The sequence below is a fragment of the Petaurus breviceps genome, unplaced genomic scaffold, assembly GCF_028583685.1.
Source record: "Petaurus breviceps papuanus isolate PSGF00001 unplaced genomic scaffold, PetGlider_PUasm1.0 90386, whole genome shotgun sequence".
In the NCBI taxonomy this organism is placed as follows: Eukaryota; Metazoa; Chordata; class Mammalia; order Diprotodontia; family Petauridae; genus Petaurus; species Petaurus breviceps.
Window position 1 is genome coordinate 1 of NW_027187236.1, and position 104,603 is coordinate 104,603.

The following is a 104,603-nucleotide window of genomic DNA, read 5'->3' on the forward strand; positions in this document are numbered from 1 at the left end:
TTAGCCTAGGGGCAGGGAAGATCTTTAAAATTTACATTTCCATTACAATCACCTACCCAGCAAAACTGAGTATCATGTTTCAGGAGAAAATATGGTCATTCAATGAAATAGGGAACTTTCAAGCACTCTTGATGAAAAAGCCAGAGTTGAATAGAAAATTTGACATTCAGATACAAGAAGCAAGAGAAGCATGAGAAAGTAAACAGGGAAAAGAAATAATAAGGAACTTATCAAAGTCAAACTATTTTACATTCCTACATGGAAAAATGATAATTGTAACTTATTAAACTTTTCTCAGTATAACAATAGTTGAAGGGAATATAAATGTGTGTGTATATACATATGTCTATATAGGAGGGTATATGGGCATGTGAGTGTGTGTATATATGTGTACAGGTATACATAAACAGTGAGCACAGGACCAATTGAATAGGAAGGGATGATACTTAAAAGGTGAAATTGAGAGAGGTGAGAGAGGAATATAATGAGAGGAGATGGGGAGAGACAGAATGGGGTAAATTATCTCATATAGAAGAGGCAAGGCAGGTAGTACAGCGAGTAATATCACTGGCTCCAATGTCAGGATGACCTGGGGATCGAATCCTGGGCTCAGACACTTAGCATCCACCCAGAAATCATCTGGCCATGTAACCTTGAGCAAGTTACTTAACCCCAATTGTTTAGGGGCGGCCAGGTGGCTCAGCGAGTAAGAGCACCAGCTCCAATGTCGGGATGCCCTGGGGATCAAATCTGGGCTCAGATACTTAGCACCACACCCAGAAATAACTGGCTGTGTAACCTTGAGCAAGTTACTTAACCCCGATTGTTTAAAAAAAAAGAAGAAGAAGAGGCAAGGGAAAACTGTTACAATGGAGGGGAAGAACAGGAAGGCAAAAGGGAATGGGTCAACCTTACTCTCATTGAATTTGGCTTAGGGAAGGAATGATATACACAATAAATAGGGTATCTTGCCCTATAGGAGAGTAAGGGGGAAGGGGATGAGAGGGGGGATGATGGAAGGGAGGGAAGGTTGGTGGGGAAGGAAGTTGGAAGCACACACTTTATAAAAGGGACAGGGTCAAAGTAGAGAATAGAACAAGTGGGGGATGGGATAGGATGGAGTTAAATATTGTCAGTCTTTCACAATATATCCACTATGGAAATGTTTTGCATAGCTACACATGTACAACCTATATTGAATTGCTTATCTTCCTAGTAAGGGTGGGTGATGAGGGAGGAAGGGAAAGAATCTGGAATTCAAAGTTTTAAAATCAAATGTTTAAAAAAATATTTTTTTTACATGCAACTGGGAAATAAGATATACAGGCACTGGGGTATAGAGATCCATCTTGCCCTACTGGAAAGTCGGAGGGGGAATGGGGGAGGATATAGGAGAAAGCAGACTGGGGGAGGGAATATTCAGTGGGATTGCTGTTTTGGGGTGGTGGATAGGGGAAAGAGAAGGAGAAAATTTGTAACTCAAAATCTTGTGGAAATGAATGATGTAAACTAAAAATAAACATAAAATTTAATTAAAAAAGAAACTGAAAGAATCCACTGATTACTTCCTCAAAGAGATCTCAAAATGAAAACTCTCTGGAATATTGTACTCCAGTTCTAGAGCCCCCAGGTCAAGGAAAGAATACTACAAACAGCCGGAAAGAAATAATTCAAATATCATGGAGTCACATACAGTATCATACAAGATTTAGTAGCTTCCACATTAAAGGAGCAGAGGGTTTGGAATATTATATTCCAGAGGGCAAAGGAGGTAGGATTACAACCAAGTATAGCTTATCCATCAAGACTGAGTATAACCCTTCAGGGGAAAAGTACAAATTTAATGAAATAGAAGATTTCCAGGCATTCCTTATGAAAAGACCAGAAATTAAGAGAAAATCTGACATTCAAACAAAAGACTCAAGAGAAGCATAAAAAAGAGTTTGAAAAGGTAAACAGGAAAGAAGAATCATATGGGATTCAATAAGGTTAACCTGTTTACATTCCTATATGGGAAGATGATTATTGTAATTCTTAAGAACTTTCTCATTATTAGGGCAGTTAGAGTCTACATAGACAAAGGGTATGGGTGTTGAGTTGACTATGATGAGATGAATTCAAAATATTAAAATTAAGGAGTAAGAAAGAGGGATGCCCAGGGAGGAGGAGGAAGGAAAAGGAAGAATGGGGAAAATTATCTCACATAAAAGCGATGTGCAAAGAAAAGCTTTTATAGTGCAAAGGAAGATGGAGGGGAGGGCAACACCTGACCCTTACTCTCATTGGAATTGCCTCAAAGAGGGAATAACGTACACACTCATTTGGGTAAAGAAATCTATCTTACCCTATAGGGAAGTAGGAGGGAAAGAAAAGAGGAAAAAGATTGTGGGGGGGGAGGGAGAAAGAAGGGAGGACAGATCAAGGGATGCAGTAAGTCAGAACAAAAACAAACTTTTGAGGAGGCACAGAGTAAAAGGAGAGGGAGCAGGATAGATAGAGGAAAATAGGATGTAGGGAAATACACAGTAATCATAACTGTGAATATGAATGGCACCTATAAAATGGAAGTGAATTGCAGAATGGGTTAAAAACTAGAATCCAACAATATGTTGTTTACAAGGAACACACTTGAAAGAGAGACACACACACAGAGTAAAAATAAGGGGCTGGAGCAGAATCAAATATGCTCCTTTTTTTTCAGTTGCACATAGCACCTTCACAAAAACTGACCATGTATTAAGCATAAAAATCTCACATACAAATGAAGAAAAGCAGAAATATCAAATATATGCTTTTCAGACCATAACGCAATAAAATTGTTTTCAATAAAGGGTCATGTAAACATAGATTAAAAATAATGGGAAATTAAATAATGTAATCCTGAAGAAGAGTAGGTCACTGATCATTCCATCAGTTATAATCCTTCTGTGCAACCTGACTAATGATTAATGTGAAGATCTTTGTAGATCCTACATTGGAGTGCACGCCGCCATGAAAGGGGGGGGGGGGAGAGGAGGGAGAGGGGGAGAAAACTTGAAACTCAAGGGACTGTGGAACTGAATGTTGTAAACTAAAAATAACTAAACAAATTAACTTTTAAAAAAGAATGAGTGGATCAAAGAACAAATCATGGGGGGAAATCAATAATTTCATGAAAGAGAATGACAACAATGAGAGAACATGTCAAAATGTATGTGATATTGTCAAAGCAGAATTCAGTGGTAAATTAGTATATCTAAATGCTTACATTAATAAAAAAGAGAAAGAGAAGATCAATGAATTGGGCATGCAACTAAAAAAAACAACAAATTAGGAGCAGCTAGGTGGTGAAGTGAATAGAGTACCAGCCCTGGCGTCAGGAGGACCTGAGTTCAAATTCGACCTCAGACACTTAACATTTACTAGCTGTGTGACCTTTGAGCAAGTCACTTAACCCCAACTGCCCTTCCAAAAAGCAAAAAAAAAAAAAAAACAAAAAACCACAAATTGAAAATCCCCTATTAAACACCAAATTGGATATATTGGAAATAAAAGGGGAGATCAATAAAATTGAAAGTAAGAAAACCATTGAACTAATAAATAAAACTAGGAGCTGGTTTTATGGGGAGGAAATAAACTAGATAAACCTTGGTTAATTCGATTTTAAAAAAAGAAAGAAGAAAACCAAATTACTAGTATGAAAATGAAAAGGGTGAATTTGCCACCAAATGAAGATGAAATTAAAGCAATTTTAGGAGCTATTTTGTCCAATTATATGCCCATAAAACAAACAATTTAAGTAAACTGGATGAACATTTACAAAATATGAACTGCCCAAATAAACAAAAGAGGAACTAGAATACTTAATCCCATTTAAAAAAAGAGATTTAATAGACCATAAATGAGCTGCCTTGGGGGAAAAAAAAGAAACCCAGGACCAGATGAATTCCCAAGTGAATTCTACCAAACATTTCAAGAACAATTAATTCCAACACAATATAAACTATTTTGAAAAATTGGCAAAGAATAATTTGGCAAAAAATAATAATCCTATTAAATCCCTTTTATGACACAAATATAGTGCTGATACCTAAGCCAGGGAGAACAAAAACAGAGAAAAAAAAACTATAGACCAATTTCCCTAATGAATACAGATGCAAAAATTTTAAACAAAATACTTGCAAGGAAAGTACAGAAAGATACCACAAAGATCAGGCAGGATTTATACCAGCAATGTGGGGCTGGTTCAATAGTTTTCCTATCAGCATAACTGACTATGTCAATAGCAAAAAAGCCCAACAAAAATCATATGATTATCTCAATAGATGTAGAAAAAGCTTTTGAGGCGTATAATAAACAGGACCTCCCCATGGCTCCAGCTTCCACCTTCGCCAATTCATGTAAAAGGGGACTCTGAACAAACTTTGGAGCTACAGAACCCACAAAATGACATAAAAGCTAACCTCCCACTGAGGACAGCCCAGCAGGCTGGCAGGAATCAGCCAACACAGGGCTCTGGGAGCCGAGCCCAGGCCTGCATTAGCCGGAGGCTTTAGCCCCAGGGCGGGCCTGACCAGTCGCCAGCCAGAGGGACTCTAGATCACTAGCAGCTGTGGCGGTCCAGAATTATCAACACACAGATGCTAAGGACAAAGTGAGAGGTAAGTGAAGTATGGACTTTGGGACCCAGTAGTTGAGAGTGTGTCAGCTTTTGCCCCCAGGGCGAGAAGCCACTAAGGAGCCACAGCCATGCAGCCGCCCCCATGTGGAAGCTTCAGTTCCTGGCCTGCAGAGTGTAGGGGGACCAAGCGATCCATCTGAGGGGTAATCACTCTTGTTTTAACCTGCTTGGATCTAGATTGTGGTCTAGGGTGGAGGTCCTGGGGTGTGTGTCCAGCTTGCCAGAGTGTGTGGAGGTTTCAGAGAGGGCACCCAACTAATACCTCCAGCAGCTGAGAAAACCCCAGTGTTTGGTATGAAACTGTCTGGTGGCAGAGTCCTACTGTGGCAAAAAGCCCAAAAGTCAAGTAATTGAGTGACAACATGACCAGGCAAAGGAAACAAAGCAAACAGAAGAATCCAACATTAGACTCCTATTTGGGGGAGAAAAAGGATCAAAGCATGGAACAGGAAGAAGACAGTGAAGTCAGAATTCCTGCACCAAAAGCTTCAAAGGAAAATACGAGCTGGTTACAGACCATAGAGGACCTTAAGAAGCAGATAAGCGAAGTGGAAGAAAAATTGGGAAGAGAAATGAGAACAATGCAAGAAAATTATGAAACGAGAGTCAACAGCCTGACTGAGGAAAATAACACCTTAAAAAACAGACTAACTCAAATGGCAAAAGAGGCTCAAAAAGGCAATGAGGAGAAGAATGCCCTAAAAAGCCGAATCTCAAAAGCTTAATGAGGAGAATCATTGCTTCAGAATTAGATTGGAGCAAATGGAAGCTAATGACTTTATGAGAAATCAAGATGCTGTTAAACAGACCCAAACAAATGAAAGAATAGAAGGCAATGTGAAATATCTCATGGGAAAAACCACTGACCTGGAAAATAGATCCAGGAGAGATAATTTAAGAATTATTGGACTACCTGAAAGCCATGATCAAAGAAAGAACCTAGAAATAATCCTCCAAGAAATCCTGAAGGAAAACTGCCCTGATGTTTTAGAACCAGAGGGCGAAATAGGGATTGAAAGAATCCACTGATCACCTCTTGAAAAATTTCCCAAAAAGAAAACTCCTACTCCTAGGAATATTATAGTCAGGTTCCAAAATTCCCAGATCAAGGAGAGAATATTACAAGCAAACAGGAAGAAACAATTTTAATATTGTGGAAACACAATCAGGATAACTCAGGATCTGGCAGCTTCTACACTGAGGGATTGAAGGGCTTGGAATGTGATATTCCTGAGGTCAAAGGAGCTGGGATTAAAACCAAGAATCACCTACCCAGCAAAACTGAGTACCATGTTTAAGGGGAAAATATGGTCATTCAGTGGAATAGAGGACTTTCAAGCATTCTTGATGAAAAAAACAGAGTTGAATAGAAAATTCGACATTCAGATACAAGAAGCAAGAGAAGCATGAGAAGGTAAACAGGGAAAAGAAATCATAAGGAACTTATCAAAGTTGAACTATGAACATTCCTACATGGAAAAACAATAATTGTAACTGATGAAACTTTTCTCAGTATGAAAATAGTTGAAGGGAATAGAAATATATATGTGTGTGTGTGTGTGTGTGTATGTCTATATATGAGGGTATATGGGCATATGAATACATATGGGAATGTGTGTATATGTTTACAGGTATACATAGATAGAGGGCACAGGACCAATTTAATAGGAAGGGATGATACTTAAAAGGTGAAATTAAGAGGTGAGAGAGGAATATAATGAGAGGAGATGGGGAGAGACAGAATGGGGTAAACTATCTCATATAGAAGAGGCAAGGGAAAACTGTTACAATGGAGGGGAAAAATAGGAAGGCAAATGGGAATGGGTCAACTTTATTCTCATTGAAGTTGGCTTGGGGAGGGAATGAAATACACACTAAATAGGGTATCTCACCCTACAGGAGAGTAGGGGGGAAGGGGATGAGGGGGGGATGATGGAAGGGAGGGCAGGCTGGGGGGGAGGGAAGTTGGAAGCACACACTTTTGAAAAGGGAGGGGATCAAAGTATAGAATAGAACAAGTGGGAGGTGGGATAGGAGGGAGGGAAATATAGTCAGTCTTTTACAATATATCTACTATGGTAATGTTTTGCATTAGCTACACATGTACAACCTATACTGAACTGCTTATCTTCCCAGGAGGTGGGTGACAAGGGAGGAAGGGAATGAATCTGGAATTTAAAGTTTTAAAATCAAATGTTATATATATATATATATATATATATATATATATATATATACTATTATTAATACTATTTTACATGTTATTGGGAAATAAGACGTACAGGCACTGGGGCTGAGATCCACCATGCCCTACTGGAAAAGTCGAAAGGGGTATGGGAGAAAATATGGGAGACAGCAGATTGGAGGAGGGGATATCCTGTGGGACTGCTATTTTGGGGCAGTGGGTAGGGGAAAAATGGGGAGAAAATTTGTAACTCAAAATCTGGTGGAAATGAATGATGTAAATCAGAAGTTAATAAAGTATTTGAAAAAGAAAAAAGAAAAAGCTTTTGACAAAGTACAACACTCATTCCTATTAAAAAATCTAGATGATGTACTTGGAAAAAGCTAGTTGAAACAATTAATGATTTTAGCAAAGTAGCAGAGTATAAAATAAATCCATATAAATCATTAACATTTCTTTATATCACCAACCTGCAAGAAGAGATAGTAAGAACCCGGGAACTTGTATGAACCTAATTATAAAATACTTTCTATAAAAATGAAGTCAGTTTCAAGTAATTGGAGAAATACTAATTGTTCATGGGTGGTCAAAGCCAATATTATAAAAATTATAATTCTATCTAAACTAATCTACATCTTCAATGCAATTTCAATTAAATTACCAAAAAAAATTATTGAACTAGAAAAAAATAATAAAATTCATTTGGAAAAACAAAAGATCAAGAATATAAAATAATTTAATGAAAAAATATAAATGAAAGGGGGTTAGCAGTGCTAGATTTTAAACTACATTATAAGGCAATAAATATCAAAACTAGCTACAAAATAAAAGATGGATCAATGGAACAGACTAGACATACAAAACACAGCAGTAAATGATAACCTTGAATAACTTTGTGTTTGATAAGTGTAAAGATTTAAGCTTGTGGGATAAGAATACACTGTTTGGTAAAAATTGTTGGGAAAGGGGCGGCTAGGTGATGCAGTGAATAGAGCACCAGCCCTGGAGTCAGGAGGACCTGAGTTCAAATCTGGCCTCAGACTCTTAACACTTACTAGCTGTGTGACCTTGGGCAAGTCACTTAACCCCAATTGCCCTACCCTCCCCCCTCCAAAAAGTTAAAAAAATGTTGGGAAAACTAGAAAACAGTCTGGGAAAATTGGGTATAGAACAATATCTTACACCATTTACCAATCAAAAATGGTCAAAATGGAGACATGACCTGGATATAAAGAAAGATATTATAAATAAAATTAGAAGAACATGGAACATATTGCCTATCAGACTTATGGATTGGAGAAGAATGTATGAATAAACAAGAGACAGAAAGAGTGATGAGATGTAAAATGGATAATTTTGATTACATTAAATTTAAAAGGTTTTATACAAATAAAACCAATGTAGCTAAGATGAGAAGGAAAGCAGAAAATGGGGGGTGGGGGGAATTATACGGTTTCTCAGATGAAAGTCTCATATCTCAAATATACAGAGAATTTTGTCAAATTTATAAGTATGAGTCATTCTCCAACTGTTAAATGGTCAAAGGCAGGGGTGGGGAACCTGCAACTTCAAGTCCACATGTGGCCCTCTTGGTCTTCAAGTGCAGCCCTTTGACTGAATCTGAACTTCACAGAACAAATCCCCTTAATAAAAGGATTTGTTCTATAAAACTTGGATTCAGCCAAAAGGCCGCACTCAAGGACCTAGAAGATCACTTGTGACCTCAAGGCCACAGGTTCCCCACCCTGGTCAAAGGATATGAACAGGCAGTTTTTGGTTAAAGAAATCAAAGAGAGTAATATAAAAAAATGCTCTAAATCATTATTGATTAGAGAAATGCAAGTTAAAATAACATAGAGATATGGGGAAAATGAAAAATGTTAGAGGGGATGTGGAAAAACTGGGACTCTAATACACTGTTGGTGGAATTGTGAATTGATCCAAGCATTTTGGGGAACAATCTCAAATTATGCCCAGAGTTTATAAAACTGTGTATACTGTTTGACCCAACAATATCACTATTAGATCTGTTTCCCAAGGTGATCAGGAAAAAAGGAAAAGAACCTGTATGTTCTAAAATATTTATAGCAACTCTCTTTGTGTCGGTAAAGAACTGGAAAATGAGGGTATGTCCATCAATTGGCAAATAGCTAAACAAGTTATGGTATATGATTGTGATGGAATCCTACTATGCTATCAGAAACTATGAGGGGATAGTTTCAGAAAAACATGGAAAGACTTACATGAAATACTGAAGAGTGAAATGGGCAGAACCAAGAGAATGTTAATATACAGTAACAGCAATATTGTTCAAAGAATAACCATGAACGACTAAGTTATTCTGAGTATTATAAATACTCAAATCAACTACAAAGGACCTATGAAGAAAGATGCTATCCACCTCCAAAGAAAGAACTGATAAATAGAAGTAATCATAATATGGTTTTAGTGTGTGTTTGTACACACACATACACACACAAACAAAAATATACACACATATGTTCGCTGCTGTGAACACATCCAACCATTCTGGAGAGCAATCTGAAACTATGCCCAAATGGCTATAAAACTGTGTAGACCCTTAGACTTGGCAATATCAATTGACAATTCTAGATCTGTATCCCAAAGACATCAAAGAAAAAAGGAAAAGGATTTCTATGTACAGAAGTATTTATAGCAGATCTTTTTGTAGTGGCAAAGAATTGGAAATTGAGGGAATTTCCTCATCAGTTGGGGAATGCTAAATAAATTGTGGTATATGATTGTGATGAAATACTAATATACTATAAGAAATTATTAGCAGGTGGATTTCAGAAAAACCTGGAATGACCTAAATGAACTGACGCTAAGTGAAGGTAAGCAGAACCAGGAGAACAATGTACACAGTAACAGCAATACTATGTGATAATCAGCTATGATAGACTTAGCTCTTCTGAGCAATACAATGATCCAAGACAATTTCAAAAGACTCATGATGAAAAATTCTATCCACATCCAGAGAAGGAACTATGGAGTCTGAATGCAGATCAAAGCAGACTATTTATACTTTTTTATGACTTTTCCCTTTTGTTCTGTTTCTTTTTTTACAAAATGACAAATGTGGAAATATGTTTAACATGATTGCACATGTATAACCCATATCAGATTGCTTGTCTGGGGAGGGGGCATGGTAGGGAGGAAGAAAAATTCAGAATTCAAAATCTTATAAAAGTGAATGTTGAAAACTTTTTATATGTAATTGGAAAAAATAAAATAATATTTATGAAAAAAAATTTTAAAGAAATAATGAGCAGGTTGATTTTAGAAAACATGGAAAGATGCATGAAATAAGAGCAGAACCAACAGCAACATTATTTGAAGAACAACTATGAAGTACTAAGTTATTCTGAGTATTATAAATACTCAAACAAACTCTAAATGGCCTATGAAGGGAAATGCTGTCTATCTCCAGAGAAAGAACTGATAAATAGACTATGCATGGTATGGTTTTACATATAAAATGTGTTAAATGGTGCAGGGTGGGAAGGGAAAGAGACAATTCAGAACTTAAAATGTAACAAAAAATTCAATTAAAAACAACAAATAAGATAATGTAACATCTAAAAAAGAAATAAGTGCAAAGATTGTATGAGTTCAATGAGTCACTTCCATAGGTCTGACACCAAATCTCTCTTTCTCCCCCTCCTCTCTGTTTCTGTCTCTCTGTCTCTCCTCCCCTTCCTCTCTGTCTGTTTCTCTCTCTGTCTCTCCTCCCCCTCCTCTCTCTGTCTGTTTCTCTCTCTCTCTCTCCCTCTCTCCCTCCAATGTGTTGCCAAAGCGCACTGGTTTTCCCTCCCTAACATCCCCCCCTTTTCTTCTCTGCCACTTCTCCCACCCTGGTGCAGACCCTCATCACTTCACACCTGGGCAACTGCAATTGCCAGCTGGTAGGTCTGCCTACCTAAAGTGCAGATCTGACCGTGTCACCCCCTAACAAAGTCCTCCAGTGTCTCCCTAGCATCCCCTGGCTCCAATAGAGATTTCTTCTAAGCTGTCCTCCCTCCCTTTCCAGTCTGCTTTTACCTTTGTCCCCACGTGAACCCAGATCCAGTGACACAAGCAGACTTTCTCCATCCCCTTTCATTCTTTTGATTATTTTTTTTATCCTCCCTATGGCTTCTTTGTACCTGCTTATTTGCTTGTCTCCCCCATTCGATTTTTAGCTCCTTGAGGGGAGGACATCTTTTGCCTTAGTCAGTCATCTGGAGAGTCAATGCCCACTATGTGCCAGGCCCAGTGAAATTCCAAGGGAAAAGACAGCCCCCCCAGGAGCCTCCAAATAGAGATATATTCACAGAAAGAAGGGGCTATGTTGGTGATTTCATTGGCATATGGCACTTGTGTTGTCCAGGGACCTTTTCAGGGGGTCGGCAAGGTCAAAACTCTTTTCACAATAATACTAAGGTATTTTAATTTCTAACATGATAAATAACAATAGAAATAACCCACATAAACAAAATCTTTTGGGGAGCATCTTCAATAATTTTTAAGAGTGTAAAGAGGGCCTGGGACAAAAATGTTTGAGAATCACCCAGAGAGGTACCTCCAGGGTGAGGAAAATCCTTCTACCAATGCAGGTTGGCATTTTCTTTGCAAATAAATCACAGGGCGTTTCCCAGAAGACTAAGAGGCCACATCACACACACACAGGACACACAACACAATGCACCACACACACACACACGCACACACACACTCCCCAGTCACACAGCCATCATGTATCAGAGCAGGGGCTTGAAGCCAGGTATCTCTGGCTCTGAGGCTCACTCTCTATCCTTTACACCATGGTGGCTTTTGTATATTCAAAATATACTTTTTAAAAATTACCAAGCACTTATTTTCTCTCCTACCCCCACCTCACTCCACATTGAAAGAAAACAAAAAGAACAAGCAAACTGTTGGAATAAATTATAGGGTATCCCCAAAGTCTTGGTGCAGTATTAACAGCTTAAAATTTTACTAAGACTTTAGAAGACACTATATATGCATAGACAAGGCAAACAAATTCTTACCCTGGTGACAGGAACAAATATCTCTCTCTTTTTTTCTAATAGAAGATGCAGTCTGTGGTCAGCTCAGCTTGTCCCAGGGCAAAAGGCACCCACAACATGGCTGGGTCCATAGTCAAAGCTTTTCTGATGTGGAATACGAAAATGGTATTGTTAATATTTCTACTTTTGTTGTTGTTCTGTGGTTTCCAACTCTCTGTGAGTCCATTTGGAGTTTTCTTGGCAGAGACACTGGAGTGATTTGCCATTTCTTTCTCCAGCTCATTTTACAGAGGAGGAAACTGAGGCAAACAGGGTGAAATGACTTGCCCAGTATCACACAGCTAGTAAGTGTCTGAGGTTGGATTTGAACTCAGATGTTCCTGAGTCCACTGTGCCATCTAGCTGCCCTGTAACATTCCCACTAGTATCTTTAACTTGGGGAGAAAGCCCAAGGATGGCCTATTTTCTATGGATGTTATCAAAGCCTTTCTCAGCTTGTTTCCCTAGTTGAGATAATATTAACTCCCAGTTCTGTGAGAATCAAATAAGAAAAAAAATATGTGTTGTTTTGCAAACCTTAAAGCTCTATAGAAATCTAAGCTATTGTTGTTAGGAAATTTAACTTGAGCTGAGCTTTGAAAGTAGCCAGGAGTTCTAAGATGGGAAGGTGTGGGAAAGAGTTCATGGTTCGAGAAACAGAACGTCAAGACAAGTAATGTCATTGGCAAGCAAGTGTAAAAAAACTCATCCTAGAGCAACATGTTGTATGATCCACTGTGTAAGGCTGTCCTATCAGCTCACATTTATATAGCACTTACTATGTATGGACCAGGCACTGTGCCAGGGGCTTTCCAATTATCTCATAACAATCTTGGGAGATCGGTGCTATTGTTATCTTTCCAATTCTACAGATGAGGAAAATGAGACAAAGGACTTACCCAAGGTCACACAGCTAAAAAGTATCTGACTCCAGATCGGTGCTCTATCCAACTAGTTGCCCCATTAACATCAGGGTGGAAAAGAAGAGCCTTTGTACATGCTATCCTGGTCCTGTGACCAAAGCCCACCTTCTGCATAAACGCAGTTGATGTGGCCTGATTCTTATGGCCACGTTTATATGGACCTACAGTGGTGCGAAGGGGGGCGGGGGAAGGGGAGGGTATCCTGAAGCCATATCCTTGCTCCATGGTTGCCTTCACTAAAGGTACGGATACACATAAATGAATGGGTTCAAAGTGCGTGTTAGACAGGTATACGTGCAAGTATGTGTGTATGTGGCCGGTGGACATTAGCCAGTTTAGAAAAGGGACAAATGAATGATGCTTCGAAGCTTCAGTAGAGAAAACAGCAGAGAAGACTGTTAAAAGCGTTAATATTCAAATCTCAACCGCTAGACCACCCCAAATGTCCTGCCACGCCCACTTTCCTGAACCGACAGCTAAGAACGCCCAATTGGCGCAGTCTCATTAAATTACCATCATCCAATCAACAGTCAGGAAGGGCTTCCTCTCTCCTCCACCTGGCGGTAATTGATAGAAACTTCCGCCAATTCATGGAGCTGCTACCAGGACTCCAGCCCCCTTCGCTTACTCCGTAGCCAATCACGCACGAGTTGTAGGAATGACGTCTCCACCGTCCAATAAGAAAGGAGTATGGGTGGAGCCGCCCAGCCCCGGAGAGAAGGGACAGGATAGTGATGGGTAAGGGAACTGAGGAAAGCTAGAGGGATGGAGAGGGCGTGGCGTGGCTGAGACGTGGGGTGGCGCGCGCGCTCCCAGGCTGTCGGCGGCGCGCGCGCACCCTCCTCATCTAGAGTCCTGTGGTAAAAGCCGTTCGGAAAATGGCCGCCGCCGCCGCGCTGAGCGGAGGAGGAGGAGGCGAGGAGGACAGACTGTGAGTGGCGCCGCTGTGGCCGCGGGCGGGGGCCCCTCCGCGGAGAGGAGGCAGCGCGGGCGGGGGCCGCGGGGTCGGGCAGGCGAGCCGGGCCGGGCTGGTGGATGGCGTCCCTCCTTCCCTCCCCCCTCCCTCGCTCTTGCTCCCCCCTCCTTGGAGCCCGGGGCCCTCCGTCGGTACCACCCCGCCTCTCGCGGCGGCCGGCCTCCCGGCGCGCGTCCCAGCGCGCGCGCGCCCTCCCACCCGCTTGCTTGGCTCCGGCCCGCTGCTGGTGGGCCTCGAGCGCCGTGCCGCGCCGCGCAGTCCTCTGCTCTCGCGCTGTGGCCGTGCGCTCTTGCCTAGCCTGTCTGCCCGCCCCCTCCCTGCCCTGCTTGGACTCGTGCACGCCCGCTGTCGCGCGCTCGCTCCTCCATCCATCCTCCCCTTACCCCCCCCCCCCCCCCATCCCCCCCCCCCTTCCCCTCCTCTTGCCTCTTCTGCTGCCCTGTTAACTCCCGTTTTTTTATTTCGTCCCCCACATCTTTGCCAGTCCCCACAGGGCTGTCAGTTCTCCTCCTCCTCCCCTCCCCCGTGGCAGGAAGAGGGAGATGGGAATTACTGCCCACCCCATAAGGAGGAGTGTACATTGTGTCCCCTCTGTCCCACACAACCTTTTCTAATAGAAGCAGTACGGGAAGTGTCACCAATTCTGAGACTTGCAGCCAAAGGGGCTCTTTGGTGAAGAGCCTCACATTGTGCCTCTCATCATCATCTTGGGGGATGTCTGAATTTGTAGCGGTTGGAGTATGGTATGCACACCTCACATCCCTCCCCCACCACCCAAAACCTTTCAGTTACATAAAAGTGATGGGCCATGCTCCGAAGCCCTGAGTTCGGATTGTTCATTTGGAGCAAAGTCACAGGCAGGACAATGGGTGTCTGGTTTAGTGGTTTCTTGAGTCTGATGCACATTGTCTACCTTCAGTTGCTTCAGCTTTATTTTATTCCTAGTTTAGTTTTCATGGCTCCCAAAACTGAACCTCATTTCAAATTTCCAAAGTGTAAGTAACAATCAGGATCTTCATATGTGACACTTGGCCCAACTGACTATAAACTTTCAAGTTCTTAGCAAAACCAGGTGACTTTGGCCTGGTTTTAGGTTTCAGTACAAAGTGTACAGCTTTTTAAGGAGAGTAGGAAGAATCTGAAAAGATTTATCTCATCCCAGAGACCATTTATGAAATTAATATATACAGATAATGTAGGAAAAATAATTGCTCTAAAACGCAAATAAAACCCAAACCAATTTTTTTCTTTCACCTAATATGTCAACTGTTTTTAGTCTTAGGTATGTAGGAGTGTAGATTGTTCACAACAAGTGTACATCATTACAAAAGAGACATCATTGCCTTTTTTCCATAAGACATGTGCAGGCATTTTTGTTTGTTTGTTTTTATTTTTTTGCTGGTGAGAATTGATTGTACTGAGCCATGCACACCCCTTGTGACTAGTAGCATGCATGGGTGAGACAACCGGGTTCTGTGGGAACTGGGGACTATGACTTTGGAACTAAACTTGCTCTGTCTTAAGGTTGCTGACCTAGACTTTCTAACAGAGGAACTTTATAAAATTTGTGGATTTAGTTAAGCTATGAAAATGAAACATAACCTTGCCCCCATGGCTAATTAAACTGAACTTTTATAAGGCAACTAATACCCTCAGTGGGAAATATAGGGTTGGCAAAATGTGAAGCTTTCATCTGGATCCCTACATTTTGGTAAATTCAGCAAATCAAATTCCTAGTCTTTCAAAATATGCTGGGACCCAGTAAAAAGACAAGATGGTTTTTTGTTTGTTTGTTTTCCCCTGATCGTAATTCCTAGTCAGGCAAACCTAATTAATTCATACTGTAATGTTTCCATCAGGAACCTTAAAAACCAAAAAAACAAGCTAGAAGTAAAAGTGTCACTCTTCTTGTACTCTCGGTGTTTTGTTTTTTATCAAGCCTGTCGGTTTAAAAGCTGGAAGAAGAGGCCTTAGAGATCAGCTAATGTTATGGATGAGGATACTGAAAAGGTCAGACACAAAAGGAGTAGAGAGGAGATTTGAATTCGATTTCTGACTCCAAACTCAGTGTTCTTTCTACAATACTAAACCAGCAAGTAGCCTAACCACTGTTTCATTGCTTTTTTGTTGGAATCTGTGATTTCATTCCCATGGAAAACGCCTGGTGTTGGAAACATGGTCTGTAATTTCTAGTCTTAGAGTTGCCTGGGCCACTGAGAGGGTAAGTGACTTGCCCAGGGTTACACAGCCTATATGTGTCAGGGGCAGGACTTGAACCCAGGGCTTCCCAATTGTAGGGCTTGCCTTTTGTCCACTAGACCATGCTGCTTAGAAGTCACTGTTATAAATAAACATGTACAAATATATTTAAGTGGGCTTTGTTGTACAAGGCCCACCTAGATAAATTAGAGGTATCTCTAACTTACAAAATGGAGAGAGTAGGTCCATGAGCAGAAACCTCCTTGACAGTCATCTGTTCTTCACGCCCCTGGTCCTTTAAATAGAATAAATATAAACCTCATCCAGAGAGGAGTTTCTTTGAAAAGTACATTTAACTGAATAAGTGGTGTAAATTAGGCATCAGAGTTCTAACTATCCTGATAGCTCATAGAAATGCCACTTCCTGATTTCTTTGCTGGTGTCAGCTTGTCACATCTCTGAGATTATAATATGTCAGTGGAAAAATACAATTTCTTTTTTCACAGATTTCCTTTGCCCAAACCCTAAAGTGAAGTACACCTTTATTCTCTTGTTTAGGGTTAGTGGGCTTTCAGTGGAAAGAAACCTCTACTCTCACCTGCACATAGCTGGTTGGTTGTAAGGCATGTACATTTTTCTTAAAGTTTTAATACTATGGTAGGGCTCACATTATACAGCACCATAAAAGAGAAACATGATTTTGAGAGTAATTCTATCACATGAAAAGAAAAACTGCAGGTGGCAAAATAATTTTGTAGCACACCACTGTTATCTGTGTTTTGTTAAAGTTTTGTGTACTGTTTCTAATTGGAATGTTTTTCTTGCTAACTTAGCATAAAGTACTATTAGTTACTCAGGTAGAATTACTGATTCTTGACTTTTCAGCTTTGGCATACCTTCTTGCTACTATTTTGGTAGTAAACAATGTGTCGTAGAATCTGTAACCTTTCGTGAATATGAGCGTTGGGGAAAACCTAGTAACAGACTTAAAGCATCTCGTCACACTTTGTGATCAGCCATCATGGTCAGCCTTGAAGAAAAGGGCATGAAATCTTTCAAGCTGTCATTAATTAATATCTGTTGTGTGCGTACTAGGTTCATAACATCATGCTGTGTCCACTGTTGAATTTTTAGAAAATGTTAAGGGGACCCTCCTCTAGACTGATAAAAGCAGTAACACAATCCTTCACAAAAGGTCATTTCCTATGAATCTGAATGTGTCCAAATATACTCTTTTAAAATTAGCTCTCTTGGCCATGTTTAATCTATATACAGGCCAGCCTTAATGTAAGGATTCCACTGTCACTTCAATTCAGCAACCATTCAACTAAGCACCTATGTGCAAGCTACTCTGCTGCTGTATTCTGTAGGTCCAATGACAGTATGTATGGAGGGAACTGATGTACCGTGTGTGTGTGTGTGTGTGTGTGTGTGTGTATGTGTGTGTGTGTAAACCCTTATGGTTTCATCAATATTACATTCTCATCCTGTGTTATGCCTCTGGACTTTGGATAGCAGTTGGATGTCTAGCTGGCTATCCATTATCCCTGATTTGGCCCACCAGCTTTCTGATGGCATGGATAAAAATAATTAATACAAGGTAAGATATGATAGAGCAAAGGAGAGACCTAAAATTTTCAAATGGAAATATGAGAGAGGAGAGAACTTTTATATCTTATTCCATGCAAACTCGGGATGGACATGGCGTCCTAGAATGAGTGGCATCTGGGCCAACCTTTGAAGGAACAAAAGGATTTTAACTGGTAAAAATGAGAAAGGAATGTTTTCTAGGCACAAGGGGCTGCCCTTCAGAAACGACAAGAGGCAGGAACAGCAGCTCAAGGTTAGGGAGCAGCTAGCAGTCCACTTTGGCTTACAGGATGCCATCTTCTTGCTTTGGAGATAGAGCAGCTGTGACTGAAACTGAAGAATCATCGCCTTCATTTTAGTAGCACATTAGAGCTTTCTGGCAGCCTTGCTGGTTACCAGCTCCCTATTGTGACATTTTTTAGGGTATCAGTGTATCTCTGAAACTCGAACCTCTCTGTCCTCCTTCAGCTCATTGTACAGAATTTGTTGCAATATTTTGTTTTGCTCCTTCTCTTTTGCATCTCTGTGGAGCAATTTTTTTCAAAATGCAAACTTTATTTCTATGAAATTCAGTCAAATCAACAAGTATTTAATAAATCCCTACTGTGTGCCAGAAACTGTTCAGTTCTAGGGATAAAAATACAAAGAATGAAACAATCCCTACTCTCACAAGGAGCTTACTTTCTAATGGGGAGACAAGAACACATACCCATATGTGCACACAGCCCAAATATAGTAAATAAATGGGAATACATACATATATGTATGTTAAATACAAGATATCAGATGAAAGACACTAGCAATTGAAAAGTTCTTTATGCAGAAGATAGTGCCTGGGCTGCCTCTGAGAGGAAAAGGAGGCCTGGGGGGGCTCTGTTAGGCAAAGGTAAGGTGGGAGTGCATTTCAGGGATGCTGGATGGCCTTGGCAAAGGCAAAGATGGGAGCTGTGTGTGAAGCACAAAGGCTGGATCACAAAGTTCTGGAGGAGGGGGAGGAATATCCAGTGAAGCTGGAAGGATAGGTAGGCCTGCTCTTTGCAAGTTTGTCACATTCTTGAATGGTACTGTGGTGTGGGGTTGCCAGGGACAGCCCCCTTCCGTGATGACGTTGGGGCAGCTGCACCTTTTGGTAATAAGATATTTCTTGAAGGATAGCCATGTGACTTAAATTGCTCACACAATGCATGTAACTTGGACATAATCACATACTTTATCCTTGTAGTTGTTTGCCGTTAAAGTATATGTTTATTTGTATGTATATCTACCACTACCTCTGAAACTGTCGAGTGCCTAGGATAATTCAGGGTTCAGTTTTGTTTGCTTTGAAAGCTTCTTCTGGTAGGTCTGCCTGCAAATCACATTTTTGCCAAGTTCTTATTTTTTATTGGTTCATTTTTATTGTTGTTTGTTTTGTTTTGTTTTTTAAATTTAAATCTAGATTAGATTGAAGCCTTTTGGAGCTGAAAAGTACCTTCCATAGAGATCATCTAGTCTGACCACAGCTTTACATGTGAAGAAAAACTCAGAGAATTTAACTAATTTGCCAGGGACCGTCTAATTAATTTTTGCTTCTCCCCCAGTTTCATTTTTATTTATCTAATTAACTTTACTGCCTAGATCTCAAAGCACTCTTCAGTCTTGAATGTGAGAGACAGATGTATTCTTTTCTTCCCCACTATTCTGGGGAAGTGATGGCTTAGATGACGTACCCTTTGGTGGGGCTAGTATACATGTAATTGTTCCCATGAACAGTTTCCAAAGCACATTCTGGTCCTCTTTCGTGTAAAGATAAAGGTGTAGCACTTCAGTAATTCAGTGGCCCAAGAGATTAGCTATTTTCTTGGCAGTTTGGGTCATAATAAGGAAATGAGGACGGATATCTTAGTAATATCTAAAAATACAGTTATCCAAGCAGCCCTAGACCTCTCTTTTAGTAGCTGAGCACTTTATTCAAAAGCAAAAGGGAGAGGTAATAATGAACTTGTAGTCTTTTGGTTATTGCAATATAATAGTTTTTAAAGAGGTTTCAGAGTTGTCCCTGGTAGTAGAAGATTAAAATATTTTCGATGATGGTTCTTGATTGCCTAGGTCACTATATTTTCACTGTTGCTGGCAGTTATTTCAAGTTCATTCTCTCTTAGAATGTAAAGCCTTTTCCCTTCAAATGATTCTATAGTAGTTGCTTATATAAATGCATTGCATCGTGCAGTCTTCTACTGTTTGGAAAACAGGGCCTGCTTTGTTTCTGGATTTAAAGGGATCCTTGTGGAATGATACCTTGACATAGCACGTTGTCTTAAAATATATATTCACTCCCAGAATGTCTGTGTGGTTTGTGCCTAGAGGCAGAGGAACATGCCAAAGATTGCAGCTAATGCCCTGTTTTGTAGTGTCAGGGCTTTGCCACAGGTAATAAAATGTCTAATAGTGTCTTTTTTTTTCTTTTTCAACAAGAATGGTCATTCTTTTCATTGTAGCAATTACATGTACTCGATGTTCCAAAGACTTGTGGTTTGTATTTAGCTTCCAGTTAAGAAGTCACTTTTCCTGGTATACATAGGATTTTTCTACATTTTTATCTTCAGAATACTCCAAGTAGCCCTGGGGAAGAAGGTCTTGAAGCACATGGGGGCTTTCAACTTACCATTTTCTTTGTTTTAGGCTCCATAAAAACACAGAATCACCAGTTCCTGCTTTGATGTGACATGTGACTCCCCAGAACACATCTTGCTTCTGTAGACCAGCTCCAGCAGGATTCCATGGTAGCTGGGATGTTAGGGCTCAGGTAAGTAACCTTCTTTTTTTTTTTTTTAGTATATGTCATGGTTTGGCCAACTGTTTCAAAAAAAAATGTTGTGCTACACTTGGACAGTATAAAAATACCCCAAAGACTAAAGATATAATAACTGTGCCAAACTGCGCCATATAATAAAAAAAATTTACTTCCCTGAGCCCTGAAAGGTCAGTTTTTGTGTGGTTACTGCCTCATGGTATGTGTTAAGGAGTAAGATTAGAGCAAAAACTGGTGATCTGTAACTTGAGTTCACCTTTCAGCAGGTCAGCTAAGCTTAAAATCACTTAGTGCTATGACCACCTGTTATAGTAGTTTAACATGTGTAATAATTTTTCTAAAAGGCCTTCCGTGATTTATAGTTCAGAATTGTGTAGTGTGTTTTTGGGGACAGTAACTCTCATTAGTATAGCTTTGTGAATGTTACTTTCTCTAGGTTCTCACCAAGCAGCAAAGGACCTAGCTATGGGGGAATGTTCACCACATGACTGCTTAGGTGAGAAGCACACACACAGATGGGCATGTTGAGTGGAGTCAGGGAAATAACAGAGAATAATACCTTTTGAAAAGTTTTATGTGGCAAATAAGCTGGAAGTTAATGCCTTTGGCATCTTTATAAGGATTATGTTTTGGGGGGGTAAATGGTTTCTTAATAATCTCTCCATTGTGTTATTATGCACAGCATCTTCGTTTAAAAAAACCATTTAGCAATCATGCCACTTTTCATAATTTAACAAAACATATAGCGATTGCCCTAAGTTTCTTGGGAATTTGTACACTTGGAGTTCACACACCAGTATGTTGAGGCACAGAGGATTTGACAGCTTCTTTTCCTCTCTTCCTGGTAAGTTTCCCCTGCTGTTGCCAGTTCATTGAAGAGATCTTAACACAGACTTGAGACCAAGCAGCACTTTAAGCCCTTTGTTCAATCTCAAAGGGGGTGTTGTTAGGATAAAATGAAATAATCATCCTAAAGCGATTAGCACCATGCCTGGCATATAGTGCTATAGAAATGTTAACTATTATGTATTGTTTCATCTTCTCCCAACACCCCACTATACAAGTGTTGTGTTAGAGGACAAAATTTGTACAAAGGAAAATAGAATATGTGGAAGAAAATGGGTAGTATTTCGCACCTTTCAAGGCCCAGATTTGGCCTTGCTTATGAATCTTATGATTGATACAGCAATTCACACCATCCATTGCCATGGAATGTGATCCGAACTTTGTTCAGGGGAACTTTCTCTGTGATTCTCTTTCCTATTAGGGGTAATTGTTTGGCTTATGCTGTTTTGTCTCATAGACTGGGTTGATCAACTATAAAAGATGGAACCAACCAATTTCCTAGATAGGTTTTAGGATTTTCTTTGTTTCATGGGTTTTTTAAAAATTATTTTAAAACAATAGGTGTAATGCTGGTATTTTCAGGGTTTGCCCCAAAGATTTTAGGAAACAGTAGAAAAGTTCCCTAAATCTATATTGTGAATGGGAACACTTATAAGCCCCAGCTTCAAAGAATTTATATTTTTTAAATGTTACTATTGCTGATGAGAAAATATTCCAACAGTAGAAAATGATTATCTACATCTAGTAAATAAATACATTACTTTTAAAAAATTGTAAACTGCTTTTAGAAATAATTTTGGGGGGGATGGCTAGGTGACGCAGTAAATAGAGCACCAGCCCTGGAATCTGGAGGACCTGAGTTCAAATGTGGCCTCAGACACTTAACACTTACTAGCCGTGTGACCTTGGGCAAGTCTCTTAACCCCAATTGCCTTGCCTTCTCTCCAAAAAAAAAAAAAAAAAGCCTAAATAAATAAATAATTTAGGGAAATCAGAAATAATTTTGAAAAACCTAAATTATTTTACCCTTACTCCAGTAATAACTAAAATGGCATTTTCAAATCCTACCTGGAAAGGGTAAAAGTAGTTTCTATTTAACCACTTGTAAACTTAAAAAACAAAGGAAAAGGGAACATGTTACATGTATACATTTTTTTTAGATCTCCAAACCCTTTAAAATATGATTGTTTATTTTGTTTCTGTAGCTCACTGCAGCTAGAAAGTGGGTTGAGTTTATTATACTATTAATTTTTATAATGTGGCCCTAGAAACCATTAGCAAGTTTGAAAACTGTAATTTAGATAGACAAGTTAAGACTTTCTTTAGTTTCACTGATTCTCAACAAATTTTTTTTTTTTGGGAGGGCAGTTAGGGTTAAGTGACTTGCCCAAAGTCAGATGGCTAGCAAGTGTGTCGAGTGTCTAAGGCCGGACCCAAACTCAGGTCCTCCTGACTCCAGGGCTGGTCCTCCATTGACTGCGCTACCTAGCTGCCCTGGTTCTCAACAGACTCTAAGCTGAGAGTATGATGATGGTTCCATATGATTTTTATAGTTAAGACTCCTGTCTGTTAGTCTTCTGATACCATTGTCAATTGACAAAACTTTCTGAATGCTTACCCCATGTGCCCAAAGTGTTAGTGATTTTGAAACTGTTCCCTTAAAGTGTTTTTATTCAGATTTACTTTAAACTTTAAAAAAAAATTATCATTTTATGATTTTTTTTAATTTTTATAATCTTTAAGAGATTTTTTTTTCCAATCTTGACAGCAGTAAGGGTGACAGTGCTGCAGTGATAATTCTACTGACTGCAGTGTATGTTTTGAGTGGCCCAATAAAATATTGGTGATATTGCATGAAGGCCATATTAATTTTGTGTCAGCTCTGTAAAGATTAGAATTTTTCTGTTTGATACAACTTGGATCTTTTAAAATGAGGTTAACACAAGTTGATGAGCAATCTTTTAGTTCTTTGCTAGTGTTCTTTTCTCCATAAATTTTGCAAGTATAAACTGGTTCTTGTCTCAAACCCAAATAGAAACTTTGTTGTTGTTGAGGCATGGTTTTATGTTCAACATTCCTTTTATTGTTACAGAAGCACAGTTTTGTACTGATAGTTGGAGGGATTTCCTTTTACACTGTTTTTGAGGGTTCTCTTAAACGTGGTATGGGAACTCTCTTTTGAGTTTCATTTCAAATAAAGAGCTACACTGACCTTTTTTTAAAATGAAGACAGTTCTTTGGCGAAGAAAACTTAGGGAATCGAACCAAATTCATGTATCAGCATCGCAAAATTACCTAATGAAAACCCATCCTGCTGTATCACTCTGATTCTGATTTAACAAGAAAAAGATCTTCCTCTGAGGCAGAAGGAAAGTGAATTCTCCTCTCTTCTTCCCTTCCTCACACATCCCCAGGCTTTTTAATTGCAGAAAATCCTTCAGTATAGGATAATGCCATGGATTTATGACTGCAATAGCCTTCACCTGATGTGCAGAGCTACTGCTATTTATCCAGCATAACCAACCTTTTTTTACACACTGGAAAAACCCTCTTGCCATCCAAAGTGCTCTAAGCATTGTTTTTTCTCATGTTCCAAACCTCTTCCACCCTATTTCCTAGTAGAAAATTTTTTGGTTGATATTGATACCACGGTAATACTCACCATCTTCACTTTCAGAGTACTCTATTAACACTAGTTTATGTACAATAATGCTGAATTTTTTTTTACCTGCAAGGTAAATTTAACACATAGCCATTTAATACAAGATTTTAATTACAGAAACAAAGACATAAAAATTTAAAGATATTTTATTGAATTTATACACATTGGTCCTATTTAGAAGAGAATAATTAGATCTTTGTGTTCACAAAAAATTATTTTTTAATAATAAGTAATTACTGTTGTAGACATATAGATAGTGTAACCAAATAATTATCCTTGGATTTGCAAGTGAGCCTCCGAAGGGTAGATGTTCCTTTCTAGGCTTCGGCCCTAGCCATCTGATTATGCCACTTGGGAGAGCTTATTTCCTTCGCTCTGCTTGGTATTACCGCTGAAAGAACAGTTAGAACATTTTGGTTTAGGGGAACTGTACTTTTGGTATCTAAGTGAAATTTAATTTTTGATGATTTTAAAACATCAATTACAGTTGGAGCTTCTTGTGGTGCCTAAGCCTTGACAGTTGCATTGGTGAATTGTTTTTAAATAATTATTTCACATATTTACTTTCTAATTTCCAATTTTAGATCTCCGTGCTTGTTTTTAATATGTGTTTTCTAAATGGTAGAAGGAATTGGTCCACATTAAAGCCTGACATCTATAGTATTTTCACTGTTTGGGGTTATAAAACTTGGCTAAAAGTATAAATATTTGTGAGTGTGACAGTTTGCCTTTGACTCTCAGTAACTGTGGAATAACAACAAACAGAAAAGATTGTACTAAGCCTGTGATAACAGCTCTTGTAGCTCAATGTCATTCTGAGGTAGTCACCATAACAATTCCTCAGCAGTCTGGAAAGGTTGGGAGGCCTTTTCAAGTGGTCTCTGTGACCCTATAAGGGAATAGCTGTCTAAACTAAAGCATAGTGTTAAATCTCAGTCACCTGGACGAGTTCTCGTCTCTTTCCACCAAAAGTGTGGTAAAGACTTGTTTACAAGCTTATGCCATTGTTCGGTATTTCAGTTTCTACAGCTTGCCTCTCAGCCCATTTTAAGATGTATGCAATCCAGATCCAATTTTGCCATTCTTAATACTAGCTTTATGCTTCATTTCTTATGAAAATTATATTATTTTAGGATCTGTTATACATACACAAAAAAATAAACCATTTCAAATTAGGTTATATTCTGAAAAGCAACTTTGTGAGAATCCATTTTTTTTTTTTTGCGTGGCATCCAAATCCTAATGCTTTGTCTTAAGTCAAAGGATGCTTTTTTATAATGGCTGGCGCCACCAACTCCATCCAGAACCCGAAAATGCCACTCTAATCCTTTTGTCTCTTTCATTATCTCCAAAAGTAAAGGTTCTGCACGGAGAACTTGGCTTATGATGCTGTTTATGATGCTCAGAGTAGGATGTAGTGCCTTGTGCTGTAGTTGTAGCAGTTCTTTCCTGGCTTGCAGAGACCAGTGAAGTGCAGTGTGACGCAGAAGAAAGTGCAGGGAGTGCAGGTCTGGGCCGCCTCCATTGGAGCTGGTTACTTTGGGGGACACTCAGAGTTGCAGTCAGAAAGCAGGAGAACACATCTCTGTGAAAGTAGTCTGAATAGCAGGCCCATAATTCAGCGCCTTTCCGAGTGTCTGGTCCTAGATTCCAACCTCCTCCTCTGGCATTTACCAAATCTACAACTAGGGGCGAGCTGCTTAATATCTGAGCTTTAGGCAGCTTTTCCTCCACGCTGCATGGTTACTGATCCTTGACCTCTCCCTCCTCATTAGCCAGTCTGGCCATGTTATTGCAGAGCACCTCACTGTAAAAATTGTTGGAATAAAAAGTGTCAAGTAACATTGCATGGTAGCACTTGAGGTGTGATCTGTTGTGTGTTTGCATAAAAATACATATTCTGCCGACAGGTGCTCAAAAGAGAATCTCTTTCTTTGGCTTTTGTGGTTTCTCAGCCATCTCTAAGGCTTGGGGCAGAAACCGCAGGACTTGAGTACTTAGAAGTAATCCAAATGGTGCAACAGGGAGCATGCTAGAGGTTGAGTTAAGGGGGCCAAGCTTCTCTAGGTCTGCTTTGATCTCTTTCTCACACACACATTCTTTTTTTTTTTTTTGGTCTTTGTGTCCTCAGGACACAGCATGGTGTTTGGCCATACTAGGGGCTTAATAAATACCAGTTGAATTGATGTTTATATCCTGACTGTCTCTTAGAGCTTTTTGTGAGTGTGGCTGCATCAGGTTTTAGACACTTGAATCATTTCTCATGTCATACCTTGCCTACTATCTAGGACATTATTTTCCTTTCTCTGGCTGATTAATTTATACAAGTTTCAACAATTTGAACCAAATTGTGTTTTCTTTTTGGGATCTGCCTTGAGAGGAGGAGTGCTATGTAATATCTCTGTGTGTTTGCAAAAGTTACATTGTTGATAAATTTATTTGGAACTTAAAACTGTGTGAAATGTGGGGGAGGGAGTAGAATTTTACTATGTTTTTATTTTTCAGCAACTCAGATTATAGTGGTCACAGTAACTTAATAATGAAGTAGTGAGCTCCACTGGACCAGAATATGAAGTTATAGCCTAAGAAAGTATTACTTTATTTGAACTTCTCCCCTGCTCAAGACAGCCATTTAACAAATGGAATAAAGCAAAATGCTAAATGAATTTTTATAGTTGATATGTTTAATATTGTAGACACCATTATAACATGATTCAGAATTAAAATATCTGATTTCTGTCTTCTCTACAACTTGATATTAATTGAGAAGAGCTGATTTCTCATTCAGAAAGATCTTAAGACAGGGTGTGACAAATTTCCTTCGAACCTGGGATCTGAACTCCAAATATTGGAGCCAGATGCATTTTTGCACCTTTTAGGTAAAAAAAGAACAAAAGGAGGGGGAGAGGAGAGAAGGAAGCATGTTACCACAGGATGTTTATTTCCAGTTTCAGATAGAATCACAAATTAGCACCACCCAGGGCTACAGAAGCCAAAGGATTACATTTCCACAGTTAGTTATTGACTGCCTATTATGTGCAGGGAAGAACAAAGATGAAAAACAACATAGCCCTCCCCTGAAGGAGCTTGTACACAGCAGATACACAAATGGTTTACAAAGTAAGGGGCAGAGGAAGGAGCTCAACAAAGTCTCTTAGAAAAGTTTGAGAAAGAAAGAACCCATTCAGCTAGGAGATATCAGGGAAGGCTCCCTTGAGGAGGTGGCCACTGAGCTGAGCCCTGAATGAAGAGGTTTGCAACAGATGAGGGGAGCGCATCCCAGGCTTATGGCAATGCATGCAGTTGGAAGTGTGGAAACAGATAAGTTGTCCACTTTGTCTAGAACATAATAAACAGATAGGAGAATGATGTGAAATGATACAGGAAAGACACAGAAAGGATGGAAAGAAAGTGTGGTATAGTAGAAAGAACAAGAGACTTGAGTTCAAAAGAACTTTGGTCTAGGCCTAGGCTAGTCATTTCCCTTCTGTAGGCTTCATTTGGCTCACTTGTTGAAGGCAGGAGTCAGACTTGATAATAACTTGAGGCCCATCCAGCTCTGACATTGAGGATCAGAGAGGAGGCAGAGAGGAGCTGTAGCTATATGCTGACCAGCCCATTCTGCCCCCAAATCAGTTCCTTTTCCCTACCCTTCTCTCATGTGTGGGTAGGGAGCTGAACCTGAGTTGGAACAGCTATGGCGGTAACTTAAAAGCCCAGAGCTCTCTTGGGACGGCTAGGTGGCACAGTGGATAGAGCACCGGCCCTGGAATCAGGAGGACCTGAGTTCAAATCCGGCCTCAGACACTTGACACTTACTAGCCGTGTGACCTTGGGTAAGTCACTTAACCCCAATTGCCCTGCCTTCCCCCTCCAAAAAGCAAAAAAAAAAAAAAAAACCAGAGCTCTCTTGAGTCCCAAGTGCCACCAACACTGAATGGTATTTGTTGTTAGTTCTCACTGTGGTAGTAAATTACACTCAGGTAGTTTCAAGCAAGATTGCACTGAAAACCAGGTGCCATGATGAAACTGTTAAGGGACATGGAGGCCCTCAGCTGGCCCCTCCTTGCTACTAGACAAGCTTTCTGCTCCTTCCTGATCAGCTCAGTCTCCTACTCTCCACAATAGCTCCTCCAAACCTTTTCATACCTCCCCAAGTGTCCCATGGCTCCCCCTCCCCCCACCCTTTCAGTTGAGAACATTTTCTCATATTTTACAGAAAAAAATTGAGGCCATTCACTTTGTCTCCCTCCTCATGCTTCTTAACTTTCTGCAGCCTTTGACACTGTTGATCGCCCTCTCCTCCTTGATACTGTCTTCTCTCTAGGTTTTCAGGTCACCACTCTCTCCTGATTTTCCTCCTACCTAACTGACCACTATTTCTCTGTCCCCCTTACTGGATCCTCTTCCAGACCACTCCCTCTAATATAGATGTCCCTCAGGATTCTGAACTGGACCCTCTTCATTTCATCTTTCACCTGTCACACTTCTCTTTCAATACTTGGTGATCTCATCAGCTCCCATGGATTTAATCATCATCTCTGCTGCTGATGCTCAAATCTACCTTCCCTGACCTAACCTCTCCGCTGACCTCCAATCTTGTATCTCTAACTGGATGTCTAGTTAAACTCAGCGTATCCAATACAGAACTTACTGTCATTTCTCCTAAACCCTTCCCCCCCACCCCCCACCTTCTCTGTTACTGTGTGGACATGTATTCACTCTTCAGTTCAGCAATACTGGCCTCCTTGCTGTTCCATGAACAAGACTCCATCTCTCGTCCGTGGACATTTTTTGGCTATTCCCCATACCTGGAATGCTCTCCCTCATCTCTGCCTCCTGGCTTCCCTGGCTTCCTTTAAGTGCTAGTTAAAATCCCATCCCTTCCTTTCTTCTAGTGCCTTTTTCTCTCTTAATTATTTCCTAGTTGTCCTATTTATAGCTTGTTTGTACACACTGGTTTGCTTGTTGTTAGATTGGGTTAGATTGTGAATTCCTTGAAGTCAGGGACTGTCTTTTCCTTTTTGTATCCCCAGAGCTTAGTACAGTGCTTGACTCATATTTGACAATAAATGCATATTGATTGACTGCCTGACTTGCTGAGTCCTTATCTTGAGACTTACTATTTTTAAAAGTTCTGGTTAGCCTGTTAGACTTGAAGACTTAAAACGCCATCTGCCATAGCTAGACCTTCACCTGACACGTTAGTTTCAGGATTAGTCTTTGTGCCACAGGAAAATAAAATGCCTGTAGTCTGTGGAGATAGAATTGTCTTGTACTTGTTAGTACCAGTGTTCACATTTGTCTGGTGCTGGAAGGTTTACAGCAAGCTTTCTTCCCACCCCCCCTTTGTGAGGTAGGTATTGCAAGTAGTAGTATCACCATGTTCCAGATGTATTGTTAGTTATTTCTGCCTATGGCAAGCAGAGTAAGTCAAACAAACCTGATTTTGTAAGTTTCTTACAAATTGAGCCACAATTTTTTTTCTTATTATTGCAGACTTTTCATGATTAATTACTAAAGTCAATGAAACTGTCTTTCTAAGGTTGAGGAATAATTGCTCCTTGTTCTCTATCTCTATCCATAGTAAAGGATTTAAAGTAAGGAAATGAGGGGCGGCCAGGTGGCTCAGCAAGTAAAAGCACCGGCTCCAGTGTTGGGATGACCTGGATCAAATCCGGCCTCAGATACTCAGCACCACACCCAGAAATAACTGGCCATGTAACCTTGAGCAAGTTACTTAACCCCGATTGCTTGAAAAAATAAAGTAAGGAAACGAATACTCGAGGTATCAGAGGTCATCCACATAGGATTTAGTTATGTCTCTGAGAATGTAAAAGAGTAAATGTTCATCTGTGTCATTGACCTCAAAGTTGTCATTCTCTACGAAGCTTCAACAGAAAAAGCCACTCAGAGAAGTGAAGGATATTTGATGGGAGACTTTTAACCTTGCTTTTCCCTGAATTATATATGTTCTGTAACTAAAGAGAGTTTTACTTCCTGAAAGTGTCAACAGGAACCTTTCATCACTTTTAAACTTCTTTAATTCCTTTACGCATTAAGTATCCAAGAAGTAGAGAAAAATAGCACATGAATCTTGGGAGGAAAAACCAACTAAATTTAGGCAGAATCCTGTAGCCAGTGAGGTCTTGTCAAAATTTTTCCAATTGCTTTATTGCATATTTAGGAGCTGGGTTAAGGTTAATCATAAGCTGAGAGAAATCAAAGCTTATTTCCAGCTGTTGTCGAGTAGTTAATTTAAGGTAGACTTTGTTTCATGAGAAGCCATAACAGATAGGGGGTTATTATCAAGGCAGGAAGGCCTGCCTGGGACACATACCTAGGTAGGTGAACATGGACAGAACACTTAACCTCCAGGTGCCCCTGGAACTCTGGAAAACTCTGAAGTTACAGACAAAATACCATCCATCACACAAGGCTTTTGTGAAGATCAGATGGGATAGTATATGTAAAGCCCTCTGTAAACCATAAAGTTCTGTTTAAATGTTAGTGATCCCTAGTGTTCATGTCTGTATCAGTGAAGGGAGTTTTCTGCATCAGCAGTTCTCTATGCCCCCATTAAGGCTGCACTCCCCTCTTTCCCTGCCAGTGTGTTTTAGACTGCATGTCCCCAAAATACCCTTGGCCTCCGCTTTTACATAGCCAAGTTTAAGGAAGACTGCAGTACTAAAGACAAAGTCACAGTCTCCAGGCTCTGCCATGAGAGGACCAAGGCACCTGACCTTTATGTGACAGAGGCTTAGAGGTTCAAAGGGGCTTAGTGGCTTTATTCTTATCATGATTTGTTTCCAGTGCGTGTTCCAGAAGCTCATTATTGAGTTGTGGAATTACTGTCTAAAGCGGCCTTTCAGCTTTGCTTGTTGAACCTTTTTCAGGGAGATTGGATGGGGATGACTGGCTTCAGTGGCCAGGACTTTAAGACTCTCAGGCTGATAACTAACATGCTTCTGAATTCCTTGGATGTAGGATTCTTTTAGGAGAGAGCACCCAGATTTGGGGGAAAATGTACAGTATTTCTTCTTCCTTCTGTACTGTTATCTCTTATTTAAACTGTAGGGCATAGTAATTCTCAGGCCAAGATAATTGTGATTATTGCTTAACATGATTTTCTCTTCACTTAATATTTAACAAGAAAATTGAAATTTGAAAATTGTAGATGATAGTGGAACTAGACCAAGTAAATGTTGAGTGGCAGTATCTTCCTTCTGTATTTATGATAATGTAAATTCTTTAATACCCCTGGCATCATAGAGAGAAAGTCCTACAACTTTTGGTGTGTTCCTTCTGTTTTCTCCTAGCTGTAATTCCATCCTATGTTGGCCTTCATTTTGCCATAGGGGGTTTATAAAACTACTCTCCCTAGAAGTTATTTTACTAACATTTCTCTTTCTAGAAGTTGATTTGTTTCTGACTGACCATAAACTTTGTTACCGAGGGGAAAAATTGATCTTAGTTAGGAACTTAACTTTTTGAGAAAATAGTGTATTAAAGGAAAACTTTCAAAATGAGATCATTTGTCCTTAAGCTTATAAGGTAAGTAAGTTTTACCAAGTGGGATCCTTTTGAAGATGAAATCTGGAATGTGATAGGCCTTGCAACACAGTTTCTTAATTTTTATTTCCTCTCTGAGTGGTTTTTTTTTTTTTTTTGGTGTGTGTGTATATACTGTGTTTTGCTAGGTCTTGGCGCATTTTTGTTTGGGGTTCTCTTCATGGTGTTTAAGTATTGTATTTAGTTGCTTTTGCAAGCTTTCTAAGCAACTAGAGTTGGAAGGACAAATTTCTTGGTAGAATCCCATAGAAACCTGAATAGTCCGTTATTAATTAAATAAGAAGATATTAAGAGAGGAGTTTTCAGAAATCCCCAACGTTGTTTTTTCCAGCCAGTGAATGAGGCTCCTTCAATAAGGCTGTTATAATGAGTGCTTGCAGCAGGGGCCCTAGCTTTTGATTCACACTGAGCCTGAAAGGATCAACTTTCTCATTAGAAAACTCTAGAGATGAAGGAGTGCCAAAGTTAGTCTAAAGTTGGTTTTATGTTTTGGGGGTGAGGTAGAGTGGAGGTAGGCAAAGAGAAAGGGGTTAATTAAGAAGGGCAAAGCATAAAAAGTGAAAGCTGGCCAGCTCAACAGGCCCCATTGGGGGCTAAATCAAATGTTCTGTTCATTAAAGTGAAAACATTATTAACCGAAATGAGCTACGAAACGTGAGGATTTCCATTAGAGATTGTGAGGTACTGAGTCCTCTCTGGCTTCTCACCTGCTGGCTTATGCTGTGGATTTTTTTTTTTTTTAATTTAAGACCCTAAACAAATGCTTCTTAGTCACTTTCAGAAGCTTGATATGGTTGGTAGAACTGACTTTCTATTTCAGAGATAACCTTTGAATTTGCAGATACTTGTCTGTCTTCCCCTAACCATCAAGCTTCTATTTAGCCTCTGATTCTGTTCCAGGCACTGCTTGATAATAATGGGGCAGAAATTTTCCATGTTTGATGCCAGGTATCCCCAATTTTGTATAGTTTCTTCTCCAACCCCTTAGCTTTTTGGTGTCAGTGAATGAAAACGCATTTATTGAGTGCTTACTGTGTGTAGAGACCTGGGGATTCAGTAGAAAAGTAAGGCAGACTCTGCTCTCAAGGAGTTCACATTCTAATGAGCTAAATAATTGACCAGAGGTATCAAACTGAATGCTGTGTGCTGAACAGATTAAAATGTAGTTGGGAAACTAACCGAAGAAATAATAAAGCAATCGATAATGATGATTTATGGTTTTCTAAGTCAAGATGAGGCCCACAGGGATTCTCTTTGTGTTTGAATTTGATACCACTGGGGTAGCCAACACATGTAAGAGGCTTCAGCTGCAAGTCAGAGGGAATGTGTAATAGTCCTTTGAGCACAGTGGCAAAGTAGATGGGAATGTATGCTTTTTAATGTTATTTCTACTGATAAAATCAGATCTATTTCTCATGTTGAACCATTTGGCTTGAGTGGTGAAAACTTTCTTTTCCTGATCTTCAGTAGCAGTGGCTGCTCGGGATTCAGAACTACAGCCCCTGGAGAAGAGTGACCAGGTGGTGTCTCCATTGGAGTGGTCCAAAGAACTTGTTCATATTAGCGTTCTCGACTTCACATGGCTTATTAGGGCCTTGGACTAGGTCTGAAATGGCTTGAAGGGTAGCCTGGGTGCAACTTTTGAAATAGGTGAATGGCCCTGGATCACGATTTTAAGATCTCTGCCCAGATGGATTTCTTTCAGATGAATTACTAAAATGATTACTTTAAGATGAATTGCTGAGACCATCCGTACGCATAAGTAAAAGGCCACAGTGAGAACCTGTCCAATTCATTCTCCATCCTTTATATTATGGCATGCAGATCAGTAAAGTCTTTAGGGTTTTAGTGTAGCCATTTTCTTAAGGACCTTTTCATTTGTTGACCCAAAATTATATAACATTTACTTTGGTATTATAAAGGTTGCTATGTTTAATTATTCACCAGTATCAATTCTAATGAATTTCAAAAATCTCATCAGCAAATAGAAAAAAGTCTGAGTAACTTATTTCTGCTTTAGTATCCTTTAAAAAAGGAATATATTATTAGAATTCCATAGACCTGAATGCTTTTTAACCCTTAAAAGTCATGCTTAATTTTTTTTTTTTGCCGTTGCCAGAGTGTGAAATATTTTCACATCCGTGAATTTTCCACATAACTTTGAGTCTACCCATTTAGTACATTGGCTTTAGTTATCTAGAAGTTATTGTGAATTAGTGTGGTGCAGTGGAGAGAACACTGGATTTGGAATCAAAGGACCTGAGTTCAAATTCTGACCATTTTGCCTCTGGTCCTCAGTTTTTCCCTCTTTAAAATGAAGAGACTTGGACTTAATGATCTCTAAGGTCCCCAGACTACTGAACTTTATGAGTTCTTGTATATGCTTTTTATAGTTTTTTTTCTGGATCCTCCCTTAGTATTAGCTGTCATTTCTTGCTGCTGTTCATATGCCTGTCTGCCTGTCTCCAGTTGCACCCTCCTGGGGTGGGGGTGGGTGTGGGGGTGCAATAGATAGGGCACTGGACCTGGAATCAGGAAGTTCAAATCCAGCTTCAGACACTCAGCAGCTGTGTTACCCCAGGCAAGTCACTTAAACTGTTAGGTTTCTTCCCCATTTGAAAAATGAGGATCATAATAGCAGCTCCCTCCAAGGGTTGTTATAAGGATTAAATGAAATCATATTTGTAAAGCACTCAGCATAGTGCCTGGCATTTCAGTCGTGTCCAACTCTTCATGGCCCCATTTGGGGTTTTCTTGGAAGAGCTACTGGAATGAAGTGCCATTTCCTTCTCTAGCTCATTTTACAGATGAGGAACTGAGGCAGACAGGCTTATGTGACTTGTCCAGGGTCACACAGCTAGGAAGTGTCTGAATCTGGGATTAGAACTCAGGGAGAGGAATCTTCTGGACCCCACCTAACTGCCCCTCCTGGCACATTAGTAGGTGCTTAATAAATGCTGGTTCCCTGGCTGTGTAACCTTGAGCAAGTTACTTAACCCCAGTTGTTTAGGGGCAGCCAGATGGCTCAGTGAGTAAGAGCACCAGCCCCAGAGTCGGGATGACCTGGGATCGAATCCGGGCTCTGATACTTAGCACCACACCCAGAAATAACTGGCCGAGTAACCTTGAGCAAGTTACTTAACCCCAATTGCTTTATAAATAAATAAATAAATGCTGGCTCCCTTGCTTCTAGATTTTCTTTCTAATCTGTGGGATGGGACACCAGATAATAAAAGTTTATTTGAATTGTGTCAGAACCCACACATACTCAGAAGGGCTGTCCTATGAGTCAAGTTTACTGTAAAGCTTATTGCATGGTCCTTGTGGCATTGATTGTGGTTGCTCAATGGCCTTTTTTGCTTCCTTTCGAGTTTTTTAATGGGTCCCAAGGAGGTTAATTTGTCTAGTGAGTATTAGGGTTTAGAGTTAGTTTTTTTTTTTTTTTACTCAGGTGCTGAAATATAGACCTACTATAGCTCTTGCTATGTATTTTAAAAGAAATCCCATCTTGTTTGTGCCTAGATTATATTTCCACGTAATTAACCACATAGATTGTCTAAGCACCACTCTTATCATTTTGGTAGTTGAGCATAGTCCAACAGTTGGTGTTAGAATTAACAGAGGAGATCTGTTTCTACATTCCTGTCTATGTTAAGTAGGATACATGTCATACTAACTTAAATAAATATTTTATCCTGTATTGTAAACATATGGAGCAGGTAAGGATTTTGTCAAGTTGTTGCTGAAGTCATATGTTCCTTGCCAACAGCAAGCCTTTCTAATCTACTTTTGGATAATGGACACAACAGTCTTTTGGTGCCCATAAATTAAAAACCTGGAATCTTATTTCAGCCTCTGCTTGCTAGGATGTGGAATAAAATGATCTGTGCTCTTAGATCTGCTGGCAGTTTGTGAACAAGGTGTTTTCTGTATAGTAGAGGAGACAGAGAATTGTTCCTATTTTAAAATCACATTTTTAGTAACCTAAAACAGAAACACAGAATTTCTTATTCAGAGGCTTGTATTTGAAATCCACATTTAGAATAGTTTGGGCATTTTCTAAACTAATCATTTCTAACTTTTATGTATCATTGCCTTCCACTTTTCATAAGACAATCTATATAAATAATTTTAGATTCTGTTCAAGTAAAATTCAGTATTTATTACAGTTATTATAACTGAAATCTTGAACATATGTACTTTTGTTAATAATGTGTAGTCATTTGATAGTCCTTTATAATTTTCATATTTGTAAATTATAAAAATAATATTTTTCTAATAGTTGAACTTTATTAGGGCAAAATTTCTTTAAACTTGGTGTCATTTTTGGTATTGCTACTTGTAAGTCTTTTTCAACCACTGATCTAGATGATATTTTGTCTTTAAAACATCTACAGCAGAAAACCTTGTTTGACACCAAAAAAAAAAAATTACTAAGATTTTCACAGTCAAATGCTTATTTCAGTGTCACAGGGTGAGTCTTTTCAGTGTTCTTGCTCAGCTGGAGTAAGACCAAGTAAAATGCATTGTATCTGTCTCTGGCAAATGAATGGGCTCTTAGTTCATCTTTTAAAATATCTAAGTCTTTAAAATAAAATTAGAGTTGCTCCTGTAGACTGCTGGTCAGTTGATTAAACAGGGCTGGCTTCACTCGGCTTTCATTTGCAGTCAGTATTTTTAAAATTGGAAAATGTCAAAAACACTTTGAAAATGTATCCTTGATAGTTGGGACTTGTTCATGAATGTGGTCACTTTGTCTTTCTGGATGAGAGTTTTCAGAACTTGCAGTGCTTTATTTAGTAAATTTAGTTTTTCAAAAATATCCACCATATTTTCGAGTCTCAAGAAGAAATTTTCATTACATAATGAACTTGCCTCCTCTTTATTACCACTGAGTAAAATGGCACACACACCCACAACAAGAAAGCCAAGCCAGCCGTATTTCTCAATGATAGAAATGTCCTGTGCTCTGCCCCATCTCATCATACAACTTTGCAAAGAAGTTCCTTTTAATAGACTGTTTTTCATAGAGTTGTTTCCTTTTGTAACAACTTGAAAGCTACCTAGCTTCTCACTGCAGTATTTCAGAAGTGATTATCTGTGAAGCCTGCAATGCATAAACATTGCATGAAGGGCCAGCCACATTCTTAACCAGTGCTTGGAGATCCACAGTCCTAGCATTGGTTGAGCACTATCACTGAAGACTCCAATAGAATTCTTCGACATTATATCATTTTCATGAAAAGTCATCAATTATATTGAAATTTTCTCTTAATATGGTACTTCCATTCATGGATTTGCTCAGTAACAAATTCCCCAACATCAGTTTCAACAACCTATCATACATATGTAATCAAACAAGCATCTTAAACTCCATCTGTTATTTCATCTGATTGCAGTATAAGATAGGAGGATTTTTGTTTCTCATTTAATTGATTGCAGAAGTCCTAAAGTGTATAGGTGCTTCCCTTTATTATGCTCCATTATATTACCTATAAATGAAACCATGCTTTGCACAGAATCTGCCAGGCACTATCGACCATGTCCAGAGCACCAACATTTCTCTTACGGAATGAGTCTTTTTACACTGAGAAATTCTGTAAGCAACTTTTTATGATGGGAACAGTCCTTTATAGATCAGAGCCATGATTTTTTTTTTTTTATGCAATCGGGGTTAAGTAACTTGCTCAAGGTTACACGGCCAGTTATTTCTGGGTGTGTTGCTAAGTATCTGAGCCCAGATTCGATCCCAGGTCATCCCAACACTGGGGCCAGTGCTCTTACTTGCTGAGCCACCTGGCCACCCCTCAGAGCCATGATTTTTAAAAAAGTTTGTTTTGACTTATCAAGAGGATCATCATCATAATGATAGATAATATTAATATAGTGCTTTAAGGTTTGCAAAGTACTTTAAAAATTATCTCATTTGATCCTCACAAGCACCCCGGGAGGTAGATACTGTTATTATATTACCCTCATTTTACAGATGAGGAAAACAGGTTAAGTGACTTGCCCAGGGTCACCCAGCTAGTAAGTGTCTGAGGCTGGATTTGAACTCTAGTCTTTATGACTCCAGGCCTGGCACTCTTATCTACTGGGCCAGATAGCTACCTCTAAAAGCATCTAATTTTCCCTGGAAAAATCATCTTGCCAACCCATTCAGTACTTAGACTTCATGCCAGTCACAATTAAAAGCAATCAATTAAAAGAAATATGGTCCTCTTTGAAGCCTCTTCATCATTAATAGTACTTGTGAACCTCAGTGATATAGTAAATTGCATTTTCTGAATTGGGGCTTTTATTTCATTTTTATGTACTTCTACTACTTTAACTCTAATCTTTGCTTGTACTAGTTTTACCTACATCAATGAATCTTCTCTTTAAGCTTGTTAAGCATTTATCATGGAAGAATATTACTTTTTGATAAATTAGAGGCAAAATTTAGACATTTAAATTTAACAATGAAAATTCTAAACTATTTCCTATAACTCAAGTTATTTCAGTTTTTTAAAAGTTGCAGGGATGGGGAAAACTAAATTATTGTGTTGTAATTTACCATAATGAATTATGTTGAGAAATGTAACGTATTATGGTACTTTTGACTTCCATATAAAGATTTTAAGATTTTTAATTTAAATCCTTCATGTTCAAATAGAGCAGGCAATATGCTAACCCAACTTATTTGGGTCATGGCCTACTCAGATTCACTGTGATGATGATAATTGATGGAGGTTTGACATACACCAATTCAAACCATTTTAGGTAGTTGTCACACACAGTCCAAGAAAATTGTCTATTAATCTCATTTTTGTTGGCCTTGATTTGAACTTTGTTTTAGGTAGGAAAAAATAAATAAATTTATATATGAATTTTACACAAAAATGTCCATTGATTTTAGCCTGTACTTTGTGCTGGGGCATCTCAAATGGGGAGTTGCCTTAGGAAAACTTGACCTCGTTGATTAACAGGCATATAGAATTGGAGTCCAGTGTTACTGAGTCAATTTTCAGGTACTTCACCCTTACCCACTAGCAGCCAGCAGTGAAGACAATCAGGTAGAATGAAACTAGTTTGGCTAATGGTTTTTGCCTTATGTAATTTCTGCTTTTTCTCTCCTGGTGCAGTTATTCATGATTCTTTGACATATGCTTCCATGATAATCCTCTTGGTTTATTTTGATATAATATGAACATCTGTCTTTATGCAAATTAAGTTGCATTTGTTTTTTTCAGGCATCTTTGAGTCAGACTTTTAATAATGTAAGTTCAGATGGTATTAAAAATTGGCAGACATGAAGAGATTTGTATCAGACATAGTACGATGTAGAGGTTTTATTATTATGAAAATAGATTACCTTAGTCATATGCTACATTAAGTCCTTTAAAAACAGAATCTGAGGAGCAGGTAAGTACTATCAGCAGATGATCATTTGGATTCCTTTAGTGAAGATGGAATGAATAAATTCTGCACATTCTCAAACGCTGAAAAGATAGGAAATGGCAAGTGCTTCCCAAGAGAGAATTCATAAAGGAATCCCCAAGTTTACAGAGCTCATTTCAAAACAACAACAAACCCACACTAACTACAGCGCAATTTCCAAAGAATTTTAAGAAATGGAGAAAATAGCAGTAAATGGAGCTAGCTAACTGCAATCTTAGAAATTGGAGGATGGAGAGGTTCACAAAATGCCATGTAATATTCTGTTTGCAAGAAGCTTTAAAAGTCAGCTGGGGGGGCAACTAGGTGACACAGTAAATAGAACACTGGCCCTGGAGTCAGGAGCTGAGTTCAAATGTAGCCTCAGACACTTGACACTTATTAGCTGTGTGACCTTGGGCAAGTCACTTAACCCCAATTGCCTTGCCTTCCCCCCTCCAAAAAAAAAAGTCAGCTGGTTCCTCTTCTGCCTGAAGAAGAAGCCACTTGTGCAGAACACCCAACAAAGTGGTGGTCCACTTGAATACCTCCAGTGAAAACTGGCAGTTCCTTACTCAGTAGATAATATCAGATTTCTCTTCGTTTGGACTATGATTTCTAAACACAAATGTGGAAGAATTAATCAGGAAATGAATAACTTATTTCTATGGTTCTCTGAGGTTTAAGAGGCATTTTTCTTAGAACAACCCTAAGGGATTGATATATACCCCATTTATAGATGAGAAAACTGTGACTGATCAGCAGACCATTAGGAATTTGAGCCCAGAGCAAGGGACTCTTGGTCTAACTTTCTTTCTCCTTTACTATGCACACGCATTACATTGAAATGGACTTGTAATCAGGAGTCTTGGGTTCCAGGCCCAGCTCAGCTGCTATAGTCTATGACCTCAGTCAAGTCAGTTCCTCCACCTGGGTCTTAATTTCCCAAATTGAAAAAGTGAGAAGCTTGGTCTAGATAATCTTTAAGGTCTTGCTCCAACTCCAACATTCTATGATGGTTTTATGCTTCTGATGAAATAACTGGTCATGACAGAACAGGGCAAAGACAGAAAAAAGCAGCAGAGGGAGAAGAACCAAAATTCTAGTTGGTTCTGGACACCAAAATCAGAGAAGACCAACAAGTAAATAGTACCATTAGTAAGAATTACTATGAGGAGCCTATGGAATTCACCCACTAAGTGAACTATTCCAAAGGCCACAAGTGACCACCAAGCATGATGATTTTCCAGAGGTACATGGAGATTATGCCATTAAGAAGGAAAGCAAATGAAGATGTGTGATGTATGAAACAACTTTAAAAGAGTTGGAGAAAGGAGAATGGTCTCAAACTTATTTCATGTGTCATTTGCTAGTTCTCAGAATTCTATGAATGGGATTGAGTTTCTTTCAGATCACAACGCAGTTACGAATTTCTTGTCAAGGAATAAGATGACTGTAGTCCACATTTTAATGTGATGAGTGTTACTTCATCAAGAATAGGTGAGAATAGGTCTCTCTCATTAGCCATCAAAGCTGCTGCTCTGGTACTTGGCCCAAAAGACTCAGAGTCTGTCTTTCTGCAGCAAGAACAAGAAAGATGATCTTTTTCCTAGGTAAGTAGCACCCTGATTGTCCCTGTGGGCGGAGCCCGGGATTTGGGCAGATTCGGGGACAGGCCATGGTGGGCAGCTCACCTTTGGAGAAGGCACAGCTGCTCCTCACACCTGCAAGTTAGGCCTTGGAGGCTTGGCATAAGAAGCCATTGCAGCAAGACTGTGACTATAGTACAGGGTTGATTACCATTCGCTTGAAGAAGCTTATATTTTGAAATATATAGTAAGTATATTTACATAACAAGTATGCAATATGTGAGTCTGAATATAGGCCATAACCCCTAAAGTAAGATCTCTTTGAAAGGAAAAATGTATATTCTTATATATTTCATATATGTATAATATACAGATATATCAATGTATCTTTATAGTATATACAAACATATACATATGTTTATCTATATATTAATATAAATTATATAGATGTATGAATATATGTCATATTGACCATAAGCCCCATTCAGATTTTAGATAAGCCATATTTGGGAGTGGAGAGAGTGCAATCTATATTCACACCAATATGATGATTATTTCAATAATGAGAGCTGGGATGGTGGAATAGGTATTGGATTTGGAGGCAGGAAACTTGGGTTCAAATCCCTCCTCTAACACTTAGTAGTTGTATAAACATGGTCAAGTTTATGATCAGTTTAACCACTGAACCTCAGTTTCCCCATCTATAAAATGTGGCAACTCATAATTTTAGTTGCCTGGGGCACTGGGAGGTTTGCCCAGGGTACTCAAAGTGTACCATGACAGAAACCTGACTTGAGCCCAGTGAATTCAAATAATACTTACTTCAAATGAGAAGTAATATTGCAGAATATATAGAGGGCTGGCCTCGGAGTCAAGGAAACTAAGTTTAAGTCCTGCAACATAACTCAAACCCAAGAGGACACACCAACTTGTTTCTCAGTTTTCTGCTATCTTTTGAGGTTTTGTTCGTTTTTGTGAGACAAGCTGGGGTTAAGTGACTTGCCCGGGGTCATACACCTAGTAAGTGTCAAGCGTCAGGCTGGATTTGAACTCAGTCCTCCTGACTTCAGGGCCAGTGCTCTATCCACTAAGCTGCCCCTATCTTTTGTTTTTCTATCACCTATGTTTCCCAGTCTATGTCCCCTAATGGGACATTCCCTATATCAATAAAACCCCATGTCCTGTTCCTATCGCTGTTTACTAGTTGTGTTAGTACCTGGCTACCAAAGCTGAGCCAGCCCAGAACTTAAGAGTGCAGGTACATCCACAAAGGGAGATGGCATCTCAACAGGAAAGCTCCTGTGTTCTGGAGGTGTGGCAGTGTTATTTTGGGTGGAGCTTAGGAGTACATGAATTCAGCTGGCTAGCTCAGAACAGTGAAAGCCTCCTGGAGCAACCTCCAGGGCAAGTATCCATCCAGCTCATCTGTCCGCAGCAGGAACAGCACTGCAAAAGTTGGCGTTGCTTGGACACAGGCTGCACCATATTCTTTTATGTAATGAATTTTGCTCTTTTCTCAAGTTCTGGGTTTGGGTTTTTTTTTTTTAGTCTTGTACTCTACAACTAAGGAATCTGAAAACTACATTTTTATTTCCTTGAATTTTAGTGGAATCCTTTTTCAGAATAGAGGGTTTTTTAATTTTTTTTTTTAAGATATTGCGTCAGAGAATTCCTCTGTTGCAGCACCCTAACAGCACAGGTATGGAATGGCTGCAAGTCAAGGATTAGGAGAGAAGTGGGAGCTCAGGATTTGGGGGTAATGTGGCTCATGGTGCTTCACCAGGTTCTTAAGTCATTTGTTTTTATTTATGTGGAAAAAATATCTCAGCTGGCACAGAACATTCTGTCCCATTTTAGGACCTGTTAAGGGTTAACAGACCTTAGTCTTGATGTGTCCATCTAACACTCTAGAATTAGGGAGGGAGGGAGAGATGGGACCTGGGGTTGGTCAAACTGAGTTGAAAATATGTTGTCATATGTAGAGGCAATGGAAGAGCCCAGAAGTGGAATTTGGTTTCTTTGGGATTACAGTTGAGTCCTTCCCTGACAGGGTAACTGTTATAAATACCATTTAAGATCTTAAAACAATAACATTATAAAATGCATTGGAATAAAATGAGTCACATTATTGCTTCATTCATCAAGCATTTATTAATAATAGTACCTGTATACTAGGCCTGAGGATATAAAAAAATAAAATGAAAAACTCCACACCCCTCCAGAAGCTTACATTTTACAGTGGAGAGACAGCAGCTCCACAGGTAAGTCAATGACAATATGACCTGAGGTGGGAAAGACTTATCAACAACCAAAAGGGATCAATCAGGAAAGGTTTCCCCTGGGAAATGGCAGGTACCAATTTCTTTCAGGTTGAATCTTGAAGGAAGCTAAGTATAAGTCTCCCAGATCCTAAGGGTTCGGAGACTCTCCTGATAGGGTATTTTGCACTTGGGATTGCTAGAAAGACAACTGTCTTCTCATTGGACCTGCACTGTCCAAAAACCTCAACATTGGAGGACCAGATTTGCTCAAAACAAAATAGTGGATACAACATCAAAGATTCACATTTGGTGCATTGATTTTTAAATTTTCTTTAAATGATATTGCCAGATTCTGGGGTCATTGCCTTATGGGTGTTACAAAAGATTGGGGTTTTTTTTAATTGTCTTTAGAATTCTGGGGTTCTTAACTTTTTGTATTTTATTCACAGACCCCTTTGGTAGCCTGGCAAAGTCTATGGACCCCCTTTTCAGAAAAGTATTTCTAAGTGGCTAAGACATATAAGATTACAAAGAAAATCAATTATATTGAAATAGTTATGAAAATACTGAAGAAAAAAGTTAACAGGACCCCTCCCCCCATCCAGGTTAAAAGCCCCTCATAGTCTGTGTAGGACTTAGAGCTCCATCATGTGGCCAGAGGTTTAATGGCAGTGATGCACATACATTTTGCTAACTGATTTCTGTAAGCAGAGTATATTTTTCTTTCAGAAAAAACGAGGCACTTGCTCTTCCTTGTCACTCTTCTTTGGCTCCATGTGATATTATGGCCAAGGGTTAAGAAGACAAAACTCAGTTCGGTCTGGTCTTTAAAAGATGTATAGAGACAACATTTCAAATGGTTGAATTACTCATTCCTTAACTGTCCATTTGAGACTACAGATGTACTGATCAGTCTTTTAGCCAAAATTTAACACATTGCCTAGAGTGTTCTCTGACGCTTATACCTTTCTGGTCCAGCAGACATGGCTAGGAGCCTTAAGAAGACAGTGTGCTCTCAAGAAATTAAAAATAGAAAGTGGTTTCAATAATAACATCTTGTGACACGGTTTGTGTTAACATTAACCAGCTGAAGTGGTCTGACCCCACTAAAATTTTCAACAATATAGCCCCAACTTCAGGAGATCTGTCTGAAAAATTGAAGTCTTTAATTGAAAAAAATGTAAAATACTTTCAGTGCCAGCTTGAGGGAAGATACTGGGGTAGCATCCTAGCTTTAAGAATTTGGCTAAATTTATGAATTTATATAAATTCATAATTTAAATAATATAATAATATAAAACTCATAAATCCATAAGTTTATTAATACAAACTGGTACTACCTTTTAACTATTGAAAGCTTTGCTGCTGAAAGTTAAATTACATTTAGCAGTTTAAAAAATGATTTTGGTTAAATAAATCAGGAAGAAAAAATAAAGGGAAGCAAATGGAAGAAAAAGAATGGTTATTGGATTTTCTAAATTTCTGTAGTATTTTAGGTTGGAGACTTCCCCAATGCTGTATATTTATGCATGGTATTGCACATAGCAGCACTGGGCATCCTCTGCCCACAAGATTTAAGTTCTAGCAGGTCTTATCAATCGAGAACTTCTACTACTTCTCTTGACGGCCTCACATCTCTGTTCAGGAATCAGCCTAGCTAAGTACAAAGAGCCTCTTGACCAGCCTAAGGGCTGTTTTGGCCATAGTTGTCAAGGTCCTACCATATACTAAAGCATAGAAAGGTGATAGGTGATCTATGGATAGGGTTCTCCACACCACCAAAGTCGTGGATGTGTTAGCATTTTCAAGTTGTGCAGTGGCATAGCTTATTAATCTTTACAACATCATCGAGTCTGTGGGAATTTGTTTTGCCCAAGTGAATGTGTTTGTGACAAGGGTTTTGTTTTTCATGCTTTCTCAGTGGGGAAAAAGGAGGTGGCAGGAAGAGAAAGCAGACCTCTTTTTTTTTTTTTTAATAAAATTTAACAAAAAAAAAACCCAACGTCATGGATTCAGTTAATATAGAGCAGTCCCACTGAGGCTGGTAGGCCAGCACTTGCCTTTGGTTTGTGCAGATGGTGGCCACTTCTGTTCTCGACTTTGAGCCAGCAAGGTAAAGAGGATAGTCAAGTGCTTTCTGAGGAATTTGAGCATTTGAGGGGCCCCTGAGAAGCTCAGGACTTTGGCTTAAGTTTTAGCTCAAAATATACTTACTAAAAGTCAATAGAACTTCCTCCTTTTATAGTGTGGTTTTATTTCTTTTCACCTTTAGCTATACAATCCTAAATTAGCTGTTTTAGGGAGTTGTTTGGGAGCCATCAGGTGTCTTGCAGAAACCAAAAGATGAGAGTGAGAAATTTGTTACTTTGCTATAATTAATAATAGTGTACACTTGATTTCCAAAGTACATTCCCATGTTTAGTCCCCCAGATTCCCCTGTGAGTTGGTCAGAGTGAAGATGATAGTGGTGATGATTGATTGTTAATAGTAATAACTTCATATAAAACTGGAATGGATTGTTTTTACTTGCAACTGGGGAAATATAAAATACCAAATAAAAGCTAAAAAAAACTTTAATGGTTTTAAAAAGTGCTTTCCTACCTATCTCGTTCCATCCTCCCGACAGCCCTTTGTGACAATACATGTAATCTAGTCGCTGTTTTACAGATGAGGAAGTGAAGGATCATGCAGGTGGAAGAATTTGCCAATGTAATGTAATGGGAAGAACATTGGTCTTAAAGGTAGAAGTTCTGGCTTCATATCCCAGCTCTCAGGTTTGCTGGCAATGTCACTGTATCTGTAATACTTGTACTACTTAGACCACAGCAGCTAGGGGAAGCTGCAGTCAGGAAGACCTGAGTTCAAATGAGACCTCAGACACTGACTTGATGTGACCCTGGGCAAGTCATTTAACCCTGTTTGCCCCAATTTCCTCATCTGTAAAATGAGCTGGAGAAGGAAATGGCAAAGCACTCCAGCATCTCTGCCAAGAAAACCCCAGGTGGGGTCAGGAAAAGTTGGACATGACTGAAATGACGCAACAATTTATACCCCAAGGTTGTTGCAAAGAAAACAAAAGATGTGAACTACTATGTGCAATCTTAGGCCACTCCTATTGCCCACATAATGATGAAAGTTTTAGAGAATCTGTGCCACAAACACTGGGACCCCTGTGTCTCTAGGTCCCTGAGTCCCAGCACAGTAGGATTAAGTGAATTAAACTCACTGAAACTTATTTTCCTTATCTGTCATATATGGTTGATAATATACTTGCCTACCTCAAAGGGTCACCGTGAGGCTCAAATCATAGCTTCTACTTATATGGTTCTTATGATCTTTGAATCAAGGTTTAGAGTTGGACAAAACCCCCTTGGGCTTAGAGAGGTTAAGTAAATTGCCTGAGATCACACAAGCCAAGGATAAAATCATAGGTCCTCTGCCTTGAAATCCAGTGCTATTTCCACTTACTACCTCCTGTCAAAGTACTTTGTAACTGTAAAACTTTTGTAAAGCTCTTGATGGAACTGTCACCCAAACATGTCTGTCCTATCCTCTCGCCTCCATATATTTGCTAATGCCATTTCTCTCCCCTTTCTCCCCCTGCCCCAGTTAAAATCCTGTCCATTCTTTAAGGCCTAACTCAAATGCTACCTCCTCCAGGAAGCCTTACCTGATTTTTCTCCCCAGAAATGGTTTTCCTCCTCTGTCCTTTGTAGCTCTGTGATGTATTTACCTTTATACTACTTTGTATTATGGTTATGTATGCCTATGTCTTAAATCCCCTGCTAGGCTGTAAACTCCTTGAGAGCAGGATACAGCTCTTCAAGCACTCATAGCACCTAACAAAACGCTTAGCACATAGAGGCACTCGGGAAATATTTGTTGAATTGGAGGAAGGGGAATAACTGGTAGCAATCGAAGAGAGCTGAGCTAGAGGCAGACTTGTTTTACAGGGCTGGCCTGCCTTTTGGGGACCCCCATGCTGAAGGATCTCTTCTCCTTTGCTACTACTAATCCAGCATTTGGTTCTTTTTATTTTATATATTTTTTTCTACCCACAATTTAGTCCAAAGCATTAGAATACTAGAGGGAATACATATAAGCTGAAAATTAGCTAGAAAGGAGAGAATGGGAAAGGAGAAAAAAAGAAAAGGGAGATGAAAATAACGTCAACACACAGGAAGAAGGCAATCCCAATTCTGGAACCAGGAAGTGCACGTGGATGATTAGAAGTAGCTATTATAAATGGCTTTCATTTGTCATCGTAGATCCATAGGGCAATATGAGCTGCGGTCTTAATGTAGAAAGAAAAGGTTTACCTTACATGGTATAAGCAAAACTATAAAACCAGTTTCTATTTGAATCTTAAAAATGAAATGGAATCAAAACAATGTCCTTAACCTTTGAGAGCGACATTTGGCTTTTGCTCTCTCTCTTGATCTGAAAATTCCTTCCATACTTGGCCAACCCCTCATTATTGGAACTTTTTAAAAAAAAACTTGCTGTTTCCAGAGTCACGTTGACCCAGTCTCATGGTTTATAGCTGAGCTTGCAACACAAAAAGAATATTTTTTAAATGTTGGGAGAACAAATTTTGGATGGAAGGAACAAACAAACTTGTGTATACATTCAGTGGAATTAAGTCATTGATGCATTATTGTAAGTTAGATGTATATTATGGATGTTGAGTGCTAGGATACCTACTTGCCACTATTTGCTACAGCACCAACAGAACAGCCAGCACCTAGAGCTCACTTGAATTTCACTTTGGAGCATGACACAAATGAATTCTGGTCTTTTCACAAAAGGACAAGGACATCTCTTCATAGCTCTGTGTGTGTGTACATGTGTGTATAATATAGCACATAACACATTCCACAGAGTCCAATAAACATGAACTGGTGACAAGCAGGAGCAAGACATGTACTTTACTCATGGGGCTTTTTCCACAACTGGGACAAAATAATTTTCATCTTTGGGAGTCATTGCATTCCATACAGTTCTCCTGACAAAACTAAATACAAGCTTGAGCTGGTTTCATTCCAAAGTTTGTCAGTTCTGGCTTAGAGAAAGAAACTATCAAAACAATTTTATACATGGTGATTCACTTTGCAAGCAGCCTACAGTACCTTATTTAATAATATGCCTAATAGTATTATAGAGCATAGGCTCAGGGTTGGAGGAGATCTTAGAGGTCAGCTAGTCCAATTCCCTTATTTTACAGATGAGGAAGCTGAGACCCAAGATTACACAGGGAATTAATAGCAGAGCCCAGCATTGGAATCCTGGTTTTTTTCCTCCAAATCCAGTATTTTTTCCACTGCACTACAACTATATCCAGCCATTGTCTAACACTTTATATGAGAAAATGAATTCTGAGTTTCATTTTAATATGCCACATATGTTCTCCTTTGTAGGAAGTAAAAACTCCAATTTTTGCCCTTGCCCTCTAGGATTTGTCCTCCACCTATTTGGGTCTAGTAAAATTAGTTCCAGTGTGAGTGTAGGAAAGAGAAGGTACAACCCTAAGACAGGCACTTCCCTGATGTTTGCATTTGCTTAGAGGATGCAGTAGAGAGAAGATAACCCTTAGCCTTTCTGTGTATTCACAAATCATTGCTTGTACCTCAAAGATGAGGCTGGACTAGCTCCTGAATAAAATAGAATGACAGCACTGCAAGTGGCATTTCACTTAGAAATCTCCTTGGTCATTTGAACTTAATGCATTTTAACCTTGAAATCATAGAATCACTGAATTGAAAAAGACCCAAGAGATCATATCTGACCACCAGTCATTTCTCGAAGGAGCAAAATTAAAGAGAGTTAAAGCAACTTGTCCAAAGGCTCACAGCAAGTTAGTGGAAAACTGAGACTAGAGCATAGTATAACCATCCAGAAGCACATTTGCGGTGAATTTAGTCACGAGAGGCCTGGGTTTCTTTACCTACAAAATGCAGGTGATGATAGCTATAGTGCTTGTTTCTCAGGATTGTATAAGCATCAGATAAAATGATGCACGTAAAGGGCATTGAAAACCTTAAAACGCAAGGTAAATGTCAGCTGTTGTGTCAGTCCTTGAACCTAAGTGGATTTCCTACATGGAAATCTTTAGCCACCACTTAGAAATAAGCATAGCCAATACCTGGAAAAAGTGAGGCACGGATGTAAAATGTGTCCCCAATAATAGCTTCGAGAGATTTCAAACGTGTTGGTGCTTAGGTCTCTGGCCATAACATTTTTCACTTAGTGAATAGCAGTAGGTTTAAAATGCTCAAACAAGCAGAACTGTGTGTAAACTACCTGTAGGAGAGACAGCAAATCATGATACCATGGATTTAAAGTTGGAAGAAATCTTCGAGGCCGTCAAATCCAACTCCCTCATTTTACAGAGGAGGAAACAAGTCCAGAAAGGGGATGGAATGTGGCCAGTACATATGAGAGTTAGAAAGTGAACCTATCTCCTCACTAACATCACATCCAGCATTCTTTCCACTGTGTCTCCCTACTTCTTTCTGTTCCTTCCTGGCCCTTCTTGATTGTATGTTCTAGCCCTGAAAGGCAGTCAGCATTTCCAGCCATGCTGTCTATCTGAAGGTCAGCATCTCTATTCCTTCCTCACTAGAAAATTGAGCTTCTCCATGGAACCACCCTGTACTTTGATAGGGCAGCTTTGGTTTTATTTTATTTTTTTGGTTCCTGGTCTCCACAGTAGTACCATGTATTCTCACTGCTCCTTTTCCACCTTTTTATTTTATTTTATTTTTTTTTTAAAGCAATTGGGGTTAAGTAACTTGCTCAAGGTCACACGGCCAGGTGTTTCTGGGTGTGGTGCTAAGTATCTGAGCCCGGGATTCGATCCCCAGGTCATCCCGACACTGGGGCCGGTGCTCTTACTTGCTGAGCCACCTGGCCACCCCACCCACCTCCTTTTTATAAAAAATATTTTCTTTCTCTACTAGAATGGAAGCTCCTTGAGGGCAAGGACTGTGTTGCTTTTATTTATAACCCCAGTACTTAGCACAGTGCCTTGTGCATGGTAGGTATTTAATAAATGCTTTAAATCTACCTATCAATAATAGTGCTTTCTCCTCCTACTTTAATAACCAACATTTATATGGCACTTATTTTGTGCCAGGCACAGTGATAAGGTCTTTACAATTTAACCTAGGTCTTAGATAGGCTGATATTGGTACATTTTTATGTGGGTGTAGCACTAGGAAAAAAAAGGAGACTGCCCCTTTATCCTGTCTCTGGTCATGCCTTACCAGGCCTCAGCCTTAAATTATTCCCGCTATTCCACTGCCTTTGTTTCTATGTATGTGTTACAGAACAAAGCTGGAGAAAATCATGAAATCCTGCTGATAAAGACCACAACAGATGTATTATATAATCTCAACTGGGCTTTACACCTCCCTAATTGAGTCATTATCTCACTCACCACAATGTCTTTTCAGAACCTTTTCATCCCTCCTCAAACTTCCCATGACACCCCGACCCTTTCTGTCTAGAATCTTGCCTTATATTTCATTGAAAAAATTGAGTCCATCTGATAATGGTCCTTTTTCTCCTCTCCTTATCTTATATCACTCAAATGCTGGCCACCATTCATTCTTTTACCCCTCACATGAGGAGGTGGCCCTTTTCCTTGTCAAGGCCAACCCCTTGCACAAGTGATTCCATTCCATCCCATCTTCTCCAGGAGACTGCCTCCTATCTATCATCCACATTCTCACTAATCTTCAATCTCTATCCCTTTTTCTTCTCTTTCTCTCTCTCTCCTCTCTTCCTCCCCCACTCCCACCCCACCTTTATGCTGCCTACTAGCATATCTGTGTCTCCCCATTCATCCTGAAAAAAAAAAACAACACCCAGTAATCTCCCTATATCTTTCTTTTGTGACTAAACTTCTTGAGAAGGCCTTCTCCTTGGGTACCTCCACTTCTTTTCCTTAAATCTTTGCAGTTTACCTTCTGACATCATCATTCAATCGAAACTGCTCTCTACAGAGTTAACAATCATCTCTGAATTGCTAAACCGTACTTCTTGCTGTTCCTCACATACAATACTGCATCCCCCACCTCTGTCCACCCTGGAATACAGCCCCTTCTCATGTCTGCCTCTCAGAATCACAACTCCTCTTCAAATCTCAGCTCAGATACCACCTGCCTGTCTCCCCAGATAGAACTAAGCATTCCTAGCATCAGGTACAGTGCCTGCTGAATGGTAGGTGCTTAATGAAATGCTTCTTCATTGATCTTGAAGTAAAAAAAAAAAGTAGTCTTTTAACTACTACAGAAAGATTCGGTATGTTCACTATATCTGTAGTTCCATCAATGAAAAATTTTTTTCCCCAATATTCTTAACTTTTTGCCCCCATACTTAAAAGGAGAAGAATCAGTGAGAAATGGGATCTACAAAGAAGTCTGGGAAATTCAGATGTGGTTTAAGACTAATTCAAAGAAATTGATTTCCTGATGAATGGCTTCTCTAATGTGCAGAAGCAAAAAGTTTGTAACCCTGAGGGAGAAGGAAATCTCTGACTCTGTGATTTTTAGGGGGGCTTTCAAGTATGTCCAGAAAAGACCCCAAGTCATTTCCATTGGGGCTTAGATAAATGATGACTTATCCAGGAGGCCCTTGGGTTGTAGACCTCAACTCTTTTGGGAAGTGGCCCCAGGGAAGCCCTGGGTAAGGTGGTGAGGGCCCTTGGGGTTGTGGGCAGGCAGTCTTACAGAATACAGGCCTCACTGTGGGTATTCATTAATGAGTAATGTAGTTAATAATAGGGAAGAGACAGATATGAGGAACCCCAGGTCATGCTCTATAAATCCTGTATAAGGTGGAATATACATTCTTTCAGGGCAGGGACTTTTAAAAATAATGTCTTTGTAACCCCAGCACCAGGACAGGGCCTGTCAGTCAATAAACAAGCATGTATTGAGTGCCTACCATATACCAGGCATTGTACACATGCTAGAGATACAAAGAAAGGCAAAAATGGCCACCACCCTTAAGGCGAAGTCTCAACCTTCATTTTAATGGGAGATACGACATGAATATATACAATTACATACATAATGTATACAAAATTCAGGTAGTTCTAGGAGAGTCCAGTAGCAGCTACGGAATTAGGCAAGGCTCCAAGCATGGCACTTGAGCTAAGTCTTGAAGGGAACCAGTGATTCCAAGAAATGGAGGAGAAAAGGGAATACATTCCAGGCCTGGGAGACAGCTAGTCCAAAGGCACAGAGATGAGAGGCTGAGGGTCATGTTAGTGTCTATGTGCAAACATGACTGTAACAGATCACTGAATCAGAGAATGTGAGGAAAGGAGAAATGTGGAAAACTGGAAAGTAATAGGCCTTAAAGAGTTTTGTCACAGAGTTTTATATATGATCCTGGGGTTAATAAAAAATCACTGGAGTTTGTTGAACAGGAGGGTAACCTGACTAAACCTAAACTTTAGGAAAGTCACTGTCATGGCTGTGTGGAGGATTGGTTGTTGTGGGGAAAGAAACTGGAGGCGAAGAGACCAGTTGGGAGGCTACTGCCAAAGTAGACCGAGTCATAGGTGATAAGAACCCGAACTAGGATAGCAGTGTGTGAGTCCAGAGAAAGGGAGCACAAAGCCTCATATGCTGGACAAGAGAAGCACATTCTAACCAGAGAGACAAAGTATCAATAGAGAATTAGATGGAAGGTAATCTCCAAAGAGAAAGGACAAGCATATGGGAGGGTTAGACAGGGAGGCCTCCAGTGGAAGGGAAGATGGAGACAGAAGAGGGAGTGTCATGGAAAGGAACAGCAAGTAAACCAGCTTAGTCTGATTGTAGAGTGTGAACAGGGTGTACATAGTAAGAAGACGAGAGAGGTAAGATGTAGCCAAGTGTTGAAGAACTTTAAATGCCAAATGAAGGATTTTATATTTGATCCTAGAGGTTATAATGCCAGTGGAATGGATAGGGGTACAGGGACACATGATCATTTTGGCAGCAGAGTGGAAGGTAGATTGGAGTAAGGAGAGCTTTGAGGCAGGAGATCAGTTAGGGCTTTTGTAATAGGCCAGGTGAAAGATGATGAGGGCCTCAACTAGGCTTTTGGCTGTGTGGATGAAGAAAAAGGGGATGAATACAAGAGGTGTTGTCAAAATAGGCCAAAGTTTGGCAATGGATTGAATTTATGGGGCCAAAATGAGAAGTCAGGCATGATTCCTTGCTTTCAAACCTGAGTAACTGGAAGGATTGTGGAACCCTTAAGAATAATAAGTTCAGAAAGGGAGTGAGTTTGGGAGTGGAGAATGAGTTCTGTATTAGAGATTGAGATGTCCCTGGAGCATCTACTTAGAAGAGTCCAATAGGTAACTAGTGAAGATCCATAGATCTGAGAGTCATCTGTCTAGAGGTCATTGAACATATAAAAGCTTATGAAATCACCCAAAGGGAGAAGGCAGAGAAATAAGAGACAGAGGCTTGGGGAGCAACCAGTGCAAAGACACGGAGATGAGATGGAGTGGCTACATCTAACATTGATGGGCATAATTTGGATGTTGAATCAGCAAAGGAAACCAGAAAGACGAGAAGGAATAAAGAGAAAATTTAAAGAGAAAATAATATTAGGAAGAAAGAGTGGTCAACAGTGCCAAAAACTGCCAGATTCAAGGAGGATGAAGATTAAGAAGAGTCTAACTAGAATTGGCATTTAAGACACAGTTGGTAATTTCAGTTGGTTGATAAATTTGGGAGCCAGATTACAGAGGATTAAGAAAGTGAGAGGAACAGAAGTAAAGGTACCAAGTACAGATAGCAACAGATAAAAACTGGAAGCAAAGTACATGCAAAGCTTATCTCTTTCTGGCAAAGGCACTGCTACCGTTTTGGTGTCTCAGGCTCATAATCTTGGCAACTCCTCACTTTACCTCACTCCACACATCTAAATCAGTTGACAAATCTTGCTATTTCTACCTTCATAACATCTCTTGTATCTGACCCCATTTCTACCCACACAGCTACCACCTTGGTTCAGTCCCCCATCACCTCTCCTAGATTATTGCCACAGCCTCCTAATTGGTCTCCTTGCCATGTCATTCACCATTCCAGTCCATTCTACAATCTTGTCACTACTCCATTCAGCCAATTCCAGTGGCTTTCTGTTACCTCTAGATTCAAATGTAAATTCCTCTCTTTAGCTTTTAAAGCCTTCTATAACCTAGCCTCAGCCTACCTTTCCAGCCATTACATGGATATTACTGTCCTTCTCCCTGCCCAGCCCTCCCCCCGCCCATTCCTCCCTCCCAGCATTCCATCTCCTGTCTCTGTGCCTTTTCACTGACTGCCCCTGTGCTTGGAATACACTCCCTCTTTTCCTCTGCTTCATAGAATTGCTTTCTTTAAGATGCATGTCAGATACCATCTGCATGAAGCCTTTCCTGATCTCTTCAACTACTAGTACTCTCCTTCCCAAATTGGATTGTATTTAACTACTTTGTATATGTGTGTATACATGTATTTGTTAACTTTATTTTTATGCTGCATATATTTTTATATATACTTGTTGCCTCTCCCAATAGAATGTAAGCTTATTGTGACTAGGGATGATTTCTTTCTTTGTACTTTCATACCCAGCACAGTTTCTGGCACATGATAAGCACTTAAGAAATACTTGTTGATTGATTGGGGAATGACCAAACAAATGGTACAAAAATGTAATAGAATATTACTGTGACATAAGAAATGATAAATAGAATTCAGTGGAGAATTCTGAGAAATATGGGAAGACTTGTGTGAACTGATGCAAAGTGAAGTAAGCTGAACCAGGAAAACAGTATGTACATGAACTCTATAACAGTGGACAGTTGTGTTCAAACTAACTGGAAGATAATAAAATAAATGTGTTGCCATATATAATAAATTTTGTAACTTTTTGCATCTTTTAAAAAGCTTTTAATGTGCAACATCCTCCTTTGCTGCAATTACTTCTATATAATTTAGCATCGAATTCACAAGATTTTGACATGTGTTCTTCCAGTCTTAGTCATGAAACCACACTTTTATCACATTGGATATTAAACATACTTTTGAACAGTCTAGTTTTTTTTAATCTAGTTTTATTATAAGCCCATAGATTTTCAGTGGTGTTTAAATTTGGTGCATTCCCAGGCCATTGGAACATGTTTATCTTCATCTCTTGAATACATGTGTTAACCTTTCTTGATGTGTGAAAGATTGTATTTCATTCGGTATCCATCTCCATTTGGGAATTTCTCTAATTCCAGAAGAATTTTCCTTATCAATCTCTTCATGTTTGTTGTAACCACAATAGGGATAAGATTTCCAGGCCTACTGGAAGTAAAAAATCCTCAGAATATTTTGGATGGGTATTTCATAGTTTAGCTCTTAATAAATGTCTGGGTCTTAACAAATTACCTGGACCTTTCTGCCAGTGGTTTTCATGTTGCCTTGAATAAAAAAGTGAATTTTGTTCATGAAGATTACCTTTATTCAAATCTTTAATAACCTCATCTTCATATTGTCCTGCCCATGATGAATATTTTTTCTTCATAACAATGGTCAGTGGCGGGTTTTTTTTTTAATGATCTTACTGTTCTTCCACCTTAAAGTTTAGACTGTACTATAGAGAAATTAATAACAATTTCTCCAGCTGTTAGGTCCCTCTGAGAGTTTTTGCTTGTTTTTTTGAGGCTTAATTAAGCTGTTTTGCAGCAATGTTTTGTTGGTTTTTGACATTTTTTGGTTTTGATACACTTTTCTTTGCACTTCAGTGCAATTGATCCTTTTTCTTTAACCTTGAATAATCTTTGAAATGCTTGACTTCCCCACACCACAACCAGCTGCAATGTCTCTTAACAGTCGAGGTGTGCTGTGGAAGACCTATAAATTTTTTGTTTCCTTAGAGTGGCATCCATTCTTAAGAATAACAGAACAAACAAGGAATGGAACGTGTTTATGGCATGAAATCCAGCACTCAACTGACAAAAAAACTAAAGATGGGGAAATCAGCACAGTCCAGTCTTTCCTGGTTAAGAGGAAATGTTCTGAGTCAGCCTAGCATCAGCTGAAGCACACACACACACATTACCACTGCTGTCACAAAATAAAACCATATCAGTATTGTTTGTTCCACATAATTCACACACCAATGTAAATGGAAAGGACGAAAAACCTAAATTAAACTCTTGTATAATTGTTTGTACAATTATACCAAGCTTAGTCTAGGAGAATAATTGAAAAAATATTTTACAGAGGTGGGGGGCCTATGGGTGTGGAGTACTGAATTTGCTTTCAGATGTGGTTGGTGTGTTGGTTGATTTTGCAGAATTGCTCTTTTTCTCTTTATTCTTTGTTGCAAAGGATGGTTAGATGGGGGAAGGGGGAAGGGATGTATTTGGAAATGAGACTGATGTGAAAACAACATAACAATAAAATATTTGTGAAAATAACATCTGGTGTTTGAAAATGCTAATGTGATATTGGGTTGACATGATAGTTTTCTTCAAGTATTTGGAAGGCCATCATGTTGTTTGATTGTCCACACCTTTTGAAAATTTTTCTGCACACATATCAAATATGTGTGCATATACTTATTTATAAGTTTTATACAGAATGTGTATTGCTGTACTAGTTATGGACATTATGAAAAGTTAAGATAAAGTTGAAATAACATTTGTTCTTAGAGTTTACTAAGCAGAGGAGTCACATGGTCAGACCTGCACTTAGGAAAGTTACACAGTTGGATGAAAGGCAGATTAGAGTGAGGAGAGATTTAAGGCCAGGAGACCGATGGTGCAACAGTCTGGCTAAAAGATGATAAGACCTGAACTAGGATGTCTCTGTGAGTAGAGGGGAGATGTTTTGGAGTTAGAAACCCAGGATTTTATAACTGATTGGCTATTTGGGATAAGTGAGGGTGATAAGTGAAAGGTGCCACTCAGGATATGGACCTGGGTGACTGGAAAAATGGTAGTGTTCAGGATAATGATTGAAATTCAGAAGAGGGATATGTTGATGGGGAAAGAGCTAATGTAATGAAATGCAGATCAGAACCCACCTCTGTGTTCATCCTGTCCCACCCAAATGAAAAAGATGTAGTGGACTTTTATTCACCAGTCACTTTTCCAGTACTCAGATCTGTAGTACTCAGAGCCCACTTTCTGAAGTTTGTCTTCCACACCCACCAGGTGATCTGGGGTAAAGAGGGGGAGGGTACTTTAAGTTATAACTACACCTGGAGGAAGGGAGACTGGGGGAGCAGGGTTAGGATATAAGGGGAGGTATGGTTGTGTTATAGACAAGCCCCCTGAGGAGTTATTGGAGGTGAAGTGGAATTATATCCCTTGAGGTCATCCTATAATCCCAGGGCTCTGACCTCCAATTTGGAGACCACTGAGGTAGATAAGGTATTAGACTTGTTTTGTTTGGCCCCACAGGGAGAACTGAGAGGCACATGTGGAACTTACTAACAGAAAGTGGCATGGAGGTTAATGAGGGCCTAGATTCCTACTGGTAGTAACTAGCAGAATTGTTTTCATCCACACCACTCTTGGTACCCTCTCACTAGAAGTCTTCAAGCAAAGGCATGTTATGGTGGGGGGTGAATCAAACTAGAATTCAATCCTATGTTTGCAGAGTTAAACCAAATTGGATGGATCACAACCCTTTAAGTGATTAATGGTTTGGTGACTGATTCTTTTATATGGTGATGATTAGTGGCAAATGACCTGACTCCCTTTCACTGCCAAATTAGTGCTGTCCTGGTGAAGGAACCACATGTCCCTTTTGCTATTTTCTCAGAATACACTTACAAAAATTCTGAACATTAAAGCTTGCCCTTAGTTGTTTTACCTTAGATAATATAATTAAAGAACTCAGCAGCCTGGTGTTTCTTTTTGTACCCTAGAATACAGAATAGTGTGGCACTAGACTTCTCCTTTTCTCTATCACTGGTTAGCCCTATCAGATACATGGCCTTTTTCCAAGTAGCAAATTGCTCAGCTCCGTGAACCTCATTGCTGGATGATTTTCAGGATGTCCACATTTAGAGCTTATAATTGTGTGAAAGGACTTTAAGTGTAGATGGTTATCCAACTCCTTGTTTGGATAATGTGCTATTCTTTTTAAAATAATAAGTTGGGGATTTGGGGGGTTTGTTTTTTGTCTCCACCTCTCTCCCCCCCAGGATCCGTTGGCTGTTCCCAAACTTCACCTGTGGTATTTATTTTGTTTTTGTGGCTTTTTTAACCAGAGTTCTGGAGATGCTCTTTTTGTAATGTATTTGCTTTAGTTACAATTTTAATTATACATTTAGACAGTTTTTAAAATCATTTTTTCAATTACATGTAAAAACAATTTTTAACTCATTTTTTTAAATTTTTGAGTTCTAAATTTTCTCCATCCTTATCTTCCCCACTTCTTGAAAAGGCAAGCAGTTTGATATAGATTTATACATGTGCAGTCATGCAAAATATCTCCATATTAACCATGTTACAAAAAGAAAACAGACCGCCCCCCCCCCCCAAAAAAAAGAGGAAAATAAAGTTTTTAAAAAGTATACTTTGCGGGGCGGCTAGGTGGCGCAGTGAGTAAAGCACCGGCCCCGGAGTCAGGAGGACTCAAGTTCAGTTCCAGCCTAAGACACGCAACACCCACAAAAAAATAAACTAGCATTTTTCATTATAAGTCCTTCGGTATTGGCTTATGTCATTATTTTGCTGAGAAGAGCTGTCATTCATAGTTGATCATTGTATAATATTGTTGTTACTGTGTATGATGTTCTTCTGATTCTGTTCTCTTCAGTTTGTTTTAGTTCATTTAAGTCTTCTTGGGTTTTTCTGAAACCATCTTTCTCAACATTTCTTAGCAGAGTAGTATTCCATCATAATCATATACCACAACTTGTTCAGCCATTCCCCAGTTAATGGGTATCCTCTCAATTTTCAATTCTTTGTCACCACAAAAAGAGCTGCTATAAATATTTTTGTACATATAGGTTCTTTTCCTTTTCTTTGATCTCTTTTGGATACAGACCTAGTAGTGGTATTGCTTGGTCAAAGGGTATGCAGTTTTACAGCCCTTTGTGCAGAGTTCCAAATTGCCCTCTGGAGTGGTTGGATCAAGTTACAACTCCACCAACAGTGCATTAGTGTCCCTATTTTCCCATATCCCTTCCAAAATTTGTCATTTTCCTTTTCTGTCATATTAACCAATCTGATAGGTGTGAGTTGGTACCTCAGAGTTGTTTTAATTTGCACTTCTCTCATCAGGAGTGGTTTAGGGCATTTTTTCATATGACTATAGATAGCTTTGATTTCTTCATCTGAAAACTACCTGTTCATATCCTTTGACCATTTATCAACTGGGGAATGACTTGTATTCTTATGAATTTGACTCAGTTCTCTATATACTTAAGAAATGAGGCCTTAATCAGAGAAACTTGTACATTTAGTTAGTTTTAAATGTACTATGAGATCCTTGACCACTGAAGACATTGGCCTTGCATTCTACCAGGAAAAAAATAAGCAGATAAAGGATGCATATTATCCCTATTAAGACAGGCAGTTGGATAAGCTGGCCATTGAATTAATCCATCAGTTTGTAGATCTTAGGTCCTGCTGTTGGATGGTGAGCTGGGCCCACTGATGAATAAAAGGAGACAAGTACATTTAGAGAGCACTGGGAAGACAGCACAGGTCTGTCAGTGAGCCTAGACTCCTCCTTGCTCCTAAAGCCTCTTTTTTAACACATAGCCTCTCAGTGATGCTGTATTTGAGGTAACCAAAAGTGAAATGTGCTGCCTTGAGAAGCTAGTGTATGCCCCTTACTAAAGGCTTTCAAGCAGATATTAAATGATCACTTATCAGTAATATCATAGAAGGAATTCTTTGGTTGAATTAGATGGCTTCTGAAGTCTTTTCCAACTTTGACATTATGTGATTGTGCCATATGGTTGGTGAATTATGGAATACCACAATCCCAGAGGAATAAAAATTACAAGGTAACCAAAGGGCAAATGAAAATCATTCTGCAAAAATTTATTAAGTGCCTACCTACACACACACTACAATGGATCTCTGTTCCCTCCAGAGTCAAATGTAAAATCCTCCGGTTAAAGGTATTCACAACCTGATCCCTTCCTACCCCTCCAATCTTCTTATAACCCTAATTCCTTCCATATGCTGTGTGGTCTCGCTATACTGGCTTCTTTATTATTCCTTATATGCAACACTCCCTCTGCCTACCCAGTACATTTGCACTAGCCATCCTTCATATCTGGAATTCTCTACCTTTTTACTTCCTCACTCCTTCTTTGACTTCCTTTGTGACTTAGTTCAGATCTCTTCTACTATAAGAAGTGTTCCCTCTTCTTTTCCTCTTCAGTTACTTTAAATTGTAGAGAAGGTGGGGACCTGCTTGGTTAGAGTTCTGGGGATATAGAAATCCCTGGCCTGGGAGTTCCTTTGGAAAGTATAGGTCTAGTCCCAAACCTTATCTTTTAAGATTCCTTGGAGATAATTGAAAAAACTTCCAAAAGTTACAGAATGGTGGTTTTAGATTCACTATTTTTCTGTCTTGATCCTAAGCTTTGAACCTGCTTCATGTTTTGGGTTCCTGAGGTCATAAACTGAATATGCTATACCCAGTTGAAAGTTAAGCTGTAGAAACTTAATTTGCCATGCCTAGTCCAGTATACGGTCAGAATTCTTGTCCTATTGCCAGTGGGTTCTGTGAAAGACTACTAATGCTTTCCTCAGCATCCATTAGTTTAGCAGTGCAACCAAAAAACACAAGGAAGAAATTGGGATAGATGCTTCCTTGCCTGTAAAGTAGCCCTTTCAAGGTCAGGGATAGATAGATTGGTTGACTTCAACTTCTTAAAAATCTCTTTCCCATAATTAACCCATAAAATCTTTGTAGTAAAATCAGAGCTGCTTACCTTGGATTTTGTATGACCCAGTGGCATTGTACCACTTCTGTTGTCATGGCTGACTGCCTTGGTGAAACTTGATTCTTAGTCTCCCTTCCATCTTGACACTAATCTTGTGCTTGTCCGGTTTTGCCTTTTACCCCAGAAGGTGGAGACAGAGAACATTGAAAGTAAGGAAGAAACTATTAAACTTCAGATAATATCTGTTATTTGCCTGCTGTAGAAAGAGAATTGTGGAATGTGCATCAGCAAGGAAACTCTTACTTTATGAAAGATTTGGAGACTAGCTGTTAGCCTTCCAATTCTTGATTATTCACACACACACACACACTTGTTATACTACATATTCAATTCTGTAAATATATGTAGCTCTGTAAGTGGCTAAAAAATCACCAGATTTCCTTACCTAGCTTTCTGCCAGACATGAGTGGGTACATAGAGAACAACACTACCTGTTCTGGAATACTCTTGAGAAAGACACTTTGAAGTTTGTGGCTGTGGCACCAGGATATTGACAAGCTGGAACACATCTCTGAAGGCAACCAAGATGGAAAGGGAATTGGAAATCTGAAACCACTGCAATAAGATCAGATGGAAGAACGGAGAGTATTTAGCCACAAAAAGAAAAGGCTCAGGGAGGACAAACATCTGGAGAGTTTTCATAGAGAAGAAAGATTGGGTATTTTGCTTTGCCCCAGAGGACAGAACTTGTACTGATAGGGAGAAGCCACAGGGAGGCTGATCTTGGCTCTGTAAGGAAGAACTTCAGAACAATTACATCTACCCACAAATGGAATAATGGGTAGGCTGCTTTGGAAGGTAGTAAATTTCCCCTACATTGGAAATTTTCAAGTAGAAGTCTGCTGGCCACATGGCATAGGATCTTACATTTAAATCAGGAAAAGACTTTAAACGTTGTCTGATAAAACCCCATCATTTATTAGTTGAAAAATCTGAGGGGGTGGGGGGGTGAGTTGCCCAAGGTTATGCAGGTACTGACAGAGGTGGGATTTGAGCCCACAATTTCTGAAAAGCATTAAACTAGATCTAGAGCCAGAGGAATCCTTACAGGTAACCGAGGGGGATGCTGGGACCCAGGGAAGCGGCAGACCTGGGATTCTAGTTCTGTGGCGCTTGAGTTCAGCACCCTTCACGGTGTACCACACTGCTTCCCAGCTTTTAGTATTCCTTCTGGCTCTCACTTTGCATTTCTAAAAACAGAAGCATTTACATTCTCCATCTTACTGTTTTGGAACATTCTGCAGGTACCCAGCCGTAGATCACTGCCACCAGGCTCTGGATCGAGTAAAAAGGAAACCTCAAAGGTGGGGAGGTTGCTGAGTGATGGTAGGAGTGGGGAACAATGAATAACCCCACAACCCCTCCAGAAATGTTGTGTCATGGGGGCATGAAAGAAGGTACATGAAGTTCTGGAGAGGATGAGCCAGGATGCAGTGTCCTCTGGGAACAGCCAGGTCTCTGAGTGCCAGAAGACAGACAGAGCACTGGGAAAGGTCTAAGGAGAAGGGGAGTTTGTCCATTATAGAATGGAATGCCAGAGGGCACAATGGTAGGGGATTCAAGAGGGATTCATAAAAGCGTTCCCAGGCTTCTCTGACTCCATCCCTTTTGTTTCTAAGAGCTCAGTTTGAACCAGCTCTGGGGGAATTTTTAAATTTCCACTATCAACATTTACACCTCGAGAACTGACAAACACTACAAATCCAGGTTTGATTGCTTGTTTTGTTTGTTTTCTAGACTAAAGAAAGTAATGAAGAAAATGTTAATAGTGCAAATTAAACCTCAAAGTGTGTCATGTATACTTTTTTTTTCCCTGGAGAGCTGGTTGTTAAACTTCTACTAGCAGAACATAGGGTTGAGGAGTATCTTTCTATGCTATATAGCACATAAACTCCTACTGCTGTTATGCTGTTCCCCGTGATTATCAGTTGACCTCAGTTAGCCAGGCTTAATTAGCTTTTAGGAAGAGGTATTTACTATAATGGTATAGTCTTTAAAGTCTGTGGCATTCCTCAGTACTTCACAAATTCAGGGGCAAGAGGGCTTAAACTTAGAGAATATGTGTGGCAAAGAGTTAACTCACAGCTTCTTCAAATCTTTTCACTGGAGTTTATCGAGTTAGTTCCCTTAGTTATGGTGTACTTTTCTGCTGAGCTTGTGGAGCATTGAATCTGCCTTTCCTCATTTAGTACAGTTGGGCCTGTCATCAGATCTGGCCTGAGACACTAGCTGTGTGACTGTGGGCAAGTCACTTCCCACTGTTTCTCCACCCATCAAAACAAAATAAAACCTAGGTTTGTTGTGAGGATCAAGTTAGATATTTGTAAAGTGCTTAGCACAGGGCCTGGCCCAGAGGAGGTGCTTAATAAATGCTTATTACCTTCCTCTCTATCTCCCTACCTCCTTCCCTTCCTTCCTCTCAGCTCTGAATATCTAAATGCAGATGTTGCCAGTGTCTGCCACCAGGCATTCTGTCCCAAGGACACTGCTAGAACGGATGAAAAAGTCCAACCCCAATCCCCAGAAGTTCATAAAATCCTCTGATGGGATGTATGGGTGATAATGCTAAGGCCACGGTGCTGTCCCCCCAAGCTATTCCTTCTCAGGGGCAGCCCCATCTCCCCTCTGCCCCCAGAGAGTAGCTCTAATCTCCACTGGCTTAATATTTATAAACAACCCACAGTTATGGACCAAGTTTCCTTAGCCAATCAGAACAGACCTCCTGGTGGACCTGGGTGAAATGTCTTTGATATGAGTCAGTTGATTTCAGGATCTTGTCTCATACATTAAGTGGGATAGAGTTAATGCTTAATGCTTCTTGGTAATTGGATTTTTCCATTGTATTCAGATCCTTCCCCTTCTGCAAGATTAGATTAAGGGCAAAATAACTTCAAAATTGTCCCAAGTAAGACTCTTGAATTCCTCTTGTGGCCTCTGTTTTGTTTATTAAAGGTTCAGTGTACTCTGTAGTGCTGTTTGTGGAGTACTCCCTTAACTGAAGTAGTGATATTTTCAGGAGTCTTGACTCCCTAGGTCTAGAGCCTGTCTATTCTGATTGGTCATGCTCTGTGGGTTGTCCATAAAATAGTAAGTCAGTGGAGATTCGAGCTAGTGTCTGGTGACAGAAAGAAGAAAAATAAGTACATGGGAGAAAGGAGAGCCCTTGGGAGGCTGAGGGAAGAACTCGTGCCCTTTTCAGTAGCAATTTCATTGCCGTTTCAGTAGACATTTCATCTAGTCTATCAGGAGGTCTGTTCTGATTGGTAGAGGAAACTTGGTCCATAACTATGAGTTATTCATAAATATTAAGCCAGTGGAGATTAGAGCTACTCTTGGGGGGGGGGGGTAGAACTTTGGTCTTAGGGTGCCTCTTCCATCCCCCATCAAAGAAAGATTATTGTTTTGGATGTTTTGATTATTGTTGCCTGAGAAAGAAGTGAAAATCTGGGAGAGAGGCAGGTATGAGTGCATCTGGCAAGCTGCCTAAACTGGCCAGGGTCTCAGGCCAGAACTGATTCTCCCTGTGTTCCAGGGCAGCTCTACTTGAGCCCCAGAGCTGGTTCAGAGAGTGACTAGCTCCTGTGAAAATGTGATTTCACATCTTACCACCTAGCTACTGTTTTTATTTACTCTTTCTTTTCCAGTCTCCGCCCCTGAAAAGGAAAGGATGGCCTGCCTTTAATTTCATTTCTTTGACCCCTCTCCCTCATAGCCCAGACACAAGAAATCACAAGATTTGGCAGCTGGTCGTATATGTGGTGTGTCTTCTTGTTTTTCAGTGGGAGGTGGGACAGTAAGAGGGAGAAATAGAGAATGCTTGTAAAATAATTTTTTGAAAAAGTCGAGGCTCCTGTTTGAACTGAGTCTTGAAGGAAGCCAGGGAATCTAAGAAGTAAAGGTAAAAATTACGAGGGTATTTCAGGCATAGGGGACAACCTATGTAACAAAGTTACAGAGATAGGATGTGTGTGAAGAATAACAAAGAAGCCAGGGAAAACCAGGAGCCAGCTTTGAATTGCAAAACCAAGAATTTTCTGTTTTTTCCTACGGGTAATAGGGAGCCATTGGAGTATATTAAATAAAGATGAAGGGAGATGTGACATGGTCAGATTCGTATTTTAGGAAAGTAGTTTTGGCGGTTGTGTGGCAGGGAGACTACTTTAGAGGAAAGAGGTGGTAGAGTGTTCTCTAGGTTGGGACCTCTGTGAGTGAGTAGAGATGTGGAGGAAGCAATGACAAGATTTGGCAGCCTTTTTTTTTTTTTCTTTAATTTCTTTAATTTTGATTTTTAACATTCGCTTCCATAAGTATTTGAGTTTTAAATTTTTTCCCCTCCCCAAGACAGCCTGCAATATGACAAAGGCTCTTATATATCCATTCTTTTTAAATATATTTTCACATTAGTCTTGTTGTAAAGAAGAATTAGAATGAATGGGAGAAGCTATGAGAAAGGAAAAAACAAAAAAAGAACAAAGCATCTGCTTCAATCTGCATTCAGACTCCAGAGTTCTTTCTCTGGATGTGGATGGCATTTTCCATCATGAGTCTTTTGGTGTTGTCTTAGATCCTTGCATTGCTGAGAAGGGCTAAATCTATCAAAGTCACTGTTTTCAGTTTACACTGTTACTATGTACAGTGTTCTCCTGGTTCTGGTCACTTCCCTCAGCATCAGTTCATGTAAAGTCTTTCCAGATTTTTCTGAAGTCCACCTGTTCATCATTTCTCATGGAACAATAGTATTCCATTACATTCCTATCCCACAACTTGTTCAGCCATTCCCCAATGGATGGGCATCCCCTCAATTTCCAGTTCTTTGCCACCAAAGAAAGAGCTGCTGTAAAGAATTTTTGTACATGTGGGTCCTTTTCCTATTTCTATGATCTCTTTGGGATACAGCCCAGAAGTGATATTGCTGGGTCAAAGCGTATGCACATTTTTATAGCCCTTTGAGCGTATTTCCAAATTGCTCTCCAGAATGGTTGGATCAATTCACAACTTGTGGTTTATCTTTTACAAGATCATTGCCCCACCAGAAGGTCTTCTTTTTGGACTTTGGTTTCTTTTTCTTACCTAAGAAGGGAGAAGATGGTTTTTGACAGCCACTTGTATATTTATGAATATAAAGGATACACAGTGAAAATCAATTTAGCAACTTGAAATGGCCCATACATTGTGCAGGTAGGGAGTTTTCAGTTGTTATGGGCACTCTTACTTTTTCTGGTCATTGAGGCTGAAAGCCTGAAGAAGTTGCATATTTGCATATTCTGACTTTGTTTATTTAATTTCTTTTAAAATAAATTTATATTGGTACCTTTTGTTTTTATGTTGTTTTTCATTCATTTCAGTCATGTCCTACTCTTTGTGACCCCATTTGGGGTTTTTTTGGCAGAGATACTAGAGTGGTTTGCCGTTTTCTTCTCCAGCTCATTTTACAGATGAGGAAACTGAGGCAAACAAGGTTAAGTGACTTTAGTGATTGGTCACCCAGCTGATAAGTGTCTGAGGCCAGATTGGAACTCAGGAAGAGAAATCTTCCTGACTCCAGGCCTGGTACTCTATCCACTGTATACCACCTAGCTTCCCTTTTTCTTTTTGTATCACCTACCTTTTTGACTCATCTTTTATCTCAAAAAAATAAAAAAGGGAAGAAAACAATTCAGCAAAACTAACCAACACATTGAAAAAGAGTGGTAGTGTACAGTATCTCACGCCCATAGTCCTCTCTGCAAAGTAGAGGTGACTTCTAATATCTCTTGGGGCCAATCTTGGTCACTATAATTATCAAAGCATTCAATTGTGATTTTGTGGTGGTTATTCTTTCCATTTACATTGTTGCATTAATTGTGTACCTTGTGTTGCTGGTTCTGCTGACTTCATTTTGTATCAGTTCATATATGTGCTTATTTAATATCATACTTGATTTAGTATATCTCCAAACTGGAAACCAAGGGAATATCCATCTATTGGGGAATGGCTAAACAATAAACAAATTGGGGTATATGAGTGAATTGAAATATTATTGCACCATAAGAAATAATAGTTGACAGTTTCAGATGCAACTGAAAAGACCTCTATAAACTGGTGCAGAGTGAAGTAAAGGAAACAAGAAGGATTTCACTTTAACCACGAGCCAGACAAGTGCATATGAAATCCCCTCTCCAGCTCCCGAATGAGAATAGCCAGTGTGGCAGTTTGTTTTGCTGGACTATGAATATTTCTGATGGTTTGCTTTTTGTTGTTTTTCAGTGGGAGGTGAGACAGTGAGAGACATAGAGATAATGCTTGTAAAATGAATTTTTCAAAGAAAAAACAATTGATAATAAAGAATCATAAACTTAAAGCTGGAAGGGCTCAGAGAACTCATCCAGTATAATCCTTTTACTTTTACAGATGAGGAAACTGAGGCTTAGAGAGGTTAAATGACTCCTCTTTGGTCACATAGCTAACAGGTTTTAAATCTGATCCCAAGTTATCTGACTTGTTACACTGTACCACATTGCCTTAGTTCTCTCTCTCTCTGTATGTGTGTGCATGTCTCCCTTTCTTCCTAGAACCTCAAACTATTTCATTATCATATACCCAAATGTCCCTAGAAATTTTACAAAGGCATTTATGGATACCATTTTTTCTATGTGAAACTGTGAATCTCCTTTTCATGGTGTTATGGGTGTGTATACATATTTTATATATATAATGTATAAATCAAATTTCACATGTTACTTTCAAAATTGTTCTGCTTCCCTGCTCTTCATTCAGAACTTCCTTCTGTTCTCTTCTGCATATTTTTATAATGTTACAGTGGCCCTCTTTTTGTTATTTTTTTTCAGTCATGTCTGACTCTCCATGACCCCATTTGGGGTTTTCTTGGCAAAGATACTGGAGTAGTTTGCTATTTTATTCTCCAGTTCGTTTTACAGATGAGGAAACTGAGGCAAACAGGGTGAAAGTGATTTTCTCAGGGCCACATAACCAGGAAGTATCTGAGGCCAGATTGGAACTCAGGAAGACTCATCTTCCTGACTACAACTTTAGCACTCTATCCACTGCACCATCTAGTTGGCCTTGGCCATCTTTTTAAAGCATGATTATTGCCACCCATACCCCTTGCACTAAACACCTAGAGAAAGGAAAAACACCCTTGTTACAGACATGGTGGAGCAAAAGGAATCCCCACAGTGGTCATGTCCAAAAAGGTCTCACTCCCAACTTGTGTCCATCATGTCTGTCAGAAGGTGATCCTCCTCAGGAGACATGGCTCGTCACTGCCTTGATCAGGGTTCCTGCTGGTCCTGCATCAGTTCATACAATTCAGGATTCCCTGAAATTATCTCTTTCATTATTGCTTATGGCACAGTAATATTTCACTACATTCATGTTCAGCCATTCCCCATTGCCCCCTAAGAGGTACTCAGAATCCTCTCTTACATTCTAGTTTTTTGCTTTTCTTCTTCCCCCCCCCTTTTTTTTACCCCTTGAGGAATAGAAATTTTATTTTGCTTGTAACTGTTCCCCAGTATCATCTTCCCTTTTAACTCCTTTCCCTACCCTGTCCCTACTTGATTGCCTCGTTGAGTTTGAAGTATTTCTACCAAATTCTGTGTGTGTGTATGTGTGTGTGTGTATGTGTGTTTAACCCTCCTTTGCTTCAGATGAGATTCATCTGATGCCCATTCTTCTAACCCCTTTCTTCATGTTTGTACATGCTTCTCAGGTACCCTAGTTATCAATAACAAATTCTTTCTCTCTTTCTTCTTTCTACAATAGTATCTTCTTCTTTTTCCCCTTCAAAGTCTCTTCTCATTTCTGGCCTTTTCATCAGAAAATGTTTGAAAGTCTTTTGTTCCATTAAAAGCCCATTTCTCCCCCTGTAAGGAAATACTCAGCTTTGCTAGGTAAGTTATTCTTGGTTGAAAGCTTTATCTCTTTTACCTTTTATGATGTTACATCCCAAGATCTATCATCTTTATCAAAAACTTGAAAGATCTTGTGTATCCTGACTGTGGCTCCTTGGTACTTTAACTGCTTCTTTCTGGATGCTTACATTATTTTTCTTTCTGCCTATAGCATTCCTGGGACTTTTCCTTCTGTGGCTTCTTTTAGGAAGTGATTAGTGGATTCTTTCTGGCTTTACTTTGTCCCCTGGTTCTATTAGACCTGGGCATTTTTCATTTTTAGTTTCTTGAAATAAAATGTCAAGACTTTTTTATCATCTCAGGGAGGAGAGGGAGGGAAGGAGAGAATCTAGAATTCAAAATTTTTTTAAATGAATGTTAAAAATTGTCTTTACACTTAATTGGGAAAAATAAAATATTTTTCTAAAAAAGAAAAACATGGAAAGACACAAAATAATGAAGAGTGAAATGAACAGAACCAAGAGAATACAGTAATAGCAATATTGTTTGAAGAATAACTGTGAATGATGACTAAGCTATTCTGAATATTATAAATATTCAAATTAACTACAAAGAACCTATGAAGGAAGATGTTATCCATCTGCAGAAAAAGAACTGATAAATAGAAGTATGCATAATACAGTTTTGTGTGTATGTGTGTGTGTATGAGAGAGAGAGAAACACAGAGAGACAGAGAAATTGTGGCCTTCTATAGTGCTGGGGGTGGGGGGGGAGACAGTTTGAAACTTAAAATGTCACAAAAAATAAAATTATTTTTTTAAAAAATCATAGTTTTCAGAGATTTCAGTGAGTCTTAAATTATATTTCCTTGACCTGTTTTCCAGATTAGTTGTTTTTAGCATCTGACATGATAGATCTCAAATTTTCTTATATTTTTTTCTAAACTTTCAGTTTTGTTCTGGTATTTCTTGCTATCTCGTGGAGGTAGTGATTTCTGTTTGGCATACTCTAGTTTTCAGGGAGTTCATTTCTTGAATGAGGCTTATTAACATTTTCTATGCTATTTGTTCTCATTATTTTTCCTCCACAACGTACATTTCATTTTTTATCTTTTGCTTCATTTCTTCTAGGTATTCATGTAATCCTTGTGGACAATCTATATTTAATCTTAGAGATAATAGAGGACCCCTGGAGTTTACTAAGTAGAGGGGTAACATGTTCAGACCTGTGTTTTAGGCAAATCACTTTCAAACTGAGTGGAAGATAATATTGAAGTGGGGAGACACTGGAGGCAGGGAAACCAACCAGAAGGCTATTTTCAGGAGTCCAGGTAGGAGGTGATCCAGGCCTACAACAAAGTAGCAGCAGTATGAGTGTAGAAAAGATGTAGGAGACATGGTGAAGGTAGAAATGACATATTTGGCAACTTATTTGATATATAAGGTGAGTCAGAGTGAGGAGTAGGGGTGCCACTGAGGTAATATCATGAGCATAGGTGATTGGGAGGCTGGTAGTCCCTTAAAGTAACACGAAAGTTTGGAAGGAGGTGGGGGGGCGGGGATAATGAGTTCAGTTTTGGTTGTTTCAAGTTTAAAATGTCCATGGGACATCCACTTTGATTTGAGATGGCAGTTGGCAATGTGAAGCTGAGGGCAGTGAGGTTAGGGATGGATAAAATAGATCTGAAAATTATCTACATAGAGATGATAATTGAATCTGTGGGAACTGGTGAGATCATTAAGAAAGGTAGGGAGGAAGAGAGGAGATGAGGGACAAGGACAGATCCTTAGGGGGCTTTTAAATCTTTTAAAATTACACTTTTGGATGCCTTTTGTCTTTGTAGCACCATCATTTTGGAGGAAGGACACTCCAAAAAAACAACCTTCTCTCCCTTGTGACAAATAAAAACAATTGAGGAAAAATATAGTACAGTGACCACACCTGACCATGTATAATAAAACATTCTGTCCTAGCAGGCTCCTACCTCTTTGCCATGAGGAGGGAAGGAAGTTTTGTTATCTTTTCTCTGGTTCTTTCATTGCCTTTTCAGTTACTTAGAATTTTGCTTCTTTTTAGTGAATTTTACATTTTCATTGTTGTCATCATATGTACTAATCTTTTGATTCCATTTGTTTCATTCTGTATGAGCTTTTTCAAATGTTTGTATGTTTTCTCATATTTGTTAATAATTTGTTCATTGTTAACAATTTTCCATTATTTTATTCACATACCATAGTTTTTTCAACCATTCCCCAATTGATGGATACCCACTGTGTTTTAGTTCTTTTCTACCATTCTACTATGAATATTTTGGCATATTTTAGACCTTTGTTTCTTTCTTTGACTTCCTTGGACTATATGCCCAGAAGTGGGATCACTGGATCAAAGGGTATGGACAGTTTAGTTACTTTAGTTGCATAATTCCTATTTGATTTCCAGAAGATTAGACCAATTCACAACCCTAGGGACAGTGTAGTAGTATGTCTATCTTCTCACAGCCCCTTCAATAGTGATTCTTCCTGGGGTTTTTTTGTTGTTCTTGTTGATTGGTTGGTTTTGGTTTTTTGTTTTGTTTTACTAGGAATTCCTCATTAATGGAGAATAATTGCAACCTGTAACATAAATGAAATTTAATGGGATAGGGATGTGCCTGTCTTCCCACAGCCCCTTCAATATTGATTGTTCCCCTTTTTTGTCATCTAGCTGTGTGAGCATGGATCAGAAGTCACTTGACCTTTCTCAACCCCAATCTCCTCATTTGTCAAATGAGAATCTTCTAGTACCTGCACCCTAAAAGTAATTGTAAGGATCAAATGAGATCAGTATGCAAACCTTAAAGAGCTATATAAACATAATTTGATTTACAAGTCAGGTCTGTACTGCTTTAAAAATTATACTTTATGGGGGTGGCTAGGTGGTGCAGTGAGTAGAGTGCTGGCCCCAGAGTCAGGAGGACCCGAGTTTGGTTCCCGCCTCAGACACTTAACACCCACATATAAAAACTAGCCATGTAACCTTGGGCAAGTTACTTAACCTCAATTGCCCTCCAAAAGGCAAAAAAAAAAAATGTATACTTTATGCAGGAAATGTTTTAAATTTATAAATTTATTAATATAATTAACTTTATATTTGTTAATCACACTTAAGAACTCTGATCAGTGCAGTAACCAACCACAAGTCCAGAGGACTCGTGATGAAACATGCTGCACCCCCTCCTGACAAGAGAAGTGATGAACTCTTGAGACATGCATTTTGGGACATGAACAGTATGGGAATTTTTCTTGATTTTTTAAAATTTTATTATGTAATTTGCTTGATTATATTTGTTATAAGGGTTTTGTTTTCTCTCTTTTTTAATGGGGGAGGAAAAAGGCAGGTTTTCATTAATTTTTTTTTTTATTTAAAAGTGTGAGAATAAGAGCCTGAACTAGGGTGGTGACTGTGAGTGGGGGGAAGAGGATATGTAACAAATGTGGTGTGTGAAAGAGCACTGGCTCCAGTGTCGGGATGACCTGGATCAAATCCGGGCTCAGATACTCAGCACCGCACCCAGCAATAACTGGCCGTGTAACCTTGAGCAAGTTACTTAACCCCGATTGTTTTAAAAAAAAAAAAAATTAAGGGAGGAATTTGTCCTAAATAAGGCATACTCCAAGCTTTTGTGGTGGCAAAGAATTGGAAATTGGGAATGCCCATCTATTGGATAATGACTGAACAAGTTAGGGTTTATGAATATGATTGGTAAGATGATGAAGGGGTTGGTTTCAGAGAAACATGGGAAGACTTGTATGAACTTGATGCAGAGTGAATTGAGCATAACTAGGAAAACAATTTGTACACTAAGCAATATTTTAAAACAAACAACTAGGGGCATCCAGGTGGCTCAGCGAGTAAGAGCACCAGCCCCAGTGTCGGGATGACCTGGAGATCGAATCTGGGCTCAGATACTTAGCACCACACCCAGAAATAACTGGCCCTGTAACCTTGAGCAAGTTACTTAACCCCAATTGCTTAAAAAAAAAAAACAACTAACTTTGAAAGACTTAGTAACGTGCTATATACCTCCTGATAGAATGAGATGAAAGACTCCAAGTCCAGATTGGAACTTTGGTTTTGGACACAGCCAAAGCCGAGCTTTATTTTGCTTGACTATACATGTTTGTAACAGGGCTTTCAGTTTTTTGTTTCTTTCTCAGTTGTGGGAGGAAAGATAAGAAGGTAGTTTAGGGGTTGTGTGTTGTTTTGTTTGTTTGTTTTTGCTAATTGGGAAAAAAAAGGGTAGCTAGGTGACACAGTGAATAGAGCACCGGCTCTAGAGTCAGGAGGACCTGACTTCAAATCTGGCCTCAGACACTTAACACTTACTAGCTGTGTGACCTTGGGCAAGTACCTTAACCCCAATTGCCTTGCTTCCAAAAAAAAAAAAAAGGGAAGGAAGAAAACAGAGAGGAAAGAGTGATCAACAGTATCAAATGCTGCAATGGTCCAGAAGACTGAAGATTGAGAAAAGGGCCATTAAATTTAGAGCAGACAGAACAACTTAGAATATGGGCCTAGCAGCTTTCAGATTTATTTACTGTTTGTCCATCCATGTTCCAGGACTGTCTGGACTATTTCTGCCCGTGTTTATTAGTTATCCTCACTCTGGGCTTACAAATTAGCCATGAGGAGAGTTGGGTACAATCCAGAATATGGCAGCCTTGTGCCTATTCTTTAGTCACTTACTTTGTTATTTGCAGATTGGCCTCTGGCCCATTTCTTCTTCTGTGAATGGCCCCCTTTGCCCCATGAATATTTGGCAAATGTTGCAGAACTTGCTTGTTAGGTGGGAAATGGGTGATGTACTGTTAGAATAGCCTTAGTGTCCTCTGTGTTAGGGGAGTTTACCTGCTTCTTTGTGGGGGTAGTATGGTTAGTCATTCAGTCAAGAAACATTTATTAAGCATTGTGCTAATAAACTCTAGGTTCTGTTCATTGATTGATGCAGGGAAGGATTCTGCTACTCTTAGGGTAAACAAGGAAAATTTACCTCATGCTAGGGGCAGAAGGAATGGAGCTTTCCAGATGCATTTTATAAGCACCATGATTTATTGGTAATGAAAGCTGCTGCCTCCTGGAATTCTCTGTGGCCTGGCCTGTGACTTGGGGGGGGGGGGGGGGGGGGGGGGCTGGATTGAGATTTAAATTTGGAATTTGCCTTAGGGGGAAGTCTCTTTTAGCTGTCTACCTAAAACCTGGAGGAATCAATTCCTTCTCTGCTGTAGTGCTTTATGTCTGAACCTTTTTTCTTTCAATTTCACGGAGATCCCCTTGGATTTCTACCCTGGGTTTTGGGATCCAATATGTGCTAACTGCATTATTGCTGTTTTCAGCTGTGGCTATGCCTTGGTAGCACTACTGTGTCATCTTTGACAAAGTGTTATATACCAATAAGAGTATTGAGGCCACAGGGCTTTTGCTTTCATTAAAGTTCTGCTGTGCAGATGGATGTTTTTGTACCTTGGCTTTGTTTTATGCCCGAAGTCTACATCACAGTGGTATGACATTGAGCTAAAGGAACATTTCCATTTCGAACTTCATTTTCTATTCTTTGGATGCTTTCATAAAATTTATCTTTTTAAAAAAAAACCCTTTTGGATTGCTTCTTGTTAGAGCCTAGTAACACAGAATTCATTTGGCCTGTTTTATCTTTGGCAGCATTTTTGCTATAATGAAAGCTGCATTGAAATTAATCTGTTGGACATTTTGGGGAAAATATTTGGAATTTGCCTTTTAATGGCAAATGGTTTCCTGAATGCTAGGCCATGATGACATTTCAGTCTGATGTGGAAAAAACCAATAGAATGAGCACTTTTTATTCTGTTGCATACCCTGGAGCATTCTTGCCCCCTGGGTCTCTTTTTCTTCTTAGAGTAGCCATAGCAGAAGTAGACCAGTCAGCTCTGCTGCTAGACTTGACTGTTTTTCTTTGTTACAAGGGTGAGTTTGGGGGGGGGGGGGTCCTCATAGGGAGAGTGTAGTATTGGGAAATGACTATGTTATTTTAAAAAAGGAGGGAGGGCAAGAGCAAAAGAAATGGCATTCTAGGACCAGTTCTAGCCTGCCTACTACTCCTCTTACTGCTTATTTCCCTTCAGTTTGCCATAGCTGATGGCTTCCCTCTATCACTGTGGCTTCTGTCTGTCCTTTTGATAAGGGATTAAAATTTTGGTTCCTCTTTTTCCTTTCTTAGCCCCTCATTTGCTACTGAAATTCCAATTCTGCCAAGCTGGAAAGCCATCCCAATGTATTAAAGAAAGCTATGCTGATAGTAGGATTGTGGCCAAAAACTTCCTCTTCAAGAAAAAGACCTCAATGGGAAATAATCATTGCCCTTACTTTTCTCTTCTATCATAGGGACAGTAGTTGCCTTTGTTAGTATATCTTCTCAGCCACTCATTTCCCTAGGCTGTTCAATTACTGACCAGTGTCAGTGAATTCTAGATAGTGATTGTCTGCTTTTTTCCAGCCTACCAGGCTATTTTACTAGATTTAAAAGAGATGAATGTATTCTTTGTGTCCTCTATTTAAAGAATTTGGGCAGCATCCCCACCACCACCACCATCAAATGTCAAACCCCTGGATTATGTCATGAGCATTGTAGATAGTGATTTTTTGCCCAAACAACTCAGATTTATTCTTCCCAACAGCCTTCCATTGCTGACCACCTCCATTGGAGTATCTGATCTAGCTTGGATCTGTTTTGTCAGGAATGTTGATGAAAGTTGAGCTTCAGTCACTTGAAAGGCTGACTTATATTGTTTGGCATAAATTAGGACTTCTATCCCCTGGTCATTTATATTTCCCATTAATTAAATATGCTCTGTCCCCAGCTCCAGCCAAGAAGGTTGCAAGTTGCAAGAGCTGCTGAGGTAGCAGCAGTAGGCCCAGTGGCTGGGGAGGGTAGCCTCTCAGCAGTTGACTGGCTGGCTCCCTGCTGAGCATTTTTTAAACACCAAGAGAGGTAAGTCAGGTAGCATTGAATAGGAAAGCAGAGGAGACAAGAAAAAAATAGGAAAGATGGGGATGGTTAAAAGTTACCCTTCTGACCTTGAATGTAGTTGGAGGAATGGAACGGATAATCAGTACTTTTGGAAGTTAGCCTTGCTTCCTATAGAGTCAGAAGAATAACTTATCATCAGGTAACTGGAATGTTTGATTTGGATCTGTCCTGTCAGCTTAAAGCAACATCAGCTACTGAAAAGCTACCCCCACACACACACACACACACACTTACACTCACATGCACTTATATACTCATCTCAAATTCAGCAGGAGGCTTTTCTCCTTTATTCTTCTCTCTGCTCTCCCAAGCTCTCTAAGCATCCACCTTTCAATTCTCTACCTCCCCTGCCCTCTATTGGATATGTCCTTTATGGGCTTGATCTCAGCCTTTTTATTTGATGTATTCACACTTTGTATGCCCATCTGTTCCCATGTTTGCTACTGTCACCTGGGATCAAAGGACTTAGAGCTGGAAAAGGTCATCATCTAAGAGCATAGATTTGTATTTGGAAGGGACTGACCCCCACATTTTTTCAAATGAAGACACTGAAAAACATACAGAGAAAGGAAGTGATCTTTCCCAGCTCATACTGATATTTAGTAGCATACTCCGTGCTAGAAGCCAGGCCCTTTGAAAAACAAATCCAGTGTTCTTCCTACTGGGTCTCGTTTGCCTTCCCAACCCCATATTCAGGGCAGCCCTGACTGATCTCCCGAATTCCAGTCCCACATTTCTAATGACTAATGGACAGCTTCTCCTCGATAGCGTTTGGGCACCTCATATCTACCACTTCTAAAATGGAACTCTTTAAGTGTGTTCTGAAACCTGCTCCTCTTCCTGACTAACTTATTTTTGTAAATAATAGCACCATCTTTTCAGCCATTTAATCTGGAAACCTTGTTTTCATCCCTCTTCCCTTACATCCTGTTATGTACGAAATTTGCTGATTATGTCTCCATTATCTTTTATATCCATTCCCTCCCTTACTTTCTCATAGCCATCACCTTAGGTCAGGGCTTTATTGCCTCTTGTCAGAATTATTTCCTCTTATCCAACCCCCCAACTTAAACCTCTTGTAGTTCCCTGTTGCCCACTGAATAAAGCCAAAACTCCATGCCCTCCTTATTCTGTCTACAACCTACTCTTCTAACTTAGCTCCTCCTACTACTACCCTTCTCCTTCCAGCCAGAGTATACTGTTCACTTTCCCAACTGCACCCCAAACTTCTTTACCTCTGTGTCTCTGTTCACACCATTCCTTATGTTTGGGATGCTATAAAATCCTAGAATTCACTGCTACAAGAGCCATTAGAGGAAAGGAAGCAGGCCCAGAGATGAGAACTTGAACCCAGGTTCTCTGATTCCAAACCCACTGTTCTTCCTCCATAGCATACTGCCCTGTAGGAACAACTCTTTAGTACCTGGCTGAAATGAAGCTTCCACCCCGACACCCTCTCTGCTATCCAAAGTCTGAAGTTCTCTCTCACCCAAGACTTTTTCTTAAGGCTTTGCACCTCCCTTACAAATTTCACAGTGCTCTTATTTTGCATTATAATTATTTGTGTCCAAGTCTTATCTCCCCTTCCTCCAGCTAATGTGTAAGTTCCTTGTGGGCAAAAATTCCTTTTTTACTAATTAACCTTAATCTTCCCAGAATCTAGTCTAGTGCTTTGTACATCTCACTTAATAAATGGTTTCTTTGTTGTTGATTTCTCTCTTTCATCCCTGGAATAAACAAATTGACTATACAGCAGAAAAAGACACCACTGTAGCTCTTAATTAGCATGTTCTTTGCTTATTGCCTGAGTTCACTTGAGCCTACTGGGGTTTTCCAGGCTGAATTCCAATTCCAGCTTATCTTCTGTTGTACTGTGCAAATTAAGGAGATAGAATTTCTTAGGAGTAGAGCACTTTTTATCTGACTGTTCTGAGAGGACAGGCCTATGATTTTAGGAAGTATCTTTCATTTCATTTATTATTTATGTAATTTCCTTTTATTAGGGCTGAAAAAGACTTTATAAAAGAGAAAAGTGCATTTCCCTTTTGCAGGGTTTTTTTTTTAAATTGTAGTTCGTAAGAGATTTTTTTCACAGGTCAAAGGGAGCATCCATCTCTTCCAACCAATAGTTGGGGAATTTTATTTTCATGAATATTGAGGTGGCAAGGTGCATCCATGTTTTTCTTTTTAATTACTAAAAAATGCTAATTTATATATAATATTATATTATATGCCACAATTTGTTCGGCCATCCCTCAGTGTATGAACATTTATTTCTAGTTCTTTGCTATTTAAAAAAAGTGCTACTACAAATTTTTTGGTAGATATGAAGACTTCTTATCAATGGCTTCCTTGAGGTATAAGTCTAGTAATGATTCCATTGGGACAGCTAGGTGGCACAGTGGATAGAGAACTGGACCTAGAATCAGGAAAACTCATCTTCATGAGTACCAGTCTAGCTCAGACACTAACTAGCTGTTTTACCCTGGGCAAGTCACTTAACTCTACTTCAGTTCTTCATCTATAAAATGAGCTGGAGAAGGAAATGGCAAACCACTCCAGTATCTCTGCCAAGAAAATCTCAAAATGAGGTCACAAAGAGTCAGATGTGACTGGAACAACTGAACAACAATGATTCTATTACTCTAGGTCAGAGTATTTTAGTCACTTTATTTACATAATTCCAAATTGCTTTCCAAAATGGTTGTACTGATTCACAACTCCACCAATAATGCACTAGTGTATCTATCTTCCTACCACCCCTCCAACATTGATTAATCCTATATTTTGTCATCTTTGCCAATTTTCAGGGTGTGAGATGAAACTTCAGGATTGTTTTAATTTGTATTACTCTTATTATTAGTGATTTGGAACACTTTCATGTGGTTGTTAATAGTTTGCAGTTCTGCATTTGAGAACCATACACACAGCACGCATGTATGTATTATTTACATATTACCAAACCCTTATCAGACAAAATTAATACAAATTTTTTTCCCCATTTGACTGCTTTCCTTCTTATTCTAGGTGCATTAATTTTATTTGTGCCAAAGCATGTCTATAATCAAACTTATCTATTTTATCTTAATTAATTGCCTCTATCCCATCTTTGGTTAAGAATACATATCCTACCCATTGCTGTGAGAGGCATGTGATCTGTTTCTCTTTTGATTTTTTCATAGTATTATCTTTAATATTAAGATCGTGTTTCCATGTAGAATGTATTGTGAAATATAGTGCAAGGTGTTGGTCTAAGCCTAACTTCTGCCAAACTGCTTTTCAGCTTTTCCCAGCAGTTTTTATCAAATAGGAAGTAATTTCTGGTTTTCATTTTATGGAACACCGGATTATTGATTTCCATTGTTTCTGATTCTTCCTTGTCTCATCTATTCCATTGATCTATCTCTCTATTCTTTAACCAGTATCAGATGATTTTATTCACTGCTGCTTTGTAATATAGTTCGAGGTCTGGAAGCACTATTCTCTTTCATTCCTACTTCTTTTCATCATTTCCCTTGATTTTCTAGAGCTTTTATTTTTCCAAATGAATTTTGTTATCACTGAGTTCTTTAAAGTATACCTTTGATAGTTTGATTGGTATAGCATTAAAATTGTAAACTAACTTTAGTAGCACTGTCATTTTTATTATTGGCATGGCTCGGTCATGAGCATTGAATATTCTTACAGCTATTTAAGTTGAGTTCAAGGAGCTCAACCCAGGTACCAAATATGATTTTAGTGATTTTCTTAAATGTCCCAGTAATGGAAGCATTTCAGTTGAGTAACTGATAGAGAAAGTAGCAAATTCCAAAAATATTTAGTAAGAAGTTTCCAAAATATAGCTTTATGTACATGTTGTATATACAGATATGTATGTTCAAAGTATATTTATATATGTGTATATAAGAAATATCAACATATGAGGCAACTAAGTGGCATAGTTATAATTCACTGAATGCCTTCTAGGGGTTTTGTTTGTTTCTTTTTGAAGATGGATTTCCAGGGTAGACAGGTGGCACAGTGAATAGGGGATAGGCACTAGAGTCAGGAGGACCTGAGTTCAAATTCAGTCTCAGACACTTAACTTACTAGCTCTGTGATCCTGGGCTAGTCACTTAAACCTGATTGCCTCCAAAAGGATAGATAGATAGACAGACAGACAGACGGACAGATGGGGTTTTGCAGCAAGGATAGCTTGCAGTTGTTGAAAGCACTATACAGTTTCCCAAATGTGATCCTGCCTACTTTCTTCCTCCTATTCAAGCTTAGGCCAAACCAACATGTACCTTGCTGTATCATTGTTTTCTATATACATGTACTTATAACTAAAGCTTTCCTGTGGGGTCAAGATTTAACAGGTTGTTTTTCTTATCAATGGGTTCCATTTGATTGAAAATCCCCATCATAGCATATCTCTGAGTCTGTGCCTATTCATTCTTGGAAGTCCAACCCCACCAATCTTCACACTTTTAAAATGTTACCAGTATCCTAAGGTATATTTACTAGGAGTTCACATTTAACAAAGCATTATTGTTTTAATAATCATGTATTTAAAAGGTATTTCTAAAGAAGTGAAATATAACCTCTTAATATCAGTGTTGCTTCGACAGATACCATAGGGTTCTCACAACTAGAGAGCCGAAACTCAAACTAGATTATGTTCTGAATTGTGAGGAGGTGGTGAGTATACAGTATGCCCACTAATAAAAACTCTGTCCATGCCCAGCAACTTGAGGTCAAGGCTACCTTTAAAAAGTGCTGAAAGACAGAGCCAAACCAAGAAGGCGGGGAGAAATGGTAGCAGCACCTAATGTGCTGAACTATAATAGAAAATACGGGAGAGAAGGATGGTCTTCTGTTTTACCTTGAGAGTAGACAGTTGTCAAAAAGCTATGAGAGAGCAGGTTTTGGGAAGGGGTCCAGTTATTTTTTTCTTCTCTGAGCTTCTCTTAGGCCAAATTGTGTTCTTTCCCTTTTGGCCTAGCTAAGCAGCACCAATCTTAACCAGTGGTGAGACAAAGAAATGCCACTGGTTTTTCCTTAATCCCCATGCTACTTTGGAATCATGTCACCATTCTTTCTTCAGTTGAATTAAAGTTCTTCCCAGTAGGTTGGGACCTCACTAGTGAGGCCTGATCCAAGGGTTGACATCCACAGAGTAGAGTTCAGCCCTGAGGAAAAAAAGAACTTTGCAATTCCCCATATCTAAGGAAGTGACTGCTTTTACCCAGCAGGGAAAAAAAATGTGCTGTTTGTTTAGTGCTGAAATACTGGGATTTCACATGCCAGCGGAAATGTGACATCATGTCACATGTTCACATATTGACTCATTCAGCAAAATGAAACCATACCAACGGCAGTCTTTCTCCCATTAGAGTATTGTCATTGAGGCAGCCAAGACACAGGATCATTTCCTTCCAAACTGTATCCAGGATATTGGGCAATCTTTTTTTTGAATGTTGGACTTCTCTATTTGCTTATACCAAAGAATACCACAGGGCAAAGCTTAATTTCTGCCAGAAATGTTATACTCAGAGTTGGAAAGTTGAGTTCATTTTTAATTGGACACAGTCTTGATGGGCGTGTCTTCACACTTGTAAACCAAGTGCAGCAAGTCTTTGGGATCCAAACCTGCAACCTGAAGCTGACTGCTCTCTCCTCTTCTTCATTTGGGGGTGCCTCCCTATCTGGCAGCCTACCTTCCCAATAAATTAAATGCCATCTGACTCAGACCAGCCTCTGAATGACTTTGAAAGCCAAACTAACTGCCTCGGTCTCTTACTTCCTCCAAACTCTTCTAATAAGAGGGGTTGTTGAATGAGTGACAAGGCAGCATAGTAAATAGAGTACATGACTTGGAATCAGGAAGGCCTGGGTTCAAATTTCACCCCTGACACTTTCTTGGCCTCTAACCAAGGTCTCAAGCAACTTTCCCAGATTTGGATCTACTAAGTCATAGATTGTGATCCACATTACTGGGGTAGGGGTGGGGGTGGTGCTCCCACATTGGGAGTTCTCCACAATGATGAAATCACAGATTCTTTACAAAGTAGTTGTAATAGCTGCTGCAGCATGGTAGGAAACTGTCCCAGGACTGAAGCCTCCATTTTCATGGACTGCTTGGCCATCAGGGCAAAGCAGAAATATTGAGATTATTAGATGGGGAAAAGTATACCTTGAATTTCAGTTACAGTTGCAGAGTTCCTTGGGCTCCCCAGTGTTTTTAACATTCTGCAGATTTTGGTGTTGTTTGTGATACTTACATTATTATTTAATACTTCAGGGAAGAACAGTCTGAAGACCAAGACCTCCAGGGCCTCAGAGATAAACCCCTGAAGTTCCGAAAGTTGAAGAGGGATAAAAAGGAGGAGAAGGAAGGAAAACATGAATTCCCACAGCCATCATCACACCAGTCTGCTGAGCCAGCAGAGGCAGGAAAAGCAGAAACATCAGAAGAGGCTGGATCAGCCCCTGCTGCACCTGAAGCCTCAGCTTCCCCTAAACAGCGTCGTTCCATCATCCGAGACCGGGGACCCATGTATGACGATCCCACGCTGCCAGAGGGCTGGACAAGAAAACTCAAGCAGAGGAAATCGGGCCGCTCTGCTGGGAAGTACGATGTCTATTTGATCAAGTGAGTAAGAACCAGAATGAGGAGGAGGAGACAACTGGGTGGGGGATTAGAAACCTGCTCAGGGGGCAGCTAGGTGGCACAGTGAGTAGAATGCTGGCCCTGGAGTCTGGAGGACCTGAGTTCAGATCCGGCCTCAGACACTTAACACACACAAACAAAAAACCTAGCCGGTGACCTTGGGCAAGTTACTTAAACCCAATTGCCCTCCAAAAAGAAAAAAAAAATAAACCTGCTCAGAAGCTGATGGGAATGGCCTTTCTTGGCCATTTGTATTCTGAGCATCTCCTACTTTGCATCCTATGAAGTAACAGTTGCCACTTGCCTGTGACCCAGATCTCCCACTGTATTCCAGTGGCCCCCATAGGTTGCACCTCCATGACTAGCACCCTGTAGACTATCCAAGGGGAGTCCCCTTTTCCCCTTTCTTAGAAACTGAGTTTCATGTCCCAAAGGTGACATATGGGTAAATGCAAAAAGAGAGCAATAATATGAAGAATAAATAAGAATGTATTTTAACTAGACAGAAATTTTGTTCTTTTTCAGTCTTAAAATGTGATCCTGTATTCAAGCTACTTGTCTAACAGAGGCTGAAAAAATTAGACATTTATACAAGTAGGAAGGAGCTGTGGCAGAATGACCCAAACTACCTTAGAAGGACTTGTGTCTTTCTAAGGAGGGAGGGAGAGCTATGAGTCTTCCCATTAGAAGCTTTCCAGGCACACCCAAGTCCCTGGCCGACCAGCCAGACTGTCCTTCTAGCTGTGGCAAATGGAAAGAAGGACAAATGTCCTATGACTTGGGATGTGCTTGGTTATGGAAATGCTGGTTAGTGTGAGAATTCTTCTGAAGGCTACTGGACAGAAACTAACCACTCCTCACCTCCCTACCATGGAAGCATGCCATTTAATGCTTGAAAGGATTTTTGGCGAGGGTTGGAATGGGGTTACAGCCTACTATAGCACTTCATCAGGTATGGTTTTAAATGATGACGCTTCCCTGGTCATTGTCAAATCCAGTTCTAAATAGATTTCAAACTTAAGTGTTTCTTAGACATATAGTCACTTTAAACATTAAGTGGTTATCTTTATTATCCCAGGTATAAGGGCCAAATTTATTTTCCACTTGGCAATAATGGGATTTTTTTTTCCCCAGAGATGTGTGTTTCCCCTAGTGCAAACATTTCTGGTCTCTGGATGGCTTTAATGCAGCCAAAGTTCCTGCTATGTACTGAGGAATTTTTTTAGATAGTACCAGTTGTCCTGGTTAGTTGCATGATTGTGGGTTTGACGCCAAGGAGACATCCAGTGGTAACAAATTGTGAAGTAGAAGGAGGCCTCGACTATCGGTGTTTAGTCCTTTTTCCCTGATATTTGTCCTATATATAAGAAATAACCCCTTGCAGTCCATCCTGATTGTTGTTGTTTGGCCTTCCTATCCAGAGAATGCGCCTAACAAAGAATCCTCACTGAGCCCCAAGACCTAAGCTCTATTGGAAAATTGTTCTTTACCCAAAAAATTGCTACTCTTCAATGAAGCTGTAGGAGCAGCTAGGGGGTGCTGCAGTGCAGAGAGCACCAGGCCTGCAGTCAGGAAGACTCATCTGCCTGAGTTCCAGTCTAGCCTCACACACCCTGGGCAAGTCACTTCACCCCATTTGCCTTGGTTTCCTCATCTGTAAAATGGGCTGGAGGAGGAAATATGACAAATCACTCCAGTATCTTTGCCAAGAAAACCCCACAGGGGGTCACGAAGAGTCAGACAACTCAACAGCAACAATAAAACTGTAATTTTTCAGTTATCTAAATGTTTCTCAAAAACGCTTTGGCTTCTGTTATCTATAAACACTCTGATCACAGCCAACCCCCTTTTAGTTTCTTTAAAACACAGATGAAGACACTGAAACAAAAAGTCTGGTGTTTTACATGCTGGCCTCAGCCCAGGGCCTCTGGGAACTCTTCCTTCCAGCAGTGTCGATCCAGTCACTCAATGGTAATGGCAAAGTGGTGTTTCCCAAACAGACAGATGATCATATGTCTTTTGTCTTCTCTGGTCCAGGATTGCCTGTGTCAGAAACAGATTTGGAAATAAACATGCCCTTTATTATGCTGTTAATTATTCTTTGGGCACACTATTTTATTTGCTCCCCTATTTCCAGCCATCTATTCAATCCATATTCATAGATCCTAATAAATTTTGTTTTGATTGCTGAAGATCATAGTCTGAAAATCCTCTTATCTTGTGAAGCAGTTATTTTAATGACAGAAGTGATTAATTTCATACACAAAGGTATTTGAAACACTGTCTTGCATATTCTCAAAACCTCTTGTGTATTCTCAAAAGCTTGATCTGGCTCATCATAATAAAGAATTTACCGTCTTGCCCAAAAAGACTTACCAACTATGGTGGCATCTCTGATACTCTTCTTATTTTAGCTAAAATGGTGTCAAGTGTTATTTTCCCCAGGCTAGACTTGTACCAAAACAGCCAAAAGAAGGATTGGGTGCTGAAAACACAGAGCTCATGGTCAGATGGCTGTGTTTGGTCTTCACTCCCTACTTCCTCCTTTCCCCTTTTGGCTCCTGAAAGGCCTTCTGTTTGGTCAGGCGTTTTCTCCTCCCCTGCTTCACTGCAGTAAGTCATTCAACAGCATTTATTAAACATCTGCTACACGCCAAGCAGCCACCATCCCAGCTTATGCTTTGACTTGTGATAGATCATGTAATGAGCTAGAGGCCTCTGTGAGATGAAAGAAAACGGCCCAGTGAGATTGTTAAATAAGCCAAGAAGCAGGGTTCCTTTGCTGAAAGAAGGCCTGACAGGTATCATGATCCTGACATTCAGGCCTCAGAATCCTAGAGTAGCAATGTCCAAGTTGAAAGGTCATTGAAATTTGCCTTTAATTTTCAAAGTAGCTCATTCTACCTCTGGATAACCATAATTGTTAGGAAATTTTTCAATTTATTAGTCACTTACTATGTGTGCCCTCAAGGAGTTTACATGGGGCGGGGAGGTACACCATCCTGAAACTTTCAGCAATTGGCCTTAGTTCTGCCCTTTGAGATTAAGCATAACAGTGATTTGGCATGTGACATCCCTTCAAGTATTTGAAGACAGCATTAATGACACTAAATTTCTTCAGGCCAAATATCCCCAGTTTATAAACTATTGCCCAGCCACATCTTTCCCCCTCAAATCTTTATTTAGGCTGTTGGAATCTTTTTTGGATTACAGTTCTGTTATTCAACATGTTAATTATTCTTCCCATCTTACTATCTTCTGAGATTTGAAAAGCATGTTTTTTATGCCTTCATGTGAGTCATTGGTAAAAAAGCAACAGGTTAAAAGATTTCCTATGCAGGTGCCCTCTTTCCAGAACACCAGACCGTTGAAGACCATTTTTTGGTCATTTTCTGGTCATTCAACCAAACCTAAAGTTTCAAATCAACTTAATCATACTGTCACCCATTCCTTACCTCTCTATCTTGTCCATAAGGCTGTTATAAGAGTTATCAGATAGCCTGTTTTGATATAGAATGTCTATAGAATTCCCCTGATTACAAGCCTAGTAGTTCTCTCAAAAAAGGAAATGGTTAGGCTAGCATGACTTGTTCTTAATTCCATACTATTTCATAGTGATCATTGCTTCCATTTCCAAATTCTCACAACCTGCTTAGAATTCTCTTACCCAAACTTTAATTTTAAATTTCCTTATATTATCTTTTCCCACATTCCCCATACTCATTCTCCTCAGTGTTTATACTCTTCACATTACTCAAACTATCCTTCCTGACATAATAGATGAAGCTTACCTATACAACAGATTCTTTTATCATTGTCTCCTCAAGCTTATGCCAGACCAAAATGTAAGTTTTCTAACTCGGCTCTGTCCTTTCAGTTTGCTGGTGCCCCCACTTCTGTGTCTGCTGGCTGTATAGTGGGTCGCACACCGCAGTTGGGGAAGGTTGGTCCAAGGGAGTACTGCTACATGGCTCTCTCCACTTTAAATTCTGGCTACACTTAGCTTTGGGGGACTTTTCAGGAGCTCTATGCCTGACACAACTGCCCCCACTGAGGTTTTTCCATCCCTACTCTTGAGGCTCCAGGCAATCAATCCTCTTCTTCCCTCCCCATTGATTCTGTTCATATGTGGAAACAGTTGTCATAGCAGGTTTGTACTGTTGAAGCAGTTGAATCTTGGGTCCTGCCTGAGACCAGCTTATTATGAGGAAAACCCTGACTTCCCAGCACTGATAATTAAAAGATTAGCAGAAGTCAGAGATAGGTTAGGGTAGTTTTAGTATCCCCAATAACCTCTCCTCCTGGGTTTCCATCTGTGAAAAAAGCCTCTCACTTGCAAACCATTCATTCTTCTAGAGGAAATATACCTGATACACACTAATTGAGTGGGAAAATACTTTAGTTGGTCAGATGATGGTAGCTCACATTTTATATAGTGCTTTAATATTTACAAAATATTTTCCTGTTAAATAGGTAGTATGAGGGTTAGTATCCCCATTTTGCAATCAGGAAAACCAAGGATTAGAAAGGGAACATGATCTGCCCAGCATTGTAGTAAGCAGTGGAGGCCAAATTGGAAGCAGAGCCTTTCCTGACTGGATTCAGTGTTCTTTCCCCCATTCTATGCTGAATATATGCTGCCTGAATCCCCTCAGAGTTTGGGAAATGTTGTAGGGTCCTTTAAGACAAAGAAACAAGGAATCTTCTGGACACATTCTCCTCAAGAACACATTGTCTAGTAGAAAACTTGCTTAAAAGTTCTATCATTCTAAAGACAGAAGAAACCATTTGAAGCTAAGTCAAGAGAGCTGTCAGGATCTGCCCATTTATAGCTCCCCAGTATCCTAACCGCTGAGGGAAGGTACTGTGATTTGAGTGCAGGCTTAAAAGGAAAGGCAGGAACTACCTGGCCTTTGGCAAAATTAGTAACCTCTCTGTCTCTGGTTTCCCCCATCTATAAAATGCAGTCATGCCAACTGATCTCCTTGATCTTACTTGAAATGCTTCAGAGTGAAGGAGAGCAAGATTTTCTCCTAAGAAACATTCTGGTTCTTTTAAAAAAAAAAAAAAAAAGAAGCATGCAGGGTTGTAAGAGCTGTTGTTTATCATTACCAGTTGTTACTGACTATACTGTTCTTTGCCAGAGTACTGAAAGGCCAATTAGTGTCTAGGAGACCTTGTGTATTTGGCCAGCTTTGGGCACATCACTGAGGAGACATGGGAAAGAGCTTCATCCAGTTGTTAACTAGTTAATCCTAGAGAGTAACCTGCCAAATGGTAGATCTGGGTTAATCTTCAGCCTCCGTGCTATAGAAGAGAAATAATCAAATGAAACATTTCTGTGGCTGGCAATAGGATCAAGAGTATAGGGAGAGATACAAGTAAAGCGAGAGTAAGGTAGATGGACCTGGAGAATAGAGATTAATTCAGGAGACCATAATAAAAGCCAAGACTATCCTAGAATCTTAAGTGCGGGAAGGGATCTCAGAAGCCATCTTGTCCAATCCATACTTGACCAGTAATCCCTCCCTCTTCAACATCCCCAGCAAGCCTTAGCCAGCCTCTAACTCCGAAACCTTCAATGTGTGACTTCGGCTGTCTCTACCCTTCCATACCCAAAACTGAATATACTACTCCATAGGTGGTTTGACCAGAGTACAATATAGTAGAGCCATTCATTCATCCCATCAAGCATTTATTAAGCACCTCCTGTGTTCCAGGCACTGAGGATAAAAAGACTACCAGTGTCTACCCTTGAGGAGTTTCATTCTACCAGGGAAAAAATACTATGTTCTTCTACTCAAGACTTTCCCGGTCACCTCAATTGTTAATGTTCCCCACCCTCAGGATTATTTTTTTTAATATAACTATGTATGTGGTTTCTTTTCCCTGTAAAATGTAATCTAGGGTACATGTCACATTAATCACAGCTTTCCTCTCCTTTGCTATCACAAATTGTGTATTGGAGTGGTTCCTTCCCTCTAAGATTCCTGCCATTAATACTTCACCAGTATCGATTACTCAGTGATCAGAATCAGGTCCAGAATAGTAGTTCCCTTTGTTACTTCCTCTTCTTTTTAAGGGTTATCATGAAGGCAAGTCACCAATTTATTGGCTGCTCTGTTCTTGGCCATGAGAGTGTGCCAGTAGATGGCCAGATCGTTGAGTTCCCCATGTTACAGTATCAGTGTTTCCATTCCAGGTTTGTGATCTATTCCCCAAACTCCTCATCTAATTTCCCACTCTATCATAATGATCTTTTGATCTGCACTCAGGTATTTTCTACTGTGTTTCTTCCCTAAGGTTCCATGTTCACTGCTATTCCTCCCAGAGCTAAATTAGAGTCAGGAGCCAAGTCTTAGTGGTACTTGTTCCCTGTGAAGTCAAATTTTCATTCTTGCATCAGTATCTTTGGTTCAGTGTTCGTTAGCCTTACTGCAGGCATCTGAGGCCATGACTTTCGTTGCTGATTCTCTTCTCTTCTCCCATGTATTGGTCCTCTCTTTTGCTGTTCCGCCTTCTGTGTTCTACCTCCTGTTCCCTTTGGTACCAGATCTGTCAGCTCTCAGTGAAGGGTCTTCTCCTTCTCTCTCTTTTTCATTGCAGATTCTTTTATGAAAGAGTTTACAAGACTCCAGGCAGATATTTTTGGGTGCACTTAATATGAAGGACATTCCATCCCTTGCCAAAACCTGTTATTCCTATATTTTAAGCCATGATCCAGAAATCCAAATCCTATTCTTAGACATCAACTGTTTAAACCATTCTTAACTTCCCAGATCCTCCTTTCACTTTGGCCAAATACAATGAACAGTGGTGATAAAAGCCATAACTGTGTGCCCAAGGTCTTCAGTTTTTTACCCAGGACGTCATACTCACTCTTAGCAATGCTTTTTAAGTTCTTTCTTGTGGTATCATTTGTACATACATGAATCACCCGAATTGGCAAGTGGTTGTTAGATGTGATAGTTCTCAAGAGGCTTTCTGTCACATCCTGGATACGTGCCCTGGGAATGCAGGTGGACCTTGCCATTGTTTATGTCAGGTTGACAAATAGCTGTCTAGATATCCCTTAATCCAGGAGGCACCAACTACTTCTTTTATTCCTCCTCTGACTATAGTTGGAAGACCAAGTAAGTTTAGTGTGAGTAAGAGAGTGAGAAAGGTAGGAGGGTGGACAGTGGGAGGCAGAGAGTTAAAATTTCAGAGTTTCAGATCTTAGAGGTAATACAGTAGGCTGACATTTCTGAATTTCCTTAAGGTTTACAAAGTGCTTTATACATTCTCATTTGAAACTCACAACCCTTATCTCTTTTACAGATGAGGAAACTAAAACTCAGGAAGGTCAAGTGATGTGCCCATGGTTATATAACTAATAAACATCCAATGTTACATTCAGAGCTAGGTCTCCCCTGCCTCAGTGCTTTTTCTAATATATACTAACCTGCCTTGGAGAGACAGTAATTTCTAGGTAGGAAATAAAAGGTCTGCTTAGCCTGTCTAACTCACAGGATCATTATGAGAATTGATTAAGAATGTATGCAAACATGTTTGGGAAATTAGAAGGCACTAGCTCTAACCCTGTGATCCCCTTCCCTCCCACCTCCCCAAATACCTTGTTCTGGAAGCCATTCCCTTTCTTTCATTCATTTCATTCATTCATTCATTCTCTCTGTCTCTCTCTCTCCTCTCTCTCTGTCTCTCTCTCTCTCTCCTCTGCCTCTGTCTCTGTCTCTGTCTCTCTCTCTCTCAGGTTGCCAATCCTTTACAAAGCTTCAGGATCCTTTTCTTTCTTCTCCATCTACCACCTCATTTCTCTCTTCTACCACTAAGCATTTTTTTCAAAGTTCTCTCTAGCCAATGCTTCCATTTCTCTATTCTGCCATCATTCCTTTGCAATTTGACTCTCCCCCTGCCACTCTACTGAAACTGCACTCTTACTAATCACTGATGACCAGCCAATCACTAAATTCATTGGCGTTTTTCCCTCTTCTTCCTCAACTTCTTTGCTGCTTTAGACACTGACCATTTCTGCCTGCTATCTGGCTTCAGAGACACCCCAAGCTCCTAGAGGCATCACATCTACCTCTCCAGCTGCTCCTTCTCTTTCTCCTTTGCTAGATCATCATCCTTTTCTCTCAACTCCTTAAAGTGAGTCTTCTCCAAGAGACTATCTTTGGCCTTCTTTTCTCTCTCCAGTTTCTCCCTTGGCAGTCTCATTCCCTCCCACGGTTTCATCTGCCACCTCTATAAGGATTATTTCCAAGTCTGTTTCTCCAATTCTAACCTCCAAGTTCCAGACCTACATCTTCCAATAGCCAACAGGGTATGTCTACCTTGATATGCCACCAGCAACTGAAACTCAGTATGTCCAAAATTGAGTTTCTTTTCCCCCTCCACCTACTTTCCCTCCTGGTGGCTTAGGCCCCCATCTCCACTTTAGTCTCCCACATTCAAAATCTGATTTCTCTTTCCTCTTTCCCTTACCTTTCCTATCCAGATGGTTATCATGGTTCATTGGTAAGACCTTCACAATACCTGTCCTATTCTTCCTCTTCTCTCTGTTTCCACCCTATTGTAGGCTTTTATTGCCACCCACCTAGACCATTGCAAGAGATTTCTTTCTGATTTTCTTGCCTCCCCATCTCCCTCTTTCCAACCCATTCTTTTCACTTTCTTCTGCCTAGAGGCGCTTATGACACTCCATTGTTCCTATTTCATACTGAGTAAGATCTTCCCTAGTTAGCCTGACATTTGAAACTCTCTACAACCTGGCCTTTCTGTAGCTTATTTCATACTAGTGTCCCCCACATACTATGTGCTCCAACCAAAGAAGACTGCCCTCTGACTCCCTCTCTTTCTATGCTTACTGAATTTCCATCCATCTTTTAAAGTGCAACTCAAATGCTGCCTTCCCTAATCCTCCAAGATGACTACAACCTTTCTCCTTAGCTCTCAGAAGCACTTTGTTTTGTACCCTACTGATTCATTTATATATATTGAGTGTTAGAATTATCTATATGTATGTCTTCTCTCTCTCCTAGACTGTACTGCCCATGAGGACAGTATCTTTTTCCAATTTTGCATCTCCTCCAGCTCCCAGCACAGTGCTCTGCACAGTCAGTGCTAAAGAAAGGAGGGTTGGATGAATGAACTTTCATTTCACAGATTAGGAAACTGAGGCATAAAGCGGTTGTGACTTGCCCATGGTAACATGGTTCAGTAGTGATAAAGGCAGGGTTACAAACCAGGGCTACTGACTCATCCAGTTTTCTCTCCATAGCACAACACTGGTTCTCACACCAATGACCCTCTATCTCTATTTTTAACCCTCTTTGACTTGAAGGGAGCAGTTTTCCAAAGCCAAGTGATAGAGCTTTGCTTTCTGTAGTTTTCTTCTCTATAAAAGAATTCATTGCCATCTTCTGTGCCTCTCCCACATGGGACATTTCCATGGATAATATTTAATGATCATTCTTTCTGTCTCTCTTCCACAGTCCACAGGGAAAAGCTTTTCGCTCCAAGGTAGAGTTGATTGCATACTTCGAAAAGGTAGGCGACACCTCCCTGGACCCTAATGATTTTGACTTCACGGTAACTGGGAGAGGGAGTCCCTCCCGACGAGAGCAGAAACCACCTAAGAAGTCCAAATCCCCCAAGGCTCCAGGGACAGGCCGAGGGAGGGGCCGGCCCAAAGGGAGTGGCACAGTGAAACCCAGGGCACCGGCCTCGGAAGGGGTCCAGGTCAAAAGGGTGATTGAGAAAAGTCCTGGCAAGCTCCTAGTCAAGATGCCTTTTCAGCCCTCACCTGGGGGGAAAGCTGAAGGGGGTGGGGCCACCACGTCCACCCAAGTCATGGTGATCAAACGCCCTGGCAGGAAGCGGAAAGTTGAGAGTGAGCCCCAGGTGATTCCTAAGAAACGGGGCCGGAAGCCAGGGAGCATGGTGGCCGCAGCTGCCGTGGAAGCCAAGAAGAAAGCTATCAAAGAGTCTTCCATCAGGTCCATTCATGAGACTGTGCTGCCCATCAAAAAGCGGAAGACCCGGGAAACCGTCAGCATCGAAGTGAAGGAAGTGGTGAAGCCTCTGCTTGTCTCCACTGTGGGGGAGAAGAGTGGGAAAGGACTCAAGCCTGGAAAGAGCCCAGGTCGGAAAAGCAAAGAGAGCAGCCCCAAAGGCCGAAGTGGCAGCACTTCCTCCTCCCCCCCGAAAAAGGAGCCGTACCACCACCACCACTACCCTTCGTCAGAGTCACCCAAGGCCCCACCCCCTCCTCACCCTGAGCCAGAGAGCTCCAAGGACAGCAAAAGCCCCCCTGAGCCTCAGGACTTAAGCAGCAAAGTTTGCAAAGAAGAGAAGATGCCAAGAGGGGGGCCGCCCGAGAGTGACGGCTGCACCAAGGAGCTGGCTAAGACTCAGCCTACGGCTACTGCCGCCGTCGCCGCCACCGCCGCCGCCGCCACCGCGGCAGCAGAAAAGTTCAAACACCGAGCAGAGGGAGACCGAAAGGACATTGTTTCATCCTCCATGCCAAGGCCAAACCGAGAGGAGCCTGTGGACAGCCGGACGCCCGTGACAGAGAGAGTTAGCTGACTTTTTCAAAAGTGGATTTAAAAAACAAAAGAATAAAGGCAGCTGTTGTCTCTTCTCCTTATGGGCAGGGCTCGGACAAAGCTTCCCGATTAACTGAAATTAAAAAGGGTTTTTTTTTTTTCAGTCAACTTAGAGTTTCGTGGCTTCAGGGTGGGAGTAGTTGGAGCACTTGGGATGTTTTTCTTACCGACAAGCACAGTCAGGTTGAAGACCTAACCAGGGCCAGAAGCAGCTTTGCACTTTTCTATAATAGGCTCCTTCAACAAGGCTTGCTGCATATACTACTGACCAGACAAGCTGTTTATCAGGCTTTTTAGGGTACACCAGCACCTGCCCTCCATTCATCCCTGTTGGGAGAGGGACGGTGTACTGGTTGTCACTAGAGACCTAACAAAGTAGGGTTAGCGGGAGCTTACATTTTCAGTGCCATTAACATTCTAGTCCAAGGTCTTAAATTATTATGTTGTGGGGCTTTTTTTTCCCCCTAAGGGGGCGGGGGGGGGGGGGAAGGGTGATTAGATTCCTTAGGAAAGAGGGTTGAGACGGACAGAGGAGCACAGAGCAGTTGGCACTAAGAGGAGACCTTGACTAGGAGCCAGGTAGCATCACCTAATCCCAAGGGGCTCCAAGTGAGTATGAGGGTCGGGGCACACCTTACAGGAGGGCTAGAGACAGGATAGCTAAGCCTGAAGAAGAGTGGCTAAAACCCCACCCACCAGGAGCTGACTTGGAAGAGGCCCCTGTGAAGGGATCCCCAACCACCAAAAGCAATCTTGAACTGCAGCTGCTTCATTTAGTGGACCTTGTGTATGTCTGGGTGTGGGCGCACATAGATGGGCAGTGAGAAAGAAGACTGTTCTTCCAGTTCTTTTCCAGTGCTACTAGCTTAGGGACAGGTTAGAACTGTTTGCACAATTGTGTGATCGTTCCCATTCCCACTTCAAAACAAACTGACTGAGATGTTTGACAGAAAACTGGCTTCGATGGGCAGCGTGCCCTCGCCACTTCCTTAAGACACTGGTGTGATGGGGGTTTTGAACTCCCTATACTTGTAGGTATCTGCGCTTGTTTTAAAGTGGGATTAGCACACAGGTTTCCCACGAAGCTTCGAAACTCTAAGTGTTTGCTGCAGTTTTATAAGGACTTCCTGACTGTTTGTTTTCCTTTCCTTCCATTTCTCCTTTCCTTTAGAAACTCTTTTGCCCCTGTTTAGGCATCAGCAGTGAGTACTTTTGGTTTAGTTGCACACTGAATTGGCCCTCAAAAGCTCCTAGCTGGGTAATACTAACCAAGCCCTCTTTTCCTGAGGACATATACACCTGGTCACTTGCTTTCATACCGTTAAAGAAAATCACTTGTTGAATCTGGTCATAGGAGCTTAAGGCCTAGTAAACACAAAGCATAACTCCATTCAAACCCCCAAAACATGCCTTCCCAGTCTTCAGTTACATAAAAGCAAAAGAGAAGTTTGGAAAACACTCTGAGATCTGCCAGAATGACAGAGGATTCCTTCTGCCTAGCAAAGCAACAAAACAAACCTCCTAACCAAGTGGACAGCACAATCATGATTCTTTTTTCTCCTCTCCACTTTGGCCTTTGAAAGGTTACAAACTGTTCCTTCTAGGGCACAGTATTGCAAATAAGAGAGAGCACTCCAAGATCTGTTCAGTAATTTAGAACCCAGCCCCCAAATGCATACCTGAACCTCACACTCCCGGTGAGCTCTCCTTTGATGGCAGACTTAGGATCTCGCCCTTTTTCAGTCTGAATAAGGCCCTTTCATCCATTTCAGAATCTTGGGGGATGGGGAGAGGAGTTATCTTTGCTTTCTATTTGCTTTTTTTTTCCCATTGGGGAGGGTATAAATTTTTTTAACCTCTTTGGGTGTTCAGGAAGTCCTTATCCTGCTGCATATCTTCATCATATTGGTATATCCTTGTCTGTGTTTACAGAGATGTCTCTTGTATAGAAATCTATCAAACTGCGAAGCACCTTATCAAAACAGTAAAATGAGAGCGCAGCTTTCTGCTTATACACACATACATACACACACACACAGAACACACGTGTGAGCTGCTGCAGTGAACTGTCAGATATGTGCCACCTAGTCTCTTTCAGTCATTGTTTCCCAGCTTCCTTAGAAGGATGTAATCATGAAGGATTGAACTATTATAAAAATAATACTGCATTTCCTCGATTAGTCTTTGGTAACCAGGAACCATAGTTGACAGTTCCAATCAGTAGCTTACAAAGGGAGTTTGCCCTCTAGGTCTTTCTGCAGTTGTTTGGCCTTTATGTAGATTCGTCTCAATTTGCTGAACATCATACAAGTACCACAAAAAAAAACCTCTCATCAGTCCCAGCCCTTAGGCCCTCACCACTTTTCAATCTTCCTGCTTTACTGCTGATGACTCCCCCCAAAAGGGAGGGTGTAATTCCTTGTAGCACCTCTTCCGCTTTCTCTAAGGAGAAAAGGCTCCAAGCCTACCAAGTCTCCTCGCTCTGGATTTGTGTGTTCCTTAAGTCCTTTTTTTAATGGTGGATTTCTAATGGGCCTCCAAAGGACACCCACATGTGCACTTTAACTAGTCTGTTTCTTGAAGCCCCTTTATCATTGGAAAGGGATATTTTTAGTGTTTTGGTCTGGTTTGTTTTTTGCTTATACTCCAAGTATTCTTAGTCCAGTAGAATTGAGCTCTTGAGGGACCATCATCAGGGAATGATAGTTCAGTATTCCACCCTATCTGATTCCCTGGAAAGAGGAGTCTCTGGTCCCCACAAGAATCCCATTGGACTCTTTCTGGCACACGCTACACCTCATTCTGGGCTATTTTAGTCAAGGGAGGTACAGCACTTGAAAATGAGAATTTTCTTCCGAATGAGGCAACTTCTGCAGCCCCCTTATTTCCCTCTTCTTCTTCTACTGAAATTTCCAAAGCTGCAAGTGGTGACCAGGGCTCTTTACTTTTCTCTCCTTTTTTTTTTTTCCTTTTTCTCTTTCTTCCAACCTTCCCTCTTCCTCCCCAATCAGAAGTGGCCCGAGTCAAGCCCCTGAAATGAGGCTGCAGATTTTTCCTTCCTTTGATGTGCAGTTGGCATGGTTTTCTTGCATTTATTTTTCACTGTGGCTTGAAAATTCTCTCTGGCTCTGGGGTACTTTCCATCTTTTGCCCTGAGTCCCAGTGTCACCTCTGGGAAGTTAGTAGCCTGTGAAATGAGAGCCTGTGCTTTACAAGTTTGAACAGGCCAAGGTTTGGGGAAATAAGAGTGTATGAAGTTTATCCATTGGGATGCCAAAAGCAGAGGATCTGGCACTGGTTAGCAGTGTGGCCCATACTGTGTATATGTTTGAACTTTGGAGATAATTGGGTTGTCTCTCTTAAGGACTATACCAAGAATAAGTGAATACTGGTGACCTTCAGATGTCCTTGAGTGGGGGACATAACTGAAAATCTTCAGCCTCATTTTTGTCACTGGGTTCACCCTCCTCGACCACTAGATATTGTACTCCAGCTTCTCTTAGGTAAGGGATGTAACAGATTTAAGCATCACTTCTCTTTCTGCCCAGGGGGTAAGGAGGAGCATTCACACAACCACAGACTGGTGACTTTTAAACACTCCATTACAATATTTGGGCAGGGGGTCTTGCCTGAGCACTTGGTTATCTCATATCCCCAGGAAGAGACACCAAAAGATAGAATCAAAGGAGGGCTTCCCAGCTTGCAGTCTGGACTCCAGGGTGTTGAAGACCCCCAGTGCAATTCATGAACCCAGAACCATCAATATAGCATATGTGAGCCCAGGGCTCTGCCAGCACATTGCTTACTAAGCTGAAATAGAAAGGTGTCCTAAGGCAAGTTTGGGTGACCAGAAACTGCAGTCTTACAAGTTGTGTGTTCCTGGGCTAGAGATTAATCATTGTGAAAATTGGGGGAATCATCCCCACATCCCTGAGCTGAATGAAATCTTCCTCCCTATAGAGTCCACCAAAAAGGAGTGGAGTTGTGGCCACACTCCCACTTATTCACAGATGTCAACAGGGGAAAGGAGGTTCCTTAGTGGAACATCTGAATTTTGTTATTTAAAATAAGAGACTCAAGCCCAGGGAAGCAGAGAATATGAACTACACAATCTATGGTAGACAAACTGGCATCCAGCTGGCCAGAGGAGAAAGTTGTAGCCACAACACAGTGTCTAGTGATCATAGGATCATAACCTTAGAGCTGGAAAAGACTAGAGGCCATAGATTCCAACTTCTTCATTTTATAGATGAGGAAACTGAGGCACAGAGATGAAGTGACTTGCCCAGGGTCACAATTAATGTCTGAGGTAGGATTTGAACCCCAATCTGGTCTTCCTGACTCTAAGTCCAGCTTAATAACAGCCTATTTCATACTGCCTCTGATTTACCAGCTTGAGTTTGGTGCAACTTCAGGTCTCTGGTTAGTTTGCAGTGGCTTGATGCCTTGGTTTCCCCAACTGAGAGATAGAAATGATCAAGGCAAATTGAAATCCCATGAGTAGATCAGACTGGACCTTTTCCAAATCCTGGTCACTGCTGTTGACACAGAGGATTGTTTCTTATTGAGGGTGCATTTCATATGGATTTGAATTCTGGGACTAGAATTTTCCCAAGCCTTCTCAAGGGGTCACTCGGCAAGTCTCCCAAGTCAGTACAAACAGAGGACTCGGCCACTGTGTGAGCAATAAATGCAGATTTCCTTTCCAAGCTCCTTAGTTGAGATAAACACACCCATCAAGTCACTTCTGGGGCTGTGGAGTGGAGGGAAGATTACAGTAAGAAATCCTGAATACCCTCTTGACTGTTCTTGAAATAGGAAGGGAAATGGGCCCCTTCCACAAGCAAAGAAGTGCTTACCAAGTTCCCACCACTCCCATAGTCTGTTTCTGATTCACAGAATTGTCTGCCTACCTTTTGTTGTGATCACTGCACTCTCGCCATCTCTTCACATCAACCACATCTCCCAGCCTTTGGTAAATGATAGTACAGCATCTGCAATGATTGCACTTTAACAGAATTCATTGAATGTCTCCATTTGTGTATTTGTTTCTCTTTTCAAAGAGTGTCCTTGTACTATTGTAAAGATGGGCATTGCCTGCTTATTACAGGCAGTACAGATTTTTGACTCCTCCCTGGGTGAGGGGTGGTTTTGGTTTTGGTTTCTACTCCTGGCCTAGTCACATTTCAGGAAGCACATGTGGAAGAGGAAGTGTGAATGCTGCAGGGCAGCTCTCAGCGATCCAGAGGCAAAACCTAGAAACCTTTCATTCAACGAGTCACAGTCGGATGTTTCTGAATGGACAAAAGGCCCAAATCTTGCTAAAGTCTTGGTCTAACGATAATTTGGAGTTAGAACTACGAAGTGACAGTTGAACAAAGCAGACAAAGGAGGAGCCAAACCAAGTCCTTGCTGTTGGAATGGTCGGTCACAGGGGATTGGGGCAAGGGCACACATGGGTCTTGAGCCTGAAATGTTCTACTGAGGCCTCCACTCCTGTTGGAGAAGGTGTTGGTGCTCATACAATTTGGAAAAGAAAACCACTTTCTACCTGGTTGAAAGAGTTGCCCTCATTAGCATTTTCTGGACTCAGAGTTCAAAGTCCATCTCCTGTTTGGGCATGAGCTCCAAAATTGGGCACCAGAAAACCTCGGTTTTGAATCCCATCTCTGCTCATTCTTGCCTGTGTGACCTTGGTTAAGTCCCTTAATTTCTCTGGCCCTGTTTCCTCATCTGTAAAATGAGGGAGGTCGGGAGGTCGGGTGAGTCCCTTCCAGTTTTAAATCCTATGATCACTTCATGCTGTCTCTCAATTGTGGGGGAAGGGAAAGGGGTAGCTGCCTGCCTTGCCAAGAGGTAGGAAAAACCCAACTCTTGAGCCATCCCAGTAGCCTGGGGGCAGGAAGGGGTAGGAGCTGGAATGCCAATTATTTGTTCCCAGATCAGTGACAGGGTCTGCTATAGCCCTCTGTTCCCTACCATCCCTGCCACTATATCCTTTTCCTCTGTTGGATCGTGCAGCAAAAAGGCGCTGCAGAATCAGGCCTGAGGATCCAGGGGAACTAAATAAAACCTGAAGGGAGTAAAGCTGAGTAATCTGGAAAAGACTGAGTGTGTGCAAAACCCATGGGTTGCCGAATGTCCAGAAGGCACAAGACAGAAAGCTAAGGAAATTCTGCTCCTACCCAAAGGCCCTGATCTGCTGAGTGTCTCTGTGTTGATTGGAAAAGCTCCTCTTCCTGATGAAACCAATCCTATCCAAGAATACCTAGACTCTAAGCATAGGCCTGATTTTTCTCTTTTTATTCTGGGATTTTGTTTTTCAGTTTTAACTCTGTTCTTTTCCGTCCCTTTTTTTAATGCACCAACTAGACATACAAAGCAGTCTAGTTTTTATATATCTGTATATTGCATTATAAACTCATTTTGCTTGTAGCTCCACAAAAAAAAAAAAGGCCTGTTGGAATTATACCTGTTGCTTATTTACAATATTCCTGATTATCCATAGCATAGGACAAGGGAAAATAAAAGTGGAAAAACCTACAAATCTGCCTGCTGGTCACTTTGTCTGTTCAAGCAGATCCAAAGGATCTGCCTCAGTGCTTCTCTTTTCTTTCAAGGGCTCCCGGTGCTAGTGAAGGCAGGCTCCAAGCACCAGCCAGTTTTTGCACTCCATTTCTCTGCCCCCCAGGGCTTTAAATATGGGAGTACTCTGGTAGCTTTGTTTGGGGGTGGGGGGGTGGAAGAGGGAGGAACACCAGGAGATGCCTTGGAGATACTGGACAGGCCCACTTTCCCTGCTCTGCTCCCCACATCCTGGGGCCCAGCTGCCCAAGCCATCTTCTTGACCACTGTGGGCTTTCGCTTCCAACTCTGGGGGTTCCCTTGGGGTGATCTGACTTCTCATATGGCCTGATGTGTTTGTCTATGACAGTTGTGTGTTGGGATGCAGCAGGTCAGCTGTGTAAGGTTTGAGCATCACTGCAACAATTGGGGAGCCTACCAGCTTTTCTCTGGACAGTACTAAGCCAACCCCATGGGATGGGGATGGGGACCATGGGGGGAGCCCTTTAGGTTTCTGAAGCTGGCAGCCATACTCTGCAGAAACACAAGGTCCTCCAGGACCATCAGTAACCCAGGGGCCAAGTACAGAGGCAGCTTCTCACCTCACATTCTACCCCCACCAGGTATTATTGCTTTTGGTGAGCCGTAGTTCTGAATTAGCAATACCTACCTGAGAGAATTTAGCTATAGAAATTAACTTTTGATCCTTAAACATCAAAAGTTTGTTCTTCCAAAGCAGAGTCTACAGGGCCAAAACCTTCCATCAAGACAGTGTTGTTTCTTCCAGGGGCTCAGTCCATCAAAAGAGAGGAAATAAGTCTCACTCAGGTTGGCCAGGGTTGAGCCTTGAAAGCCCCCTGGGCAGGTTAGGCCTCAATTTGGGGAGTCCACTTATGTGGGCGTTCAGTGTTAAGTGAGGAGGTCTCCAGCACTATCCCTTCAGCAGCAGCTAGAGAAGGGAGGGCCGGGGCCACCTCCACTGCCAGTGAGCGGGGGTCCCAGCGGATTCGTGTGTGTGTGGTAGGTAAATGGACAGCACCAAGCCCAAAAGCTTGCCAGTCGTCACCATGGATGGCTGAGAATGCCGCTCTTAGCTCCAACTCCAGCTAAGTGGAGAGGGACAGATGCACCCACTCTCCTTTCTCTCGGAGAAATTGACAGCCAAGTGCGAAGAGGGCCGCACCACTCGAAGCCTGCTTCTTCCCTTGCCATCCAAGCCTCCCCTTGTGCATTGCTCCAGTCAATACTAACCACGCTACAGAATCCGACTTCGCTTCAAGAATCACTAGTTGATGCCCATATGACCAAATATTCCAAGGACTGTTATTAAATGTATGCTGAGTTCTTTCTCTGTACAGTTAGTTAGTTCTTCTAGGTTACCTATGTACCTGGCGCCGTGGTGTGTGCTGTGCTTTCTCTAGCCTGCCTTCCTTCCTGCCTTCCTTCCTGCCTTTTCTTGTTGTCCTTAGGTTTTCTTTCTGGTTCGGCTTTTGATTTGGGTTGATTTGTTGTTTTTGTTTTTGTTTTTTTCATTTTGTATTCCAAGCCTGGGATTTTCTCTGCTAGTCTCTAACTGTGGTGTTAAAGTTTCTATTTGTGTGTTGTTTGATGGGTAAAAGGAGCGTTGCTAAGTAGATCTCTCTTCTGTGTTTGAGCTAAAGTCTGTATTTGTAACCATGTTAAAGTAATTGTTCCAGAGACAAATGCTTCTAGACATTTGGGGGAGGGGGGAGGGGTGGGGTAAATGAATCAATTCTTTTTTTAAATTCGAGACTAAAAGTGAGAAGAGCTCCTTCTTCCCTCTAGGGAGGCCTGAGGCTTGCTGTGGGGGACTGAGAACTCCCCCAGCCCTGCCCATCGGCCCCAAGCCACCAGAGAAGCAGAGCCTGCTGGGGCCTCTCTGCAAATCCCTTTCAAAGTCACCACATCCCGGAGCTGATCTGTCTCTGTTCTTTCGATCCTGGCTGAAAGCAGTCTTTCTTGAAGGAAGTTTCTCCCACCTGTGGTTGGTCCGCAGTGAATTGCTTTGTCAGTTTCCTGACTATTATCCCCATCTTCATCATTATTTCTAAGGAAGATGCCACAGGTTTAGTTTCGCTGAGGGAAGGGAGGAGACAGTGGTTTGTTTTTTTTCTTTTGTAGGGAGACTTGGGAAGAGAGGGAGGAAGGCTAATCAAACTTTGGAGCAAGGATCTGTTGAAAAAGATTATTTAAAGGGTTTATAAAGAGAGAGCTCTATTTTTACTATGATAGGTCAGTTAGGTTTTTGAAAAGTAAAATCATTAGCTGAAATGGGGAATCCAGCACTACCCTCCAGGATGAAATTCCCAAAAACAAGTTAGTATCCCGTTCCAATTGTGATTGACCACTTAAAAAACTCCTCCACCCAAATTTTCATAATGCACAAAATTAACATGAAATCTTTTTACCACCTTTTTTAAATGGCAATAAGTTGATTTTCCCGAGGGACCCCCTTTCTTTGACCCCATTTACACCCTAGTCACATTTGTCTTTTCCATAGCAAAAGTAGATCCTTCTGGGTGCTGCCACCTCTAGGCAAAAGGGGCAGCTTTGGGGCACTGGGCACAGGCTTGGTGTCTGCTCCCATCTGCCCCAGCAGCCACTTTCTAGAAACCCTAAAACCTTCAGGAGTTCAAGTGCCCCTTGCAGTTCAGCTCCAGAGCCTCCACTATGGGATGGGAGAGATGGCAGGCCCTGGGCCTTGCTGACAGGACGCAGCCCCACTGGAGAGGGAATCTCGGAAAAGGCCTTGAGGGGAACGAACCTCTTCCTCAAGCCCTCTATTGCATTCACCTTGGGTTTTTGTGTTTGGGGACAATTACTTTAGAAATTAAGGATTGCTCTTTTGTAGTGTTCTAAAAAGGTTCTTTGTGTATAGCCAAATGACTGAAAGCACTGATATATTTAAAAAAAAAAAGCAATTTATTAAGGAAATTTGTACCATTTCAGTAAATCTGTCTGAATGTACCTATATACGTTAAAACAAATCCCCTCCCCCCACAAATCCCTGTAACCTATTTATTATATAAAAAGTTTGCCTTATAACTTTACATACAATGTCCTTTTTGTGTCTTTTGTTGTAAGCCTAGTGATTTTCCCCCTATGATTCTTTTCTTCTTGGAAAAGATGGGCAGCACGCTATTTGGTTTTCTTTTTGTGAGTTTCCTTTCTACCTGTAAAAGCAGAGTACTCAGCATGCATTTCTAAGTGACTAGTTTGCATCTTTTGTTGGTAAGTACTGTATCCTGTGCTGTTAGAATTTATCTATAAATCTATGTAAAAAGTAATTCAAGGTCTGGGCTTTCATTGCAAGGCAGAAATATTATCTCTCCCCCACCTTCCCCCAGTCAAATAATACTATGTGAGGTGTTTTTTCTGACTTGACCTTTTTTCCCCTTACTCAAGCTGTTTTCTGATTTTGTGGGAAGAAGAAGGGCCCTCTGGGGGAAAATATTGGCCTGAGCTCAAATGGTGGACATACCAGTAAACTGGGAATTTGCCATTTTCTAACCTCGATGGTTCTGGTGGCCCCTCTTGAACCTGTCCACACCCTACACTTCCTGGCCAGGATAATGGGACCCTAGGAGCAAAAAGTCTCCCGATTCTTCAACTTCCTACCTCTGTGGCCTTAGGCAAGTCATTTTATGTCTCTAGACCTCCCCTTCCTCATTTTTAAAATGAGATTGGACCAAGACCTTTTCTAGCCTTAAATTCAGTGATTGACTTAATAAGACTTCTAGGGGAAAAGGAAGGAAATAAGAATTTAAATGGTACCTGCTGTGTGCCAGGCACTATAGCAAGCACTGTCCAAATATTATCTCAGTTGATTCTGACAACTCTGGGAAGTAAGTACTGTTACTATCTTCATTATACAAATGAGGAAACAGGCAGAGGTTAAGTGACTTGCCCTGGGTCACATAGCTAGTATGGGGCTGGATCTGAACTCAGGTCTTGTTGACTCCAAGCCTAGCATTCTATCCACTGCACCGTTAGCTAGAATAGTATAATAACTCGTTTCTTTAACATTTGAGGGTTGGCAAAGCAGCCTCCTCATGACAACTCTGAGATAGATAGTATATTTATCCCCATTTTATAAAGAAAACATTCTGGAAAACCTTGCCCAAATCACCTGAAGACTGGCTGTGCCCTGGGTTTGAATTCTGTTGTTGCCACTTTTTTCCTCACCTGTAAAGTAAGAGGATTCAACAAATGACTTTCTAGGTCTCCTACCCACCCTGCCCCAAGCCTAGCCCTCCATCCTCTATTATACACAGACTTCATTCTACCCAGGAGTCAGACAGGGTAAGGTGCTTGTCCAATCACACCTAGAAAACAGCAGGGTCACAATTTGAACCAAGGTCTTCTGCCTCTGCTCTTCCTTCTGACTCTAATTCTATGATCCTCTGAAGTCCAAAAGCCCACATTTTTCTCCCACACAGGCTTTAGGGTAACCAATATTTTCTGCCCTTTCCTCTTCGCTCCCTCCTGCTCTCTCCAAAAAGACATGGAGGTAATAGAAAGACAAGGTGGGTCTCAGGCTTCCTGAGGGACCTCTCTTGGGGAAAAGCCTACGGCACATTCTTTGGGATAACTTCAGTTGAAGCACATCTTGTTCTTCTGGGTGGATTTGTGGACTCAGCCCAGAGCTGTTGGGAGGTAAGAATGGGAATGATGAGATGTGGGAGTGGGAAAATAAGTGGCGGTTAGGCTGAGGCCAAAATGGGGGGGGGGGGGTGACCAGAAAGGACCATCCTTTCTGCCTGTCTTCTTGGACCCTGAAATTGTCCTCAAAACGCCTCTCTGAAGGGAAGAGCACGCTTCACTGGGAGGGATTTAATCCTCAAAGGTTTTCTTAAATATCATTGATGCCTTTTGTTCTTATATCAGTGTCATTTCCAGATTTGCCCTTGCCCATCTCCTACACGGTGAGCCATCCCTTGTAACAAAGAATTCAAAAAGGCAGTTCAAAAAAGCTAATAAAAAAAAATCAACTGATTCTGACAGGGTATGCAATATTCCATACCCATAGTCCCCCACCTCAGCAAAGGAAGGCAAAGTCCATTTCATCCCTTTTCTGAAGCCAAGCTTTATCAGTATAATGACACAACCTTCTATTTCTGAACAAACATTTTTTAAACACTGTATGGGTCAAGTGCCAGAG

At 40.5% G+C, this 104,603-nt stretch overlaps 1 protein-coding gene across 1 annotated transcript; it reads left to right on the top strand.

The window, feature by feature from the left end:
• The first annotated feature begins 13,544 nt into the window (after positions 1 to 13,544).
• Positions 13,545 to 92,878, top strand: MECP2 (methyl-CpG binding protein 2). The gene is made up of 3 exons (XM_069108413.1): positions 13,545 to 13,768; positions 81,876 to 82,226; positions 91,742 to 92,878. Exons 1-3 carry the CDS (start codon positions 13,716 to 13,718, stop codon positions 92,835 to 92,837), a joined length of 1,500 nt encoding a protein of 499 aa, XP_068964514.1. The 5' UTR covers positions 13,545 to 13,715; the 3' UTR covers positions 92,838 to 92,878.
• Positions 92,879 to 104,603: the final 11,725 nt, after the last annotated feature.

Coding starts and splice junctions, on each gene's coding strand:
- MECP2 (XM_069108413.1), top strand. CDS start 13,716: ATGGCCGCCGCCGCCGCGCTGAGCGGAGGAGGAGGAGGCGAGGAGGAC. Junction 13,769..81,875: donor GGAGGCGAGGAGGACAGACT/GTGAGTGGCGCC, acceptor TTAATACTTCAG/GGAAGAACAGTCTGAAGACC. Junction 82,227..91,741: donor TACGATGTCTATTTGATCAA/GTGAGTAAGAAC, acceptor TCTCTTCCACAG/TCCACAGGGAAAAGCTTTTC.